The 107,946-nt window shown below is 44.1% G+C and overlaps 2 protein-coding genes and 1 long non-coding RNA gene across 5 annotated transcripts; 1 reads left to right on the top strand and 2 right to left on the bottom strand.

The window, feature by feature from the left end:
• Positions 1-22,581: 22,581 nt before the first annotated feature.
• DGUOK (deoxyguanosine kinase) lies at positions 22,582-62,430 on the bottom strand. Of its 3 annotated transcripts, none has more exons than XM_037064852.1 (7): positions 62,205-62,430; positions 49,052-49,209; positions 33,201-33,388; positions 29,638-29,785; positions 24,233-24,348; positions 23,261-23,360; positions 22,582-22,830 (listed from the first exon to the last, which is right to left on the bottom strand). In XM_037064852.1, exons 1-7 carry the CDS (start codon positions 62,344-62,346, stop codon positions 22,804-22,806), a joined length of 879 nt encoding a protein of 292 aa, XP_036920747.1. In that variant the 5' UTR covers positions 62,347-62,430; the 3' UTR covers positions 22,582-22,803. The 3 variants fall into 3 exon arrangements, with proteins under 3 accessions (XP_036920747.1, XP_036920748.1, XP_036920749.1); XM_037064853.1 differs by lacking the exon at positions 49,052-49,209 and adding an exon at positions 46,794-46,906 and having other exon boundaries at positions 62,205-62,346; XM_037064854.1 differs by lacking the exon at positions 49,052-49,209 and having other exon boundaries at positions 62,205-62,260.
• A 10,001-nt stretch (positions 62,431-72,431) lies between these two features.
• ACTG2 (actin gamma 2, smooth muscle) lies at positions 72,432-93,950 on the bottom strand. The gene is made up of 9 exons (XM_037064851.1): positions 93,880-93,950; positions 84,676-84,837; positions 83,618-83,746; positions 80,916-81,026; positions 80,570-80,654; positions 78,549-78,710; positions 77,327-77,518; positions 75,154-75,335; positions 72,432-72,651 (listed from the first exon to the last, which is right to left on the bottom strand). Exons 2-9 carry the CDS (start codon positions 84,799-84,801, stop codon positions 72,508-72,510), a joined length of 1,131 nt encoding a protein of 376 aa, XP_036920746.1. The 5' UTR covers positions 84,802-84,837; positions 93,880-93,950; the 3' UTR covers positions 72,432-72,507.
• On the top strand, positions 72,909-88,088 carry LOC119000077 (uncharacterized). The gene is made up of 4 exons (XR_005069241.1): positions 72,909-73,134; positions 73,614-73,730; positions 84,642-84,802; positions 87,832-88,088. It is a non-coding gene; the product is annotated as an uncharacterized LOC119000077 (long non-coding RNA).
• Positions 93,951-107,946: the final 13,996 nt, after the last annotated feature.

The following is a 107,946-nucleotide window of genomic DNA, read 5'->3' as shown; positions in this document are numbered from 1 at the left end:
CGTCCCCGCCAGGGTGAAGCTAACAAGTCAGCCAGAACTGGAAAAAGAGCATTCGGCCGGCTACTTAGGAAAAAAAAAATGTTACTGATCTCTAGTAGCGCTGTCCAAAACAGCCCTAGGTGGTAGGAGAAGCTCAGGTTCTGTCTGGACCTTCCCTTCTAGCATGCTTGATTTTGACAGCCTGCTCCAGCGACGAGGTTGCCGGCTGTAGGGTGCGTGGTGAACATGGCTGCAATACCTACTTCCTTCCCTGGCCTTGGAGAGAACTGAAGAGTTTCTATTCGGGGAAGTACGTTTAGAACTGACAAGAGAAACCGATAGAGTGTAATTTTCAATCAAACATGAGAACAGATCATGGACTTGTAATTGTTTTTAATGTTATAATTGTTTGATGTTTTAAATTTATTTTAATAGAAATTATATTAAATAAAATGTAGAAAATTCAAAGAATTAGAAGACGAACATCACCCCAATACAATATTGAACCATTTGCTGCATTTCTCTCTAGCCTTTTCTATGGGCAGATTAGTGTCCTTTTTTAATAAAATGGTTGTCCTCACACTGATTATACAATTTGCTGTCCTCTTTTCACCTAACATTCTATCATAAGCATTTCCCTATTTGTTATTCAATCTCAAGAGAGACAGTGTGACAATGAGGTGAAGACACTGAGCTCTTAGGAGCCAGAGAACTCTGGGTTCCAGACCTGGCTTTGTCACTGGCTAGCAGAGTGACCTTGGGCCAGGTATTCACCATCTTCCAAGAGAACACAAGTAAAGTACTTAACATAGGGTTTAATAAATGTCAATTATTGTTTAATCCATAGGACAACCTTGTGAGGTAGGTACTACTATCACTAAATCCATTTTATAGATAAGGAAACAGATTAAGTAATTTACCCAAGGTCACTGGGCTAGTAAATTGTAGACTCAGATTTTGAGCCTGGGATCTTTCCTCCTGTATTCTTTCTTGGCGAGTGGTACCAGCAATTAATTTCCTATGCCAGTTTAATCTTGGTCAACTGTCTATGGAGGGTGTTTTCACATAATCCTCTGGCTTAGGTAACAAGGAGGGGGCTGGTGCCTTTCACCAAGACAGAGTACAGGAAGAAAGATGCTTGGGGACATTAGTGCAGAGATGAGTGTGGAGTTGAGGGGCACTGTCTGGGCTGGAACACACACATGGGCCCCTGTCAGTGAGACCTCAGGTAAGGAGGAGCTCATCAGGGGTGGCCAAAGAGATTGAAAGGAAAAGGCAGCTGGGACAGATCCCCAGGGAACACCAGCTCCTGAGGGGTGGCATCTGACAAGGAGTCAGGAATTAGAACGAAGGAGCTGGCTGCCACTGAGGTAGGAGGGAAACCAGGCCCAGGCCGGAGGCCTGCCTGTCAGGTCTTCCTACTTGCTTCTCCCCCTGGAACCTTGCACCTTGGCCGCCTCACTGCTCTTTCCTTCTGTCTGGGGAACACTCTTCCCGTTTCACCACCTCCCAGCTTCTTCTTCTACCTGTCAAATTTCCACTCACCCTCCAAGAGTCCCCATAAATGCCAGCTTTCCCATGAAACTTTTCCCTGCTTCTCCGATTCCAGAGCCCTGCCCACTCACCCTCCACAGAAGTGTAGCTGCTCCCTCCCTCGGAACAGGCATCATCCAGGCGCCGTCATGGTTTGCACACCCCCTCGCAGTTACTGTGAGCTCCTGCAGGGCTGGGACTCTGTCTTTTCACCTTTGTAACTCTAGGAGGTCAATGAAATAACCCAGTAACACGGAGGAGCCATCCGTTTCCAAGTTTTTTTCCCCCTGCCTTCTTACCCCCAAAAGCCTATCAGGATGCCCCAAAATAAAATCCAGACTTCTCCGGCCCCGCCTTGGGCGGTGTGCCGCCTCCTGTGCACGGGTACGGCGCTCAGGGCAGGAGAGCGGCTGGAGCGGGCGTGAGGGCGCCTGGGAAGCCTCTTTCTGTGAACAGCAGTAAGCTAGAGATGGCGTGGTTCGCTAAGTGTGGCCCCAGGACCGCAGCATCACCAACACCTGGGAACTTGTTAGAAAGGCAAGTGCTCGGGCCCCACGCTAAACTTACTCAAGCAGGAACTCGGGGTGGTAGCTCAGCGATCTGTTTTCAACAAGCCCTTCAGGTGATGCACGCTCAAGTCTGAGAAACACTGGGCTGGAGGAAGCGGGCCAGAAGCAAGTTCAGCACTGAGGCGGCGGCCAGGCTCAGGCCCCAGGCGCTTAGAGGACGTGGACGGCGGAAGGCTCCTTTGATCGCGGCAGGCTGGCCGGGCGGCGGTGAGTTTTAGGCCATTGCTTCTGTGAGGTCAAGGATCTGGCGGCGCAGGTGCCCCAAGGGCTAGAAAGGGAAATCCCGTCGCCAGGGAAAGCCCGGAGTGCTGGCAAGACAGTGTTGGCGGAGAACGCCAATCTCCGGGTGGAGGCGGAGGTGGGGCTGGGGAAAAAGGAGGGCTTCCCGCTGCATTGATCAACTGCGGTGGATTCCGCACAGGGCCGAGGACAGAAACTGTACGAGCGCCATGTGGTTCCTGGGAAAGTCACCGTGTGGAACCAACATTGCTGAGTGTTTGCTGAACCTGCAGATGATTGAATGTCACTAACCACCTTGAGATGCTTCACCCCACTCCTTCTCTTTAGCTAATGAGCAATTTGTCCTCTTTGAAGAATGTGCTTTGTACGATGGGACATTTTGCAGAGGTGTAAATAGACACGTATGTTCACACCTGGCTTGGTTGTGAAGACTGAAGGCATTGGGAAGTTTATCTGATTTGAGATGTGCTTCTTCTTCAGTCATATGTTGGTTAAAACATTCTCAGCTAATATTTTCGTAGCGCTTCCCCTGTTCAGAGCACTTCCACACACATTATCATTCTGTCTGTACAAAGAGGCTAATCCACCAAATGTTACTCTCCTTTTCTTTCAATGGTGTAGTTTTTTATCATTATTGTTATCATTATCACCATTTTGCCGGTAAGGGAACTGGGACTCAGAGAAGTCATCTGTCCAGGGTCCTTCACTACTAAGTGGTAGAATGAGGACCTCTGAAATTAGCCTACCAAACACCAGAGCTGGTATGGGGCAGAAGATGGCATTTTGCTCTGTGGAAACAGAGATTCAATAGTGGGCTGCTTTTGAAGGTGCGTTGGTTAGTTTCACATGTGTGAGGTAGCAGACTCTGTTTGTGAATTGCTAGCTCAGCAAAGCCTTGCATGTGTTGCTGTTTCTGTGACTTCGTTTTGAATCAAGTTTGAATCAACTAGACCATATAACTTACAAGGAGAATGCCAGGGTCCCCACTGTAAAGCAAAAGAGATGAAATTTCCCAGAAACCTTTTAATCTAAGCGGGCTGAGCAGGGTAGGAACTTTGATTGACTCAGAATCTCAGGTTGCTGAAAATTCAACGGGGATAAACACCTTGATGCCCCCAAACCTTGACTTGACTGGTTGTGTCAGCTCATGCTATAGTAACAAAGAATCCCCAGATCTCAGTGCTTTGACATAACAGAATTTTATTTCTCAATCATGAAATATGTCTGTTGTGCCCTGGCTGGTGTGGCTCAGTGGACTGAGTGCTAACCTGCAAACCAAAGGGTCACTGGTTTGATTCCCAGTCAGGGCACATACCTGGGTTGCAGGCCAGGTTCCCCTGTGTGGAGCACGCCAGAGGCAACCACACATTGATGTTTCTCTCCCTCCCTCCCTTCCCCTCTCTCTGAAAATAAATAAATAAAATCTTTTAAAAATGTGTCTGTTGTGGGTCAACAGGAACTCTGTTTCTCACAGCCACTCAGGGACTCGAGCTGCCGAATGGACAGCTGCCTACTTAACGCTGACAGCAGGGAACACAGATGCGGCAGACGCAGCACTGACTGAGAGCCTTTACCTGGAAGTAACACATATCATTTCTGCTCTCATTTCATGGGCCAAAACGAGTGTGGGGGGTGGGCAGGGAAATGCAATAGATGCAGTGCTCCCATGTACCTGGAGGGAAAAGCAAAAACATTTGGCTAACAGCACTAAATAACTATCGCACAGGGAATGTGTATATGGGAGGTGGGTGTGTAAGTGTGCATTTGAAGTATGTGTAAATGCCATCAGTTCTGCCCATCTCCAGGGTTCTTCTCCCTCCTGGGAACATGTACTTGAAATTTCTACTCTAAGAGTTTGTCATTCCTTACCAAAGAGCAACTTTGGAGATTTAGACTAGGGTGAAAAATCTGAGTTGAGGTGAGCATGGTGGAAGGGGTAAGTGGCAGTGGGGCAGACTTAGAAATTAATTTGTAAGTAGAGAAAGAATGTAGCAAAGAAAAGGATTCAGGATACGTGTGTCACTGGGGGCCTGCCCGCTACAGCAAACTCCTAAACAGGAGTCTTTGGTAGAAGACATGTCTTCTAAAACAGCATGTCTTTGGTAGAAGCACTTCCTGCCTTGTTGCTATTCGCTGCCACGTATCCTTCCTGGCTAAACTCGGGCAATACTCCAGGAAGCCTTTGATGACTGGGCCTGCCAATCACAAGGTAGGAGTGCCTGGGTTTGTCCCATTCACTGTGCTGTAGACAGGGACTACATCTTGCTCTACACTGGCTGTGGTATGGGGGAATGTATTAGAATAGGGTCTGAAAATGGAGGCAGAGAGGCCAGCTGGAAGGCTATTATGGGAACCCGGGTGAGAAAAAATGGTGGTCTCCACTAGGGTAGTGGAAGTGGGGTTGGAGAGAGATATTACAGAGAGATTTAGGGAGTCAAATAAACAGGATGGGGGTTGATTGAATGCGTGGGAAGAGGAGAGGTTTCTGGAAGAGCAACGGGATGGATAGTAGCACCAAGAAGCCCAGAGGAGGAGCAGGTTGCTGAATAAGGTGAGCAAGGACATGTCCCTTGGAGGCACTGACAGGATGTGCCCACAGAGAGACCCGGGAGGCAACACATGTAGGGCCTGAGGTTCACCTGGGAAAACTGGCTGGGCCCAGACCCTATGATCTACTCCCTGACTAAACTTCAGTATCAAATCCTCAAACAAGGTCAGCACTTTTTATTTTTTATTTAGAGAGAGAGGAGGGAGAGAGAAAGAAACACTGATTTTTTGTTACACTCTTTTATGCATTCACTGGTTAATTCTTGTTATGTACCCTGACCGGGATCAAATCTGCAGACTTGGCTAAACCAGCAACCTTGGATTATCAGAATGACTCTCTAACTGACTGAGCTACCCAGCCATGGCAAGGTTAGCATTTTTTAAAGAAACTTGTGCACCAGAAAAAGGGTTGAGGGAGGAGGGAAAGGAATGAAGAGAAAATACATATAGTATAAAAATGATGAGCCCTGGCCAGGTGGCTCTATTGGTCGGAGCATCCTCCCATGCACCAAAAGGTTGCAGGTTCAATCCCTGATCAGGCACACACCCAGATTGCAGGTTCGGATTCGGGTCGTGGTGCATACGAGATCAAAGTTTCTTTCTCACATTAATGTCTCTCTCTCTCTCTCTCTCCTCACCCCCTCTATAAAGTCAATAAATATATCCTCGGGTGAGTATTTTAAATGTTGTTTTTAAATGGTGACATCCTTAAACTACACAAGTCCTAAGAATCCATTCAGAGCAGTGCGAAGTTTGTATGGAAAGAGCTGAGCATCCCCAAAAGACTGCTTCGCTTCAGCTGTCCTGTCCTGTTGGCTTGTTTCCACGTGTTGCTCCCATCCTGTGTTCTGCTGAGCAGAGCCCTGCTTGTCCCGTCTGAGATCGGAACCTGACATCAACCCCTTTCATCCTGGAGGCTCCCTGTTCCTTGCATCCTTTATGGATGGGGATCAAGCCCCACCTGCCGAAACTGTACTGTGCGGGGGCCAATCCTCAAGATCCTATCAGAGACCTCATTCTTCTTGCTTGGCCACTGTGCACCCCCATTTCCCACACAATGAGATGCTCCCTCTGGATTCCCTGACTCTGTTTCCAGCTCCTCCATGTACTAGTCTGTGACTGTGGGTGAAGTAATTCCCTCTCCTGGCCTCCTTCCTGTCTGTAAGAATGGGACTCACGATGCCTCCTTTGCACCAAACGAGTCCCACTATAGCAAAGTGCTATCTCAGACCTTGGTGTACAGCAGGCTCTCAAAACATCCCATTCTTCCATCCTCTCCCCATTCCCTGATCCTCTTCCTACTTCACAGAGAAAGTGTCTACAATAATTTAACCACATGTATCCATGACAACCAGAGTTAAAATGCGTGCAGGTAATCAGTGGGGACATGGTGTCACCTAGGGAATTGGAGATGGAGATATCCGGGTGCCCAGGATGAGGCTCGGCACTGAGAAAAAGCCCCTGCTCAGCCTCCTCAAGTGGAGTCAGCCCATGTCCTATCAGCCCAGGGCCTGTCAACTCCACTCTAAACTGTCCTGAACTTGTCCCTGCTCTCAGGCTTCCTGTTCCTCCCCAGCTTGCTCCACTCCCGCCTACCTTCCTTGTCCTCACTCTGTGCTCTCCTTTCTCCTTGGTGTGGATCACACTGCCTTTGAGTCAGACCTCCCGGGCTCCCTGCAGTCCCACCCAAACTCTCTGAAGGAAAAAGGCTGGGCTCCTGGGCCATTCAGCAGGCAATCAGGAAAAAAAGTTTCCGCCTCTTGCCTCCAGCAAGAGGTTCAGCCTTGCAGCAGTGGTGCCATTGAGAGTTTGTAGACATGCAGAAACTCAGCAGGCCCCAGAGCTATTGAATCAGAATCTGCATTTTAACAAGAGGTCCTGGTGATTCAGAGGCAGCCTGAAGACTGAGAAGCTCTGCTTTAGAAGCCTCCAGGGGCTGGGGATAAGTAGGCCAGAGGTAAAAAGGACACAGGAACCCCCTCCTGAGCCAGGTGAGGTGTTTTTGGAAACACCTGCACAAATAGATCGAGTCGTTTGAGGTCACTCTAGCGTCATTCCTGGGCAGATACACTGTACTCCCAACATTGTTCTAGTTACCTCCTAAACCGGGGAGGGGCTGCCAGTGGAGTCTCCGTCTTCTTGCCGTTCCCAGGACTGTCCTAATGGTTGCACGGCTGGGCCGACACCCACAGGCACGTGACACTCAGTATCTTAAACCACAATACAACTTGAATGTGAACGGCCAGGCTTTGGAAAACAATCCAATTATTCATAGTCAATCAAAAAACTGTAAGACTGAAAATAGGGCGTTGAAGGCAGAGAGAAGCCACAGGGGACAGACTGGTCACTCAAACAGGAACGTGCAGTGGGCTAAGGGCACCTGAGGGAGGCAGTGGCCCACGGGCCCAAAAGGAGCCTTGCAGCTGCTAAAATTTTTTTTTAAAGGAGGACAAAGAACAACAGAGCCTGGAAGCCCCCATGAGGCCTGGCAAAGAGTTCAGATTTATGAGCATGTGCTGATCTGTGTAGAAAAGTCAGTGGAGTGGGGGTTTTCAAAAATACCTCTATGGCCCTGGGAGGAGGCTGCTCCCCGGCATCAGAGGTGCCCGCCTGCCTCTTGCTTCCTGTGCATGGCTCTGGGACATAAGCCCCAATGATAACGCTGAGTGGAAAATGCAGGATTAGGGTGACCAGATTTAGCAAAGAAAAATACAGGACACCCAGTTAAATGTGGTCTGGGAAACAACAAATAATTTTTTAGTATACGTTCATCCCCAATACTACCTTGCCACAGCAGCCCTCCTCAGGGGCAAGTCTATCCCCAGGGTGTGGGACCAGGGCAGGTTGGAGCTGAAGGACAATCTCGACCTGGGGCCCAGGGGTCCCATCCTAAAACTGATTTTTGAATACAGAGCAGAAAGGGACTTTGTTAGTTTTGGGGCGGGGCAGTCTTCTGTGGGAAGCTTTGCTGTATTGTTTGTCTTGAAGATGTTTCACTCTACAAAGTAGGTGGGAACTACCAACATGTTTTTGTTTGTTTGTTCTTTACGTTATCAGTATCAGGTGGCGTACTTCAAGGATGTATTCTATCAAAGTGCTGCAGAGCCAAGTCAGGTTCCTGCAGGACAAGGAGATGGACTGTTTCCTAGTTCAGACCAATAAAATCCCACAAACCCACGTACACTGCTCTTATACAAGCAAGCATGTATTCATTGAGAACTGTGAAGAAAATGTTGGTGACTATTTACCTGACCAAGTCATCTAATTGGAAGGTATTTAAAATTAAGAAACCCTTCTGGGTATCAAAAACCAAAGTAAGTGATAAACCAAGGGAAAGTGTTTACAAAATAAATGAGCAGGGAGTGTTATATCCATACTTAATATGCAAGAAAAAAAGACAAATAGCTAAAAGACAGGAAAAAAAGGCAAGGGGCATGAACATTCACAAAAGAAGAAATACAGGTAACCAATAAAGATATAAAAGGTCCAACCTCATTAATAATCATAGCAAATCAATAGATCACAAGTGAAATGTTCAATTTTGCAATCTGTAACAATTCTCTTTCTCCAGATATGCCACTGATGGGACCACAAACTTGTGTATTCTTCTGGGAAGTGATTTAGCAATGTTTATCTATAAACTTCAAGATGTTAATACCCTCTGACTCATATTTTCACTTCTGGGAAAGTAATGTCCCAAAACCTGGTACAAAGATCTTCATGAAGACAACAGAAAACTGAAAACAACCTAAATATCCAACATTAAAGGGTGATTTACTTATGGGCTATGAGCACATTGGAATATGATACGGCTATAATTATAATTACTTTATTATACAGTAAATACAGGCTAATTATAGAAAAAATATATACAAATGAGCAAGAAGAAAAATCTAAAAAGGATCTGCACTCTATTGACAATCACTGTTACTGTCATGAGCCGTATCTTTCAAAACAGTATCTATCTTCACATTGAAATAGTGTTTCTGAGACTTCCGGCCAAGATGGAGGCGTAGGTAGATAGATACCCTGTGCCGCCATGTACAACCAAAAGAAGGACAACAAATTTAAAAATAAAAAAAACAACAACCAGAAATGCCAGAAAATTTAACTGTATGGAAGCCCAACAACCAAGGAGTTAAAGGAGCAACCTTCACCCAGACCAGCAGGAGTGATGGAAACTGGCAGGGGTGGAGAGGACAGGCAGCAAGGCTGTGGCTGGAGGGCCTGGTGGGTGAGTCAGCAGCTGGCAGTCCCACATTTGTGTGTGGATAAACCACATGGAACAATGCGAGTGAAACAGACCACAAAACCCAGGGTTCCAGCACAGGGAAATAAAGCCTCAAAATCTCTGGCTATAAAAACCTGAGGGGGTTGTGGCAGCAGGAGAAACTCCCAGCCTCACAGGAGAGTTGGTTGGAGAGACCCACAGGGCCCTGGAACGTACACAAAACCACCTGCCCAGGAAATCAGCACCAGAATGCCCGATTTGCTTTTGGTTAGCAGTGGAAGTGACTGAAAGCTGCTGAGAGCTGAGCAAGCAGCACTGGTCCCTCTCAGACCCCTCCCCCACATACAGCATCACAACGCAGCAACGTGGGTTGTCCCGCCCAGGTGAACACCTAAGGCTTTGCCAGAGACAGAAACATACGGCCCAAATAGAAGAATAGATCAAAACTCCGAAAACAGAGCTAAGTGATAAAGAGATAGCCAACCTATGAGATGGCGAGTTCAAAACACTGGTAATCAGGATGCTCACGGAAATGGTGGACTATGGTCACAAAATGGAGGAAAAAGTGAAGACTATGCAAAGTGAAATGAAGAGAAATGTACAGGGAACCAACAGTGAAGGGAAGGAACTTAGGACTCAAATCAACGATTTGGAGCAGAAGGAAGAAATAAACATTCAACCAGAACAGAGTGAAAAAACAAGAATTCAAAAAAAATGAGGAGAGGTTAGGAAACCCCATAGCAATGTTAAATGTGCCTACATCAGAATCACAGGGGTGCCAGAAGGAGAAGAGGAAGAGCAAGAAATGGAAAACTTATTTGAACAAATAATGAAGAAAAAACTTACCCAAGCTGGCAAAAGAAATAGACTCCCAGGAAGTCCAGGAAGCTCAGAAATTCCCAAAGATATTGGACCCAAAGAGGAGCACACCAAGGCACATCGTAATTACATTACCCAAGATTAAAATTAAGAAGAGAATCTTAAAAGCAGCAAGAAAAAAGAAGACATTTACCTACAAAGGAGTTCCCATAAGATTATCAGCTGATTTCTCAAAAGAAACCTTGTAGTTGAGAAAGGGCTGGAAAGAAGTATTCCAAGTCATGAAAGGCAGGGACCTACATCCAAGATTGCTCTATCCAGCAAAGCTATCATTTAGAATGGAAGGGCAGATAAAGTGCTTCTCAGATAAGGTCAAGTTAAAGGAGTTCATCATGACCAAGGCCTTAATATATGAAATGTTAAAGGGACTTATCTAATAAATAGATCAAAATTATGAACAGTAAAATGACAGCAAACTCACAACTATCAACAACTAAACCTAAGAAAAGAAACTAAGCTGACTGTTAGAACAGGAACAGAATCACAAAATGAAGATCACATGGAGGGTGGGAGAGGTAGGGAATATGGGAAAAGGTACAGGGAATAAGAAGCACAAATGGTAGGTACAAAATAGACAGGGGGAGGTTATGAATAGTATAGGAAATGGAGAGGCCAAAGAACTTATTTGACCCACGGACATGGACTAAAGGAGGGGTGGGGGGTGGGTGGGAAATGCTGGTGGGAGCAGGGTACAGGGTAGAGGGGAAGAAAAATGGGACAACTGCAATAGCATAATCAATAAAATGTACTTAAAATAAAATAGTGTTTTTGAAAAATATTTGGTAACACTGGGAAATACATGAAGTCAAAAGAAAATAATCAGTATATATTGTATTATCAAAAATTTATATGGCCCTAGCTGGTGTAGCTCAGTGGATTGAGTGTGTGGGCTGTGAACCAAAGGGTTGCTGGTTCGATTCCCGATCAGGGCACATGCCTGGGTTGCAGGCCAGGTCCCCAGTGGGGGCCATGTGGGAGGCAAAGACACATTGATGTTTCTCTAACTCTCTCCTTCCCTCCTCCTCTTTCTAAAAATAAGTAAAATCTTTAAATTTTTTTGTATGTAAAGACACACAGAGATTGGAAGAGAATATATAAAAAGATTAACAATGAATCTCTTGGCCATTTTTGTTTTATTTTTTATACCTTTTTTCTAAAGTTTCTATGATGAATAGGTATTATTAGTCCTATAATGAAGAAACAGAAAATTACTATTTCTAGGACACGTGGAACATCCATGTCTTAAAGCAGGTCCTTAAGAGAGAAGCAAACCCTGATTGCTAACCAAACGTCCAGGCCCCACTCTCAGAGATCCTGGCTGATGGGCCTGGATGGGTCCTTGGCAACACCCCCTCATGCCCAGGCTGGGGGGTCTAAGGTGCAGCCAGGCTGGGAAACACTACTTACAGGAGTTTCTAAAGGAGCCGAAAGTGACTGTCCTCTGGTGAAGGAGGAGCAGCAAGATCTCGTTTCAAGCCCCGTAAGCGACCCTCTCTACTTGTATGACTTAGGAAGGTCACTTAACTGAAGCTTACTGTGTCTGTATACAAAATGGGAGTGTTTCACACCCACTGCAAGACTTGTGGTGTGGCTTCACGGAGAGGATAAATGAGGAAGTGCTGTATGAAACAGACAGCGTATCGAGTATGTCGTTAGACTCTGGAAACTCAGATGATAGCGATTATTTCTGATCCATGAAATATCCTTGGCAACGTAGGAACCCATGCAAATAAATGAGTGTGTTTCTAAGCTGTGTCAGTCTTGTAATTTTTTGGAGATCATGTAGGCAGGTGCTGTCAGATGTGGCTGCCTGGGGCTGTCCTAGCCACAGGGCTCACAAACAGTGGACATCGGCCAATAGGTCTGGATTTGTTTAGACCATTTGGTCATCTAGCTTTTGGAGAGGGGGGCAGGCCTCCAGAAGCCAGAACCTTGTTCTCAGGAAAACGTGCCTTTTCTCTAAACCAGCATCACAAAATAAACGTTCTTATCGAAGTTGTCTCCTTGGGATGCTATGTGACCATTGCTTAGAATGTCTGGGGAATTCCTCTTTTTGAGATTGCCTTTGTCTAAGCTACATGTTTTTCTGAGTATTTTCAATTAGTGAATTCATTTTCTATCCTTTGAAGAGGAGCTTCATTTTATAAAGCAGCCAAAATATTTTTCAGAACCAAACCTGATATCAGATTAGGATTTTATTCAAACCTAGGTAAAACTTTTTTTTTTTAAATGCAAAGTGGTCACCAGTGAGATGTCTGTCTGTCTGGCTGGCTGCCCAGTGTGCTCCTGGCACTCGGCATAGCACCCAGGACTCGGTGTTGAACATATTATTGTTGAATGCAAAGAGCCTGGCTGCTGCTAAGACCCGTACACTGTCTCCAAAGGTAAGTCTGAAAAGGTTTTTGAGCAACAGCGGCCTATTTGGGATTGATAAATGCCAGCTTGTGCATTGACTAGAGATCAGCCCCTTTCTTTGATAAGTCTGCTGCGTATACTCTACGTATCTGCCATGCAGATCCTTCCCCGTGCGGGGCTAATACTAGACATAGTCTCCGACGGCAACACAAATCAACGACACTGGCAAATCCAGGCATTTGGGGAACTACTTCTCATGCCAGCTCAACCCACAAAACATCCAAGCATGGCACTGTTAACAAGGACAATGCCTGAAACAACTCACTCTTTCACACAAGGATTTCAAGACACTGACATTAATCTGGACTTCCAAAATAGCCAAGGTCCACACCTCCACACCCTAATAAGTTTGGGGGGTACAGAGTTAGGCAGTGAGCAGCCAGGGTAGAGAGCCTGATACTTGGAACTCCTGGGTTGTTCAAGCTGTGCCCCAGGAAAAACAGTTCACAGCTCCCACTTAGCCTTTTTGACCTTATCTCTACCATGATCTTGCACTTTCAAAGCCACCCATTCTAAATGGAGAACAATGAAGGCTGACAAGAGGCAAGGAGAACAGGCTGCTAATGGGAGATGCCCCACTGGCAGGCGACCGAGAGGCAGGGTCCTGCTTAGGTAATGGGGAGACTATGGGAGCGGCAGAAGCCAGTCTGAGACAAAGTCCTGGCTTTGAAGGAGGAAGAAAGCAAAGAGGAAGGAAAGCCCAACTGCTCCTTGCAATGGAACTGTTTCAAGGAAGAGAACACACCAGGTCATCTTAGGTCAAGTTCAGGGCATGTAGCCAACCGCCAGGCGGGAAGGAAGCCACAATGAATGCCTGCCTGCCTGCCTGCCTGCCTGCTCTCCCAGCCCTCCACCTTCTGAACACAAGTCCCTCACCGGCCCCTTTGCCAGGGCCCCCAAGGGGACCTCAAAGGCTCCTTTCAGCCCCGGGCACTCTGGCTGTGGCCCCATAGACAGAGCCCTCGCAGAGGTGCTTAAGTTACCCAGGTAGGAGACGGTGTAAGCAACAGAGGCTCGGCCAGCCTGTGTTGTCTTTGCCTTGTGGAGAAGAGGGACCCAAGCGCTGTATTTATTTAAAACACTTGAGCATTCCTTCTCCACTATTGCCCTCTTCTCCAGCCCTCTGGCCTCCCCTCCCCCAGATGCACAGCTCACTTTCGTAGCTCCCTGCTGCTGACCATGGTGTGTACTCTGAAGCCACTTTCATCCCAACTTTTGCTCTGAAAACCCTGCAATCGCTTAATGCCCGGCTCGAATGCCATGTGATCCACGCCGCTCCCTTAGCTGGAAGGAGTACCTGTTACAATCCGTCTTGTATCACACTTAGGGACATGTTGTCTCCCCCGTTTGGGATTGCATCAAACTCACTGCTCTCCACCATGTGTTTCTTCCTTTGCCCATGCTGCTCACCTGTCTGGCACGTCCTACCATTCTGCCTGCCAACATAGTCCTCGCCTCATCCTCCCAGTCTCAGCTCAGCTAGCCTCTCCGTTAAGGACTTCCCAATTCTCTCCAATCTTTTCACCCCCACACACCTGTCAGCTCCATTTATTGGGTGGCTACTTTGTATCCATATGTTTGTCTGCACTATTTCTAACCCCTGCAAAGCAAAGTAGGTGCAAAGTGAGTTTCCCCTTTAGATTTGAAGAAAACAGAAACTTAGAGAAGGAGCTTGTCGGAGTTGTACTACTGGTGAGGGGCCCAGTCAGGATTGGAACCCAGGTTGGTCTGGTGCCTAAACCCCAGGAGAGTGGTGCCTCCACTATCCTACAACACTTTTTCATTCATAAGGCAAATATTTTTAACACGAGACTGTAAGGACCTTGAAGATCGTTTTGTTTTCAAAGCAAGGAATCTAAAGAGGCCTGAGGACTTGCCCAAGGTGGCACAGCTTCTCCCTGCGCCTCCCCTCACTCCTGCCACGTGCCAGCACGGGTAGCCCAGGAACCATCTATCAACTGCAGGGCGTCCCCAGTACTAAGTAACGGTCCCCAGGGCCCCAGTTACAAGTCATCTGACTCACAGTCATTTTGCAAGCAGGGCCCCAAACTAGACAACAGAATGTTGCAAAAAGCTGAGTGACAGTTGCATAAAATGATAAAATCCCAAACAGCGACAGAGTTGATTGCTTTCTCTTGTAAGTCAGAGGAGGGCAGTCCGGGGCTGATGTTGCAGTTTCACCTGAGGCTTCTTCTGACTTGGGCGAGTCCCCCCTCGCAAGGCACTAGTGCAGAGGCAAAGAGGCTGTTCAGAGCCCAGCTGGGGGCTGACCTGGAACTTGGCAAGTTTGTAGCAACTATGTAGCTGGCAGCATAAAGGAGTGAGGGTGTGGGGGACATTTCATTGCTTAGTCTAAGGGGGCCTTCTCAAGCTCAGCCTACTTCTCCTTTTGTTCTTTGCTTCTTTCTTTCCATTTGTCTAACTTTGCTGAGTTGCTCACTCCTGTGTGCCAGGCACTGGAGAGTCAAAGAGGGCGGAGACACATTCTGAGCTCTGAAATGAAATAGATCATTTTAATGTTATGTGCTGAGAGCAACAATAAGATAGCTGCAAAAGGCACTCCACAGGAGATACAAAGGCAGGGGACAGAACCCAGCTGGGGAGGGGGCCAGCTAAGGCTTCCTGAAGAGGATGCTTGCTGATGAAATATCTGAGGAATATCAGGGGGAAGTGGCTAGCCCCAGGTGAGTTCCTGGGTGTTGGGGATGAGTGAGAAGGCAGATGACCGTGGGAGTCAGAGGAGTGATAGGGCTACCACTCATAGAGAACACAGGGTCTTCTCCCAATGACTGAGTATTTTCTTGCCATGGGGAAGACCCCCAGCCTCAGGGTAGACTCTCGCTTCCTCAGGGTTGCTATTTTCCATTGCTGCTCCCAAAGGTGTACCCATGGGCTCGTTTCACTTTAAGGGTTTTACTGTGAGTTCTCACGAGATGAAGTCTGTGTGACCCTGGTCTAGCAAATCAAATATAGGAGCATAGTCTGTGCTGTGCAACCTCCAAGCCAAACCAAGCTGGAGCTTCACAAGTGTCCTCTGAGCCCAATGGTCCCCAGAGGAAGCCTTGGTTCTGGAAAACCCGCCTGTAGTGAATAGCTGCTACTTTGCAGTGAGCCGGCAAATGAATCCTTCTCCTGTGTTTGGGTACTTACCCACCTCCTCCCATGGAGAAGATGAAAAATCAGATGCTCTATTTCCCTGACAGCTACTTGGCAAGTTAGGGCCATGTGGTCCAGGCTGCAAGTCAGGTATCCCTACCCGAACTTTGGGTCCATGAGGAACTTTCTGTGACAGTGGCCATGGTGGGTCCTCTAGGGCCTTGCAAATAATGGGCCCTGAAGCTTAAGCTTCATCAAGTGCATGGTAACTTACTTCTGTTTTGCAATTAAGGCCCAGGACCGAGTCTTTAATAGTTTATCAGTTCATCAGGGTATGTGGCTGAGGCAGTTGCACGGACGAGGAGAGCACAGCTTGTTGAGACAACAGTGAGTGGAGCCATATAGCAAGCACAGCGGGTCCTTTCACGGGCCGGGGAAGGTGAGGTCGGAGGACCTCGAAAGCTCAGTTAAGGAGCCTGGTCATCATCTCGTAAGAGGAACCAACATTTTTTAAGAAATGAAATTTGGAGGGAATAATTTTAGATTTACAGAAAAGTTGCCCCCTAATGCTAACACCTTATGTTACCTGGTATATTAATCAAAATGAAGATGCTGTTATTGGTACTTCACTATTAACTACACTCCAGACTTGAACTAGTTTTTGCACTAATGCCCCTTTCCTATTCCAGGCAGCAATCCAGGATACCACTCTGCATCTAGATACTGATGTTAACATGATTAAAGGTGTTTTAGGACATTTAGGTTGGACCCAGAGGTGGGGTGGGAAGGCATTTGTAAAGGCATTCCAGAGCCTTCCCCAAGCTTCCAAACACACCCCAATGCCCAATACTGGAAAGGGCTCACCACCTTGAAGGTGCAGCTGCCAGGAAGGGGAAACCTGTGCCACTCAAAGCATCTGTGTGCCTGCTCAGGGCCCCAGCGGGACAAAGACACTTCTGGGGGCCTGGGGGTCCCACTCTGCAGTCCTGGCCAGCTAGACGGTTTTCCTGCCCAGGAAACCACAGCGGGCTGATAACTAGAGAGGTGGCCAGAGAAATGCATGTTTGCCCTTTCTGAAAGTCTAGTCTTGTGTCCCTCACAAGGAGGTTTGATGTTGTGGAAAGAGAACAGACTCTGGAGTAAGAATGGATCTGGGGTCAAGTCCTGGTTCCGCCACTTATCGAGGGACCCTCAAAATTCTCAGTTGAACTTCTCTGGGCTTCAATTTGGGATCTTAAACTCCCTTCACAGGTTTACTGTGAAGATTGATTAACATTTTAAAAGTGTTCAGGGGGGTAGCTGGCTCACAGGAGGTATTCAATAATCATCGGTTTCCTTGACAACTTGAAGGTGGGGTCTGGGCCAGCTGTTTTCTTTCATATCCTCATAGTGCTTCACACACACAAAGTACTTCATAAATTGGTGATCGTGATATGGAGCTCACAAACGCAATGACCCCGGAAAAGGCAGATCATGTCTCCAGTTGCATTGTTTTTTTTTATTTTTTTAATAATTTATTTTTCTTTAGAGGGGAAGGGAAGGAGAGAAGAAGAGAAATATCAATGTATGGTTGCCTCGTGTGTATCCCCCGCCAGGAACCGGAAACTGGCCTGCAACCCAGGCATGTGCCCTGACTGGGAATCGAACCGAGACCCTCTGGTTCGCAGGCCCTCCCTGGATCCGCCAGCCAGGGCTCCAGTTGCATTGTTCATTTATTTAAAAGTCTATATTAAGCACTCACTAAATGGCAATAAACAGTAAATGCTAGGCACTGTGCTAAGTGACCAAAACAGGGTCAAGAATGGCAAAGTCCGGGGTGGGGGTGGGGGCTGTTTCCAGACAACTTTCACTCAGGTCTGACACACAGTTGGACAGTTTAACACTGCAGAGTGGCCAGGAGCACGAAGACTAGCTACTGGATGGGGGGAGGGGAGAGCCTCACTGGGACCGGCTTGGTGGGGGCGAGACTTGGGACTGACAGAACGAGCAGTTTTTCCAGTGTAAAAGGGTGGGGCGGAGCCAAGCCGGAGAGAGCGAAGTGTTCCAGCACGCGGGAGACACAGGACGTGTTCTGGAACTGTAGGTCTCCCCATGGGTTTTGTTCAATGAGTGCCAGGAAGGGCGGAGGGCGGCCATCTGGGGCGGGGATGGGGTGGGAGCCCGCGACGCTCTGCTTTTGCACAGCAACTTCAGCCCTTTCCTGCACTTGGTTTCGTTGGGACGCACTGAGAAAGGGAGGATGACTGGTGGTCGTCATGGGTGGCTGTGGGGAAGGTGGGAATCGGGCCCCTCCAACTGGAGAAACAAATGAGGCACAGAGAACAGTCGGGAGGTCTCAGATGAACAGGCAGAACTTGGTGAGAAAGGGCCTACGAGAGCAAGGACGACTCGGAGGCTTCTCACACCCAGGTAAATGGAGAAGCAGGGGCAACGGGCTTTGCTGGCGGAGGTGGGGGTGGGACGAGAACCCCATTCCGTACACACTGAGTACAAGGGACAGCCAAGTGACGAGAGCCACAGGCCGGGAGGGCTCTAGATTTAAAAGTCGTTCCCCTGCCTGGGAGTTGCTTCCAAATAGTCTGAGAATAGTGGGTAGGATACAGGTGAAACAAAATTGGCTACGTATAGGTAACTGAAGTGGGTGAGAAAGTAAAAATTAGCGGGGACGAAGAGAAAACGCATCCGCCAGGCTGGGCGGGCAGACACAGGCGCAAAGTCGCGGTGAAACAACATTGGTCCTGTGGGCGCCCTGCGGCTCAGGTGTCCGAACCACCCGATCTTGCGACTGCCGCTTTCTGACTCTCGGGGAAACCTTCGTCTCTAAAATGATAGACCATCAGAAACGTTGTTGTTTGAAATTTTATCAGTAAAAAATGAAACACCTTTCTGTTGCCAGGAGGATCTAAGTCGCTTTGATACGGAGAAGGAGACTCGATTTGCGACTCAGGCTCAGAGCTTCAGATACAGGGCTTCTGCACACAGTGCTCTGTGTTTGTCTTAACCTGAGTGGGCTGCTCGGTTCCGACCAGAGGCTGACTCCTGCTTTACCATGCTGCTGGGAAGTCTTACCTAAACTCTGTCCTTCCCCCAAACCCTGTAACTTTCTCTTCGCCTGTTTGGTGAGACACCGCATATCCCCTTGGTGTGTGGTCTCCTTTATCGCAGAGTTAGTAAATCCGATTTTGTCAGACTACAGGTTAGTTCCTAGTGGTCTCAGGCTGTCAGGACATGGGTGATGGAGATATAGGTGGTCTTTGTACGACTCCCTCAGCTATTGCAAATGATTTGTTTTCCATAACATTTCCAACTTTTGAAGAAGTCCTCACCCTGTGCTAATAGTACCAGCCATGACAGTGTTTGAGATCAGCAGAACTAATAGCCTCCCAAAGATACCCACACCCTAATCCCTGGCACTCATGAATGCTATCTTAATAGCAAAAGGGATTTGAGACAGACGTCATTGAGGCTAAAGACCGTGAAGAGTATTCTGGATCATGTAGGTGAGTTCAGTGTAATCAGTGGACCCTCAGAAGCAGAGAACCTTTGTTGGTTGTGGCCAGGGAAACGACCACGGAAAACGAGCCAGAGATGCAAGGTTGCTGGCTTTGAAGACGGAGGAAGGGGTCACATGCCAAGGACCGTGGGTAGCCTCTAGAAAACGGGGAAGGTAAGGAACAGATTCTCCTTTAGAACTTCCAGAAATTAGCTCTGTTGCTAATTTGATTTCAGCCCAATGAGAACCACATCAGTGTTCTGACCCTCAGAACTGTGAAGACGTCCGTGCTGACATTTAAACTACCTGCTCTTCAAAGGGAGGACTAGAGGAGGTTAAACAGTCTTTGGAAGGTAAACTGCATGTTATTTCCTTGCTCCATCTTCCTTGCGAATCTAGCACTTGCACATAACAGCTTCTTTCACCTGAAACTGCCACCTTCTCCCTTCATGTTGAAAGACTGAGAGTTTATCTAAGAACTCTCACGACCTCAATCCACGTTAGAAACCCATCAAGGCGACATTCTGGTTCCAGAACAGCAGGTTTAACACATCGCAAGTGGGAAGGATGTGTGGCTATTTTTGTGTGTTAATTCAAGTTATTGGGCTCTGGGGGACAGCCTGAACCAAGAGTGAGGACAGCCACCCAGGCTGGCCTGACAGCGCAGCGGCCGTCTCCACATCTCGGTGCTCCTCCCAGGCCCATCCTGCCCCTGAGACTCAAGGCCCACAAGTACTGCTCCCCCTGAGCGTTTTTACTTTCTCGTTCTCCAGACCAGCGCGGCTACCAATTTGGAAAATGGCAAATTATTTCACCCAGGTGAGACTATTGGTGGCTTTGACTGTCATAGAGGATATTTACATTTTAAAATGTTCACAAACAGAAAGAAATGCTGGATGTGTAGGTTTTCAGGCTTTAAGACTAAGTGAAGGATGCGGAGAGGACTATGTTCTTAAATTAAACTCACCAATCTCACCTGGTTTTGACAATCTGGGCTGACTCTCTCATTGTCACAGGAAGACCTGGGGACATGCCCGTCTTCTCTGCCCGAATACTCTAGCCCATTCATTCTCCAGGATTCAGCCCCTTCATCGGGAGGGCTGTCCCAGATTCCACTGGCCCCTTCTGTCAGAGGCCCCCACTGTACACCTGTACTTCTTTTCAAACGCCTGCCACGCCTGTAATAATTTGTTCCATGCCTGTCACCTTCTCCATTAGATGACAAAGTTCTGTGAGGTGAAGACAAGGTCTGCCTTCTGCTGTGTCCACTGCTGTATCTCCGTGGTCTCTAGCCCATGGCAGGCGCTCACGCTGGCTGATGACTGAGTAGATGAGCGAGGAGTGGGGGCTGAGCACACTTACTTGGAGTATTAGCGGCTCCTGGAAACATAAATGGGAATGACAGATAAGTCTCCTCAACGCTAAGGGACCAACATTAATGAGTTTCTAAAACATACCTCACACCCTGTACTATTCATTCCTGGTCTTGCCCAAAGCCTGAAGCAGCAAACACACACAAGAACAAGCGGGACAGATTTTCAACATGGTGCCAAGACTAGTCAATGGGAGAAGAGATTAGTCTTCCTGAAAATGGTGTTGGGACAACTAGATGTGGAAACGAGGAAGTTGGATCCCTTCCTCACATCACACACAAACATTAACTTCAAGTGGATCTCAGACCAAATGTAAGAGCTAAAATTATACAATTCTTAGAAGAAAACCTAGATGTCTGTGACCCTGGGCTACTCAAAACTTCCTTAGACATGACACCAAGAGGACAAGTGACAAAATACATTTGCCTGCAGCAAAATTGAAACCTTTTGTGCTTCAAAGGACACTAGCAAAATGAAAATACATCCCACAGAATGGGGGAAACACCTGAAAAACATGTCTCTAAAAAGGACGTGTATCCAGAATACAGAGAGTAGTCCCACAACTCCACAACAAAAGCCAAGGACCCCAACTGGAAAATGGACACAGGGTTTCAACAGACGTTTTTCCAAATAAGACGTACAAGTGACCAGTAAGCACAGGAAAGGATGCTCAATACGGTCGTGGACCATGGGGGTGATGTAAATAAACGCAAACCGCCACGGCATACAGCTCCACACCTGTGGGACAGCCGTATTTCAACCGGCAGACGGCAAGGCGAAGATGTAGGGAAACAGAACCCTCCTGCATTGCTAGAGGGAATGTAAAATAGCACAGCCACCTTGGAAGTATTTAGCAGTTCCCCAAAAAGTTTAGCATGGAGTTCCTTTGACTCAGTAATTCCATTCTTCAGGAAAAATGGAAACATCCAGCCACACAAAAATGTGTGTATGCACTGTCAGAGCAGCATTATTGATACTAACCAAACAGAGGAACCCACATGTCCATCAATGGATGAATAAATAAAATATGGTATATCCATACAATGAACTATTTAGCTATAAAAAAGAATAAAGTACTGATACATGACAACATAGATGAACCTTGAAAATGAAAGAAGCCAGTCACAAAGGGCCACATATGATGTGATTCTATTTATACAAAATGACAAGAATAGGTACATCCGTTGAGACAGAAAGCAGCCTGGTGGCTGTCCGGGGCAGGCCTGGGGGGCCCGGGGACCGACTACGGGGGGCCAGGAGACGGAGACGATGCATTGGTATGGCATTTCTTCTCAGGCGGGTGAAGCCTTTTGGAACTGACTGTGGTTGTGGTCACACAAGCCTGTGACTACACTAAGAACCACTGAACATTCACTTTAAACATATGTGGTATGTAAATTATATCTCAAAAAAGCTGTTAAAATTTTGTAAGTAGAAAAAGAGATGATGTGCTGCTACTCCAAAACACCCCATTTGTAAGAAACCAATTTCACAGCCACAGTCCCAAACATGAAAGACACAGGTTTGTCCCCAGGACCAGCTGGGTCCCAGGCTCCTTCGTTTTCCTGTGAGCCTGTGTGCAGCTGTCGAGGGCTCCGGGCGGGAGTTCTGCTCCCAGCGACTCATGGGCCTGCAAGCTTCTTGCGACAGAGCAATTTGATTTTATCAAGACAGGCATTTATCTCTCTTAACAGTAAATTGTTTTTGAAGCTTGAAGTGTGGGATAAAATCTTTCTTTCTTTCTTTCCAGCATAAACAGATTCACTCCATTAAGGCATCTGAAACTCACTGGGTAAGGTGTTTGGAGCAGGCCATAGTGCCAGGATGACCTAACCCTGCGTGAGAGCTCTACACTCCTGATGTGTTCCCTCCCCGCTCTCCGTTTCTTTCCTTGGCCCAGGTTCTTCAGCTCTAGGACAAAGGTCTAAGTCTCCACCCATCCTCCGTACCAAGAGAGCTGATGAGAAGAGATAAAGGAGCTTCTGAACTCCGGGGCTCATACTTGAGCACCCACCCACCCCGAGCCGCTTACTCCCCTTCCCTCCTTCACACCTATGGCAGGGCCTGGTTAAGGTCCCGGGAGTGATTCCTGCCCTGGCAGGTCTGGTTGGTGAAGGATTCAGGAAGAAGAAAAGCTAAGACTTTTCCCAGGTGAAAATGGCTAGTTTAGAGGGGAGTTCAGAGTAGGCACCAACAGATCCATGCTGAAATAAATGAACAACTAGATTAGCAAAATAAGCAAAACTTATATAAGCTTTATTGTGGAAAACTTTGAGATTCAAAAGAAGACCATGGCAAAATCTAAGAGTAACAGAAATGACGTCAGGAAGTGCCAGCACTGAGGGTACAAGGAGGTGGGGGTGAGGATGGGAAGGTGGTTCACTCAGTGCTTTTCTGCCCCCGGAGAGTCAGCGAGCCCACAGCACAGCCAGAACATCCTGGTGTTGGTTACAAACCATTTACAAAGGTGTTTACCTGTGGGAAAGAGAAAACCCGACAGTTAAATGCCACATTGTCAGCAGACTCTACAATAGTCCATCCACAATGCATAAGCAGTCCGTGAGTTTTTTGAGAAGGGAAAACAGGTATGGAGAGGAAATGGGACCTGCCCAGGGTCACATGGTATCAAGTGGCAGAGTGGGGCTAGAATCCAGACACCTCCATTCCCTAGTTGTAGAATGCCTTAGAGGGGGAAGTTAGTTGGGAAGCACATACTGTAAGTTAATTATTTAACATTATTGGCCCCAAATACTTTAGAAAATTGGGGTTGTGGTTGTAACTTTGACAAGGTTCCACAGGCTTTGGGATGTGAAATGTAGTCTGAGGCATTATGTTTAGTCTGAAGCAAAGATAAAAGTGCAGTAAAGGAACACCATTAGGAAGCAGGAGTCCAGGTCCTCCCCACCTTTCTCATGAGTTCTTCTTGTTTAGTTACTTCTTTAGAAAAATCGTCGTTGACATCCAACACCAGCACTGGAATGTTCAGCAGAGCCTCAGAGTGGAGCCTGTAAGGAGTATGACCATTTAGGGAACAGAAAAAAGAAGCCGAGCCACGCTTCACACGCCCACCACATCTTCGTAGTTCAGAGAACAGCGCTACAGTCACATGGCTTCTCAATGGAATGGTGCAAACAGCAACTAAAAAGTAATTCATGCCGAGCTGGGCGAAAAGGCTGAGGGATTAAGTGAAAAAGGAAAAACCTCACAGACACAGACAATTGTGTGGTGATGACCATGGGGAAAGGGGAGAGTGAGTGGAAGGAGATTTGACTTGGGTGGAGGGCACACGACGCAATTACAGGTGTGTCCTGTAGAACTGTACACCCGAAGCCTGTACAATTTTGTTAACTAATGTCATCCCAATAAACTCAATAAAGAGATAAATTCATATGTTTTAAATTGTGACCAGGATGCAACAAGATTCTATCACCAGAAGATAGGAATTCAATCAAGTTAGCTGGAAAGACTAAAGCTAAAATTTCTCTCTAGTCTTAAGACTAACCCTGAAGGTGATTGCCCCAAACATTTACACAGAGAGCACACCACGCCTGGGGAGGAAAGGCCAAAACCAGCAGTGTCAACTTATTTCTCTAAAATTCTTCAGCCTCTCACCCTGAGCCAGTTATATAATCATCATCACACACCATGTTCAACCCAGTGGAATGTTATAAAACAGAAATCTGGGGAAATACAATCTAACAAAGGCTCTTGGCATAAACAGATTACACCCGACGGCGTTAAACTTCCGAGGTGGAAGTGCCTGACGTTTCCAGCCATTTCCAGCACGCTCTGAACCTTCTCACGGGGCTGCATGGCGGGCTCCCCGGGTTTCATCGGCGGCGCAGAGAGGCAGGCCGCTGTTCTCTCTGCCGCTTACTTGGTGGTCTTGTGCACAAGCCAGGCTTCGTGCTGATCATGAAGCTGCTCGAGATACGCCAGCTCAATTCCTTTCTCTTCTTTCCTGTCCCTCTGCTGCAGTCTCTTCAGACAAACCTGAAAGACAATCCCCAGGCCTTGCTGAGCTCGTTCTTGGCTGTTACATCGCAGTCTCTGGGGGGGCTCCGGGACCCACGCACAATGTCTATCCTGGGTGCTGCTGTACGCCCTGACTTCCCCTCTGTGTTCTTGTTTTCTTACTCAATCACAGGTTAAGAGCAAACATCATCCACCCAGGAATCTGGAATTACCCTTCTTTTTCCAGGAAGTCTCGGAACGCTCCTTCATATCTCTCCTTGCTTCTCTCTTACCTCTGGCCTGGTCAGGTCCTTATCAATACTCACCTGAACTACAGCAAGAGCCTTTTGGCTCTCTGCCTCCTGGAGATGGTGAAGGGTATAGAAAGGGCCTAGGCTTTAATGTCAGAGAGTCCAGGATTAAATTCCTGTCTCCACCACGCGCCAGTGGTGCAATCTCTGTGGGCTTCCCGTTCCTCACCCTCTATTCACCCACGGGTCACTGTGAGGATTCACCAGGTAAGGCACGTCAAGTTCCCACAAAAGCTGGTCTTTCCTACCAGTCTGTCGCTCAGTCCACCCTTCCACAGGACTCCAATATAATGGCCTCGCTCTAAACACTTCACAGGCTCCTTACTGCCCACAGCCACCACCCTTGGGTTCAAGGAAGTACGAGTAGCATCACATTTACAAAAAGTGTACATAACTGCAAACATCTCTTTCAGGTCACAACAAACACTCTCTGCAGGAAAATGCAAAACCTGCCTTGGTCGAAGATAAAGAAGTAAAAACAGCGAGGTTTGGGACTAACTCTCCTTCCTTCACTACTTCTGGAGTGCGCATAATTCCTTTCTGATTTCACATGGTAGACAAGTCTGAAGTATGATGGCTCAGAGAATGTCACCTTTACCTGTCACAAGGCCATTCCCGGAGTCCGGGCACCCCTCCCATACCCCACTCTCAGTTTCCGTAGCCCCTCTCCTGGACTCACTGCTTTAGGCAGATTTGACAGCCTGCCTTCAGGGCAGACTAAGCTCTTTCACACCTCCAAACTCTTGCTGAAAATGTTTGCCTTGTCTCAATTGTCTTCCTTTCTCTCTCTGAGTAGCAAACATTTCATTATTCAACGTCATCTGTCCTGAAAGAATAGGTGGATTAAACCACTGATTTTAGGACTTCTCTCTTCCAAACACTGAAAACAACTTTATCCCCAAATACAGTGCACCAAATTCCCAAAGCAGTCTTTGCTATTTCCCTCTTGTTCTATCGTCTTCTGAGGAGATAAAGTCATGTACAAAGATATCATTTATGAACTTATGTCCAACTTTTCACATTGATATAGAGACAGATGTTAACAGTTTTAGAACTTATGCCCTCTATCAATAATTGTCCCAAACTCAGATGAAGCCCTTGACCTAGGGAAGGCCCTGTGCACACACAGACCACCAGGGGCATTTTAGCTGCATCAGATGACAGACGGAGGCCTGCACAAGGTGCTCCAAGAGCACAGCAACGGGGAACCCAGGAGGCAGGCCAGAGTCCACCCTGCTCAGGGCTGAGCCCTGGCCTGACAGAGTAGAAGGTCACTAAGTATTTGTTACACATAGTCATTTAATGTTTTAATATCTGATTTAGTCTCTCTCTACACATTTTCCTTTTTCTCCTACTTAAAAAAAATCTTTTTCATTTCTACTTTCCTTCACTCTGAACCTGCCTCTTTTTCTTTCCTTCTATCTTTCTGCCCCTCCACCCCATCCTATTGTTGATGGCCCCAAGACGTGTCCCCTCATGTCCTCCCCTCCGTGACCACACAGCTTTCCACGCCTGACTTCCAGCTGCCCAGGTCTCCACCCCACTGACAACCAACCAATATTACTAACTTTTTGTATACTTTCAGAAATATTTTACACACACACACACATTCACAGCCATCTTTTTTTAAAAACATACAAATACATATAAAAGGGGTCCTCCTATACACTATGTTCTTACATTTGTTCACTAAGCAATGCACCTTGGAGATTGTTACATGTCAGTAAAGTACTTTCTTATTCTTTGTCAGGACTCCCGGAATTTCCAGTGCATGGACGGGACACAATGTATCCAGCTGGTCCCTACTGATGACCACTTGGGTTGTTTCCGTTAATTTGCTCTTACAAAAATGCTGCCTTGCACGTGAGACATTTTGCCCATGTGGGGACATATTTATGGAGTAAGTTCCAAGGAGCATAATTAATGGGTGAAAAGGTACGTGTACTTGCTAGTACATATTGCCAAACTGCTCCTTAGAGGACAACCAATTTACATTCCTGCCAGCAAGGTAAGCTTCAGGATTTCTAAACATAGAAAATTATCTATTTTCCTCTCTGAGAGAAAAATATTACCAGAATTAATAAAAATGTCTATTTTTAAAAATGTGACTTCCTGTTTTCAATTATGCCAAGGGCAGAGCAATTCTTTTAACAAATGCTATATTTATTCATTCATTGCTGGCAGGCAAACATTGATGCTGAGGTCTTTCCTATTAAAAAGGCTAATACTTCCATTTTTACTACTAATTTGCTTAACAGAGCAAACTTCTTCCCTGCAGAAGTTTGAGCATGGGGCAGAATTCTTGCTTTACTGGGCTGGTTACAAAACTCTTTTTAAAAGAAGCCTGTGCAGACAGTACTTTAGTCTGGTCCCTCTTCCTCAATGGGAGGACACACCTGAAAGTAAACAGGAAAGGCAGTGTATATGCAAATGCCAAGGGAGGGGCCCTTCTGCCCATTCGCCGGCCTTTCCCTCACACACACCCCTCAGAAAAAGCTGCTGCTCAGACTGCTTGGATGACACGGAAACTGGATGGTGACTGCTAGCGGGCCTGGCCCCTGTGCTTCCCAAACCCAGGTGCCGCTTGTTCCCAGGCATTTCTGCACGCTGTCTCCATGCTGCAAACTGCCAGGCAGGGCCTGGCTCTTGGAGGCACACTAGCTGGCTGCACTTTCTATTCCTGACTCCACAGGTTTGGGTGGGGAGACTAAGGCCCAGTCACTTCTCTTCTCACATTTGTAATTGTTGGCTTGCTTGCTTTTTAGGATTTCGGGCAGAGAAGATGGAAAGGAGCAGAAGGTCCTACTTAATTTAGGCCCATCTCACGTGCTCTGAACCAGTATTTACCAGGGCTCTGCACTGGAGTACCAGTCACATGCACAGCTTTCTACAAAGATGTTTTAACCTCTGTTCTGCTCTTCTCTTGGATATAGTTACCTCTCAGTCTCACAGAAGGTCAGGCTCCCTTCATGGAAAGGATATCAGGATTCCTGGGTCCCAGGCTCTAATGTCATCAAACCAGCACCAAAATCTCCATCCAATCTCAAAACAAATTAAACTATTTTTCTTTTTCTATCATTAGGTTGCAATAATCCCTCAACTTCCCTCAGCTGAAATACCTCAGTTAGTCTCTCCAAAAAGATACATCAGCCACACCAGCATCGTAACAGTATTCACCACCACCGTCATCATCGTTGCCCCCTCATCGCAAAGCCATCTGGATGCACAAAGGAGTGAGCGAGCCTTTCCTGCTTTCCTTGCTGGGTCCCACTTCAATGTCACCTCCCCAGAAACAAAGCCCCTGCAGCTAGCCAAGCACCCTGTTCCGCTCTCAGGAACCAGTCCACCCACTTCCTTGTCACCAGTACTGCCTTCACAGCACCGAGTTGATTATGATGAAGTTGTTCCTCTGGAAAACGTCAGGTCAGCACTCCCAGTTTTTCTAATGTTCAGCCCTCCAACCCACTGCGTCCTGCACCCAGCCATCTCAGGGCCCCTACCAGAAACCCGGCACCTCTTCAAACTCCAATTACAGTCTTCAGTCAGGCCCAGCTCCACTGCCTCACGCTCCTCCATGGCCCAGGCCATGAGCCCTTTTGGGACCAGGACTTTCCTCTCACCCTGAACCCCACACTCAGCTGCTTTAAGTCATCCTCTTTGGCAGGGGTCTCTTTCCCCTAATCACTGACCCCCATCTCTGCCCCCCACCCAGTATATCACCTTCCTAATATGCCTCTTCTATTAATGCTCCCAGGCAATGAAGACTACTGGAAAAGGTCATACAGATGTGACCCAGCTAGTCAACTTGCAATGAATACATCTCATTTCAGCTTGCTTCTTCTCACTAAAGGTTCTCAGCCCTGTGGCCTCACTGAATCTCTAGTTCAGTTTTACTTTAAACCTTAGATCTTACTTATTTCTGTTGAGCCCTTTTCTTATTTCCTTCTATGGTCTAGTTTCTGCCTCAAAATCTCCAGAAACTCCTGATACAAAGACCCCATAGCTGGTCCCAGTCACACCCCTGGCTTCTCTCCTGGCTGACACCTTCCAAAGGTGAGGCCCTTCTTTCTGGTCCTCTCCTCCCTGGCTCCTGCCAGCCGATGTGACAGGGCTTTCCCACTTGTTTTCAGACACAATTCATCTGACCTCAGGCTTCCTCTTGTCTACAAGGCTCAGTTCTCTCTCTAAAAAGCAAGAACTCTGATCTGGAGAGAGCTTTCCCCCCTAAGATCACGTGGTATATCTGGAATTTGACTATACATTACCTGTATATCTCAAGACTTAGAGCAACACATCTCTCAAAAAACACCCCCTGCCTTGACTCAGGATCCCATCCAGAAGAGCCCTTAGACACCACTAGTCTGAGCCACTGGACTTAATAGGTAAGGACCCTTCCAGGGAAAGATTTCCAGGGACTGCCCAAGGTCACTGCCAGTCTGCAGACACCAAGGACCACTGCTGGCTCCAGAGACTTTGGTGCTCTTATCAGAATCTGTGCTAGGCTGGTTCTGTGGTCCAAGTCACAGAGTCACGGAAAGCAATTTCCGTAGTCCATGCTGCCTACCAGTGGCGTCCTCAAGGTTCGAAACAGGGCTATAAATCAGGGCAGTACCAGAATGAGATGAGGCAACCCTCCTCCTTGTGCTCCCCACACTCCATTCAGGAAACTATTAAGACAACCACAGGGGGAGGGAAAAGTGAGGTAATTGGCTACAGGTTACTTGGTCAGAGGGTCCAACCTATAAACCCTGGGTGATAGAAAGAACGCCCAATTTGCTTTGGTACATCAAGAGGGACCCTTTTTGAGCACAGTCAATTTTTTTGCCCCTCTGCTGCAGAAGGCCTGTGGGAAATAGGGTGCTCAATGCTAGGATGGGAGGGTGTTGACCTACCGCTCTCTGTGGTCCACATAATACCCACAGTCTAATTTCTCCAACCAGGAAATCAAGGGCTTAAGAAACGTCTCCTCTTAAGGTTCATACGGCCCTCAAGTCAGAGGCTTCCAGTTCTGCATTACCTGGGGAGTAGCCCGAAGGTAGATGAAGCCGTGTAGCTGGAGTCGGCAGGCAAACTCCTGAAGGAGAAAAGAATGCCATTCCTGATAGATATGCCACTCCATATCATTGATGGCACCATTTTCAAAAAGACTCTTTGCAAAGATATACCTGGTTGGAAATGTAAGTGGGAGGAGAGGGGTGTGGGGAGGAGGGAGGGAAGAAGAATGGGAAATGGAATGGGCAAAGAAGAGAAAGAAGCAGAAACATCAGTAACCAACCTGTTCCATGGCTATTCAAATCACTTAACCCTTTTAGTACCTTATCAATTTTGAAGAAATCTTAACTTTTAACCTATATTCCCCTCCTTGTTCAACACTAAGATGGAAAATAGCACCTGGACTTGAGAGGCCAAAACCACAGCTCTCCAGATAGATTAACCCGCTGGGAGAAAAGGGGCACCAGAAGAGCACGTTGTATCATTGGTTGCTAACAATTTTTCCTGCTGGAAACCAGTCAGATACACAGCAAAGGTGCATGTACACTCAAACCTTTGAGATTTCTTCATGATAAATGTAGCAAGCCCCTCAACAAAAACCAATCTAGTATAAAGCACCCACCACATTTTATTTAAAAACAGGGCTTCTGAATCTCCAGGCTGCCGAGCCATCCTCTGCTTAGCTGAGGAGCACAGAGGAGCTGCGTTTGGGCAGCATCGCCTATGGAGCAGGAAACGCATTTCCTCCCGACTGCAGGATCACCAGGAACGCAGACTTTCCTCCACAGCACACACGAGCTTTTTATTTACTTGCTTCATCTGTTAAGCCTCTAATCTAGACATAAGAAAGCCAAATCTAAAAACCAACTGGCCTTGCCCCTAGCTTACTTCTACTACTAAAGGAACATCTGGTAAATCGGAAATAAGAGGTAAACAGAACCATGGCTTCAGAAGGGTCAATTCTCTTTCAGACCTCAGACATCTTGATACAAAACACAATTTACATCCTAAATAATGAATTCCAGTTCCTAAGGCAACGCCCAGCAACCGGCCACTTCTGAGAAAATGAAATTCAAAATCCTTGTGTACGAACGGCTCAGGAAGTATGCACTGCAAGGCTGTGTGTTGTAAGAGAATGTGATGTTGCAGAATCACAATCCTGAGCCTGATCCTGGCTCCAAAAAGTCACCAGCTGTGTCACCATGGGCACGTCAGTAAACTTGGCCCATTTCTTCCTCTGTATAAAGAGAGAACAGCAGAACCTAACTCAGAGTTGATGTGAGGATTGTACATAATACAAGTACTTAGAGGGGGGGTACACAGTATTCAAGGTGCCTTAGTCATTTTAACTCCTTCTTTGCTAGGCTATGAAGACACCAATCTGAGAGCTCCAGAGGTCAACTCTTCCAACTCTACCTTTTAGCTAAAGGTAAAAAGAAAAGAGGTGACTTCTGTCACTCAATTCCTGAAAAAATGTTTTCAGCTGTGTCATAGGTAACATGGAAATTAAGATCTTATAAAGAGAACTTAATTATCTGTTAATAAGCCCTACAAAAAGCCCTTGTGTTCCTGAGCACTTCTCTATTTTCCCAAAGCTGGTGGGGGCTGCCGGGGAGAGTGGGAGCAGAGGCTGTGGCACTGAACGCCAAGGGTGGGGCACCACTGCGACCCAAATCAAATGCAGGGGCTGCAAGGAGTCCCTGCAAGGACCCAGGCGGCAGGGTCCCTCTCTAAAACCACAAGCTATTGTTTCTTTAACTCACAGAAGATTCAGGTTTCTTCCTCTCTGTCATCCACTGGACCAAGCGACTGGGTTCCGCCTTTGGAACACACAGAACACAAGAGCACATGTGCGGTCGCAGAGTTCTCTGTTAGACTGCAGTCACTGTGAAGGCAGAGACTGGGTCTGTTTTGTTTCCTGCCACAGCCCCGGGGCCCTGCCTGCCACCTGAACACGGGTGCCACTCCAGGCATCTGAGCTGAGTGAACGCACACATGAACGAACTTTTAAGAGTGAAAAGGTTCTAAATTACCATCTGGATTAGAATGTGTAATTAGTTACCCCTTCTGTCTTAAAAATGCCCCCTCTAGGATGGTGTAGCTGCCTATAATGCGATCAATTCTCATGTCTTCCATGAAAATGGTAAGATCTTGTAGCTTCTAAACAAAGTAGTAATTTGATTTCTGAGGGGCCTCTCACATTCCTACTTTACTAGTGGGCTGGAAATAAAAAGACCAACAGCGAGTGCACTTCCAAATAACCTAGGTGATTTTATGTAACTCATCGTCCTAGTCCAGAGGGCATGGCTGTGGAAAGGGGAGAGGAAAACAGGAAGCAGTATACCCAACAGGTGAAAAAGAAGCAAACTCTAGAGCCCAACCACTGATAATTCACAAATTTAGCTTTTATAAAGAGGAGGCTTTCTGGGAGTACAGAGAAGGGATGCATAGCCCACAGGATTTGTTTTCATATCTTGCATGATTTTAGGTGGCATTAAAACAAGTGACATGACATTTACAAAAATGTACTCTTATTTTTCCTTTGGAGGCTTTTTGGGACCACTAAGAAGCAGAACTAGGTTGTCTAACTTGGAATTCAATGGGTAACCGACTTAGTGTCTTCTGAAGTGAATGGACAATGAAATGCAGCATTTTCCTTTTTTTTTTTTTAGATTTTATTTATTTATCTTAGAGGGGAAGGGAAGGGGAGAGAGAGAGAGAGAGAGAGAGAGAGAGAGAGAGAAATATCAATGTATGGTTGCCTCTTGTGTGTCCCCTGCCAGAAACCGGGAACTGACCTGCAACCCAGGCATGTGCCCTGACTGGGAATCGAACTGCGATCGTGTGGTTCGCAGGTCCGCGCTCAATCCACTGAGCTACACCAGCCAGGGCGGCATTTTCCATTTTGATATTTAAGACAGACTGTCACACTTTAAATCTGCAGTTCAACCCCCAGTCGTGGTGCATGTGGAGACAATCGATCAGTGTTTCTCTCTCGCACATTCCTCCCTCTAAAGTTAGTGAACACATCCTCAGGTGAGGATTAAAAAAACAAGATGGGTAAATCCGAAACAGAAGCCAATTTCACAGATGTGCTATTTCTTCTTAGAAAGCCTTTCTTGAAGAATAATAAAAAAAGATGACTATATCTCTCATATCATTTTAGAAACACAAGTTTTTAGTTCCATCTGCTATCTTCTTCAAGGTGATAACCATTGATTCATTCGGTTTCCTAGCATGTATACTGCTTCTTAAGTGTCTACTCTGTGCCTTTTAGCATGCAACAATTCTATTAGACATTTACCAGCTTGCCTCTGTGCCAGAAAAGAACAGGAAAGCATAATCAGTGGCGATGTGGGAAATTAAATGCATTTAGTTTATGAAAAATATAATTTTCTTTCTTGACATATATGATAGTCCTGTGGAATTATAAGTCTGAATAAATCTGTACAGTGTTGTCTTAAAAACGAAGACAGTTTTTAAAAGTACAATGTTCAATGACCACAGTGGTGCAGGGTCTGAGCAAGAAGAGAAAACCTACAGCTCTGAGTACAGGGCTTCTGACTAGTGGCGGGTTCAAGGTCCTACCTGTCACTGTACACAGACCTCTCAAAGATCTGTACTGCTTCCTTGGCCTGGAAGAGCTTCTCAGGGAAGGGCTCCAGCCCTACTTTCAGGCGGGTCATAAAAGAAAATGTCTGGAATGTGTAGGACCATCGTGCTGGCTGCCGGTACATCAAATCCAGCAAGTTCCCTGGATTTGGGGTAGCGCAGGCCTAGAGGGAAATGACAAAAGAAGAGAATTTCCTAGAAGGCAAATTTACTTCATTGTGTTTACGTTCTCCCCACCCCCCTGCAGGTTTAAGAATCAACCAGAGAAGCAATTACAAACATTTTCTTTAGTCACCACTACACAATCAAGGAACGGATTTTCCTACTTTACTGGACAAGAATCTGATACAGGGAGATGATATGTCGCCTTCAACGTACCACAGAAGAGCAGAGGAAGGGCCCCACATAGAATTAGAATATCACTTACTTATGAATGGATTTGTGGAAACTGTCTGAGGGGGAGTTAACAATCAACAACCATCTAAATTCCATTTGGAAATAATTTTTTCCATTGCAACACTATGTTGCCTCCCTTTTGGGCTTCCATTTGTGGCTATTTCTTCACAAAACTTTAACCCAGGCAAGAAAGCAACTGTTTATTTGAAAATCTGACCATCCACATAAAATCCTTTCTCTCTCAAAGAAGGGCTACAATTTTTTTTTTAAGATTTTATTTACTTATCTATAGAGGGGAAGGGAAGGAGAGAAGGAGAGAAGTATCAATTTATGGTTGCCTCTGGTGTGTCCCCTGCTGGGAACTGGCCTGCAACCCAGGCATGTGCCCTGACTGGGAATCGAACCGTGATCGTGTGGTTCGCAGGCCTGCGCTCAATCCACTGAGCTACACCAGCCAGGGCAGGGCTACAATTTTTTAACAAACAAAACCCTCCTCCTTTCTACAGACTTTACGAAAGGCATCTGATCACCCACTCACTCAGCACATGCAGGTGGGAGCATGTATGGGACACTCAGGAGCCCTGGATTCTTTGCACCACTGACTCAGCGCAAAGGTGAGTTTTGCGGAAAGCACTGTGGATCTGTAGTCACCACTAACTGAAGGCCTATGTGACTACGTGAGCAAGGTGCTACAAGGGGTACGGAAAACAAAACTAAGATTTGTTTTAATGTTCACTATGGTATGTTATCTCATTTAATCTTCCAAAGAGCTTCATGAGGTAGGTACAATTGTTAACTTCATTTTCTTGAGGAGAAAGTCCACTCAGAAAGGTTAAGTAACTTACTTGCCCAAGGTCTCACGGTAAGTAGGTAATAAATGGGTACTCAACCCTGGCTTCCTCTAACTTCTTCATTCTACTATTTTTCTCTATAAAGGCGAGCAAGACAGGTTCCAAAACCCAAGGAGCTCAGAATGCAAAAGGAAAGGGGGTGAGACAACGATATAAAGAGCCAGGATATAAGGAAGAACATGTGATGAAGGGTTGTTCATTTATGATGGAAGGAATCTGAGAAAGTTTCTGGAAAAAAGAGGCATTAAGCTATGTGGAGTAATATGTGAAAAAAATTTTAAAGATCTTATTTATTTATTTTCATAGAGAGGGGAAGGAAAGGAGAAAGAGAGGGAGAGAAACATCAATGTGTAGTTGCCTCTTGCTCGCCCGCACTGGGGACCTGGCCCACAACCCAGGCATGTGCCTTGACTAGGAATCGCCTTGACTAGGTGACCCTTTGGTACACAGGCTGGCTGGCACTCAATACACTGAGCCACCACCAGACAGGCCTGATATGTACAATTTTCTGATGGAAATTTCAGGTAGAGACAAAGATACAGGAGGGAAAGAAGGCTAGATAACAAGCAGTGCAGTTTGGCTAAACACCACCATTCCATCCCAAAGAAGGGTCTCCCCCTTTGGAAGGCTTCAGGAGGAGCAATACAGATGGAGCAGAGAGGATCACAAAATGATTTCCCTCTTTCCGATACTGCAAACCACAAACACACACCAGCCCCATAAACGGTCCCCAGCTAGGAGCTGGAGGCAGAAGCAGCGGGGCAAATCTGAATCACCTGGAGTCTCTGATGTCACTACAGACTGCTGTGTGGCACAGTTCTGGGACTGCACGGCAGCCCACTGAGTGAGCGGGGCTCTGCTCTGATGGACGTGCGTACTAGGAGGACTAAGTAGAGGCTATTCTACCAGCAAGCCCTGGGCTACCAAAAGGAGACTGTTCCAGAACAAAAAACTGCACAGGGCCTACACAGTTTCTGAAAGAAACATCTCAGCTATAGAACAAAAGCAAACATCACTTCCATCATATAAACAAATAGAGGAATAATCATTGGTTATAAAAATATTCAGCAATTCAAAAGGATAGGACCAATCTGTGTGCTCAAGACAAGCAGCCTCTTAGGAGACAGCTGTTGCCAGGAACAGGAAAAAACGGAAGAATCTCATTGAGATTCAAAAGAGTGCCACATTGATAAAAGCAGGCAGTCATAAAAAAGGAGCAATATGAAAAGAACATTCTTAGAGGAGAAAAAAATAGATTTGCTAAAACAAAACACCCAATGAAGACAGTAACCATACTGTACACTGCAGTAAACCTAATGACAATATCATACAGAGTATCAGCTTAAGAAATTCTCCCTAGCCCTGACTGGTGTGGCTCAGTAGACTGAGTGCCGGACTGCAAACCAAAGGGTTGTAAGTTCGAGTCCCAGTCAGGGCACATGCCTGGGTTGTAGGCCAGGTCCTCAGTAGGGGGCACTCGAGTTGCAACCACACACTGATATTTCTCTTCCTTTCTTTCTCCCTCCCTTCCCCTCTCTAAAAATAAATAAATAAAATCTTTTAAAAAAAATAAAAATATCAGAATTTTAAAAATTCTCCTTAAACTTAGAGGGGGAAAAAGGCAAAAATTATGAANCTGGTATGGCTCAGTAGACTGAGTGCCGGACTGCAAACCAAAGGGTTGTAAGTTCGAGTCCCAGTCAGGGCACATGCCAGGGTTGTAGGCCAGGTCCTCAGTACGGGGCACTCGAGTTGCAACCACACACTGATATTTCTCTTCCTTTCTTTCTCCCTCCCTTCCCCTCTCTAAAAATAAATAAATAAAATCTTTTAAAAAAAATAAAAATATCAGAATTTTAAAAATTCTCCTTAAACTTAGAGGGGGAAAAAGGCAAAAATTATGAAAGAAATGAAAATACATGTAAGTCAGAAGATCCAGTATGTATTGTAATATAGTGATAGGGTTGGTTTTCCTTTTCTTTCTTCACTGACTGGTGTGACTCAGTGGGGTGGGTGCTGTCCCATGAACTGAAAGGTCACTGCTTCAATTTCCAGTCAGGGCACAAGCCTTGGTTGTGGGTTTGATCCCATGGCAACTGATCTGTTTCTATCTCACATGGATATTTCTCTCTCTCTTTCTCAAATCTATTCTTGGTTGAGGATTAAAAACAAAACAGTACAATTTCCATATGAATGAAGGGGAGGAATATGAAAGAAAACTTCAAATATAGCAAAAAGAAAAAGATGGAGATGGAAGCACAAAATAAGATGGCAGGAATAAATAAACATAATCATAATAAAAAAGAAAAATTCCGAGGAAGGGCAAACTTAAGATTGGGTAAAAAGTAAAACTCCTGTTCACAAAAGAAACACCTAAAATAAAATAAAACCTAAAACAAGACGACAAATTGGTTGAAGACAAAGGGACAAAAAAATCCACCAAGTATTGGGTTGTCCAAAAAGTTGGTTTAGTTTTTTCTGTACAATGGCTCTACTGGCTCTCAGTCTGTCTTGAACTTCACTTGATACAATTCTGTTAGATTGTACTGTGATAGCTGTCACATCAGCATGCGTTTTTTAAAATGTTTTTTATTTTATTAAAATTTCTTTGTTGCCCAATTACAGTTGTCCCCATTACTCTCCCATGCCCTACCCACCCCCACTCCCACGTTCAATACTCCCCCCACTCCACTGTTTTTGTCCGTGGGTCCTTTGTACTGGTTCCTTGACTTCACCCTTCCCCTTCTTTCCCCTCAATGTGCATTTTTTAAAAAGATTCTATTTATTTATTTTTAGAGAGAGGGGAAGGGAGGGAGAAAGAGAGGGAGAGAAACTTCAATGTGTGGTTGCCTCTCATGTGCCCTGCACTGAGGACTTGGCCGCAACCCAATCATGTGCCCTGATTGGGAAGTGAACTGGCAACCCTTTGGTTTTGAAGGCCGGCACTCACTCCACTGAGCCACAACAGGCAGGGCCTCAGTGTGCATTTTCAAAAACTGTGGACTTCCGGCCAAGATGGAGATATAGATGGAAATACTGTGCCCCCTCGCACGACCAAAATTAAGGACAACAAATATTTAGAAATAAAAACACAACCAGAACAGACAGAAAATTGAACCGTACGGAAGTCCGACAACCATTCATCCAGACTGGTAAGAGGGTTGGAGTGGCGGCCAGCAGAGAGGGGTTGTGACTGGCAGACCCAGGCACACTGCTGGTGGGGGGCTAGCAAACTCCAGGTGCGGGGAGGAAATGAGCAGAGCGCACAAGGTGGTTGGCTGACTGCAGTCACACATTTGCATGCAGATAAACAAGGCAAAAACGGGCAGCGAGAAAGACTGTGCAACCCAGGGCCCCCAGCCATGGGAAATAAAGCCTAAAAGCAACGATTGAAAAGTTGCTGGGAGAAACTCCCAGCCTCACAGGAGAGTTTGTTGGAGAGATCCACAGAGTCCTAGAATGTACACAAACTGACCCACCTGGGAACCAGCACCAGAATGGCCCAATTTGCTTGTGGAAAGTGGCAGAGGGGACTGAAATTTGAGAGAGCAGAGGAAACACCATTGCTGTCTCTTTGACCCTGCCCACACATACAATGTCACAACCCAGAGATGTGGGTTGCCCCACCCTGGTGAAAACCTAAGGCTCTACCCCTCATATGTAACAGGCGGGACCTGACCAAAAAATCATGGCTCAAACAGAAGAACAAATCAAAGCCCCAGAGCCAATTATTCTAAGCGACCAAGAGATAGCCAACCTATCAGATGCACAGTTCAAAACACTGACGATCAGGCTGCTCACAAGAACTGATTGATTGTGATCATAAATTAGATGAAAAAATGAAGGCTACACTAAGTGAAATGAAGGAAAGTGCACAGGGAACCAACAGTGATGGGAAGAAAACTGGGACTCAAATCAATGGAGTGGACCAGAAGGAAGAAACAACCAAACAGAAAAGAATGAAGAAACAGGAATTCAAAAAAATGAGGAGAGGCTTAGGAACCTTCAGGACATCTTTAAACATTCCAACATCCAAATTATAGGGGTGCCAGAAGGGGAAGAGGAAGAACAAGTGGAAAACTTATTTGAATAATAAAGGAGAACTTCCCCAATCTGGCCAAGAAAACAGACTTCTAAGAAGTCCAGGAAGCTCAGAGAGTCCCAAAGAAGTTGCACCCAAGGAGGAACATACCCTGGCACATCATAATTACATTAGCCAAGATTAAAATGATGGAGAGAATTCTAGAGGCATCAAGAGATAAGGGGACAGTCACCTACAAAGGAGTTCCCATCAGACTGTCAGCTGATTTCTCAAAAGAGACCTTACAGGCAAGAAGGGGCTGGAAAGAAGTATTCCAAGTCATGAAATGCAAGGACCTACATCCAAAATTGCTCTATCCAGCAAAGCTTTCATTTAGAATGGAAGGGCAGATAAAGTGCTTCTCAGATAAGGTCAAGTTCAAGGACTCCATCATCACCAAGCCCTTATTATATGAAATGTTAAAGGAACTTATCTAAGAAAAAGATAAAAAATCAGCAAACTCACAGTTATTAACAACCATACCTAAAACAAAAACAAACTAAGCAAACAACTAGAACAGGAGTGGAGCCACAGAAAAGGAGATCACATGGAGGGTTAGCAACAGGGGAGTGGGAGGAGGAGAGGGGAGGAGAAGGTACAGAGAAAAAGTAGCATAGACAGTGGGGAGAAAATAGATAGGGGGAAGGGCAAGAGTAGTGTGAGAAATGTAGAAGCCAAAGAACTTACGACACATGGACATGAAATAAAGAGGGGGAATGTGGGTGGGAGGAGGTGTGCAGGGTGGAGGGGTATGAAGGCCGGGAAACAGGACAACTATAATGGCATAATCAATAAAATATATTATTAAAAAATAAGTACACATTAAAAAGTAACAAAATTGATGAATTTTTGTACAACCATTTTAATATTGAAGATGGGAGTAAATATGCAACATTTTCAGTGATTTATGATTTATGATTTCAAGAAAGGTAAAAAATGCAACTGAAATGCAATAAAAGACTAAAAGACTCGTGCAGTGTATGGAAGGTGCGGTGACTGACAGAACGTGTCAAAAGTGAGTTGCGAAGTTACTTGTACTACTGCCATTTTAGCTAAATAATTCTTTGCTGCGGGGCCGTCTCATGCAGTGGAAGATGTTTAGCAGCATGCTTGGCCTCTACCCACTAGAAGCCAATAGTGGGAGATAGCTAACATATTCAAAATCTCCAAATCAATAAAGTTATTGGTGAAAATAAAAAAATGTGTCATTTATCTTATGGAAAAAAAAAATGGACTTTTTGGTCAACCCAATAGATGCAAATAAAAAGGCAGCACATGTGGCAAAACTGTACTAAGAAAAAGGCATTAACTGCTAGGAGAGTTGTTTTAAATACTAATAAACCAATAGACTCCCTAAAGAAGTCATGAACCTTTTTATATGGAATATTAAAGCATTGAAATATTATCAGTATAGAGCAAAGACAATTAAAATATAAGGAGAAATGGACAAAACACAATAAAAACACAAAAATTTAAATAACATATTTTTCTCAGATTTTAAAATAAAAAATAGACCCAAGAAATGAGAACTTGGGAATAAAATTCTAAATCATTTGTTGCACATATCTGAAACTGGGATATATCTTATAGTGTTCACTAAATTAAACTTAACACATTTTAATTATTCCATAGAAAGGTTATTAAATTCATTGTACCTTATGATCAATGGCATCTTAGAATTTGTAAAATATGTCATATCAAACTCTGTACTGTACAAGTAATACATATTCTACATAACACATGGCACATTTACCAAAACTGATCATAAAAAAAACTGATCATACATAAGCCACGAAGTCTTAGTAAGTTCTCTCAACTAGAAACTATAGAAGCCACACTGTCTAACCATAATGAAATTAGAACTGCAAAGTAACACTCACAAAAAATCTACTCAGAAAATACAAAATATTTTAAACATAATTCTTGGGCAAAGAATAAGTTAAAACTACAATTATAAACTCTTTAGAAATTTCCGTTAAAATCCTGTATGTCAAAACCTAGAACGTAAGGCCAAAGCTTATCCCATGTAAAAAACTTCCAGTTGCAAATGATTTTACTATTAAGGCAGAAAAAAAGGGAAGAGTACACAAACTAATCATTCAAGCCTAAGAGCTTTAAAAATGTAAAGAAATTCTGAGAAAGAAACGAATAAAGGCAGAAATAATGCAAGCCCCCACAGAATTAAAAATAAAATCTATTAATTAATTCTCTTTTAAAAACATCAAATAGACAATCTATCAAATCTATCCCTCCTCAAAATATTCAAATACACAACATGAGACAAAAATAATTCTGGAAGAGTTTAAAGTATTAAAGAAAACCTACTAATTTTACTTGATTAAGTGTGAAAATCTCAATACAAGGCAAGTTTTCTAAGAAGGCAAAATTGACTCCAGAAGGTAAAAAAAAAAAAAAGCACCATGAATAATAATTGAGAAATAAACAGTTGTCCAATAACTATTTCTGCCAAACAACACTGAATTCATGGCATTTAAAAAATGATTTCTGCCATACCTTCAAGGAATAGATAATTCCTATGCTAAAAATGATGCAAAACTTCTCAACTGATTTTCATAACCCTGATGGTAAAACCTGTCAAAAACTGTACACACAAATATTAATACCAATTAAACTTACAAATATATATGCAAAATTCCAAACAACATATTAGTAAATTAATGGAACAGTGAACTAAGACCAAAAGAGTTCATTCTAGAAATGTGAAAATGGTGCCATTATCAAATCTATGACTAAGAGAGTTAAGAAGAACCCGGTAGTTATTTTGCTAGATGTTAAAAAGACTTGTGATGAAAATTCAACATCTGATTCTGATTTTTAAAAAAAGTTAATATCCTGGTAATGGGAAAATCCTCCTCCATGTGTTCTATTGAAATAAGCAATAATCCTAGAACAATATTGATACAGTATAGGTAGTTGGACTAAAGATAGAACAAAATAAGGGTGACTACCACTATTAATTAATGTTGTTCTGGAGCTTTTGCCCAATGAAAGAAAACAAGAAAATAGAAATGAGATGAATATTGGAAAAGTTTTACAAATGATTAGAAATTATAGAAGAGGTAAGCAAATAGAGCAAAAAAAAAAAGCCCAAAAAACAATTGACATGAGAATTGTCACACAAATACAACAATTGACTGCTTTCCTTTAACATAACAATAACCCTGTGTGTGATTTTCTGTCAGTACCATGCTTTTTTGTTGTTTATTTATTTACTTTATTTATTTATCTTTAGAGGGGGAGAGAAGGAGAGAAATATCAATGTATGGTTGCCTCTTGTGAGTCCCCTGCTGGGAACTGGCCTGCAGCCCAGACATGTGCCCTGACTGGGAATTGAATGGTGATTGTGTGGTTCGCAGGCCCGTGCTAAATCCATGGAGCTACACCAGCCAGGAGTACTATGCTGTTTTGATTAATGTTTCTCTGTACTATAATTTGAAGGCAGGCAGCGTGAAGCCTCCAGCTTTGTTTTTTCTGATGATTACTTTGGCAATTTGGGATCTTTTGTGCTTCCATATAAACCTGATGGTTTAAAATTTTTTTAAAAAAATAAATATCATTGGGATTTGGATGGGGATTGCATTAAATCTGCATATTGCTTTGGGTAACGTGGGCATTTTAACTATGTTGATTATTCCAATCCATGAACATGGAATATCTTTCCATTTCATTGTGTCTTTTTCAATCTCTTTTAATAAAAATAATTTACAGTTTTCGTTATATGGGTCCTTCACAACCTTGGTTAAGTTTATTCCTTGGTATTTTATTCTTTTTGTTGCAATTGCATAAGGAATTGTATTTTTCATTTCTCTTTCTGAAATTTCATTGTTAGTAAACAGGAATGCAGCAGAAACAAAACCACATGTATATGGGCAGATAATTTTTGACAAAGGAGCCAAAAACACACAGTGGAGAAAATAAAGCCTCTTCAATAAATGGTGCTGGGAAAATTGGAAAGCCACATGCAAAAGAATAAAACTAGATAGACTACAGCTTGTCTCCATGTACAAAAATCTATTCAAAATGGACCCAAGACTGAAATGTAAAATCTGAAACAATAAATTACATAGAAGACATAGGTACTAAACTTATGGACCTTGGTCCTAAGAGAGGATTTTATGAATTTGACCGCAAAAGCAAGGGAAGTAAAGGCAAAAATAAAGGAATGGGACTGTATCAGACTAAAAAGCTTTACACGGCAAAAGAAACCCATAACAAAACAAAAAGTAACCAACCAAATGGGAGAAGATATTTGCAAGCAACAGCTCTGACAGAGGTTAAAATCCAAAATACATAAAGAACTCATACCACTCCAAACCAAGCAAACAAACAATCCAATTAAAAAATGGGCAGAGGATCCGAACAGGCACTTTTCCCAATAAACATACAAATGGCCAACAGATATGTGAAAAGATGCTGAATTTTACTAGCTCTTAGGGAAGTGTAAATAAAAACTGCAATGAGGTACCACCACACACCTGTTAGAATGGCTGTTATTAACAAGACAGGTAATGACAAGTATTGGAGAGCATGTTGAGAAAAAGGAGCCCTTGTTCACTATGGAAAACAGTATTGTGGTCCCTGAAAAAATTAACAATACAGTTATATGACCTGGTAATCTCTCTTCTGGGCACCTACTAGAAAAACTCAAAAACATTTATTCTCAAAGATATACGCACCTCTATGTTCACTGCAGCATCGTTCACAGTGGTCAAGACACGGAGAGTGTCCTTCAGTAGAGGATTCTCAGTAAACGACTGGATAAAGAAGATGTGGTACATATATACTATGGAATACTACTCAGCCATAAGAAAAGATGAAATACTGCCATTTGCAAAATGGATAGAACTTGAGAATACTATGCTGAGTGAAATAAGTGAGTCAGAGAAAGCTAAGAACTACATGAGTCCACTCATATGTGGGACATAAAACTGAAACTCACAGACACAGAAAACAGTATGGTGGTTACCAGAGGGAATTGACATGGGAGCAGTAAAAGGTAAAGGAGGCCAAGTATATGGTGACCGAAGATGATTGACTTTGGGTGATGGACACACAATGCAATGTACAGATTATATATTGTGGAAATGTATACTTAAAAAAACTATATTATCTTATTAACAAATGTCACCCCCCAAAATTTAACTAATTCAAAAAAACAAAAAGCAATAACCAGATTGAAAAAGCTGATGGGAAAAAAGATTGCAGTCACAGTAACAACAAAATGTATAACCACTAAGGGATAAACCAAGCAAGAATAGTACTGGGACAAGTAAATAGCCCTGGCTGGTGTAGCTCAGTGAATTGAGTGCCAGCCTTTGAACCAAAGGGTCGCCAGTTCAATTCCCAGTCGGGGCACATGCCTGGGTTGCAGGCCAGGTCCCCAGTGGGGGGGGTGTGAGAGGAAACCACACACTGATGTTTCCCTCTCTCTCTTTCTCCCTTCCTTCCCCTTTCTCTAAAAATAAATTAAAAAATGTTTTAAAAAGTTCAAAAATAAGAAAAAGAATGGTACTGGGACAAGTAAAAAACTACTTGGGGTAAATTAGACACCTATAAATTTTGTTTTTTGAAGACCTAATTGACCTTATTAACAATCATGAATCAGGCAGCACTCCAAGTAGCAAGAAGAAGGGCACTCCCTAAACTTGTATAAGTTTTAAAATAAACATAAGAGTGAAACCATAAAAGCAAGAGAAAGAAATGTAGGTGCATATTTTTGTAATCTTGGTCAGTGAGAGGTCTTTTTAAATTTTAACAAAGGCAGCAACTAATGAAGAGACAGATATGAGTACATAAAAACTTTATAAATATTATATTGAAAAATACATCATCTACAAAGATAAAAAGTAATGGACTGGGGAAAGTACCAGCAGTATATGACAGAGAGTGAAGATACTGAAACTAAAGAATAGTAATAAATGGCTGATAAACATAAAAAGATACTCAGTTCATTGGCAATCAAAGAAATAAATGTAAAATAAAACAACACACCATTTTCTTGCCACTCCATTAGCGAAGATGAAAAACAACACCTAGTGTTGCTGAAAGCATGGGAAGAAAATTTTTTCTGAACAAAACAATTTGGAAATTATATAAAAAATGTCAACAAGATGCATTATTTCTGTACATTAAAATTCCAGTTCTAGATTATCATAAGAAAATAAAAAGAGGCACAAAATTTGGCTATTAAAAAGAATAAAGCCCTGGCTGGTGTGGCTCAGTGTACTGAGAACCAGCTTGTGAACCAAAGGGTTGCCAGTTTGATTCCCAGTCAGAGCACATGCCTGGGTTGTGGGCCAGGTCCTTGGTGGGGGGTAGGTTAGATGCAACCACACATTGATGTTTCTCTCCCTCTTTCTCCCTCCCTTCCTTCTAAAAAGAAATATATAAAATCTTTTTTAAAAATGTAGCTACAAGGATATTAACTATTGTAACATTATTTATAATAGGGAGAAACTAAAAACTAAATATTTAAATAAAAGACTGGATAACTGAGAGTATATCATATTATGCAGTATATTGCCACCATTAAAGACATTACTATGAAAGGATGACCTTGTATATAAAGTGATGTGTAGGTGACAGTCACAATTTTTGGTTGGTGGGATGATGCCCAATCCACTGAGCCACACTGGTCAGAACAATCACAATTTTTGATTAAAGAGAGTAAAGTTTTATACATTTATGTAAGTGTGTATATATATATTTTTCCTCTAGGAAAAAGTCTAAAAGGACAAAATGTTAATTTTACCTCTGGATAATGGGATTATGGGAGTACTAGTTATCTGTTGCCGCATAACAAGTTGTGCCAAAACTTAGTGGCTCGAAAGCACTGATTACCTCAGTTTCTGTAGGCAGGGAATTCGGGACCCGGCTTAGCTGGGCAGTTCTGCCTAGGGTTTCTCATGAGGTTGCAGTCAGGATTTTGGCTGAGGGTACAGCCATCTGAGGACCTGACCAGGGAAAAGGATCCACTTCCAAGAAGATTCACCCACACAGCTGTTGTCAGCTTTGTTGTGACAACACATAGGACTCGGACGCTTGCTGTGTGGGTCTCTTCACTGGAGGGGACGCTTCAGCACAGAGTGGCTGGCATCCCCAGAGCCAAAAGTGAGCAGGAGTGATGCAGAAAGTCACACTCTGTTATTCATGCCACACTCTAGTCATTAGACGCAAGTTACTAAGTCTGGCTCACACTAAAGGAGAGAATTACAGTTCATCTCTTAAAGGACAAAGTACCAAACAATGTGTGGACTTTTAGTGGAAAACTAACACAATGGACAAACTGACTTCAGAATAAGGAATAATCTGTAGGAACATGGTGTTTGGCTTGAAAGAGAGAAGACTTAAGGGGGAAAAAGAGGAGGCAAACCACTACCTTCAACTAACTATATGAAGAGTTGCCACGTGGAAAAGTTAGGAGGCTTAAGAAGCAAAAGTTGGACCAATAACTCAGATAGAGTCAGTCACAGTATGCAAAGTGGTTCATACAAGAACTTTCTAACAATTAGTTGTTAAAAACCAGAGTGAGCCACTCAGTGAATGCTCCCATTGGCTAGAGGAGGAGCCTGTGGCAACCAAGGCATGGTGCTACCGCTCCCTCGGCTACCTCTAAGGTTCACGTCCAGACTGGTATTTCCTTACTCATACCGAAGTGGCTGGACTTGAAACCAGCCCCACAGCCTTTCCCAAAGTGGCAGAGCTGTAACAAAGGTCTAAGCCATGACATATAAACGAAATGTACGGTGCTTGGCACAGTACTGTGCCTGGTACATAGTAGGTAGTTTATAAATGTTAGTTATATCTGCATTGACTCAAAGTGTGATAAGATGCTCTCTAAGGTCCTTTCCAATTTTTAAGACTTCATAAATAGTTAAAATCACTTTAATTAACTGTTAATCTTGACGGTGAGACTCAGTAATATACTTACAGATAGGAAGGACAAAATTAATCCTCAAAGCCAGAATGGCTGGACATGCTTTGGGAAACCACACAGAACAGAAACAGTTACTTATGTAGACATGTAATAACCACAAAAATGAACACTAAGCATATTCAAACAAGTCATATTTTCTCTTCTATACGTGGTCTGTGCGCTGGAATGAAGGTATTTTAAAAAGAAGACTAAACTGGGCTATCTCACCCCCTCAGAGAAAATCAGATTATTACAATTAGTTTACTCACTCATGCCTGCCAAGCACCCAACAACTGAAAACTTACTTTTTGCGTGCCAGCAGCCTGGACGTTCTGCCATGTTGCTACAGGTTCTGTAGCTACGTGCCACTCGGGGTACGTTTTCTTGAGTAACTTCACAAAGGTGGACTTTCCCACAGCTGCAATGCAAACAGCTTGTGTTAGGACATTTCCTAAATCAGGGCTGAAGGAAAAGGTGGCTATCCTGCCCAGCTCATGGGAATAATGATCAGCTTTTACAATTTCAAAACTCAGTAACAGCCACATCCATTGTCAGACTGACAATGGGTCAGGCCATGCTACCTGGAGTCACCCTAGTGCAACAGGGAGGAAAAATACACTTAAGATTTGATCTGAAATTTTACTGTCCCAACCTCTCAGAGGCAAAGAGTATTTAATAATAGTTAAAAATGTAATAGTCCAGCCCTGGCTGGTGTGGTTCAGTTGGCTGGAGTGTCAACTCACAGACCAGAAGAAGGCCTCAGGTTTGACTCCTGGTCAGGGCACACACCCAGGCTGCAGGCTGGGGTGCAGACAATAAGGCGGCCAATCAGTGTTTCTCTCACACATCGATGTTTCTCGCTCCCTTCCTCTTTCTCTAAAAGCAATGAAAAAATGGCTTTGGATAACAAGAGTATTTTTTAAAAATGTAATAGAGTATCAAAAGTAGATGAAATCAGATACATATGTTGTAAAGCTTGAATCACAATCCTATTTATTCTGTGATGGTGTAAAAATTGAAACTTTTTCACAATAGATTATGACCTTCATTCATTCAACAATCTGACCAAATGCTCAGGACTGTCTGACCCTGGGGGTGTATTGATAAACAAACACAGGATCAACTTTGCCCTCACAGCTTATATCGAGATAGATAATAAACAAACACAGAAGGAAATTATAACAAATTGTGTTAAGTGCTAGAAAAGAAAAATGCAGGATGGCTCTAACACAGCTCAGGAGGTCAGGGAAGGCTCCTCTGAATAACACCTGAGTTAAAATCTGAAAGATGAGTTAGCTGGGCCAAGGGCTAGGGGATGGCAATCCAGGCAGAAAGAGCAGCATGAACAAAGGTGGGAAAAGAGAAAGAAGTAGGCACACAATAAAACAGAGAAGTCTATGTGCGGCCTTGAAGAAGCCAGTGCAGCTACAGTGTGGGCAAGGGAGGGGGAAGTGTGACTCAAGATGTGTGTGGAGAGGCCGGCCAGCCGGGATGAGGTCATGAAGGGCCTCACAGCCATGGGAAGAAATCTGAATCTACTGGAAGGACAATGGGAAGTCAGTGGTGATAGGTTTTATGCAGGGAAATGACAAATTTCTACCTCATTTTTAAAAGATCACACTGTCGGCTACATAAAAATGGACTGCTATGGAAGTAGACAGACCAGTTAGAAGACAATAGTGGCCTGAACCAAGGTGATGGGAGAGATGTAGAAAATAGCAGATGCTTTGAGAAATGCTTTGGAGATTAAATCAGCCCAGGACCACAACATCCAAGTCATCTTTTCCCATTTACACCACTGTCTCGTCCATACTTCCCTGAGCTTCAGACTTCACTCTCCAACTGAACATCTCTTGCCTCTCTAACTGGACATCTCACTTGGCTGTCCCACAAACACCTCAAAGTCAATATATTCCCTAAATGAACTCACCATCTTCCCCACCAAACTGTTTTCTTTTCCATATCCCACCATCCATTCACTGTCAGAACTCTCTCCTCTACCAAACCTCAAGTGGCCACCAAGTGCTTTGGTACTTGCCTTTTAAATTCCCCGCATCTGTCCTTTTCTCTCTATCCCCCGCTCCTGTTCAAGACCAGCCTTTCAACATCTCTTGCCTCTCCAACTCTGCCCTTGCCCTCTTCAATCCATCATACTTCAATCCTCTTCACACTGCAGCCACAATGAACACAAAACAACATTGCTTAAAACTTTGACAGCTCCGCGTTGCCTTCATAACAAAACCCAACCCTTCAACATGGCCTGTGAGACATTATGATCTAGCCCCTGCATATACCTCTCCGGCCTCAGCTTCACTTCAGGCATCCTGAACTCCTGGACCAAGCTCCTTCCAACTCTAATCATGCCACATTTTCTACTGCAAATCTGACTGTTCATACACTTTATCATTTCCTGGTACACTTCCTCTCCTCAGCTGGCCAACTCCAACTCAATCTTCAAGAATCTGCTTAGACGCTGGCTGGTACGGCTCAATTGGTTGGAGCATCATCCCATAACCAAAGGATTCCCGGTCAGGGTACATACCTAGGTTGTGGGTTCACTCACTTGTCTGGGCATGTGAGATCCCCGGTCCAGGTGCTTAGGATTCCTGGGCCCTGGTCTGTGTGCACATAAGATCCCCAGTCTGGGCATGTACGCATATGGGAGGTAACCAATCGATGCTTCTCTCTGGCATTGATATTTCTTTCTCCCTTTCTCTCTCTCTAAAAGAAAAAAAAAGAAAAAAAATGTTCTTGGGTGAGGATAAAAAAAAAAGAAAAGAATCTGTTTAGATATGCCTTCTATGTGAAGCCTTTCCAGACCCTGATACCTCTATTCAATTAGCTAATCCTCCTTCACCCTTGGCCTGGCATTCTGGGTAAGACTCCATCACTGCCATTGTAATCATATTTCTCCAGGTACAAGACAGGGGTCCTCCATGGCAGGAACCAAAGCCCAGCCCAGTGACCTGATTGAATGAATAAAACATTTAATACATTATTAATTTTAGTTCCCTCTGAAACCTACCTTTGTTAAATATCAAAAATAAACTTTAAGAATGCCCTGACCAGTGTGGCTCAGTTGGTTGGGCATCATCCCGCAAAGCGAAACATCACCAGTTCAATTCCCAGTAAGGGCACAAGCCTGGGTTGCAGATTTGGTACCTCCCTACAGTTGGGGTGTGTACGAGAGGCAACCAGTTTCTCTCTCACATTGATGTTTCTCTCTCTCTCTTACCCCTCTAAAAAAATTTAATTTTTTAAAGAATAAAATAAACCTTAAGAGTACTTTTGGAACTCAATCTTCTCTATTGGAGTTGATTTTTCTTAAATAAGTTCTACTCTTGGGATAAATACAAATATTGGGTTGGCCAAAAAGTTTGTTTGTTTTTTCCAGTAAGATGGCTCTAGTAGCACTTAGCTGTCTTTAACTTTATTTGAAACAATTTGTTAGATTTTATTGTGACACCTGTCATATCAGCTTGCTTTTTAAAATTTTTAAAAATTTTTAAAAATTTTATTTTGTTCAAGTACAGTTTTCTGTCATTTACTCCCATTCCAGCCCACCCCCCAGCCCGCCCCACCTCCCTCCCATTTCCACCCCCCTTAGTTTTTGTCCATGTGTCCTTCATATTTGTTCCTATAAACCCTTCTTCCCCTTTTCCCCTGAAATTCCCTCCCCTCTCCCCTCTGGTCACTGTCAGCCTGTTCTCTATTTCAGTGTCTTTGGTTAATTTTTTAAAAAACTTATCAAAATCAGTGAACTTTTGTGTAGCTATTTTAATATTGAAGATGGAAGAAAATAAGCAACATTTTTGGCATATTTATGCTTCATTATTTAAAGAAAAGTAAAAACACAAGTGAAACGCAGAAAATCTGTGCAGTGTATGGAGAAGGTGCTGTGACACTGAACGTGTCAAACTATGAACAGTAAAATGACAACAAACTCGTAAGTATCAACAACTGAACCTAAACAAAAAACTAAGCAAACAACTAGAACAGGAACAGAATCACAGAAACGGAGGTCACATGTAGGGCTATCAGCAGGGTCGGGGAGAACGGGAGCAGAAAGGTACAGGAAATAAGAAGCATAACTGGTAGGGATAAAATAGACAGGGGGAGGTTAAAAATAGTGTAGGAAATGTAGGAGCCAGAGATGTACAACCCATGGGCATGAACTAAGGGGAAGGGAATGGTGGAAGGTAGGGGGGTGCAGGGAGTGCAGTATAAAAGGGTAAAAAATTGGGATAACTGTAATAGCATAATCAATAAAATATATTTTTATATGGTTTGCGAAGTTTCATGCTGGAGATTTATTTTTTAAAAAAATATTTTATTTATTTACTTTTAGAGAGGAGGAAAGAAAGGAGAAGGAGTGGGACAGAAACATCAATGTGTGGTTCCCTTTCATGTGACCCCTACTGGGAACTGGCCCGCAACCCAGGCATGTGCCCTGACTGGGAATCGAACCAGTGACCCTTTGCTTCACAGGCCCGTGCTCAATCCACTGAGCTACACCAGCTAGGGCTGGAGATTTCTCATTGATGATGCTCCATGGTCAGGTAGACCAACCGAAGTTGAGAGAGATCAAATCGAGATAGTAATTGAGAACAACCAACATTCTACCATGCAGGAGATGGCTGACATACTCAAAATATCCAGATCAATAAAATTATTGGTGAAAATGATAAATGTGTCTTTTATTTTCTGGAAAAAACCAACCATATGGACTTTTTGGCCAACCCAACAGAACCAAGAGAAGAGAGGAAGGCATGCTTCCAGTCAATTTATCAGCCACTCACGGGTACTGATCAGGAGTGAAGAGCTGTCTCAGCAGAAGAACCCACACAGCCAATAAGTGACATTTATCACACACCACTCCAACTCCTCTCTGAACCTACAGGCTAAGAACAAACAACGTGAATCTATGCATTTTGTACAGTCATGCTCATCTCTCACTCCCACTCCACCAAACTTTTGAGTGCCTTTGCACATGTGCTCAGCCTCTGCTCTTCCCACACCCCAGTGACTAAAGGCCTTTCCCTGCTCCTCTAGGCCTGTGTCTAAATCCTCTTCCCTACCAAGCCCAAGGTCTCACTTCTTCCATAAGTTCAGGACTTCTCTAACTCACACCAAATTTCTACCATACTGGGCAGCTGAATCAAAGAAGATACATTTATTACCGACCTACAATTTATTTAGCATTTAATTGTTTTGATTTTTTCATTCCTCTCAGTGTTGGTTTCCTAACAGGATCTCAATCTCTGGGGCTGGGCCCCCGGCATGCACACTTTTATAGTATGCCCCAAGTGCTCCTGATACATGCTTATTTTTACAACTTTTTAAGTTACTCCTCACCTGAGGATATGTTCATTGATTTTAGAGAGAGGAAGGAATACACAGACAGAGACAAAGATCTATGTGAGAGAAAAAACATCAACTGGCTGCCTCCTGTATGTGTCCTGACTGGGGATCGAACTTGCAGACTTTTAGTGTACAGGACAAGGCTCCAACCAACTGAGCCATCTGACCAGTACGATGCTTATTTTTGAGAATGTTATCCAGAACTATCTGATCAAAATCAACAGAAGTAGTTCGTAAAAAATATAGATTCTAAAACCACATACTAAACTACTAAATAAAGCCCTCTGTGCTTGTCATGGAGTATCTAACAGAGTGGCAGGAATTACAAGTTGGTTGAGTTTGTGTATTATCAAATACTTGCCCACCCTGAGCAGCCCCTAGTTTAAAATATCTGGCAAGGACTTCCGGCCAAGATGGAGGTGTAGGTGGAAACACTGTGCCTCCTTGCACAACCAAGTTTAAAGACAACAGTTTTAATAACAAAAACACAACCAAAACACAGAAAATTGAACTGTATGGAAGTCAGACGACAATGAACCCTTCAGCCAGACCAGTAAGAGGGGCAGAGTCAGCGGCTGGCGGAGTGGGGATGGGCAGGAAAAAGTGGCCAGACCGACCCAGGTGCACAGGCGGCGGTTGGCGGATCCCAGGCGTGGGGTGGCAAAGGGCAGACACAGTGGGGGTGCAAGGCGGCTGGCTGACCACGGTCACACATTCATACTCAGATAAACCAGGCCAAGGAGCAAGCAGTGAGACAGACCACACAGGCTAGGGCCCCAGTGACGGGAATTAAAGACCCAAACCACCAACTGGAAAAACTTTGGGGGTTGAGGTGCCGGGAGAAGCTCCAAGGCTCACAGAGAGTTTGTTGGAGAGACCCACAGGGTCCTGTAAGGTGCACAGGCCCACACACCTGGGAGCCGGCACCAGGGGGGCCTGGTTTACCTGTGGGAAGCAGCAGAGGGGATGGAAATCCAAGAGAGAGTGGAACAAACACCACTGCCCCTCTCTGACCTTGCCCCCACATACAGCGTCACAACCCAGTGACCTGGGTCGCCCCACCCTGGTGAACACCTAAGGCTACGCCCCTCATACATTACAGGCACAAACAGACCAAAACATTATGCCTCAAGAACAGCTCAAAGCCCCAGAGCCAATACTCCTAAGCAACCAACAGATAGCCAACCTATCAGATGCACAATTCAAAACACTGGTGATCAGGATGCTCACAGAACTGGTTGATTTTAGTCACAAATCAGAGGAACAAATGAAGGCTACACTAAGTGAAATGAAGGGAAATGCGCAGGAAACCAATAGTGATGGAAAAGAAACTGGGACTCAAATCAATGGAGTGGACCAGAAGGAAGGAAAAAATGACCCAACAGAAAGGAATGAAGAAACAAGAATTCAAAAAAATGAGAAGAGGCTTAGGAACCTCCAGGACATCTTTAAACATTCCAACATCCAAATTATAGGGGTACCAGAAGGGGATGAAGAAGAGCAAGTGGAAAACTTATGTGAACTAATAATAAAGGAGAACTTTCCCAGTCTGGCAAAGGAAATAGACTTCCAGGAAATCCATGTAGCTCAGAGAGTCCCAAAGAAGGTGGACCCAAGAAGGAACACACCAAGGCACATCATAATTACATTAGCCAAGATGAAAATGATGGAGAGAATCCTAGAAACAGCAAGAGATAAGGGGACAGTTACCTACAAAGGAGTTCCCATCAGACTGTCAGCTGATTTCTCAAAAGAGACCTTACAGGCAAGAAGGGGCTGGAAAGAAGTATACCAAGTCATGAAATCTAAAGACCTACAGCCAAGATTGCTCTATCCAGCAAAGCTTTCATTTAGAATGGAAGGACAGATAAAGTGCTCTCAGATAAGGTCAAATTCAAGGAGTTCATTATCACCAAGCCCTTACTATAATGAAATGTTAAAGGGACTTATCTGAGAAAAAGAAGATGAAAAACATGAACAATAAAAAGACAGCAAACTCACAGTTATTAACAATCACACCTAAAACAAAAGCAAACTAAGAGGACAGCTAGATTAGGAGTAGAACCATAGAACTGGAGATCACATTAAGGGTTAGCAACAGGGGAGTGGGAGGAAGAGAAGTGGGGAGAAGGTACAGAGAATAAGTAGCATAGATTGTAGGTAGAAAATAGATGGGGGGGAGAGCAAGAATAGTATGGGAAATGTAGAATCTAAAGAACTTGTGACACATGGACATAAGCTAAAGGGGGAGCATGGCGGGAGGGGGTATGCAGGGTGGAGGGGAATGAAGGGGGGGAATGGGACAACTGTAATGGCATAATCAATAAAATATATTAAAAATAAAATTTAAAAAAATATCTGGCAAAGCCCTGGCTGGTGTAGTGTAGCTCGGTGGATTGAGCGCAGGCCTATGAACCAAACAACTGCAGTTCGATTCCCAGTCAGGGCACGTGCCTGGGTTGTGGGCCAGTTCTCAGCAGGGACTCACGAGAGGCAACCACACATTGATATTTCTCTCAATATTGCCTTCCTTTCCCCTCTAAAGATAAACGGATAAAATCTTTTAAAAAATATCTGGCAAAGATGGTCAATATTTAGATTGCATGTTGTTGATTTAAGTCTAAAACATGCTCCCTGCTATCTATCACCTGAAAAGCTATTTTAATTAATATGAAAAGATGAAGGTAATTGTTATCTGAGTGATACTGAATAACTGTTAAAATTATTAAAAATTAAAGTCAACTTTGGCCCTGGCCAGGTACCTCACTTGGTTGGTGTGTCATCAGCCAAGGTTGAGCATTTGATCCCTGGTCAGGGCACATACATAAAGCAACCAATAAATGCATAAGTAAGTGGAACAAGTCAATGTTTCTCATTAGCTTTCTCTCACTAAAATCAATTAAAAAAAAAAAGACATGCACACAACCATTAAAAAAGAAAAACAATTACTGCAGAAACTACTGCATATGGAAAGGGCCCTGTAGGTTAGGGAATGCCAACTTTACCTCTGAGATCATACACTATTAGTTCATCCAAGAGCAGTCAGGACTTTCAGAAACTGACTCATGCCATTTAAACACACAAAGCCCGGAATACCAACAAATCAGATGTAATGGGAAATACACAGTTCCAATGACTGGAACAATCACACCAGAGCAACACCTCCACCCTGCCCCTGTTCCCCATTCCGAAGCTCCTAGAAGCCAGGTTAGTAATCAGAACATGGCTTCAGCAAAGGATGGCAGTAAGTGGTGGTGGGAGGTCCCAAGAGTTGTGCCATCCGTGTTGCTGTGGGGCTTGAAGAACCTGGGTCATTTACCACAGTGCAGAATTTCTTCCACTGCATTGCAGTGGAACTCGGCTGTGTCAGGCACCATCCACACATATGAAATAATAATTAAAAAAAAATTCGAAGTTACATGTTTATATTAAAACCAGACACAACATAACTTTTTTTAGTGCTGTGATACCTCATCATAATAGTTTTTTCTTCCTGCTTGGGTTTTGATTTTTAAAGATAAATGTTTCTAAAGCGTTCCCAGGGACTTCCCTGTGGTGTTTCTGGTGGTGCTGGCTGGTTCTCCACTGCAACACCGGCCTCCCCCTCATGACCAGAACACTCACACCCACCGAAAGCCAATCCTCTCCACGTCAAACTGGGCAAACCGACAAATTCTTTCATTTGATCTCTATGCAAAGCACCAGCTTCTTATAACAGCATTATTGCAATTTAATTATATCCCAGCTTCATTGTTACCTTTCACTATACTTTTTAATATCATAAAATTTGGGAGTTACCAGATCTCAGCACCAAACCTTCCCTTGGGGCCTTGGCTATCCTTGTACCTTACTTGATGTGCCATGACTTGAAAAGGGGTGGGAGCTACTTTTTCAGAGTACATTACCTCAACATGTTGATTTTTATTAGCACTGGAATTGTCATTCCACCTGCTGGACCAAAGAGTTCCACTGCTAATGTTCATCTTATTTCTAAATCATGGTTTCTTCCTCCTACAAATTTTTCTATGCACTACAACACCTGCTATAACAACATTATGCTAAAATCTAGTAGTAAGACAGTACCTGATGTAACACCCCAAATAATCTATTACTTTAAGTGTAATACAGCTGTATCTCATGGGAGCCTCTTAAATATATCATTTCCAAGCATTTTCTTCTCTAAAACAAAATGAAAAACAGGAAAAATCCACTTCTGAAACTTTATACAAAACAAACCAACCAACCAATGGCCATAAATATAAAACTGTCTATCTTTAAACAAAAATTCTTCAAAGAAAATGAAAGACTTCATTTCAGCAACTTCATTTGATGCTGCATTCATTCACTCAGTCATCCAATCAATCAATGCAGCTACTAAGTGGTAGGTACTACAGGTAAAATGATGGACTAGACTGAGATCCTGCCCTTTAGGGACTTATACTTCAGTCCTGAATCTAAGTATCCAGGATCACATAGGCTCTGAGACTATAGCCATTCTGGGAAAACTTTAAAAAAACATGCAGCAACTGAAACGAAACTTAGTACATTTTTGCCCTGAATCTTTTTCATGGGAAACTATGTTTACAAAAAAAACCAAAACAAACAAAAAACACCCATTCTCACCATTTCCGAGTACATCCCAAACTCATCCATTCTCCCCAAAACCCTTCCTGATCTGGAACGCCCTCCTCCCCGCCCTGCCCACTAGCTGATTCATCCTTTCATTGTCGCCTTCTCCAACTGTCTCCACCTCCTCCATCTCTAGGCAAAGACAATTACTGCCTGCTCTAGTTTACCAAGGTTTTACACTGTAATTGTTGTTGACTCATCGATCTCTCCAGCTAGGCTGGAGGCTCACTTTTTGAAGACACAGACTGACTTTAGTCTCTTTACCCCCTGAGTATCTAGCCAGGTACAAAGAATGGCGATGGATGCATGGAATGAGTTGGATCACAGCAGACTCCAATTCACGATGTTTGGAATAAACTGGTCACTTTCCCACCCCCAGGATTCTTTGCCCAACTATTTATACTCAATAAAAGTTAAAGATGTGTATTAGTGGTCTTAAATCACTAACCTTGAATGCCAGAGGACACATGGTATAGGGAAACTCTCCATTGCTTTACGTCCCAGTCTCTACACTGCAAAAGTACAAAATAGCTTCCTCTTTCCTGGTGGGATCTTTCAAATCAAAGTAAGAATAGTCTGAGATGACTCACTGACAATATTTCAAAGAACACTCCTTTCTTCAATTTAAGTTTGTAATCATAAAATAACTGGATTTGGAAGGTGATACTACACTTTAGTGAAGAATATACTTTAAAAAGATAGGCTAGGTATTTTATTTTTTAGATCTTAAGGAAGTCTAGGTATAAAGCTTTTCACTTACAACCACAAAGGCCTATGGCTTCACAACTCATGCTAGATGCTGTTAGTTGTTACTTCACTGACTCATTTCCTTTATACGTGCTGCTCTACCAGCCAGGTGCTGCTATCCACATCTGCAGGGTCAACATAGCAAGATGTAGAGAAGGAGAACTACAGTACAAGAAAAGCTACTCCAGCCCTGGCTGGTGTGGCCTACTACCCGAAAGGCTGCTGGTCAGAGCTCATGTCTGGGTTTCGGACCAGGTCCCCAGTTGGGGGTGTTTGAGAGGCAACTGATTGATGCTTCTCTCCCTCTTTCTTCCTCCCTTCTCCTCTCTCTAAAAATAAATAAAATCTTTTAAAAAGCCACTCTAAAGATATCTAACTTCAGTTAGGACAGGGGCTCACCTTGCTCTGTTCATGTTTCCTGAATGGGAAAAACACGTGAACATTCTCATTCTGATTTAATGATGCCACCTGTGATTAGAGAACCAAATAACTCATTTGATTATACTATCAGTTTAAAATATTTCCTTTGTGGGTACCAATGACTAACTCCCATATGGGTATCACAGCATAGGATTCAAAAGCATCTGGCAAACATTGAATGAGTACAATGGGTCAGGAAGTGGGGCAGGTTCTGATGACAGAAAGATGAACAAGACACTAAGTGGCCAGATCAGGGAAGATGTTAAATGTTGCAAACAGTCTCCACAGGACTCAAGTGCTACAGCAGTTGTGGGTACAAAATGTTATGAGAGCATACAGAGGAGGCAGTGACTAATTTTCTCTGGGGAGAGTCATCAGAGTGAGTGGGGTGATGGAGAGTAACAGGAAATATAGAGAGCGCCAGATTAAAGAATCCCAGTCCACTTGTTAGTCGCTGTCCTTGGGCAACTGCAGTTACTTCCAAGGCTTCGACAATCACCCCACAGTCAACACCTTCCATATGGAAAATCTCAGCTTCCAACTCTTCTGACTCCAGGCACATATTCTAACCTACTTCAGAACACCTATCTCTGTATGTCTCAGAGGCATTTCATATAAAATACAGGGTTCAGCAGAAGTAACACCTGCTTGAGAGTGGTTGGGAGGGTACGCCTATGTCTCGTACCCTCCCAATGGACAGCAATTTGAACACTCCACCTAAAATATCTTATGGTGTGACTGAGTGTGATGTTATGTTACAGGATTACATGCTTATGATTTTGGAATAAGTTTGTAATGAAACAGGGGGCGTTATTTTTGCTGGCCCCTGTACATCTCTCTTCCCAGATTTCTTCTTCTTTTACTCCCATCCTCAGTTTTCAGAGTCAGTGTCCAAAGTATAAACCTCATTGCCATCTTCTATGTCTCCTTATCCCTCACCTTCAAGTGGCTACCAAGGCCTATCATCCTAAAAATCTCTCACAAACCAGCACTTACTTCTCTGCCTCTCCATTCCCCTGTGCAAGCCTGCATCTTCCTCCTTCCAACTACCATAAGAGCCACGAAATTAGTCTATCTACTACAAACTTTTTATTTAATCATTCAACCAAACGCGTGCAAGGCATTATGAGTACTACAGCACACAAGACATGCAAAGAAAGTACCAGCTTTATGGCCCTTTCTTCCTATTTGCTCATTCTAGCCAATTTTCTTTTTAAAATTAATATAGTCACAGCACATCGGCCTGAAGTCTTCAGTAGCCTCTCACTGCCTACAGACAAAATCCTTGCACGGCCCACAAGGAAGTTCAGCATCTGGCAAACCCTATCCTTCCAGCCTCTTGTTCTGGCATCCTCTCACAGGCCCTTTAAACTCCAAGCCCACTCCCTCTCTGTTATTAAAACTACACATTTCTTCAGGCTTTGCTTTGGCAAAGATACTTCCTATGCCTGGAACACCCTTCCTCTTTCCCCCCTTGGGAATCCCTACCCTTGAGATTCCAAGTTTCCATGCCCAAACATGGCACTCATCACATGGTATAGAAATCATGTTTAGAAGTTGGCTTCTTTCACTTGCCTGTGAGCTCCTTAAAGGACAGGAGTTGTATCACACATGAGTTCCCCTTCCTAGGACACACTCAGTGAGCTGTGGTTACATAAGAAAGCCAGAAAGAAGCATAGCAATCTGGAAATGTTAAGAAGCAAAGGTCAGGAAAATCGGGATAGCAGCTCACACCTCACCTGATGGCCTGTCTGAAGCACTTATTTTGTAAAGTACTCTGTACCTCTCTAAGGTAGAGCTTCCTTTGAGGGCATATTTCTCAAAGTACAGTACAGAACATCTTTGATAACACCATCAGGCAGGTAGCAGGACCCTCCCTTCTCCTTTCTCTCAATGTTTCTGATCTGGCTAGAGAAACACACATCGCCAAGGTGACTGGTCCCACTTTAAATTCTTGACTACAAAGTCCAGATGGGTCCTTAGTGCCACCCAGTAAGTCTATATTTCTCCCTTTCACTCACTGGAATTTCATGACTTTCCACGCTCCCCATACTCACTCTTTTCCATTTCCCCGAGAAAACATACACAACCAAATGACCTTTCCTAAGTTCCCACTACATCTACTTAAGTCAGTACCCACTTATTTGCCATGCTCTCCATTATCAGAAATGAACTGTGCCTCCAGCTAAAACCAGCCTTGCTCCGCTTGGTCTATAGGTTCCATTCCTTCTTGCTTACTAACATCACTCCAGCAATTCTATCCTCTCTCCTGTTTCTCCACTGTCTCCCTCTCTACCAGAACATTTCCGCCAGCTTACAAATATATCATTTCTCTTACAAAAAAAGGTCTAAAACCCTCTTCCCATTTCAGTTACCACCCATGTCTTTCCTTTCTAAGAAAGCTTCCAAACCGCTGCATAACCCACTGTCTCCAATTCCTTACTTCCCATTCTCCTTGAACCTCTGCCAATCAGACTTTCACCTTTATCGCTCCTAAAAATTGTCCAAGTTCACCAAAGAGCTCCATTAAGAGAGCATCACACAGTTGATGATTCCCTCCCTCAAACAGGTTCAGCTGACTTCCAGGATATCATTCTCTTTTGGTTTTTCAGTGGCTGGATTCCTTCTCAGTGTCTTTTGCTAGTTCCTCCCCATCTCCCCAATCTCTTTAGCATTTGCAGATGCAGGGCTTGGTCCTTTCCATCAACACACAAGGTCTCCTGGATGTAAATTCATACTATATTCATAACTCCAGTCTGGGGAGACTCTGAACTCCAAGCTCACATATCCGACTGCCCATTCAACAACTCCACTTAGATATCTAACCACCACACAAAAACCCAACATTCCTAAAAACAAAATCTTGAAACCACTCCCTGCCTCAAATCTGTTCTTCCCATTCTCCTCCACTGAAGAAAATCCATTTTTCAAGTTACTCGGGCCAAAATGACTGCAGTCAGCACTGAACCCTCTCTTTATCTCACTCCACATTTATCTGTTAACAAATCTAGTTAGCCCTACCTTACAACGTACTAGAATCCAATCACTTCTCACCACCTCCCCTATTACCATCCTGGTCCAACTCACTGAAACTCACCATTTCAATAACCTCCTGACACTTTCTACCTTCAACATACGTGCCAGACTGATCTTTTTATAACAAGTCAAATCACATCACTTGACTATCCCAACCTTCCAACGGCTTCTCACCTTACTCAGCATAAAAACGCATCAAGGACTACAAAGCCTGTATCAGGTATGGCCACCCCTTCCCTTCTGACCTTCCCTTCTCCCACTCTCCCTCTTGCTCACTGCACTCCAGCCACAATGGCTTCTCTCCTATTCCCTGAACACACTTTCTGTCTCAGGGCCTTTGCACTCCATCCTCTCTCTGCCTGGAAGATTCTCCTCCCAATTATCCACAGGGTTGACTCCCTCACCTTCTTCAGGGTTTGGCTCAAATGTCACCTTCAAAGTCCTGTCTTGATTATCCTTAAAATTGCAACTTTCTTCAATCCCTGAATTTTCATCACACTCATTACTACTATTATATGGTTTACTTTGCTTAATTTATGTTGTTCATTGTCAGTCTCCCTCTACCTAAGTTCCACGAGAACAGATATTTGTTCTGTTCACTGCTGTACCCTCTGGGCCACCAACAGTGCTGGCATGTAGACATGGCTCAAAGGGTTACTGGATGAATGAATAAATGGAGAAATTCTCAGTTTACTGCTAGTGCGCCTTCCACACTGAACACTGCTGCTAATCCTCTTCTGGGTCTCAGTAAGTTTGCAGGTAAAAAAGTATCAAGTCAGAATTTAGTAACATTAAACCAAAATGTTTTGCTTTCATTCGGTTTTTAACTACTTTTTAAGATACTGAGTTTCTGTGTGCTCTTTAACAGTTTTTAACTTAATACATGTTTTTAAGGTTAAAAAGTGAGTTTCTTTTTAAGAAAAACGTTAATAATTTACAGTGGAACTAACAGAAACATGGCAAAAATAGTGAAGGTGGTGCCCGAATGACTGAAGGTAAAGAACTCTCTTAGGGTGGAATGGCCAGATAAAATGCAGGACGCCCAGTTACACACAATGATGTTTTTTAGCGTGTGTCCCAAACATTGCATGGCACACAACTGCACTAAGAAATTATTCCTTATCTGAAGACCTATTTTAAATAGGCATCCTTTTGTGTTTTGCGTTTTCCTAAATATGATAACCCTCGAACAAAGAAGTTACTTTGAGCTTCCTGTCGCTTTCATTTAGCTCTATTCCTACAAGCTAGTCGAACTCTTCTTGGCCTATCTACAAACTGGTGGCTCTTACGTCCCTATGGGGCAGTAATGAGAAAGGGCGTTCTAAATATCAAAGAGAGAGAGGTCCACAGGGCATTTTGGGATGTGAACGGCCCTGGCAGCTCAGGACTAGCAGCCCCGCCGCACTAGACCTGGGGAGGAGGTAAGGAGGAGGGGAGGGGTTCCGGGGCCGGCTCCCTTTCCCAACCTTTCAGACACCTGCTCAGCGGAGGCCAAGGCTTGGCAGCCTCTTTCCAGCCCTTACCAATGTTGCCTTCGATGGAGAGCCTTCGGGGCTCGCGCCCCGCGTGAAGGCCCCTGGAGAGGGGCATGCCCTCAAGGCGGGTCTGAGACATGGAACTGCAGAGCGCGCGCAGCAGCTTTACAAATTGCCTGCCTGAGACCATCCTACCCAGTAACCGCGCAACCAGCTCTTCCGCCGAGAGCACTTCCGCTCCTGCTACCACCGCCCACGCGCTTCGGCGCACCTCTGACGTCAGAGACGGTAGGGCAGGAAGTGGGTGGGGTGGATCTGACTGAGAAGGTGGGGCTAAAGGGACCTCTTTGTTCTCGCGTTGTTTGTGGAGTAGCGTTGTGAGAAAGTCTAGCTTGGGATGAGGAAAAGTTTGCTGATAACTGGACTTGCAATGGCGTGATTAACCTTTGCTCATTGGAAAATAACAGTTCAAAAAATTATAATAATTCCATCACCTTTGCATTTTTATACATTTAAAATAATTTTAATAAGTAAAGACAAATCAAAATGATTGTAATTTCAAACAAGCTATTTTTTCCCCCAGGCGTTTGTAGTCTGGTGTTTATTAAATTGGACTGTTTTAAGTAGGAAAATGATGCAAAGTGATAAATTACACAAATTAACTTTTTCCCATTCCCTGCAACGCAGCAGCACAGTGCTGGAACATTATTTAATAAAGCAACAAAAGAATTCGATAATATCCCACCTTTTACTTTGTCTCTTGAGTGAATAAATAAACGTTCGCTCAACCGATTTGCACAGTAGCCAAAAATCCTATTAGAATAAAGTGGGTGGAGGCTCGGATGTGACTGGAACGGGTTTAAACTTGATAGATTGGGTTCTGTGGGCGTGAACAACAGCGGGGATGAGGAGAGGGGCGGGTGTGAACTGATGGGATTCTGAATGGGGTTTGTAAAAGGAAGAGCCTGGGTAGAGAGAGCAGCTAACAAGCTGGTGTGCGAAACTGGTGGCCCGTCGGTGGACAACTTCTCTGCAGAGGAGCAGGGCCGGTTCTGAGCTGCTGCCATTGGGTGAGGCCCTGATTGGCTTTGTCCTGCCGCACGCAAATGTCTCAACGACCTCAGATTGATGACATGTTGTCAGGGGGTGCTTACACCTTTCACGCTTAAACCAATAGAGGCAGCAGGCAAACCCGCGTTCAGGCCCCACTCTGAGGTGGGAGCTCTTAGGAAACAGCCACCTGGGTGCGAAGGGGTGGGGAGAGGTCAGTAGCTGGGACACCTGTCTTGAGGCTGTTTGCATAGCAGGCACAACCTGGAAATCAACTCCTTTTCCCTATATTGATGTTTATATTAATGGTTGAAGTGACATTTATATATTAAAAACGTTATTTAAAAAATAGATCGTAAATTTATTTAGGATAACCTGGGTGGAGCGCTGAAGTCTGTCCCATCCCTCCCTCCCTCCTTCCACAGCCACCTCTGTGTAAAATTACTACTTACATTTTTTATCCATGTAAACCCAGACTTGGAAAATATTCATCCAAATATGGGGGTCTCTGGGCCCCCATATTTTCACTGCTTCATTGCCCTCGGGTCTCTCTGAAGGTTACATGAGGAAGTTGTCAGCAGATTTACGTGCAGACAGGGAACTAACTGGCTCCTTAGTAACTATTTTTAAAAAACTTTAGTGAAGTATAGTAGTGAAGAAAAGAGCGTGTATCATAAGTGCAGCTTAATGAGAAATTTCATAAACTGAACACATACCTTCGTTGCCTGGATTCACATGAAGAAACAGAGCACTGCCAGCATCCCCACAATCCATTTTCTAGCCGGGTACCACCCCTCCCCCACCAAAAGGTAATCGGTAGCCTGAGTTCTAACAGCAGAGGTTAGTTTTGCCTAGTCCTTATAGAAATGAAATTATATAGTGAGTACTAATTTCATTCAACATAATATCTGTGAGATTTCTATGTATTATACCTGTAGTTGTAGTTTATTCATTCTCATTGCTGGGTAGTATTTCACTATGTCACCCTACCACAATGTTTTTTATCCATTCTACTATTGAGAGTTTCTAGATTTGGGTTAGTATGAATAGCATTGCTATGAATATTATTAAATATGTATTATGGTAAAAATAAATAGTCCATTTTCTTGGGTAGATACTTATGAGCGTAATTGCTGTGTGATAGGCTATTTGTGTGTTCAACTTTAGTAAATACTCCTAAATAAGAAATAGTTCCACAGTGATCGTACCAGTTGACACTGAACCAGCAGTGACTGAGCGCATGCTCTGGTTCCACATTCTTACCAACAGTTGGTATTGTCAGTTTTTTTCATTTTATTCATTCTGCTGTACATAATGGTATCTTCTTAGAGTTTTATTTCACATTTTCCTGATGAGTAATGAAGGGAGACACCTTTTCCTACATTTATTGACCATTTTAGTAACCTTTGTTTTAAAGGACCTATTCAAATCCTGTGCCTATTTTTCTACTGTCTTTTACTCACTGTTATTGTTCATTATATATTTTGCATATGAGTCCTGTCTGAGTGTTTTCTCTCTGTTTCTTGCTTCTAAAAGCTTTATTTTTGATGTATTGTATAAAGTAAGAAACTAAATGCTTTTGCCTGAATTGCCTGTCATTTATCTTAATATTAGTGATAATTCTTCTATTCCCCTTCATTTCTTTATGCTTCTTTTATTATGGTATACCATGCATAAAAATTTAATATCTTTCTGGGTCTTAATTCCAAATTCTCAGAAGAGAGAAATTGATTGGCCCAGCTGTGCCCAAAAGATAGGGTTCCATGGAACAAACAGAAGTGTTAGGTCCCCACCTGTATATGGGGTAAGAAGGGCAATTAAAAGGATCTTTGTTCCCTGACCCATGTGGCTGTATTGGTTGGGTGTCATCCTGCAAAGGAAAAGGCCACCCGGTTGATTCCTGGTTGGTGCCCATGCCTGGATTGAGGTTCAGTCCCCAGTTGGGAGCACATAAAATAGTCAACCAATAGATGTTTCTCACATTGGTGTTTCTCTCCCTCTCTTTCTCCCTCCATTCTCCTCTCTCTAAACATAAATAAATTAGAAAAAATTAAAAAAATTAGAAACCTTTACAAAAATTAAGGGGACTTCCAGCCAAGATGGAGGTGTAGGTAGACACATTGTGCCTCCTTGCACAACCAAAATAAGGACAAAGACAATTTGGAAACAAAACAACATCCAGACTGACAGAAAATTGAACTGTATGGAAGTTAGACAACCAAAGAGTTAAGAGATAGACATATTCATCCAGACTGGTAGGAAGGGTGGAGTCAGGCGGCTGGGCAGAAAGGGATCACAGCACAGAAAGCGGTGGCACCCTGGGCATGCAAGACACCCTGGGCATGCAGGATGGCATGGCTGGCAGACACAGGGTACGGGGTGGCAACGGGCAGACCCAGTGAGGCAGCGATTGTGAAGCGAGGCACTGTGCGCAAGGCGGCTGGCTGACTGGGCAGTCCCACGTTTGTGCGCAGATAAACCACAAACTGGGGAGCGAGACAGACCAGTCAACCCAGGGCCCCAGCGCTGGGAAATAAAGCCTCAAAACACTGGGTGAAAACACCTGTGGGGGTTGAGGTGCTGGGAGATACTCCCAACCTCACAGGAGAGTCCATTGGAGAGACCCACAGGGTCCTAGAATGTACACAAGCCCACCCACTGGGAATCAGCACCAGAAGGGTCCAGTTTGCTTGGAGGAAGTGGTGGAGGGGACTGACATCTGACAGAGAGAGGAACAACTGCCATTGTTCCCTCTCTGACCCCACCACCACATAAAGCATCACAACCCAGTGACTGGGTTGCCCCACCCTGGTGAACACCTAAGGCTCCACCCCTCATACATAACAGGTACAACAAGACAAAAAAAAATGGCCCAAATTAAAGAACAGATCAAAACTCCATAGCAATTATAACTAAGTGACCAAGAGATGGCCAACCTTCCAGATGCACAATTCAAAATACTGGTGATCAGGATGCTCACAGAACTTGTTGATTCTGGTCGCAAATTATATGAAAAAATGAAGGCTATGCTAAGTGAAATGAAGGAAAATGCACAGGGAGCCAATAGTGATGGGAAGAAAACTGGGACTCAAATCAATGTAGTGGAACAGAAGGAAGAAAGGAACAACCAAACAGAAAAGAATGAAAAAACAAGAATTCAAAAAAATGAGGAGGGGTTTAGGAACCTCCAGGACATCTTTAAACATTCCAACATCCAAATTAGAGGGATACCAGCAGGGGAAGAGGAAGAGCACAAGTGGAAAACTTATTTGAACAAATAATAAAGGAGAACTTCCCCAATCTGGCAAAGGAAATAGACTTCCAGGAAATCCACGTAGCTCAGAGAGTCCCAAAGAAGGTGGACCCAAGAAGGAACACACCAAGGCACATCATAATTACATTAGCCAAGATTAAAATGATGGAGAGAATCCTAGAAACAGCAAGAGATAAAGGGACAGTTACCTACAAAGGAGTTCCCATCAGACTGTCAGCTGATTTCTCAAAAGAGACCTTACAGGCAAGAAGGGGCTGGAAAGAAGTATTCCAAGTCATGAAATCCAAAGACCTACATGCAAGATTGCTCTATCCAGCAAAGCTTTCATTTAGAATGGAAGGACAGATAAAGTGCTCTCAGATAAGGTCAAATCCAAGGAGTTCATTATCACCAAGCCCTTATTATAATGAAATGTTAAAGGGACTTATCTGAGAAAAAGAAGATGAAAAACATGAACAATAAAAAGACAGCAAACTCACAGTTATTAACAATCATACCTAAAACAAAAGCAAACTAAGCAAATAACTAGAACAGGAACAGAACCACAGAAAAGGAGATCACATGGAGGGTTAGCAACAGGGGAGTGGGAGGAGGAAAGAGGGGGAAAAGGTACAGAAAATAAGTAGCGTAGACAGTAGGTAGAAAATAGACGTGGGGAGGGCAAGAATAGTGTGGGAAATGTAGAAGCTAAAGAACTTACGACACATGGACATGAACTAAAGGGGGGGGAATGTGGGTGGGAGAGGGTGTGCGGGGTGGAGGAGAGTGAAGGTGGGGAAATGGGACAACTGTAATAGCATAATTAATAAAATATATTTAAAAAAATAAAAACAAAGGGATCGTTGTGAGCAAGAAAGACACCTAAAAAGGATGGTGACCAGTTCCTTCTAGATGGGGGTAAACAGGGTGTTGTCATCCTACCTCAGGTGAGGGCCAGAGGTCAGAAAGTTAGTGGCAACTCGGTACGCAGAATTATGTCGCACTTGCCTGGAGGAATGGGTCCATTTCCTGCTTGTGAAGGATTGTCAGATATCTGCAGGAGTTTATGGGTAAGAGCTGATTGTCCTACATGAACTCTAGCCATTCAGTATCATTCCTCCATCCAGTATTTACTGAGCATGTACTACGTACCATGCACCCTGCTTAGTCCATGGAGTACAGTTCTGAAGAAATTATTATTTTCAAATGTTGTAAGTGCTATTGTGACAAATAAAATACTGACTCATATATACAAAAATGCTTATGCAGGTGTTAAAAATGAGACCCTGACTTTCCTCTGCTGCTTGGATGTCTGGTCAGTTATATTGTCATCTACATAAAAAAAATTCTGATGTGCTGGATGAAAGGGTCAAGCCAGAGCCATTTGCTATTGTGGCACCATTTGCCTAGCAGGCCTGTGACCTGGTTACACCTGACTGCCATGTTACTCATCTGAGTTTATGTCCTCAGGACTGGGAATAACTGGAAGCAAGAACAGAGCAAACTGTTCCCCATAGCCACAGGTAAAAGAAAACATTGGAATAAACTGCAGCCCCTGTTACAATGTCCTAACAGCCCAGGGGCCACACAACAGCAGCCTCCTCACCCTTTTTAATCCAATTATAATCCAGTGAAAACTCAAGCCCCACCCCTCAGTGCTGGTGTGTCACTCCACACCAGGCCCCTCTCCTTTCTTGGAGAGTGAATAAAAACCTTATTCTTTACATTTTCTTCTCTTTGTGAATTTTTTCACAGCCTACATCACTGACCATCCTAACACTGGATTATGCTAACTCAAGCTGGTGAGGCTAGGCAGTACACTTACAGAATCCCCTCCTCATAGGGCTGGCTGTGAGTTAGAGTTGACCAAAAGAGGACCTAGTGGTATTTGGAAGGTATGTGGGAGCCTCATCAACTCCTCTGGGGAGATCTGTGTTGTCAGATACTGTGACAGACAGATACACCTGCAGATACATCTCAGCTAGTCCCTGAGACTTTAGTGACTCCTCTCTAATTATCCCACAATTCCCTCCTGACCTCTACTTCCCCAGCTCTTCTCACCTTGGAGTAGTCTCATTTCTCTTTTTAAAGATTACTTATTTGTTTATTTATTTTTAGAGAGAGGGGAAGGGAGAAAGAGAAGGAAACATCGATGTGAGAGAGAAACATGGATCATTTGCCTCTCACACCTCTTGTAAGCACCCCAAATGGGGACCTGGCCCACAACCCAGGCATATGCCTTGCTTGGGAATCAAACTGGCAACCTCTTGGTTCACAGGCTGGTACTCAATCCACTGAACCACGCCAGCCGGAGTTGAGTGGCCATACTTTTAGTAACTCCCTTATTTCTGCAATGTGTGTGGTGGCTCTACTCCCCTGAATGAACTCTGACTGATATACCTCATCACAAAGAGAGATATACAAGGAGGTGATTAAGAGTGTGGGCTCTAGATTCAGACAACCAGGGGTGAATATTAAGAAAGACAGTTCACAGGCAGCTTTTTAACACAATGCATGCCACACAGCTACCACCCAATAGACATTATATAATAGGTAATGGCTCCTTCAGCTTGGCCCTCAGTGCCTGGGACATAACTTCTATTTATTTTTGGTAGACTTCCTGTAGGATTATCACTCTTCTTAAGTTATTGTAGCCAATCCAGTAAATAGTAAAGTACTTCTTGAAGTGGGATGAGACCAGATGGAGGAGGGAAGGGCATGTCCAGTCAGCTTTCCCTTCCTTTCCGTATGGAGATTCCAGTGTACCCCTCTATAGCAGGGAGGGTCAGTGCTCTGCATCTCCATGGCTCCCTGTGTGCACACGAGTGTCCTCCAACCTCCTCCTTGTGCTTTCTCTCCCAAGAGCCGGTGCCTGCAGCTCCTCTTTGCAGNATTTGTTTATTTATTTTTAGAGAGAGGGGAAGGGAGAAAGAGAAGGAAACATCGATGCGAGAGAGTAACATGGATCATTTGCCTCTCACACCTCTTGTATGCACCCCAAATGGGGACCTGGCCCACAACCCAGGCATATGCCTTCCTTGGGAATCAAACTGGCAACCTCTTGGTTCACAGGCTAGTACTCAATCCACTGAACCACGCCAGCCAGAGTTGAGTGGCCATACTTTTAATAACTCCCTTATTTCTGCAATGTGTGTGGTGGCTCTACTCCCCTGAATGAACTCTGACTGATATACCTCATCACAAAGAGAGATATACAAGGAGGTGATTAAGAGTGTGGGCTCTAGATTCAGACAACCAGGGGTGAATATTAAGAAAGACAGTTCACAGGCAGCTTTTTAACACAATGCATGCCACACAGCTACCACCCAATAGACATTATATAATAGGTAATGGCTCCTTCAGCTTGGCCCTCAGTGCCTGGGACATAACTTCTATTTATTTTTGGTAGACTTCCTGTAGGATTATCACTCTTCTTAAGTTATTGTAGCCAATCCAGTAAATAGTAAAGTACTTCTTGAAGTGGGATGAGACCAGATGGAGGAGGGAAGGGCATGTCCAGTCAGCTTTCCCTTCCTTTCCCTATGGAGATTCCAGTGTACCCCTCTATAGCAGGGAGGGTCAGTGCTCTGCATCTCCATGGCTCCCTGTGTGCACATGAGTGTCCTGCAACCTCCTCCTTGTGCTTTCTCTACCAAGAGCCGGTGCCTGCAGCTCCTCTTTGCAGGAATGTCCTAAGCCCACTGGGGCTCTTTCCCTTCACAAGAGGAAAGCCTGGGACTTTATGTGCAGGTTGTACCTTCACTGACAGGTGGCTGTGAAAGCCCAGCTCATTGCCTGCAGTTAGGCTAATCCTCCATAGCTCACTGGGGACAGCTGAAACTATGCCTGAGAGGTCCCCTGCTGAGCTTCCTCCCCTTTCCTGTCATGCCTCTTCCACTCTGCTCACGGGTTTCCCCTTTGAGTACTTCCTCAATAAATCACTTGCACGAGGATCCTTATTCTAGAGTCTGTTTCTGGGAAGCCCTTTCTGAGACATGCAAATAAATCCTCTGGGGCGGGGGTGTGAAAACAAAAAACTCCTTCCTATCATGTCCAGAGGGAACTTGCAGAGATGGTGGAGGAGGAATGTCTGATGTTGAGGTACCTGCACCTCCAATGGGTTCCACTGTCTCCAAACAGGTATTCCTGGGAAGGCTCACAGACCAGGTGGGATCAGCTCAGGAGCATCCAAAATGGGACTCGGAGAGGTGGAGAGAGGGAAAAGTACACCAGGCCGAAGCGAGAACCTAGTTCTGCCATTAACTGGCTAGGTGACAGAGTTAACTAGTAAAGTAGCTACAAAATGGGAATGATACTAGTTCCTTCCTCATAGGGCTGTGGTAAGGATTAAATGAGGAAATCTATGTAAAGCTCTTAATCTAGTGCCTACCATATTGTAAACAGTCTATGTTAGCCATTATCCCTATCCTTATTTTCTCAAATTACTTTGCATGTGCTTCTCTTTCACCTCAAATCATTGTCTTATATGTATATGTCTGTCCCCCACTTTATGCAGCGAGACTGTGAAATCATCTTTGTGGGGTACATAATTCCATGTGGCCTTACGCAGTAATTATGGATTTATTTACCAAAAATTTAGTAAATACTTGTGAAATTAATTAAACATAATTAACCAAGGTCAGGGGATGGGGGTGGGGAGAGGGAGACAGAGAAAAGAAGAAAGAGGAGGAGGGAAGAGGAGGGAGGAGGAGGGAGGAGGAGGAGGAGGAGGGGGGAAGAGGGGAAGGAGTGGGGGAGGGGAGGAGGGGGAGGGGGAGAAGGGGGAGGAGGAGGAGGGGGAGGAGGCTTCCAGCCAAGCCAGAGGTGTAGGTAGATACATTTTGCCTCCTTGAACCAACAAATTAAAAAAAAAATAACCAGAACTACCAGAAAATAGAACTGTATGGAAGTCCCATAACCAAGGAATTAAAGAAGAAACACCCATTCAGTCAGGTAGGAGGGGTGGAGATGGGCAGCCAGGGTAGAGAGAATGCGCAACAAGGGGGAGGCTGGCAGATGGGTGGTCCCACATTTACATGTGGATAACCAGGAGGAACAACTGGGGAGAGAGACAGACCCCACAACCCAGGGTTCTGGCGCTGAGAAATAAAGCCTCAAAACCTCTAGCAGTAAAAATCTGTGGGAGTTGTGGGAGGAGTAATTCCCAGCCTCACAGGAGAGTTCACTGGAGAGACCCACAAGGTCCTAGAATGTACACAAACCCACGCACCTGGGAATCAGCACCAGAAGGGCCCAGTTTGCTTGTGGGTAGCAGGGTAAGTGACTGAAAGCCGGCCAAGAGCTGAGCAAGCAGTACTGCTCCCTCTTGGACACCTCCTCCACGTGTAACACCTCAAGATAGCAAAGAAGGTTGTCCTGCCCTGGTGAATACCTAAGGCTCTGGCCCTTACAATGTAATAGGCATACAAAGATGAAAAAATATGGCCCGAGTAAAAGAACAGATCAAAGCCCCCCAAATAGAACTAAGCAATGAAGAGACAGCCAGAGGAGAAAGAAAAAGGAAGAGGAGGCAAAGGGTAGAAAAAAAAATCTTTCTAAATGTGCTGCTGCTTTCTTGATAAGCTTTTGTTTCCCTTTCTGTTTGTATTCTCTGCACATCACCCTTGAGTACAAGAACTTACATCTCTGAATGCCCTTGTTTTTTGCCCCCAGTACCCCCGTCATCTAGCCTTAAATTCATGTTTAAGGAAAAGTAGTCATGGTGCTATAGTAAGCATACTAACTTTAGAGTCAGCTACATTTGGAATCTAATTTTGGTTCTGGGTCATCTTCAATAAGTCCTTAACTTCTCTAAGTTTCCATTTCCTCATCTGTAATATGGGGTTAATAATATAATAGTACCTATCTCACAGGTTTACATGTGGATTAGAAATAAGGTGTGAAAGGCCATTCACACTGTGTGTGAGACACAGCATGGGGTGGGGAGGGGGAAAGAGCTCCACACAGAGAAGTAAAACTTGCAGGTTTTAATGTTTCATGATTGATAACAGTGGTCTAAAGAGGATCCCCAGAGAATCTGTTCTGACTTTAGAAGCACTTCCTGTGGACAATGGAGGGCCCTGCCTCATCGTACTCTGGCTTGCTGATCCACATCTGCTGGAAGGTGGAGAGAGAGGCCAGGATGGAGCCTCCAATCCAGACTGAGTACTTCCGCTCCGGTGGAGCAATAATCTGCAAAGAGCAAATGTGGTGAATAATGATCAGTCCCCCAGGGAATAGGCAGATGACTCGGGAATCATCTCATCACACTTCTGGGCTGCCCCAGAAAAAGGACAGACTCCACGGTCAGTCAGAAAGTAACAGAGCGAAACTGTGGTAGATTGGATTATTGCTCAAATCTTCACTACCCCCACCCCCATAGGAAGAGTGTAGTGTTCCACTGTGTGACTTCGGGTTCGGTTCTGCATTTGCTTTGACCAACAAAATGTTAGCAGAAGTGACCCAAACAGGAGCTTGAAATGTGCTTTAGGCATGCAGTTGGGCATACTCTCTTGTGCCCCTGCCAATTTTATGAAAAGAACTTCCTTTGGAAGCTGCTGGCCCTTTAGCTTGGGTCTCATAATGAGTGATATAGACCTGACCTGAGCTGGTTGGATCTGCAGAGCTGACTAACCAAGCCTGGCCTACATCAGCTGACTTCCAACTGACCTGCAGGTACATGAGCAATACATGCTAATTGTTATGTGCCCTATGATCTCACAATTGCTTGTTACTCAGCAATAGCTGACCAATACAAACATCTACAGGGGAAGTACTGTTCTGTTCTTGCCTGGAGTTGGATGCATGAGCAGCTCAGGTTGACTCCCTCCATTCCTGAGTGTGAGCCAGTCTACTCAGACCCTGTCTTGAGCTATATCTGTCAACAGCTACTTGCATCTGAGAAGTTCTTAAATTCATACATACATTATTCATTCTTGTCACTGAGCTCAGCCTTTAGAAATTTATTCTTGTCACTGAGCTCAGCCTGTCAGACACCTTTGAATTCCACCTAAAAGTAGATCCAGAAGGACTGAGGTTCTTTAACTAATTTCTCAGATTCTGAAGGATCTAAGAATTCAGTGCTAGAACAATCCAGAAATTAAATATATTATTTTGACTCTTTAAAATCTCTCTCTGTATTTCTTAATTTACAGAGGCCATGAAGTTGCAGAATAGGAAGGGCCTTTAGAGATTATCTTGTTTAGGTAGACAAAAGCCACCCCATCACTCCTTGGATAGGTACCTCAAGGACTGGCACAGACACTAAGAAGGTAAGTGATTTTATTGCCGGGCAGTTCTAGTTGTGAGAAAACTCTGGGCTATCTTGGGCTAGAGGTCCTCAATCTCAGCCATCCACCCCCACCCTATATTCCTTCTTTTATATTTCTTGCTTCCTCTTCTGCAATTCTCCTACACAAATCCTGCTGTCCAATTTGGCTGGGATGCTGATACATGAAGAAACTCCCTGCCCACCCCCAGCACCTTTGTTCACTCCATTTCCCCTGCCCGGAGTGCCTTTTCCCCTCCTCTTATTTAAGTCACCCTTTGATCAATCATGTCTACTCATTAGATCCTAGACTCCTTGAGGACTGTCGAATACTATTAAACTCAGGGCAGTGACTCACAAATTGGGATATGCATCAAATCACTGGTGTTTGTTTATCATTGTAGGTGGTAGGACTACCACCTACCTCAACCTCAGACCTGATGAACTGGAATCTGGGGGTGAGGCTAGGTGTGGTATCCTGGCACATAGTCCTGGTCAAAAGCCACATGTGGCAGGCTTCAGCATCTTCAGGTGAAAAAGAAGCCTGTAGGTTCTCACCTGTTCTCTGGTGGCCTGCTTTGCTTCCCTGTGCTGAGCACAACCTGCTAGGCAGAAGGGAGGTCTGGGGCTGCCCTTCCTTTGCAAAGAAACTTCTTAGAATACTGACATAGACAATATACTTCCTTGGATCAGGTCTACTCCCCAGAGAACAACTTTAATGTGACACTGTGTAACTTTCAACCTATTCGTTATCTCTATTCTATTCCCAACTCTTTCTAAACCCATTAGCAGCAAAGTTTCTAGAAGCCCTGAAAAAGGACTATGTCATTGACTGCTTCAGGACCAGAGGCTGGGTAGAAGCAGTAATACAAGTGGGCTCCTGTTCTGCGGAGGCCTGCAAGGTGAGAAACCCTAGTGAGAAGCAGTGCCGGAAGGGCCGTGGCTGAGCTGGGTCAACAGGCTGTCCAGGAATCAAGGAATGTCCTGATGAATTGGAACCAACAGCCTGCCCTATGGCCAGACCTGATCTCTTTGAAAATTTCACCCTCCTTTGGGGTAACACCCAACTCCTTTTTAAAGTTTGGAGATCCTGTAGTGTCACCTCCTTCTTGTCTTCCCCTCTATTCCTCTCCTCTTGATTTCCTCCTCAGCCAGCTCCACATTCTCTTTGTCCCAAATTCTTTCACCTCTTTCTTACATGACATCAGGTGGTTGTGTTTGAGAGCTCATACTAAAGAGTGTTTCCAACTCATCAACACCCAAGGAATGTAACTCCACAAGGCAAAATGTCCCAGACCAGAATGATGCCAAGCCCAGGAGAGCGCTCAACTCCTCCTCCCAGGCCTGTCAGCTCAACTCTGAGCATCTCACAAGTAGTCAGATCATTGTACAAAGAACAGGATGGAGGGAACTAGGTGAAGACCCACCTTGATCTTCATGGTGCTGGGGGCCAGGGCTGTAATCTCCTTCTGCATCCTGTCAGCAATGCCAGGGTACATGGTAGTACCCCCGGAGAGGACATTGTTGGCATATAGGTCCTTGCGGATGTCAATGTCACACTTCATGATGGAATTGTAGGTTGTTTCATGAATTCCGGCGGACTCCATGCCTAGTAGAAATCAGAGTACATAGTCAACATCCATCCTTCACAAACACTGGCACCTTCAGCTCCTGAAGTGACCCTTCTGTTGTCGGAACTATCCCAGTTCAGATCCTAATTAACTCCCAAATGGATTACAAGATCAGACCTTTAACTAGTCAACATCCTGCCTTTAGTTTCCCTCTGTTCTGATTGATCTTTCACATTGGTGCCTGAGATATGTTTCTAAAGGACCACTTGCATTGCATCATCTCTTTTCACAGCTTTTTTTGAGATATAATTCACATGCTGTAATGTTCACCCTTTTAAAGTACACAGAAGTTTTTTTAATTTTATTTTTTATTTTTTAAAAGATTTTATTTATTTATCTTTAGGGGGGAAGGGAAGGAGAGAGGGAGAGAAATATCAATGTGTGATTGCCTCCCGTGTGTCCCCTGCTGGGAACTAGCCCGCAACCCAGGCATGTTCCCCGAGTGGGAATCAAACCAGGACCCTTTGGTTCGAAGGCCCGTGCTCAATCCACTGAGCTACACCAGCCAGGGCAAGAAGTTTTTAGTATAATCCCAGAGTTGTGCAACTATTGTCACAGTGTAATTTTAGAACATTTTCAGCACCCCTAAAAGAAGCCCCGTATTTATTAGTGGACACTCCCTATTTCCCCCTTTACCTCTACTCCAGCTCTAGGCAACCATTACTTTACTTCCTGTCTCTATAGCTTTGCCTACACTGGACAAAGTCCATTTCATGTAAATGGACTCATGTACTCTGTGGCCTTTTGTGTCTGGCTTGTTTCACTTAGCATGTTTTCAAGGTTCATTCATGTTATAGCATGTGTCAGTACTTCATTCTTTTTTATTGCCAGATAATATTCCACTGTGTGGAGGATCCATTACATCACCTTTGATAGTCCTCTGGTGCCTACAGGCTGATATTTAACTTGGCACTGGCACAAAGATCTTTCCACACGCCATACCAGCTCATGCCTACCTACTGGCCCACCCCTGCAGTCTTTTGTCCATGTGATATAATTCCACACAATAGAAAGAAGAATCTTCCTAAAATGCAAATTTGACCTTGCCACATCACTGCTTAAAAGCTTTCAGGGGATATTAATTGCTGATATGATTAACTGCACATTCTTTGTGTGGTCTGGCTATTCGCTACAGTTTCTTGTGTGTGCAAACACATGACACACATGCACACACATACACACATGTGCACACACATAGAACTCTTTCATCATGTCCCAAATTGTTTCACACCTATGTGCCTTTGTACATGCCATTTCATCAGCTTTGTATGCCATTCCCTACTCTGTACCTCTTCCATCCCCAGATACTATAAAATAAAATGATACTGATTCTTCACATTTCTGTTCCAATATTCACCTTCCCTAAGAAGCCCTCCCTGGTTTCTTAGGCCTATAGCACTCTGTCTAGTTTGCTATTTACCACTAGTAAATAGCAAATCAACATTTGCTTACAGGCTCATCTCTTCTTATACACTCCTCAAGAAAGGGTTGTCCTCATGTTATTCTCTTATCTAATCCTTGTTGCAATACTATTTAGTAGGTGCTATCATTATTTCCACTTTACAAATCAGGTAACTGAGGGTTAAAGAAGGTCACATGTCCAAAGCAACGGGGCTTGAAGAGGCAGAGTCAGGACTTAAAACCAGGTCTGACCCCCCAAGCCTGTCCTGTTTACTACTATAAACTTCAACCATATGACCTAAATGCTGAGCAATCCAAGAAGCATTTTGTTTATTAGCCTCATTCTTAGTTTCATATTATATCCCTCTCTTGCTTTATCTTGATTTCCTTACTCTTTTATTTAAAATTAGATTTTATCTAGTTGTATTGTTTATATATTTTTGGCTCTTCCTGGAGAAATATGGGCTACATATAACAATGAACCTGTGCTTGACTCGTGTTGCTTCTCTTTCCACTCCTTGCCCACCACCCTGCCTCCTGATTGTCAGGACCGGGGGCAGCACCTCACCAATGAAGGAAGGCTGGAAGAGGGTCTCAGGGCAGCGGAAGCGCTCATTGCCAATGGTGATGACCTGCCCATCTGGCAGCTCATAGCTCTTCTCCAGGGAGGAAGAGGAAGCCGCTGTAGCCATCTCATTCTCAAAATCTAGGGCCACATAGCACAGCTTCTCCTTGATGTCTCTCACAATTTCTCGTTCGGCTGGAAAGAGTGGAAATGACAGAGAGTAGACACGCAGTTCTGTTAGTTTGGTTGTCCCATTTTGATCTCTATGAAAACCTCCTTCTTCTTTGGATTCAGTCTTAGGATGAGAGTCAATTTTTCCCCTTTTTTTAAAGATTGTATTTATTTTTTAGAGAGAAAGGAAGGGAGGAAGAAAGAGAGAGAGAGAGAAACATTGATCAGTTGCCCCTCATGTGCCCACAACTGGGGACTGGCCCGCAACCGAGGCATGTGCTCTAGACTGGGAATTGAACCGGTAACCCTTTGGTTCTCGGCTGACACTCAGCTCACTGAGGCATACCAGCCAGGACAAATGCTAATTTTTTTCATTCCTGTTCCTCAAGTGGGAAGTCAAAGTCTTGATTCCCAAGTAAAACATTGCACAGGCTTTTTTCCTTGCTGTCTTCACTCTGCCCTGACCACGCTGCAGGCCTTCCTGAGGGCCTGGCAGGACACACTTCCAGTCTCAATGTAGGCTTATATGCTGTGATCTCACAGAATCTAGGAAGGCCCCTACCTAAATACTCTCTTTCCCAGGGTGACCACTGAGGCATGATACCTTCCCCTTAGATATTCAGACCTTATGTATTTTATGTGTCCTCAGACAAATTATAAATGCCTCTTGTTAATGAAATGCATCACCATATCTTACTACCATTCAGCACTGTTAAAAACTAGCTCCTATGTGGTGTGGACATAGACAGAGGTAGCAGGTCCCTCGGGAAGGAGGGGGTGCTGTGAAAAGGCACTTGAAGAGGGCTCAGCTGAGTACTGCTTAGGATGAGTAGGCCTGAGCCTTGTATTGCTCAGGAACAGTCCTCCTTGAATACAGTTACCTTGACTTTCTGGTTTTGTCCAGAGGCCCAGCCCCGGGCCAGGGCCTCCCCACCCACCCTAAGATGGTTGGAGGATACAGAGCCACAGCCTTCTCATTAGTCCTGGAAGTTCTGGCCCTAGATCAGATTTGGTGCTTTGAGCTGTGCTCGGAATCAGGAAAGGGGCTGGATACCTGTGGTCACAAAGGAGTAGCCTCTCTCTGTGAGGATCTTCATGAGGTAGTCCGTGAGGTCGCGGCCCGCCAGGTCAAGGCGCATGATGGCGTGAGGCAGTGCATAACCTTCATAGATGGGGACATTGTGGGTGACGCCATCTCCTGAATCCAGGACGATGCCTATGGACAGAAGGATGGGACTTATGAAAACCTTTCTTGTCTCTCATCTATCTCTTTCTGGGACCATTTACCAGTGAGCTTCAATGACCACATTTTCTTTAGTAGCTGAGAAAATTCATTCTCCATAAGAATAACCAATCATATTTTTGCACACACCAATTGATTCTCCCAAATGAGACTACACCCTACTGGAAAGCACGTAAAATGTCTCCTCTTCTCATACTACTTGAGACACTTTCACGGTGATGCACACTCGTCAGTTCGCATCTAGGGTGTACATTCTTTAAGCAAGACAGGATAATTTGTGCATCTTTCAGGTATCAAACTCATGTGTATATGCACGTGGAATGTTAGATCTGAAAGAGACTATAAAACCAGCCAATTTGAAAAAAATTAACATTCTCTACTAATAAAACTTTTAGTAAACCATAAAGGGAAATGAGCTTTGTCAGCTTGATGAGAAATCTTTCTTGATCCTACAGCTTCATCATAATTGATGGGGAAACATAATACCATTATTTTATTATTATTATTTAGAATAGTCATGGGTGTTTTAGCCCACACAATGAGACCCAAAATGGAAATAAAAAGTATTATTATCAAAAGGAAACAGAATTGTCATTATTTGTACACGATGTGGTACCTAGAAGACCCAAGAGAATCAACTAAAACATGATTAGAGCTAATAAGATGTTTTTTTTTAAAGAATGTGAAAAGGTCTTATTTTATTTTATTTATTTATCTTAGAGGGGAAGGGAAGAAGAGAGAGAGAGAGACAGAGAGAGAAATATCAATGTATGGTTGCCTCTCATGCGTCCCCGGCAGGAACCGGGAACTGGCCTGCAACCCAGGCATGTGCCCTGACTGGGAATCGAACCTCGATCTTGTGGTTCCCAGGCCCGTGCTCAATCCACTGAGCTACACCAGCCAGGGCTAATAAGATGGTTTTATAAGGGCAGAGGTAAAATAAATATCCGGGGACAAGTAACTTACTCTAGTACAAAGATGTTGATCATAGCATATTTTATAATAAAGAAAATTGAGATAAGCTACAGGTCCAGCAGTTGACAAATGGCAAAGTAAATAAATAAGTTATGGAATCACCATACAATGACTGTATTATCACGTGGCCATTCAACATGATGTTCACAACAAAATCAAGTGCAAAGCACAGGATACAAAACTGTATATACCTCGTACTTCCTCATTACCGTCCTTATCACCTGTGGTGAAAGGATCTTTTACTTTAGTCTCTCCCCGACTAGACTGTTAGCTCTGTAATGGCAGGGTCTGTCTTGTTTGTCAGTGGTGCAGTACTCGGCACATGGTGGGCAGGATTGGAAAATATTGATGGATGAATGAATGGATGTATCAATGAACACATGAATGAATATTAGTAAAAAAAAGACAAAAAATACATGTTGCTGTGATGTGCATGGAAGCTGTCAAGTCCCAACTAAAAAGTGTTTTATTCTGGAGCTCCCTCCGTTTTCCCGGGCACCTTTCCATACCAAGGGCACGTACTTGCATATTCCCCATTATTCCCCATAGACAGTTTTTGCGGTTGCTGCTTCCTGAGCAGAAACAGTCCACTGTTGTCGGAAGGTGTGTATAAGTTCTAGGACTGACTACTGTGGGGGAAATGGCCCTTGATGGATGTACTAGTCATGGTTTGTTCATGTGAACTCTTTCCATCTGTCCCGGGAGTACTTTCATCCACATGGCTTCCTTTTTGTTATCCCAAAGCAAGGCTTTCCCTGGACTTCGGCTGCTTCTTTAATTCCTCTGAGTGGAAACCTCTTTCCTTTCCTACCTCTGACGTCAGAAAGGGAATGGACGGCAACAGCAGGGTTACCCACCTGTCGTGCGGCCAGAAGCATAGAGGGAGAGCACAGCCTGAATGGCCACGTACATGGCAGGGACATTGAAGGTTTCAAACATGATCTGAAAGGACAATGCAGAGTTAGACGGTCTGGCAGAAATAGCAGCACCTTTTGGTCCAAAGAATAGTCTGCAATCTTATTAAGGGCAGGAAATATGCCTATTTACCCTCCTCCCTCCTTGTATAGGGTCTGGCATGGACTATGCACATAATGGGTTCTCAAAAAAAATTCTGTCTCACTGATATATGAGTGAGGGAAAGGATCTGGCTGAGCATCCATGTTGCGTTCTTGTGCCAGTGCTCAAGCCTGGCTGGCCTCTTACCTGGGTCATCTTCTCCCTGTTTGCCTTGGGATTTAGGGGGGCCTCTGTGAGCAGGGTGGGGTGCTCCTCTGGTGCTACCCGAAGCTCATTGTAGAAGGAGTGGTGCCAGATCTGTTGGGGATGAAAGTCAGTTGAGTCCAGCAGACTCCCAGTGGGCTGGAAAATCCCAGTTGACATGGCCATGCTAGGGGAGTAGGGCACAGGTGAGAACTGTCAGCCCTGGGAATTTCTGATTAAAGGTCAGAGGTCATATTCCTTCTCAACGAGGCCCTAGACAGGACTCAGAACTGGGGCTAATCTACTTAAGGTGTTATTTCTGTCTGAACTTCCCTTCTCTCTCCAGCTTTGTGTCCTGGGGGGCCAGGTCTGTTGCATCTGTGTTCCTGGCCTTCTGGCTTCTGACTATGTTTGGCTGATAGAAGACCAGCAAGAGGCTGGAGAGTGGGAGGAGGAAGAGAGATCAGTAGGTTTCTCCTGGGAAAAGTCTGGAGAATGTGCCCTGACTGGGAATCAAACCAGCCACCCTTTTATTCATAGGCCAGTGCTCAATCCACTGAGCCACACTAGTCAGGGCAGAAATTACAATTTTTAAGAAATCACATTCATCATTCTTTTTCTTTCTGACTTTTTTCCACTAGAAATTTGATACACTTATTATATTGTATTTTTTAATATTTGAATTTTTATATTTAACTTTTATATTCAATTGATACATGTTTGGTGAAATAGTATAAGGTAAGGACAATAAACAACATTCCTCACCCTCCAGATAAGTAATCAGTTGTCCCAGAATCTTTTTCTGGTATTAGAAGTTTCATTTATCATGCAATTTCTCTTTTCCTTTGTGCTGCTACCAAATAGTTTTAATTTTTATAACTCTATATTTTAATAATTGGATATGGCAAATGTCCTCATAGTTTTTTTATTCATTTTGTTCTCACAAATTTTGTCTTATTTCTTTCTTTGAATGTACCTTATGATTATCTCGCATAATTAAAAACTGTGATTTTTTTGAAGTTAAATTTATAGAAGCAGAGAATAAAATGGCACAAGAGTTAGTGGGAGGTGGGGGGGTTGGGGAACCAATGAAGAGGCTGGTCAAGGGGAGCAACGTCTCAGTGATGTAGGAGAAAACAAATTCTGGGGACTTAGTGCATAGCCTGGCAACTGCAGGTGACAAGGCTGCACTATGCACCTAATATTTGCTAAGGACGGAAAATCAGCTGTTCTCAGTGCCAGAGAAAAAACCTGTGTGAGGTGACAGGAATGTTAACTAGCTTGAATGTGGTGACTGTTACGCCACACACACACACACACACACACACACATATATATATTCGAGTCATCAAATTGTGTACCTTAAATGCATACAATTTGAAAATTGTGAGATTTTCATTGAAATGGCAATAAACCCATAACTTAATTTTAGAAGATTTGACAGCTTTATCTTCTTCCATTTTTCTTTTAAGGCACATGATATATTTTTAAGGGTTTCTTTGAAGAGTTCGTATAGTTACTACTATGACTAAAGTGTTTTTGTTACATTTTTGAATTGTACATTGCTAGATATATACAAATTGTATATGCCATTTATTGAACATTAAGTATGTTCCATGCCTTGAGATTATACTAAATATTTACCTAATTCAATCTACAAAGCAACCTAGTGAAGAAACTACTTTTATCTCCACAAATGAGGAAACCAAGGCTTAGGGGAAAGAATTTGCTCCCACAGCTCCATCATTGACTTGTGTCTGTGTTCTTAACAGTTCTGCTGTGTGAAGCAAACATTATTCTATTTTACCTATTTGTCTCACATCCAGAGTGCCTGAATCTAGGGTTTAGAGAAGAGTATTTTGAACCACAGATTTCAAATCAACATTCTTTATTCCCAGTGGCAGTCTGCTCAATAAGCCTCTATTACATTTCAAAAGGCAATCATTGCAAAGCAAGCACTCTCAGACAACTGTCAGCAGAATTTATCAAAAGAATATTAAAAAGGCTCTATTAGCATTTTGCACAAATGATTTTGTTGATCACAAACTGTCATTTAAAAATTGTCCCTTTCTCACATTTTCTTACACAGAAAGGCTTCTAGAAACCCCGATGGATTCTTACTTAGAATTTTCATTAGGGAATCATCATCATAATGTAGCATCAATGCACCTATCTGAGGTCCTGGCAGAGAAAACAAAAAGGAGAGAAGCTGTCTGCCTCTCTCAGGGCAGCAGCAGCGTCTGAAGAAAGGCATAAGCACTGGCTTGAAAGGAGGCTGTGTGGAAGGATGTAGCTGGGAACTAGGCAGGACCGGATCCTCAGATCCAGGCAGGAAGTTAGGAACCTGCTGTTGGCTCCTGAGGAGCTACTGCAGATTCTTGAGGAGGTAAATGATGTGATCTGATTTATTCCTGGACAGATAAGCTGTGCAGCAGTGTAGGGAATTGACTGGGTGAGTGAGACAGGATCAGTTAGGAAGCCAGTGCAAGAGTCCTATGCAATATCAGCATCTTGATTGAGTATGGCCATGGGGACAGACAGGAAGAAAAGAAGGGTGCGAAAAACATTTTTTTAGATAAGAACATTTTATCCCACAGCCCTCTGTGCCCTCTGAGCTGACAGGGCACAGAGGGCTGTGGGATATGAGGGTCACGATGATGTATTGCCATTAAAATGAGCATGTTAAAGGGGGAATTCACCAATACCTTCTCCATGTCATCCCAGTTGGTGATGATGCCGTGCTCAATGGGGTATTTGAGAGTCAGGATCCCTCGCTTGCTCTGAGCCTCATCCCCCACGTAGCTGTCTTTCTGGCCCATTCCCACCATTACACCCTGCAATGCAAAAGAGGAGAGATGTGAATTGGCTGAGGGCTCCCCTCAGCGGAACTCAGGCACCAGAGGGTTTCTGAAGAAAGATGAAGACAGGAAAAATGTTCTTCCCCAGGAAGAAGAACAGCAGGAGATAAGGGCGAGGCAGATAACACTGAAGAAGGATGTGATAAGGAGAGAAAGTGGAGGATGTCTTGTGGGCTTATCTCTCTTCTTGCTCCTAAGACAATGTCACTTTCTGAGAGAGAGAAAGCAGGGTCCCTCCATACACTTCCTCTGCTTATTTCACACGCACGCACACATGCACACACACACACACACACACACACTCCTTATATACCCTATGCTCTTTGCCCTCCTCATATACCCTATGCTCACACTTTAAACCTGCAAATCTTTGCTCCTGCTGTTCTTTGCAAATGCTGAGATCCTCTCTAGACTCAACTGCCTTTTTCCTATGAAGTCTTCCCCTTCCTTTGTCTCCCCATTCAGATTTAATCTCTCCCTTTCCTGGTGAAATATTTTGCCTCTATTTCAGCCTATAATCTCAAATTAGTTGTGGGTGTATCTTCACGGAGTATAAATTGCTTAAAGGCAAGGGACTTGTTTAATTGCATGTATATTTTTAAAGGTTTCTTCCAAACCTAGCGATCCCAAAGACTTAAGGCAGACATAATACCATCATTGATGTCCCATGGATGTTTTTGTTTGTGTATTTCTATTTAAAGGGGCCTTCTCTGTTAATCGGAAGAGAAGACCCTACTCTCAACACACACACACGCCCTTATACTCACACACACACACTCATACCCTCTCACACACATTCATTCTCTCTCTCAATCTCACACACACACATAACAATTCAGCATTGTCTCCACAATGCTGTGCTTACTCCTAGCGGCTCAAATCCTTGTGTCCAGATGAGCACACACCTGGTGGCGAGGGCGGCCCACGATAGAAGGAAAAACAGCTCGGGGGGCGTCATCTCCTGCGAAGCCAGCCTTGCACAGACCAGAGCCATTGTCACACACAAGCGCAGTGGTTTCCTCTTCACACATGGTGAGTGTGGCCAAGTGAACCGGGGGCTGGAGCACCTTGGGGGTTGGGGAGGAAGAGAACTAGTCAGCCAATTGTCACAAACATGCTGGAGACAGTCTTCTTGGCTTAGGGGCCTGACTCGACCTGCAGCCAGGGCCCAGTTTCAGGAGACGTAAGCGTGGGCCTGGCCTCCCAGTCCCTGGCAGTTGGGCCTCTTCCCTCTGCTGTGCTGATATGGACTGAATTGTATACGCCCACATTCATGTGCTGAAATCCTAACCTGTAGTAACATGAGGTATGACTATATTTGGGGACAGAGCCTTTAAAGAGGTAATTCAAATAAAATGAGGCCATTTATTCAATGTAACTAGTCCAATAGGATGGGTGTGTTTATAAGAGGAAGTTGGGACAGAGATATGCAGAGGGAAGACACAGGAAGAGGGAGCCAGGAGGCAGCCACCAGACAAGCCAAGGCGAGAGGCTTCAGAAGAAACCAACCCTGCCAACCCCCTGATCTGGGACTTCTAGCCTCCAGAACTGTAAAAAAATACATTTCCATCGTTTAAGCCACTCAGCCTGTGATAGTTTGTTATGGCAGTTTTAGCAAACTCATTCGCCTGCCTCTTAAGACTTGAAATGGCTACAAAGCTCTAATCCAACAGAGAGAATCTGAAAAGACTTGAAGGTTAGGAAAGGAGTTGAAAAAGTGTGCAGAATATAAAGCAAAGGATTTATATAAAGAACTCAGAAATCAATAAGAAACAAGTAAATAGCTCAAAAGGAAAACAAAGATGATGAATATATAACTGTCAGAAAAGGAAATGCAAACACCCAACGACCGTATGACAAGACACACGGCCTCTCTAGTTACCAGGAAGGTGCAGTGAAGTAAGACCGTTTTTACCCATCATAGTGTTAAGATTCCAAGTTTTATAATAGGTGTTGGCCCAAGTGTGGAAAAACTGGCACTCTTTTGAGAAACACACAATTTGAAATTACCCAAAAGTCCAAAGTATGGGGCACTGTCCTAAAGTTAAGAGAAGAGCCAGGCCGGTGTTTATAAACTCACGTGGCTAGATTTCTCAACCATTTTAGAATGTATAGCAGAAAACCATTCTGTACCTTCTTTTTAAAATGAACCCCCCCAAGACTGTGTATTTTCCACAGCATTCTATTTGTGGATATAAACACAGCAAAAAGTCCTGGAAAAAAGTCTAAGACTGATGTTGGTGATTACCTCCAGAGGTGGGAAGGGGCTGTGAGAGGAGGCGCTGGGTCACGGCTGTAATGTTTCAAATTTTTACAGGGAGTCTCTATTCATGAATAGTTTACAATTAAAATCAACATAATATATCATGAAGGAAAAAAGATGTAGTAGGTATAGACGCCACATACAATCCGAAGTGTAGAAGCCCCTGGGGCAGACGGGGCAGCCTGAGAGGAGAGGAAACGAGTTAACCTGGATGGGCCTCACTGCCCCCGCTGCTGCTTCAGACGGAGACCTGGGGCAGCTGCTGAGTGAGGAGGGAATCCATTTTTCCAACACCTGTTGAAGGTTTTCTTTTGGGGGGGGGGGTGAAAGACAACATATGACAAAATTTTGGCACTTAGTGATAGAAGAGAAGCAACGGACACTCAGGAGACAGCAGATGGCCTTCTAGCCGGGGAAGTGCTGGGTGGGAGAGTGTGAATGGAAGTGGGAAGGGTCCCAGCGAAGGGGACAGGCAGGCCAGCGTTCAGGGGTCCAGGGAAAGAGACCAAGGTGTGGAAGGAGACGGTGGTAGTGGGAGAGGAAGCCTCAGTCGGGCTTCATGCAGGATGTGAGGCCACAGGAGGGGAAGCAGATGGGCTCTTTGGGAACCTGTGGCCTCGGCCCATCAACGGTGATATGCTGAAATGGACAGTGGAGATGGTGACCAAAGCAAAGAGGAGACAGAGCCACAGGCCTGTGAGCATGAGGTCAGAAGGGCTAAGTAGAGACCGGGCAGAAGCTTATTAACAAAAATTTAAGACTGAAAAGAAGAAGCCCTCTCCTGTTGTGTTTAAAGCACTGTGCACACCGGGGGAAAGGCTCACTGTGACACTGAGTCCAGTTCTGCTTCTGTCTCTGTTCATCCTCATGAACTCTGGGGGCCACGGAGATCAAGTCCCAGCTCTTCAGCTTGGCCCACGGGGCCCATCGAGGTCTGGCCCTGGCCTGTGTCTCCAGGCTCATCTGCCCTCCTGCCCTGTCTCATGCTTTTCACAAGCAGAGGGTTCCCCCCCGCCCCCATTTAATGAACTATGTCACTTCCTCTTCCTTCTGAACTTTTACACACAAGGTCTGGACGACCCTGTCCCTACCTGTTTGCTACTCCTGTCACCTGCCAGAGTTCTGTGTTAACACTGCATATTCATGAGGCGTCTCTGGCCAGTGGTCTTAATTAGTGACCCCTCCTCTTTGCCCCACAGCACCTTGAACTTGCACGGGGAATGCTCAGCTCTGCATATGCTGGTTCACGTGTAGCTCTGTAAAGACAGAGGCTGGGTCTGCCCTATTCCCCAGTGATTCTTCAGTGTGCCTAACATAATGTCTGGCACAGAGTGGATTCTTAAATGTTTGTTATCCAAATGGATGAGTGAATGAATCAATGGCTGTCAAGGGGAAAGGTTTCCAGAACAACAAAGGAAGGACAAACATCTGTAAGAGGAATCAAGGTCTGAGGTGAAGTGGTGATTGAAGGAAAGCACTTAGCTACTCAGAACAGCTCTGTGTCTGGGTCTGAACAGCTCCTGGGTTGTGGAGAAGATCCCCCAACCTCCTACCACTGAGGAACAATGGAGAAGTGAGGAGAGGGTAGGAGACTGGGGATGGGCAAATGTTGTTTAATGGTCAAAAGGGAAAGAAGGCGGATTTCTGAAACCTCAGGTAATCCTGATATGCAAGTGAGTTAGGTTTCCAGGGGCACTGTTGAAGAAGGCAATTTTAAAGAAGCCATGGTTTCTTGTATTTGGTAATTGTTCACCAAGAGCCAGTGTCGTCAGAGTAACAGCCCTCCGTTTTCTCTCAGGACCACGGGGCAGGAGAAGGTGGAAGACACTGACCTTAACTGGATCTTGGCATCTGACAAGGTCTCCTGTGACATCCCTATTGATAAAGCCAAGTGGGCTGAACACTAAATCAATTAGACGTGTTTGTAGCTGCCTAAATTAGCCACTGAAATGTGTTAATTGATGGATCAACATCAACCTGAAGATAGTGATATGTCTTAGGCTCTACTCTTGGTTTATTTTTTATGTGACATTTTAATAAATGAGCTCAATGAAAAACAGACTAAGGAGAGAGTAATATTAAATACATTGGAAGGAAGAACCAAAATCCAAAGCAGATCTCAAAAAGCAGAGAAAATAAGCTAAGTCCAGTACAATTAAATTTAACAGGATAAACATGAGGTTCTGTGTGTGCATCTAAATAACCACACTGTGAACGCTCTTGTTCAGCCTCTGAGCAGGACCTGGCGCCCTGCTGACAGTTGGGAGTGTGCTGTGGCCCCAGTGAAAGCTCACCCCACCTCTGGCTGGAGAGCCATGTCCCGAGCCTGGGGACTCCCTTAACGGAAAACGTGTGGGGAAGTGGCTTGCATTCACTGCTGATGTGTCAAATTGTACAATTTTTTGGAAGGGGAATTTGTGAGTACCATTCAAAGCCTTAAAATGAACAGGGTGGGCAAAAGTAGGTTTACAGTTGTGAGTATGTGAAACCCAGAGTTTATTCTTGTGTTATTATTTATTAGTTATTGTATTACTTTCCATATGAAGAACTGCACATATCTTTTGATAGAAAAATGTGCATGTCTTTTGACACTATGAAGACACGTCCAGGGACTTACCCTGGGGAAGCACTCATGGGTCAGCGGAACGATTTGGCCAGGAGCCAGTTTATCACAAATTTGTGGGAAATCACCAAGATGAGAAACACCTTTAATGCTGAAAAGTTATTGAATGATAAATTGATTTGTTAACTGATTGCCAGAAGCCTCCATACGACAGAGAGAGCAGAATATTCAATGCAACGGGAGAGGCCCAGCGGCTTTGTTGAGTGGAAACCCAGCAGTGTATTCCTGATTCCATTTTTTTGAAAATAAATGTTCTTTCCCCCTTTTTAAAAAATAAAAGTATTCTTAATTAGAAAATGGGGGCCCTTCACATATATCATCTATTTAATCCTCTCAAAACCCCGAAGGAAGGTGTCTTTATTTCCACTTTACAGACTTAGAAACCAAGTCTCTGTGAAGGGAAAGAACCTAACCTCATGTCTCCTAGCCAGGCAGAGGCGGGGCTGGCGGATCCCACAGCCTGGACTTGTACCTTCCTCGCCACCTTAGTGAAACTCTCACAACTTCTCCATGTTTGGTGTTCTCGCTTCTGCTTCTCTGTCTCTCTGGAGCTGTGGCAGCAAATGCCCTGGAACAGAAAGGCCTGTGTTCTTGTCTCTCTCTGACTCTCTGGGCCCCTCCGATGCCAGGATTATGTCTACATTTATGTTTCTAGCCCCTGACTCTTTTTCAGTGTTTTGCACACAGTAGGTACTTAATTAACGTTGGATGACAACCTCATCACCTTAGTGCCCCCCTCCCAGGCCGGGCCTGTGCTTCCCCTGGTGTCCCCCAGTTCCCACAGTCCAGTATCACAACAACGTGGTCACATGGGCCTGATTTAAAGCCACTCGGGGACAGTTTTCTCTACAGCAGCTGTTCAGCAAACAGTTGTTTCCATGTTCTTGCAGGGGTCCGCCTTGAGGGGAAAGCAACCTTCAAAACTAGTAGGTAGCCAAGAGGCAAAGCCACACCTCTGTGACCGTCTTGCTCCGGGGTCCCCTCAACATTTTTCTCTCTCACGTGTGATTTATAGTTCAAGCCTGTCTGGCTTTTCAGTGAACCCTTCTGTCTCCCCCTGCCTCCCCGCCACCCCCCCTTCCCCCAGAAAGAGAGCATTGGACTTTGTGTCCCAGTGGCTGAGACAAGCCACAAAGCAACTTAAAGTTGTCAGCAATGCCGTTCTGCAGCACTTGGGTGGATTTAAATCTACTTTCTCCAAGGCAGACCCAGATGAAAAGCAGGGCGGTGAAGGCGGGGTCAGGGCTGCCGGCCTGCAGTTGGAGCCTCCGCGGGGCCCCCACACTGCCCTGGGAACAAGGGTTTTACTGCAGAGCCAGACTCTCCTGGAATGTCTCTGTTGGGAGAAACCCTACACCCTCCTCAGCTGCCTGCTGGTAACTTGGGGCTAGACTTGAGCATGTCAGCTGAACCAGAGCCAAAGACACTGTGGTTTCCCGGGGTCACAACCGCTTCACGCTGGCAGAGAGCTGAGTGAGACGTCCTGGCTCTGACAGCATGCACTACATCTGGGCTTCATTGAGGATTTCACGAACTTAGAAACACAGCTCCCCGCTCCTCCCTAGGGGTGGCCAAAGACCAAACACATAACAGGCATGAAGAATTGGCTAGGCCAGGCCAGGTAGCTCATTTGGTTAGAGTGTCTTCCTGGTGTACCAAGGTTGCGGGTTTGATCCCTGGTCAGGGCACACACAGGAAGCAAGCAATGAACGTGTAACTAAGTGCAACAACAAAACAATGTTTCTCTCTCTCTCAAATCAGTAAATAAAAATTAAAAAAGAAAAAGAATTTGCCCGCTCACTTATCTCCTGTATCTCCCGCCCCTCTCCTCTAGGCAACTATGAAGAGAGAGGCATTAAAATCCGCCCCCCCCCCCCACCTCCAAAGGTTTGGCCTCAGAGTCCCCTCTGCCTTCCTTTCTGTGCCCTTCTCCCTCCTCAGACGCTCCCCCTGCCACGGCCCAGGCCCATGTTTCCTGCTCTGGCCTTCAGTTTCCTCAACTATGAAATGGAAACCCTGACATCTGTCTCTCAAGGAGATGGACCAAATAAAATAATGGAAATGAAAGTGACCTCTAAACTGTAAATCAGTGTCAGCAATCTAAGGCCTGTTTGTGTGTGGCCCACGGCCCAAGAACGGTAATGTGTTTACTATCAGGCCCTCTTCATGAAAAGTTTGTCAATCTCCGTTGTAAAAGACTGCAAAAGTAATTCTTATATCTCTCCTACTCTTCTTCACCGGAACTTGCTCCCTGGATGAGGTCTGTTGAATATTGGATGGAGTTGAATGAGCCACCTCACAAATCAATGATGATTGAGAGTTGAATTTATGCCAGTTTCCAAAGACATTTTGGTAATTAACAGGAAGTTTAAATCCTAAAAGAAAGGCCTCTTAGATGGTGAGACTTCAAACAGTAGTTGGGAAATATTTTGGGGCGGACTTTAAATGACATGTAAGCAGCAGCCTATTATAATGTGCACGCACACACATATGCCCTATGATCAAAAAGCCTGGCGGAGCGAAATCATTCCATGAAAAACATTCCTTCAGCGGAAAACTCTAGCAGCACCTCTAATTAACTTTGGGGTATCTGGGCTTTGTTGATATACATTAATTACATTTAATTTAACGACTAGTGAGTGATATTTCTGGTTCTCAGGACTCTGCTGTTTGGACCTGCTCTGCAGACTTTGACCTAGGCCTCTCATTTGCTCTCCCGGCTCAGTCCAGCCCCTCTCCTGGGCTCCTGTCAGGCACCTGCAACTCATGCCCCTGGCACCTCAACTCCACCTCCAGGACTGCTCTCCTCATCACCACCCTCTAAACCTGGACGCCCCCTCAGTGAAACGCACCACCCACCCTGGAGCCTATACCCTGACTCCTCCCTCCTCCTTCCCAACCAATCCCCAGGGTGTCTTAATTCTACCTCCATGCCACCCTGCATGACACCCGCAGACCACTGCACATGGTGGTAGCACGCTTGCCCTGTTCCAGTTTCCTCTCCTCACAGCTGCCAGAGCAGACCCTTCAAAAGGCAGATCTCTTGCTGTCTGTCACCTTTCTGTAGTCCCCCATTGCCCCGTCCTTCAGTGCAAGGTATAAAGCCCTGATAATCCAGCCCTGCCCACCCCTCTGTCCTTATCTCTCCCTGCTTCCCAACTTGAAGTCTTAATTCAGTAGAGTTTAGCTGCTTGAAGAATCCCAAAGACCATGCTTCCTCTCTACCTGGACCACCCCAACTCCAGGACCCAGCTCAGGTACCCCTTCCTCCAGGAAACCTTCCCTGATAACTCCTGGGCTGGGTGAAAAACTTCTCCTAGAGACCTTTATACATTTATTTACTCCATGCTTCTCTTCTGTTTTTCTGCGTCTCCCAATGATTACAGAAGTCCCTGTACTGTCCCTAAGGAGCTGGGACAGTGTCTTGCACATAGTAAATGCTCAGTAAATATTGTAATAAACAAAGGGCAGGAGGGGAAAAATCATGTTTCAAGGTCAGGATGTCACGCTGCCCATCTTGGTTTCCCAAGCCTGACATGTAGAATCACTGCTGGTTACAGTTTCTCCAGCACCCATTCTTTGTCACAAGGTGGGAAGCTCTCTTTTCAGCCCAACGGATAACCTTGAAGTCTAAACCCATTAAAAAAATAAATAAAAGCAAGCACTCAGGGCCTCCCTAAAGAAAGTGTGGTCTCAGACCTGCAGTCTCAGCATCACCTGGGAGCTTATTAGAAATGCAAATTAGTGGGCCCTGCCCCAGCCCCCTGAATCAGAATCTGGGGTGGGGTATAGGGCAGTCTGTGTTTTAACAAGATCTCCAGGTGTTTTTGTTTTGTTTTGTTTTAGAGAGAAAGAGAGAGGAAGGGAGAGAGAGGGAGGGAAACATCGAAGTGAAAGAGAAACATTGACCAGTTGCTTCTTGTAAGCGCCCTGAACCCCACAATATGCTTTGACTGGGAATCGAACTGGTGACCTTTTCCTTTGCGGGATGACGCCAAACCAACTGAGCCACACCGGTCAGAGGTCCAGGTGATTTTTAAAGTTTGAGCAATCGGCATCAGGCCCTTATAGCACTGAGCTGAGCACTTTATACATGTATTATCTCATTTAATCCTCACAACAGTGCTACCAAGTAGGTATTACTATTGCTCCCATTTTGTAGAAGAGTAAATTGAGGTCACTCAGTAAATTTGGTGGTTGGCAGTCTGCTCCCAAGGCCTGCACCACTAAACCACCTGCCTCAGCCATGAAGAGAAGGCAGCGACTCTGATCACAAAGTGGAAATTGCCAGACTAAAATTACCGATGGCTCATTGGACATCCCCACACAGAGGATGCTCCGAGACTGAGCCCTGCCCTGCCATCAGCGCGGGCAAGCCTCCTGGGTTCCCTACCTCAGAGTCCTACCCTGCAGCCCCTCAGTCTCATTTTCCTCTTAATTATTTGTGTGCGCATGTGTGTCCATGCGTGTGTGTGCACCGGGCATAGGCAGGTGGTTTTACAGGTCGGCGTGTGGCGTGGAGAAGCTGCTTAACTTCTCCAGGTCTCACTGTCCTCATCGGAGAGTGCATTCGGTGGCTCCTACGTTCCCTCCAACCCTCAATCTACTTGATGCCACAGAACACCTGCTCCTACCCCACCCCTGACTTTCTACCCTGTGACCCCAGAGCCTCCAAGGCCTAAGAAAAGTTTCTGTTCATTTCAGCCAAGCACAAATCAGAGGTCACATTGCCAGTGTGACCCGCAGAGGGCTAAAGAAAATACTCTCTTATTCCCAACCCATACACTTCACAGACACTGGGGCCATCGTTAGCTTTGATTCAAACACCCTCAGAAGAAGCAGGTTTTTTGAAAAGACCTGCTCACCTAAGACAGACATCTGGAGCTGCGACAAAGGACACGAGAGTGTAGATCCACACTGCTCCTGGCAGTGGGATGAGCAGAGACCGCAGGTATAAAGTCCTATCCAACGTCCGGTTACCAGGACGGGGAGCACCCACCTAGACTCAGAAAGCTTTTCCCCAAAGTGCCCATTGGCCAGAAAGCCCTTTCCTGACAGGCAGCAGGGTGCTTGCAGGCATCGTGCTGTCCACCGAGGGCCTTGACGTGTGTGACCTGGGCCAGCACCACGTCACGGGGGCCAGGCCAATGAAGGCGCCTCCTGCAGCCAGGAGGCCAGGCAGCCCCAGGCAGAAAGAGCCCACAGAAGCTGTATTGTACTCACCGAATGTATGAGAGGTCCTTCTTCCAGTGACTGAGGGCTGGTGTGTGTTTGGCATAAGTACCAGAGCAATATAAAACCCCAGAGGCGGATCTTCTTTAAACAGAGTCCCTAAAAAGGCCAGCTGACGGTGTGTTAGCAATATTACCATATAAGGTGTTTTTTTCAATAAATCGGCCTTGGGGGGAGGGGAAGGGGGGCTGGGTAGAGTGAATTATCATTAGAAAAATGTATGCAGAAGGACTTGAGTGGCAACACCCCTGGTGCTGGTGGATTTGTTCCTTTTATGCTGTACTCAGACAAACAAGTCTCACACCAGGCCTTATAAGCTGCCCCGAGTAAAGGCCAGATGCAGTCCAGCTCCTGGAGAGAGAACCATACCAAGAATGGCAGTGGGCCTCCTCCCTCCGTTCCTCTGTTCCTCAGGCCCTGGAGCTCGCCATTCTGGGTCAGCCTGGGGCACCTGTGCAGCGTCCCCACCGTGGGTGCAATTGCGCCTGCTGCGGTGCAAGCCCCGGACAGCTAACAGCTGAAGGGAAATGCCATCCACACCTGGAAAAGAAATCCCCTGTGTTCTACTTACCTGCTGCCCCTTACACAAGTTTCTAAGCCCTGGGCTAATTCACCTGGGGTCCTAGGACACCTTAAGCTGCCTAGGGAACTTCACTGCCTCCTACTTTTCCTTTCTGAGTTCCCTCTACCAGCCCCTAAGTACAGGGAGTTACAGACCAGGGGAGCTACCTTAGGGTTGACGCACAGCTAGCAAGACTCAGAAGCTTGTAGAACTTTCCACAGCCCTGTAGTTCTTGCTTTTTTTTTTTTTTGGTAATTCACATACTCTCCCTGGGTAGCTATTGCCTCTCTCACTCCATCAGCTACCAGCTCTGTGGCAATTACCTTCAATTCCACATTCCCACAGCCCCAGTACCTGGTACCCAGCCCAGACTAAAATTGCTGACTGTCCAGTGGACATCTCCACAGAGAGGATGCTCCAAAACAATGCTGTCCCACCACTAGCCTCCATGGTTCCCACCCTCAGAGTCCTGCCCCTTGGCCCTTTAAGCTGGAACGCCGGAGTCAGTCTGACTCCTCGCGCCCCCTCATGCTCCACAACCACCTGGAGCAGTAAGGTGGGGTGGCCCTCCACTTGGAAACACCTCCAGCTCTGCATCCTCCCTTCTGGCCCTTCCGGTCCATCCCTGCTGGCCTTGTCCGGCTTGGAGCCACCTCGGCTCCCTGACCAGCCTTCCTGACTCTGTCCCATCTTCAAACCCAGTGGTTCCCCAAGTGTGGTCTCCAGGCCCGTTGGAAGGCAGCAACATGACCCGGGATGGTATTAGAGACACAGGTTCTTAGGCTTTACTGGGACGGGTTGAACCACAAATCCTGGGGCTCTGTAGGTCTCAGCTGTCTGTGTTTTACAAAACTGCCCCACCCTGGTGCCCAGAATATGTACCCTTCACCAGAAGAAAGCCACACTGAACACCTGTGGGAGGTGTCTTGGGACCCTAGGGACTCAGTCAGGGGCAGAGCTTGAGTGAGGGACAGCACATGAGCAGGACACAGGAGATTTCTTCCCTAGGTATGGGTGGCATTTCCCTTTGGCTTTTAGCTGTCTTGGGCTTACACCAGACAAGGCACAGCTGCACCCACTTTGGGGACACTGCATGGGAGTTCTGGCTGGTTTGGGGTGTCCTGGAGTGAAGGCTTTGTGCAGATGTGTCTTTCCCATTAACTGGGGACTGAGGGGGGCGGGGCTAAGGTATGGGTCAGGGGTGCCGGCTGCAGAGAGAGCCCAGAGGAAAGATTAGAGAAGGCTTTACATGAGGGCTTGTGCTCATCCCCTTAGAGAAGGGACACTGTAGCTATCATGACAGGTTCTTCCTCATCTTTTGATCACTTCCCTGAGTGCTTAGACTGAAGCCTAAACTCCAGGCCTCTTGGGAAGCTTTCCCGAGCCTCTCAGGTCTTTGGATGAGCCCTCCCGTGGTTGACTGGGGCCTCCAGTGCAGCCGCTGAGGTGGGAGCTGTCCAGCAGGGACGGAGTGCTGTCAGTCCTCACTGGCCGAAGCAGCTAAGAGCTAGTGCCCAGATCGTGAGTCCCCCCTCCCCACAGTAGCCCTCCTCAGGCAGGGATGGGGTGCCAGTCTCTCTCGCCCTGATCGGGGACCTAGAGGGGTATATTTCATGCCATTATGTCATGGTTGGCTCCATTCCCTTCTAACCATTCCACTCCGTGCCCAGGAGGACTTTCACACCATGGTCAGTACCATCAGCTGAAAAAACAGCAGAGCCTGTAACCAAGGGGGGTGGTTGTAATTCAGGGTCCACAGAGCCCAGAGGTCAGAACAGAAAGCTGTCTGAGTAAAATGAAACCCTTTGAAAGGGGTGTCCAAGTTTCGGTGTCTCTGGGCCACACTGGAATAAGAAGAGTTGTCTTGGGCCACACAGTAAATACGTTGTGACACACAATCAGACAAAAAAAATCTCATAGTGTTTTAAGCAAATGTGTGATTCGGTGTTGGGCTGCATTCATAGCCATCCTGAGCTGCATGTGCCCCATGGCCCGTGGGTTGGACACCCCTATCAGGGAACACTTGAGGGGCAGGAGTTCGCCTTGACTTTGATAGAGAGGAGGCAGCAGGCTTAAAGCAGGTACCAGAGTACTCTTATTTTTTCTCATATGAGCAAACCACCTTTGATGTTTCTTTCTTTCTTTCTCCCCCCAGAGCTCCCCTGGTTTTAAAAATCAATGCAAAAATTTAAAGAACACAAAAATGTTTATTTTAGAAAGCAAATGTCGCCTGCACCCCCACACAGACCTGTGCAGAGATGGCCACCACTAACGGTATGATGTGTAGTCTTTCAGATTTTTTCTATCACTTTATATGTTTCATATACATATGTATATATATACACACATATAAAACTTTATAAAAATGAGATTATGTTATAACATATGTTTTTACAACTGTTCCAGAACTTGCCATGTTCTCTTAACAACACTCTTGGATGTTTTTCCAAATCAGTTTATATACTTTGTAAAACCCAACCACAGTTTTCCACAATAGGAGTACACCATGAATCATTTAACCAATATCCAACTCACGGGTTCTTCAGTCATTTTCAGTTTTTTACTTATGCAAACATTGCTGCAGTTCATAAAACTTACGTGTGCCTCTGTGCATGTGAGTGTACCTATATGGTAAATTAAAGTGAAATGGTTTGTTAAAGCAAGAACATTTGAAATGTTGGTAGGAATTCTGCCAAATTGTCCTCCAAAAAGGTTGTGTGAGTTTACACGCCCGCCAGCGACATGTGTGGCTGCCTTCTTCTTCACACGCTTCAAACAAATCAGTCCCTAGTTTTGTCCAATGTGTTGGTTACATTTGGAAGCATGTCGATTTCCATGGCTTGCCATCTAAGAATTGTTTAGATTTTTTCCTGATTATAAAAGTAATTCACCCAATATATTAAAAGAAAATAGGTGACAACTGAGTCACAATGCTTAGCTGTTTCTCTCTGTGCCTGAAAGAATGACGTGAAACATCACCAATTATCCATCTTTTGAATCTGTTTCTAATCCTAAAGGAGCCACCTAGCATTTTCTTATTTAAAATTAAAAATTCAAATGATTTGCTAATTAGAGTGGACATGTTTGGTTTTTATTAACTTTTTTGGTCTTTCTCTGAGGGTGGCTGGTTCATTCTTACATTGTTCACCTTCTCCTTGTAGAGTTAGAAGCGTTCTTGACACGTTGCATTCGTGGTCCTATTAGCCTTGTTCCTGTGACCAAGGTGTGGATATTCCCCCTTTCCCCAATCCAGCTCACTCCCCGACTGATTTAACTACTGCTTTTTCTATCTTGTCTGGTAGCATTCGTGTTACTGAACTTTAATCAAATGTCTTTCCATTCTGGTGTGTATGTTTCATAACATCCTTAGACAAGCACTTCTTTTTTAAAAAGTAAAATACACGTAACATAGAATTTACTACCTCAACCATTGAAGTGTTCAGTTTAGCAGTGTCAAGTGTACTCACTTAGTTGTGCAATATCTAGACATTTTTTATCATAAAAAATGGATACTCTGGTGGGCACACAATGCAATATACAGATGCCGTATTATAGAATTGTACACTTGCAACCTATATAACCTTATTAACCAATGTCAGCCCCATACATTTAATTAAAATTCTAAAACCAATGCATAAAAAAAAATTGATGCTCTGTACCCATTGAACAATAGTGCCACTTACCCCTTTAGAAATTATTTCGTTTTTAAGGGTGAGTAACATTCCATTACATGTATACCCCACATTTGGCCCATCTATTCACCCACCAGGAACCCTTGGGTTATGCCCATGTCCTGGCTATTGTGAGTGATGCCGCCATAAACACGGTGTACGAAAATTTCTTTGAGCCCCTGCTTTCAGTTCTCTTAGGTATATATCCCAAAGTGGAATTGCTGGATCTTGTGGACATTCTGTTTCTAATTTTCTGAGGACACCCATGCTGTTTTCCACAGTGACTGCACCATTTTACATCGCAGCCAATGGGCACAATGGCCCCGATTTCCCTACAACCTTACCAACACTTATTATTTTCTTTGTTTTTTTTTTGATAGTAGACATTCTAATGGGTGTGAGGTGGTTTAAAAAAATTAGATAGATTTTACTTTTTAACATAGTTTTAGGTTTCTAGCAAAACTGAGGAGAACATGCAGATTTCCCATATGCCTCTACTCCCTGCCATGAGACAAACAGCCTCCCCCGCCATCAACCTCCCCAACCAGAGGGGTACATGTTTTACAGTCAGTAGACCTGCAGCAACCCCTCAGTGTCATCCGAAGCCCATAGTTCACATTAGGGTTCACTCTTGTGTTGTACATTCCATAGGTTCTGACAAATGTACAACCACCTCTGTCCTTCACTATAGTATCATCTGGGATGGTTCCACTTCTCTAGAATTCCTCTCTGCCCCTCCTATTTGTTACCTCTCCACTCACAGCAGCCCCTGGCAATCACTGGTCTTTCACTGTCTCCACAGTTTTTATGTTTCCAAAACATCATATAACTGGACTTGTACAGTATATATAGCCTTTTCAGATTGACTTCTTTCACTTAGTAATATGCATTGAAGTTTTCTTCATTTTTTTATGGTTTGATAACTCCTTTGTTTTTAGTGCCAAATAATCCATTATCTGAATGCAGCACAACTTATTCTTTTTTTTTTACCTATTGAAGGGCATCTTAGTTGCTGCTATGGAGTACAATTTCTGGATCATATGGTGAGAGTATATTTAGTCTTATAAGAAATTTCCAGACTGTTTTCCAAACTGCTTATACCATTTGCTTCCATCAGCAATGTATGAGAGTTTCTGTTATGCCATCTTGCACTTGCATTTAAGCACTTCTTTTTAATATCAAAAAATTTCTCCCGCTTGACAGTTGTTGATCTTTTAATTTCTTTGAGAGAAGAAAATAGCATATATCAATTATTCAAATGCTTAAAATATTTTTAGTTTATTTTTGTCAAAATAGAAATTCATTTATTTTCTTCTGATTTAAAAGGGGTATGCATTCAAAATATTTCAGAAAAAAAGTGTAAAGTAAAGAATAAATATCCACTTCTGGCCAAGATGGAGGCGTAGGTGGACACACTGTGCCTCCTTGCATATCCAAAATTAAGGACAACAAAAATTTAGAAACAAAAAAAAACAACCAACACACAGAAAATTAAACTGTGCAGAAGACCGACAACCATTCATCCAGATTGGTAAGAGGGACGGAGTTGGCCGCTGGCGGACAAGGGTAGCGGCAGGAAAAAGTGGCAGTTGGTGCGCAGGCGGTGGCTGGCAGACCCCCTAATGCAGGGAGGCAATGAGCAGACCCAGTGAGGCGCACAAGACGGCTGGCAGACTGGGGTCACACATTCGCATGCAGATAAACCAGGGGAAAACGGGCAGCGAGACAGACCGCGCAACCCAGGGCCCCAGTGAAATAAAGCCTAAAAGCACCGTTTGAAAACACTTGTGGGGGTCAAGGTGCCAAGAGAGACTCTCAGCCTCACAGGAGAGTCCATTGGAGAGAGCACAGGGTCCTAGAATGTACACAAGCCCACCCACCCAGGAACCAGCTCCACAGGGTCCCAGCTTGCTTGTGGGAAGTGGCAGAGAGGACAGAAATCTGAGAGAGAACAGAGAAAGCACCATTGTTCCCTGTCTGACCCCTCCTCCACATACAGTGTCACAAGCCAGCAACTGGGTCGCCCCGCCTGGTGAACACCTGAGGCTCCAACCCTCACTACCTAACAGACATGACCAGACTCACGCCCCCCCCAAAAGGCTCAAATGCAAGAACAAATCAAAGCCCCAGAGCCAATACTTTAAGTGACCAAGAGATAGCCAACCTATCAGATGCATAGTTCAAAGCACTGGTGATCAGGATGCTCACAGAATTGGTTGAATTTGGTCACAAATTAGATGAAAAAATGAAGTCTACATTAAGTGAAATAAAAGAAAATGCACAGGGAACCAATAGTGATGGAAAGGAAACTGGGACTCAAATCAAGGGAGTGGACCAGAAGGAAGAAAAAAATGACCAAACAGAAGAGAATGAAGAAACAAGAATTCAAAAAATGAGGAGAGGCTTAGGAACCTTCAGGACATCTTCAAATGTTCCAACATCTGAATTATAGGGGGTACCAGAAGGAGAAGAGGGAGAGCAACAAGTGGAAAACTTATTTGAACTAATAATAAAGGAGAACTCCCCCAATCTGGCAAAGGAAATAGAATTCCAGGGAGTCCAGGAAGCTCAGAGGGTCCCCAAAAAGTTGGACCCAAAGAGGAACACACCAAGGCACATCATAATTACATTACCCAAGGTTAAAATGAAGGAGAGAATTTTAGAAGCAGCAAGAGATAAGGGGATAGTCACTTACAAAGGAGTTCCCATCAGACTGTCAGCGGATTTCTCAAAAGAGACCTTACAGGTAAGAAGGGGCTGGAAAGAACTATTCCAGGTCATGAAAGGCAAGGACCTACATCCAAGATTGCTCTATTCAGCAAAGCTTTCATTTAGAATGGAAGGGCACATAAAGTGCTTCTCAGATAAGGTCAAGTTCAAGAAGTTCATCATCACCAAGCCCTTATTATATGAAATGTTAAAGGGACTTATCTAAGAAAAAGAAGACATGAACAATATGCACAGTAAAAAGACAGCAAACACATAGTTATTAACAACCACCCCTAAAACAAAAGCAAACTAAACAACCCACTAGAACAGGAACAGAACCACAGAAATGGAGATTATATGGAGGGTTAGCAACAGGGGAGTGGGAGGAGGAGAGGGGGGAAAAGGTACAGAGAATAAGTAGCATAGATGGTAGGTAGAAAATAGGGGGAGGGTAAGAATAGTATGGAAAATGTAGAAGCTAAAGAACTCAAGACACATGGACATGAACTAAAGGGGGGGAATGTGGGTAGGAGGAGGTGTGCAGGGGAGGGGAATGAAGAGGGGAAGTGGGACAACTGTAATAGCATAATCAATAAAATATATTAAAAATAAATATCCTCATCATCCAGATAACCACCATGAACTAAAACCTTTGCAGACATTTTTCAATACATATACATATTTAAAAAATGGTATCTTAGTGTAAACACTACTTTATATACTACACAATTTACTTCATTTTTTATTATCTTTCCTTTGTCCTAGAATATCAGCTCCAGAAATGCAGCAATTTCTTTTCTTTTTGCTCTCTGCTCTATCCCCCATGCCTGGAGGGGGTCTGACACATGTGGGTACTCAGTATCTGCTATGTGAAGAAATAAGCAAATTCCATTTATCACTTAAAATGTGTTAGAATTCTTTTTTCTGTGCCCATGAATATAGGTTTGCTTGATTTATTTTATTGGCTGCATATATTTCAATTAATTGAACCAGTCCCTTGTTGACTGGCTGGGTGAGTGGTTTCCAATTTATCACTATTATAGGCAATACTGTGATGAGTATGTTTTTACTTATGTCTGTGTATCTGGGATTATCTCCTTAGATGGTTTCAAAAAGAGAAATTCCTTAGTCAAGTAGAATGCACATTTTAATTATAAGTCATTTTGCTGAGCCAAACGTCCAGGAAGTAACTGCAATCCACTCTCCCACTCAGGTACAGGAGCGTTCAGTTCCTTACAACCCAGCTAGAGAGCGTCAAACCTTTTTGATCTTCACAATCTAATACATAAAAACACTAGGTTCTAGTTTGTATTTCTTTGTTTATTAATGTGTTATGCATCTTTTCTTATTGTTTGTATATGTTCTTTTTTAAAAATATATTTTATTGATTATACCATTACACTTGTTCTATTCCCCCCCTTCATTCCCCTCCACCTGCACATCCCTCCCCCTTCCCCCCTTTAGTTTATGTCCACGTGTCTCAAGTTCTTTAGATTCTATATTTCCCCTACTATTCTTGCCCTCCCCCGTATCTATTTTTTATCTATCATCTATGCTACTTATTTTCTGTATCTTCTCCCCTCTTCTCCTCCTCCCATTCCCCTGTTGCTAACCCTCCATGTGTTCTTCATTTCTATGGTTCCACTCCTGGTCTAGCTGTCCTCTTAGTTTGCTTTTGTTTTAGGTGTAGTTGTTAGTAACTGTGAGTTTGCTGTCCTTTCACTGTTTATATTTTTTATCTTCTTTTTCTTAGGTAAATCCCTTTAACATTTCATATAATAAGGGCTTGGTGATGATGAACTCCTTGAATTTGATCTTACCTGAGAAGCGCTTTATCTGCCCTTCCATTCTAAATGAAAGCTTTGCTGGACAGAGCAGTCTTGGATGTAGGTCTTTGGATTTCATGACTTGGAATACTTCTTTCCAGCCCTTTCTTGCCTGTAAGGTCTCTTTTGAGAAATCCGCTGACAGTCTGATGGGAACTCCTTTGTAGGTAACTGTCCCCTTATCTCTTGTTGCTTCTAGGATTCTCTCCTTCATTTTAATCTTGGCTAATGTAATTATGATGTGCCTTGGTGTGTTTCTTCTTGGGTCCAACTTCTTTGGGACTCTTGGAGCTGCCTGGATTTCCTGGAAGTCTATTTCCTTTGCCAGACTAGGGAAGTTCTCCTGTATTATTTGTTCAAATAAAATTTCCACTTGTGGCTGTTTCTTTCCCCCTTCTGGTACCCCTATAATTCAGATGTTGGAACATTTGAAGATGTCCTGGAGGTTCCTAATCCTCTCCTCATTTTTTTGAATTCTTGTAACTTCATTTTTTCCCGTTTGGGCATTTCTTTCTTCCTTCTGGTCCACCCCCTTGATTTGAGTCCCTGTTTCCTTTCCATCACTATTGGTTTCCTGTGCATTTCCCTTCATTTCAATTAGTTTAGCCTTCATATGTTCCTCTAATTTGTGGCTAAAATCAACCAGTTCTGTGAGCATCCTGATTACCAGTGTCTTGAATTGTGCATCTGAGAGGTTCGCTATTTCCTGGTCACTTAGAGTTATCGGCTCAGGGGCTTTGAGTTCTTCTTGGGCCATATTTTGGACTGTTTGTGCCTGTTATGTATGAAGAGCAGAGCCCTAGGTGTTCACCAGGGCCAGGCGACCCAGTCGCTGGGTTATGATGCTGTATGTGGGGGCGGGGCCAAAGGAAATCAATGGCGGGCACCCTTTGCTTCCTCCCACCGCCACCGTGGGCTGCTCAATTCATCCCTCTTCGCACGAATGGGCCTCGCGATTAGTCCCACTACTCGCAAATGTGTGGCCGCGGTCAGCCGCTGCTGGGTTTGTTGCTGGGGGCTGTGCGGTCCGTCTCACTGCTCACTCCTGCCGTCTGGAGCCCTCACTGGGTTCGCCCGACACTACCTCGGATGCCTGGGCGCCTGGGGTTGGGGATCTTTCCTGCCCAACCCTGCTCTGCTGCTGGCTCTGCCCTCTTACCCGTCCAGTAGAACGGTTTGTTGTCGTTGAACTTCCGTATAGTTCAATTTTCTGTTCTTTGGCTGTGTCTTTGTTCTCCAAACCTGTGTTGTATTCAAACTTGGTTGTGGGAGAAGGAACAGTGTTTCCACCTGCGCCTCCATCTTGGCGGAAGTCTGTATCTGTTCTTTAGTGAACTTCCTGTTTGGGCTTTTTGCATTTCTATTAGTAGAATGCTTAATATTTTCTTATTGATTTACAATAGTTCTTTATATAGTAAGATAGTAATTAACCTCTTATATGTTATGAATGTTGCAAATATTTATTCCTAGTTTGTCACTTCTTTTTATTTTATTTTCATAGTATCTTTTTCCAAATAGAAGTTTTACTTACTTTTTTAAACCGAGGGAGAAAAGTACACAGATTTAACTGTGTAATGAGTCTTTATGTCCCCACAGACACGGCCTAACACAGGTTTTCAGGTGACCTCTCCCAGTCAGTTCTCCTCCCCAGGTAAACACCACTCTGATAAAGTTTTGCCTTTTATCACAGTAACATCTCTCTGTCCTTCATGATAGTTATCTTTAGAAAAGTATTCCTCAACTCATAATTATGTAAATACTCACCTACAGGTCATTCTGGCACTTTGATAATTTAATATGTTATATTGAAATCCAGCTGAAATGTATTCTAATGTATTTTAAATGTATTTTTAACAAGGAGATAGGAATCAAACTCGCCTTCCTTCTCTATTCTCTCAGGGGCTGTTTCCCAACACTAGGAGTTAATTAGCCAACATTGCCTGTAAGTTAGTCAACACCATATCCATGATTTGAAACATTCCCTTCTCCTATACTCTGCTGTCTTCCTTTATTTGTCTGTTTGCTTCTGTAGCAGCAGTATCTCACCATTTTAAATACAACTCTAGGTTTTAATATCTGCCAAAGTGCGTATTACATCATCACTCTCTTTCCAGCATTTCTTGGTTATTATTGTGCATTTATTCTTCCAGGCAAACTTTAAAATCATTATGTGGAATTCTGTCATCACATGCTCTGAAAAAATTTAGATTCTAATTGGATTTGCTTCAAATTTATATACTAATTTAGAAAATGTTCATATCCTTATATTGTTCCGCTTTCCACTTGTGTCTTTTCATTTATTTAAGACTTTAAGTTCTTCAGAAACACTTCAAAGTTTTCATCATGTAGGTACTGCACAGTTATGGGTTTCTTAATTAGGGTTTTATATTTTTTGTTGCTACTACATTAACATTTTTGTTATATTTTATGATTACTGACAATTAGAATATATATATTATATACACAAATATATATATTATACACAATGTATAATATATTATTATACACACATACCTAGTCATCTTGCTAACTCATCAGTCTGATGTTTTTCTTTCTAGGTAGATAACATCATCTGGGAATAATATTTATTTTAAAACAATATTTTTGCCTTTTATTCATTACCTTATTTTTTAAAATATTTTATTTATTTATCTTTAGAGGGGAAGGGAGGAGAGAAAGATCAATGTGTGGTTGCCTCTCATGAGTCCCCTGCTGGGGACTGGCCTGCAACCCAGCAGGGAACTGGCCCGCAACCCAGGCATGTGCCCTGACTGGGAATCGAACCACGATTGTGTGGTTCACAGGCCCGTGCTCAATCCACTGAGCTACACCAGCCAGGGCTCATTACCTTATTTTTATGTTACTATTGAGAACTTTCAGAACAACATTTGTGTTGAACCCTTATAGTTGGCATCCTTGTCTTTAATAAGAATGTATCTAATTATTATCCTTAACCCCATCTCCCACCACCCTCACAGTTTCTAGTTCACAACCCTGAGATGAGACCCAGGCATTTCTGTTCTGTTAGTCACACAGGTAGTACTGAGGCGTGTTCTCGTTCTCTCTTACTACACCACTGAAGACCCTACTGCAGTGTGTCCCCATTAAGTATTATTCTATATAATATGCATTATTTTTACATTAAGGAAGTGTTATTTTATTCTGGGTTTATTAAGTTATTAACTGGGAATTAAATTAAATTAATAAAAATCCCTTTCCAGCATCTCAATGACCTCCTCTCTAGCATAAAATGTGAGAAAACAAGTGTTTGAAGGCACCAGAGAACCGCCCATGCAGACAGGATGCGAGAAGCCTGGTTTCTAGGGAGAGAAGAGTCATTTGGGTAACTTAATATTCTAAGCCATTTTCCTCTTGAAACATCTTTCAATATTAGTGCTGCACAGGGCAGAGGCCAAGAAGTCGAGCAAGAAGCAGTAAGTAAGAGACTGAGACGCTGTGGCACTTTTGGCAGACATAAGGGGCTGGGCAGAAAAATACTGGAGTTCAGAGCACTCTGTGGAGGAGCCCTGGGAACATTCCAGGCTTCCCACCAGGACCTGTGATGGGTAATTTTATTGTCAACTTAACTAGTCCTCAGTATCCAAATATTTGGTCAAATATTAATGTTTCTGTGATTAGCGTTTACATCAGTGAACTTTGAGTAGCATGGATTATCCTCTATGTGTGGGTGGGTCTCATACAATGAGTAGATGGCCTTGATAGAAAAGGACTGATCTTCCTGGGAGAAGAGGTAATTCTGCCAACAGACTGCCTTTGGACTCAAACAGCAACTATTCCCTGGGTCTCTCGCCTGCTGGTTGCACACGCACACACACACACACACACACACACACACACTCTCTCTCTCTCTCTCTCTCTATATATATATATGTATGTGTGTACACACACACACACACACACACACACACACATTGGTTTTGTTTCTCTCGACAACCCTGACTGATACAGGTCACCTTAAAAAATGTGCTCCAGGAGCAAGGGCAAGCAAGAACTAGAACAGGCTCTGAAAGGAAATGAGCTCAGCTTTGAATAAGTTCAGTTCCAGATTGGAACAAGGTGATCTCCAACTACCTGCCAAAGTCAGGGTAAATCCTCTCTGGAGGAGGATAATACTATTAAGAACCTTTACAAATTTTTGGCCAATTAAATCTGGCATTTAATTTAAAAATTATCAGGAAAACCAGGAAATAGGACTGAAAGAGAGAAAAGACAACAGTAGAAATAGCCCACAGATCAGCTATATTTTGGAAAAATATAAAAAATACCAAAAGATAAACATGGAACATGGCAAAAAGGTCTAAAGTGTTTGTAACTGCAATCCCAGAAGGAGAAGAGAAAATGGGACAGAAAGAATATTTGAAAAATAATGACCAAGAAATTTCCAAAATTGATGGAAGACATTAAGCTACAGATTTAAGAAGTATCTTGTAACATAAGTAGGACAAATACAAAGAAAACAATTCCTAGATATATCATACTGGAACTATGGTATGTGGTGTCTGTGTGTGGGGGAACTAAAAAGAAAATTTTTGAAGTATCAGGGCAAAAATGTTACTTTCAAAAGAATAGCAATAAGAGTTATAGCCAACTATTCACATTGGAATGACACTTTTAAAATGCTGAATGAAAATAGATGCAATTTATAATTACATACCTTGTGAAAATATCCTGAAAAGGGAAAACAGATATTTCCAGAGAACCTAACACTATAATTCATCATCAGCAACTTGCCTTAAGGAGAATGCTTCAAGTGGAAGAAAAATGATCCCAGTAGGAAGCACAGAAATTCAAGAAGGAATAAAGAACAATGGAAAGATTAATATGCACAATATTATGCAATAAATAATAAATAATAATAATTATGTGATAAATTGCATAAATATTAACTATATAAAACGAAAGTAATAATGTCCTGGGGGGTTAAAATATGTGGAGAATTATAATGCATAATAACGGTAATGCTAAAGTCAGGAGGGGAGGTAAATGGAGTTAAAATGTTCTAAGATCCTGCATTGTCTTGGAAGGAGAAAGTTACGACTTTATGCAAAATGTTAATGAGGCAAAGATGAGTGTTAGAATATCTAGGGTAATCTTTAAAAGAAAAAGAATGTGTAACTAATAAGCTAATAGAGGAGAAAAGCAATTAAAATAATAAAAAACACTTGATTAATCCAAAGGATGTCAACAAAGGAGAGAAAAATAAAGATAACACAGGTGGGAACAATAGAAAACAAATTGTGAAAGATGAAGATTGTTGGACTGGATAGTT

Source organism: Sturnira hondurensis, unplaced genomic scaffold (assembly GCF_014824575.4).
Source record: "Sturnira hondurensis isolate 20B ecotype Veracruz unplaced genomic scaffold, ASM1482457v3 Scaffold0015596, whole genome shotgun sequence".
In the NCBI taxonomy this organism is placed as follows: Eukaryota; Metazoa; Chordata; class Mammalia; order Chiroptera; family Phyllostomidae; genus Sturnira; species Sturnira hondurensis.
The sequence above is the reverse complement of the archived record's forward strand: the minus strand, read 5'-3'. Positions and strand labels throughout refer to the sequence as shown.

Bases quoted from the DNA above. Each gene is read 5' to 3' on its own strand.
- DGUOK (XM_037064852.1), bottom strand. From the start codon at position 62,346: ATGGTCTCAGGCAGGCAATTTGTAAAGCTGCTGCGCGCGCTCTGCAGT. The intron at 49,210-62,204 runs GTAAGGGCTGGA...TTTTTCTTTTAG, and splicing joins CTCCATCGAAGGCAACATTG to AGAGAGAGAAAGGGAGAAAG. The intron at 29,786-33,200 runs GTAGGACCTTGA...ATTTCCAACCAG, and splicing joins AGGTCTGTGTACAGTGACAG to GTATATCTTTGCAAAGAGTC.
- ACTG2 (XM_037064851.1), bottom strand. From the start codon at position 84,801: ATGTGTGAAGAGGAAACCACTGCGCTTGTGTGTGACAATGGCTCTGGT. The intron at 80,655-80,915 runs GTAAGAGGCCAG...TTGTCCTTTCAG, and splicing joins ACAGGGAGAAGATGACCCAG to ATCATGTTTGAAACCTTCAA. The intron at 77,519-78,548 runs GTATCCAGCCCC...CACTCTTTCCAG, and splicing joins CTACTCCTTTGTGACCACAG to CCGAACGAGAAATTGTGAGA.